At 36.7% G+C, this 144,179-nt stretch overlaps 2 protein-coding genes and 2 long non-coding RNA genes across 15 annotated transcripts; 2 read left to right on the top strand and 2 right to left on the bottom strand.

Annotated features, from left to right (window-relative positions):
* The first annotated feature begins 43,829 nt into the window (after positions 1–43,829).
* On the top strand, positions 43,830–68,752 carry LOC132306482 (uncharacterized). Of its 2 annotated transcripts, none has more exons than XR_009482022.1 (3): positions 43,830–44,063; positions 60,252–60,608; positions 68,189–68,752. It is a non-coding gene; the product is annotated as an uncharacterized LOC132306482 (long non-coding RNA). The 2 variants fall into 2 exon arrangements; XR_009482021.1 differs by having other exon boundaries at positions 43,833–44,063; positions 60,315–60,608.
* LOC132306481 (uncharacterized) lies at positions 67,790–76,414 on the bottom strand. Of its 8 annotated transcripts, none has more exons than XR_009482017.1 (6): positions 76,083–76,414; positions 74,096–74,160; positions 72,587–72,669; positions 71,212–72,441; positions 70,066–71,020; positions 67,790–68,317 (listed from the first exon to the last, which is right to left on the bottom strand). It is a non-coding gene; the product is annotated as an uncharacterized LOC132306481 (long non-coding RNA). The 8 variants fall into 8 exon arrangements; XR_009482014.1 differs by lacking the exon at positions 70,066–71,020 and adding an exon at positions 68,404–68,460; XR_009482015.1 differs by lacking the exon at positions 70,066–71,020 and having other exon boundaries at positions 67,790–68,460; positions 71,212–71,925; positions 72,352–72,441.
* Positions 76,415–79,677: 3,263 nt separating this feature from the next.
* On the top strand, positions 79,678–95,780 carry LOC132306480 (putative tRNA pseudouridine synthase). Of its 4 annotated transcripts, none has more exons than XR_009482012.1 (9): positions 79,678–79,991; positions 80,117–80,152; positions 80,844–80,956; positions 81,072–81,220; positions 81,811–81,955; positions 82,702–83,157; positions 94,299–94,786; positions 94,978–95,152; positions 95,461–95,780. XR_009482012.1 is itself a non-coding variant. In XM_059803870.1 (7 exons), exons 1-7 carry the CDS (start codon positions 79,721–79,723, stop codon positions 94,719–94,721), a joined length of 1,593 nt encoding a protein of 530 aa, XP_059659853.1. In that variant the 5' UTR covers positions 79,678–79,720; the 3' UTR covers positions 94,722–95,449. The 4 variants fall into 4 exon arrangements, 1 of the variants encoding a protein (XP_059659853.1); XR_009482011.1 differs by lacking the exon at positions 95,461–95,780 and adding an exon at positions 95,272–95,449; XR_009482010.1 differs by lacking the exon at positions 95,461–95,780 and having other exon boundaries at positions 94,978–95,449.
* A 16,142-nt stretch (positions 95,781–111,922) lies between these two features.
* LOC132306479 (protein NUCLEAR FUSION DEFECTIVE 4) lies at positions 111,923–115,012 on the bottom strand. The gene is made up of 2 exons (XM_059803869.1): positions 113,689–115,012; positions 111,923–112,612 (listed from the first exon to the last, which is right to left on the bottom strand). The coding sequence occupies exons 1-2, from the start codon at positions 114,834–114,836 to the stop codon at positions 112,189–112,191; spliced, it is 1,572 nt and encodes a 523-aa protein (XP_059659852.1). The 5' UTR covers positions 114,837–115,012; the 3' UTR covers positions 111,923–112,188.
* Between the last annotated feature and the right edge of the window lie 29,167 nt (positions 115,013–144,179).

Below are 144,179 nucleotides of genomic sequence, written 5' to 3'. Positions count from 1 at the left end.
AATGTAAAGAAAGCACATACAGTTTACAGGGACAAGCCCCAACCTTTGCTCATATTAAACATATTACAAAGGAACGTGAGTTCGTACAAGGAACAACCAAGGCTCACACCCTCTTCTCTGTCCCTCTACAAAGCCCGCCTTAGTATTATATAGGCCACTCTCAAAACCGCCCATAACTGCCCACTAAGATGATGGATGACACCCCCATCCACCTAGGGTCGTGCTGGCACCCTCTAAATGTGCCAGCTCTATAATGCAGTTGACAAGCCCAACTGCTAGACCTGTTGGCATGTTCTGCTCATGCCACATAACCACAAGAAGTTACATTCTGCATAGTGGAGGAAACCACCCTTAACCGCCTGTGTGTTGGTCCTCTCAGAATTGTGCCACATGTTTGGGAGGTTACTCAGCACTCCCCCACTTCCCATGATGAGTGGGAAGTGCTGGTAACTTCCCCCAACCGACCGAGCCCACTAAGCCACCACCTCTTGTAACCGCAAGCCATGACTTTGTGTTGTCCATGCTCTAGCCACATCTGAGTCAACCTTGTGAACCTAGCCCAAGTCCACCAATCTGCACCCACATATATATGTCTCTGAGTGCACGGCGTGCCAAGCCATGCACGCCCGTGCGCACGCTCGGGTGCACACCAAAGTGCACGCCGGCGTACACACTAGTGCCCTTTTTCGCACGCCATGTTTGAACCCTCATGCGCCCGTGGCTATACGCCCACCTGGACGCCCATGTGCACGCCGAGCTAGATGCTCGCGCACACTAGGTTGGAAGCCTGCCCGCGCGCCCACCTGCACACCAGTGCGCGTGTCGGTGCCCACTTGTTTGCCCTTCAATATCTTGGATGCTCCCCACTTGTGCAACCATCTTGGAGTGGTGCAACACGTGCCCATGCACGTTGGCTAAGCCCTCTAAGCAAGCCATGCCATAACCCAACCGATGTGCTCAACAGACCCCCCCTAGTATAGTCTTAAGGAAATCCAGCACTCTGACAGGAGTAAACATCACCCATGCTTGAGGAGTCATAATGGCCTTTCAGGCCTTTCCCGACATCCAAATTGAGTGCCGTCTGCGTCAACCAGCTTCTATGGACTCAAGGTACCTCCCATAAAGATCTCGAGTCAAAACTCCAAGTTTCACTTTTCGCCATATTTACGAAAGTGCCACTGGGCACCCCCAGTGCACGCCGAGCATCCTTTTAAGCATCTTGTGTACACGCTGAGCATCTTGTGCACGCTGACAACCCACTGAGCACCCTCATGGCTGTCTAACCAAAGCCAAAGTATTCCCAAGACATGGCATGGCCTTGAAATGCCCATGTCTTCCCTTGGACAACCGTCAAGGGGCTAACAGATAGCCTGTACAAAGTGGTGGTGGTGGGCATGGCTGTGTAAGGATGTTTGCGTGAGAGAGAGTAGTAGGTAGGTGAGAGAAATTAAAGAGGGCAAAATAGTCTATTTAGATTATTGATATTTTGATATATAAAGTATTTAAAAAAATTAATGACAAAATTATCTTTTCACACATTTTTAACGGTGGTTGTAACGAAAATGTAAAATTGGACCTAAATAATAATAATTTTTGAAAAGTGTTTCAATGTAATATTTGATTAAGTCTCAATGGGTGCAGTGAAATTAACCCTAATAATAATAATAATAGTAATAATCGTAATAACAACAATAACAAAATATAATAATAATTTTAAATAATAACAAAAAAAAAATTGTTAGATTAGTTGCTTGATAATTCTATATCTTACAAACCGTTTTTGTAAGCTCAAAAATTATTTAAAAAAAAATAAATTATTCAAAATAATAGTAGGTATATGAATTGACATGAATATATATATATATATATATATATATATATATATATATATATATATATGAACATGTTTTAACATATATGTGTTAAATCAAACTCACCTTACCCCTGTTCATATATAGCAAAAAATAAATAAATAAATAAATAAATTTCTTACTATTATTATTATTATTATTATAACTTGTTACAACTTATTATTATTTTTACTACTATTACTATTATTATTTTCATTACATTACTACTATTATTATTATTAATGATGATAATTAAGAATTAAGAGGAGTAAAATTAAAAAAGATTTTCTTAGGATAGATTAGGGCTGCAAGTTGTTCAGGCCCAACCCAACCTCAATCCGAAATTTAGTTAGGTTAGCCAGTCTGAATTCTACCCAAATTGAATTATGTCCCTAACCCAGTCTGAATATTTTGGGCGGGTCGAACGGGTTTCACAGGTCATTTTTATTTTAATTTTTTATTTTTTATGCAAATTACATTTTCATTTGAAAACTAAAAGATAACTTTCTGGTCCTAATAAAAATAGTAAAGACCAGAAGAGAATTAAAGGTAGTTTGATAGCTGAAAAAAGGAGAAAAATAAAAGAACTGAAGATTTGGGATCGGAATTGTTGATAAAAGATGTTACTTTTCATGTTATTTTCCTCCATTTTCATTGGCAACAAAAGTGGTTCATACCAGGGGCGGAGCTAGGATTGCAAAGTAGGGAGGGCTAAAAATAATTAAACTCATGATTGCTTAGTGTGTCAATCATGTATCAGTTATTCAATTAAACCCAATAATCTACAATTTTCTAATACATTTACACTTCCAAACTCTAACATATTTTTACAGTCAAGAATCCATTAAAATTGCTTCATACAAGTATTAAAACAAACAACTACAAGAATGCATGATATATATGTTCCTTATCAATAAATTCACATTAGAAAGTAAGACCTATGTGCTCCACTATAGTAAATTACCCAATTTAACAAGAAATTATCAAGTCATCAACAAAGCCCTTTATATATATATATATATATATATATATATATATATACAAAAATAAAATTCAATATTTAACTGAATTAATGATAATAATCAATGATATCCATCTACTTATGCCTTAGTACTTACACACGAAGAGTTTAGGTCTTCTTCGATAGACTAACAATGTGTTTTGATTTACTAGGTTGGGCCCTATTATATTTTATTATGATTTATTTTGTGATTAGGCATGTCTATGGTTCGTGAGCTTACTCATATTTAAGGTTTGACCTTTGTAAATTTTATAACTCTTTTTATTTATAGAAATATTATGGATTAGCTGGGTTAATAGGAAGAGGAAGAGTAGTACACGGGCTTATAGAAACAATAGTACTAAATTTTTTTTTCAATTGGACCTGGGCTATAGCCCAGGTTAGCCCATTACTAGTTCCTCCCTTGGTTCATACTGAACAAGTGAGAATATTTATGTTTTTTTAATTTTCAAAATTCACAAGATTTGGGATCGGAGTTTGATTTATGGAAAAATGATAAGAGAGCCGAACCAAACAATGGAATAAAAGGTCGAACTTAACGTCGTACATCAGATTATTTTTTAAAAACATAACTCCTACCTCTTCCCTTTTCTCTCCTCTCTTCCTCTAATTCTCGATTTTTCTTTTGTACTCAATTTTATCTTTGATTTTGGTTTTGTCTCTCTTTTTTATTTCGCAAAATTGAAGATAAAATAAATTAAAAATAATAAATTTCTTTATGTTTTGCAAATACAGAAGCACAAAACCAAAACAGAACAAAAAAGTAAAAGAAAAAGAAAATATAAGTTACAACTGTTGTTTCTCTATTTCAGATTTTGTATCATAAAAATCAAACAGAAACTTTGAAAAGATTCATCGTTTCTATTCTCTGGTTTTTTTTTTTTTTTCGAGATTAATGTGTTTTGTAATGGCAACTCTTGTGTGGATATTTACTTACCCAAAAAAAAAAAAATCTTCTGCATATTTTTCATCTAGGATTGGAAAGATTTATTCTTGGTAGATTTATGAATAGAGAAAAGAAGATTTATGAATAGAGAAAAGTAGGTGATCTTGAAAAATGAGCGAGGATAGGGGATGTATAGGAAGACTTGGTGAAGAACCAGACACAGAGAGGAAGACACAAAGGGTGCTAGTACCTTTACCCGCTCCACAAGTTCCACGGATTCAAGGACAGACATATCCGGCTTTACCAGTGCCGCCACAGCCTCAGGGACAAGCACCGTAGCAGTTGTATTACGGCAAGGCTTTCAACCCTATACCGCAGGATATTCAGGCACCCCAGGTTATTGAGGGTATGTTTCCTATTCATGGTATAAAAGGTCGTGTTTTATTTAATACAGGTGCTACACACTCATTTGTAGCTAGATCTTTTATTGCTTTATCTGAGATAACGACATGGGTATGCAGTAGACCTCAGTGTATTTCTACACCTTTAGGCAATACAGCCATTCTACATGAGAGTGATGGGTTTGTGACACTAGATATTGGTAAACTTAGGTTTCTAGCCAATCTTTTGATCCTGGACATGCACATTTATGATGTGATACTTGGGATGGATTGGTTATCGCATTACCATGCTCAAGTTGATTGTTATGATAGGTCTGTTGTTTTCACCATACCTGGTCAGGATATGTACGTCATTGCTATGCCACGTTCTAACGGGGTCACTAGCACTTGTTTATTCCATATAGAGGAAGAAACGGAGGGAGAGATTACTATATCTTTGGATAGCATACCAATTGTACAGAATTTCTCAAATGTTTTTCAGGAGATTCTAGGGTTGCCACCTAGTCAAGAGATTAATTTTGTGATTGACTTAGCTCCAGGCACTATGTCTATTGCTAGGGCACCGTACAGGATGGGACCAGTGGAGATGAGAGAGCTGAGGGATCAGATTCATCAATTACTCAGCTAGGATTTTATTCGCAGAAGTACTTCACCCCGGGGAGCACCGGTTTTGTTTATGAAGAAAAAGGATGGTTCACTTTGCCTGTGTATAGATTACAGGGAGTTAAACAAGGTTACTTGTAACACCCCCACATTTTCCACGCATAAGTTGATCAGGCTTATACACGAAAAACGAGGGATATCAAAAACAATTGGCAATATACAAGCATGGAATACAAAATGATGGAAATAAAAGAATTTAGACAGGAAAGGAACATTAAATAATACAACATCCATCCATCCTTTATTTAATACAGTACTTCATTACAACTTGGAAATCCTACGTCAGGGATCCTTAAATATAACCCTGAGAGTTCAACGCCAAAAGTAAATAAAAACTGAAACTGAAATACTACATAAAACTTCTACCCTGTACTGGATCGTAGGAGTAGATGAGTTCGGATGATGGTCCCACACTGCTAACCTCAGCCTTGAAACGGATACTGACCGTATCCTGAAATAACAACAATGGTGGGTCAACCCCACGAGCAAGTCCTCTCTACTATGACCCAAATCAGAGAATCAAATAAATTAATCATTATGAATCGGATGAGTACTATATCTGTATACATCCTACGGGAACTATCCGATGTATAACATGACCTCAACCAGAATAGACGGTGATCACTTAGACTCACACTAGGTGGTCAAGTGTCGCCTTTCCCTACCCGGGAAATCAGCTATTATACATGGTGTACGGTACTGACAACACAGACTATAACGAACTACACAGTGATAACACCTCGCAAAGTACTGATGAATATACTGAGCATATAAATTAGGCAACACATGCCAACAATATTAATAAATGTACCGAGAATGTCAATTTAGGCAACACATGCCAATAATATTAATAAATATATCGAGTATGTCAATTAGGCAACACATGCCAATAATATTAAACCACATACCCCGACAGCCACACATCTGTCTATCGCAACGAATGCATAAGGTATAAATGAGTCTAAACTTATTAGCCAGCTCATATGGTTCTATATGGCAACACATCCATATAATATAAATGCGACATAATTAAACAGTCCATTTATTTCCTGAAATGCACACAGCATAATAATCATGGTTTATATATCAATTAACAGTATAAACATCCTATAAGATATCATGGATAATTTATCTGACTAAAACCATGGCCTTATTTAATTTAACAGTAATGTTTGATACCATTAAATACGATAATAACACTATTTATATTTAACAATGTCGTTAAATAAATCACATTAGTATCCGTACTGCGAACGAGCCAATAAATGCTTAGAAAAGATTAATCGGCCATAAGAATAAGTAACGGGTGTTAAAATAATAATTTCGTGGCCCGTTAAACCCGTAATTACCAACACAGTACCTAAAAATCCAAGTTTAAGGTTCTGGAATTTACAAAACAGGCCCTAGGGGTATTCTGGTAATTTCCAGCAGCTGTAGGGACCCCACACGCGCCCTCACGCGCCTCCCAGAGCCTCCCCACGCGCAGCCCAACCTTCCCCACTCTCCCACGCGCCTCCACGCGCGTCTGGCATCAGCCACGCGCTCCCACGCGCGCGCACGCGCTGCCACGCGCGCACTAAGGGTGCCTTGCTGACGTGTCACTTCCTGGTTGGTTGGCTGCATCCGGATTCCGTACTCGCGTCACACCGGATCATCTCACCCTATCTTCCCTCCATCCAACGCCCACAGATCCGGGTGTACCGCGGTATCATGGACCGCGATGCACCGGATCAATCAGACTCCACTAATGGCCAGGATGCGCGCGTACACCCTCCTATGGTGCGCCGCGTTGCACCGGATCACTCCGGTCGTCTCCCCCACTGCCGGCGACCGGAAAACTCGCCGGAAGGTCGCCGGAAATTGCAGAAAATGCCCGGAAAAAATCTAGAAAATTCTAGAAAAATCCCTAAAGTCTTATTTAATTATTTTTAGCCATTATTAATTTCATAGGACATTAAATAAATATATACCATCCTATCTAATTAAAATTCCATTAATTGAATAAAATAAAATTAATAATTTATTAACCTCTAAACCTTGGCTCTATGCATAAAACTAAGCTAAACAATTAATTTATTAATTCAAAGGGGAAAAGTAGATAATAACTTGCCTTTTTGAATTTAAAATAAATCCGCCGGTCTGCGCGTAGTCGGGTAAAATTGCCTACACCGGTCCAAGCTTCTTTCTCTTTCTCTTTTCCTTTCACTCTTATAAAATAGCTCTCTAGAATTTATACTTTGCTTCTAACTCCCTTTATTTTTTTCTAAGGCAAGCTAGTTAATTTATACACAAAATATATAATATAAATATTACAAATATCTAATTTATAATAACTTCTCACCCATTTCTCATATTCCTACCTATATGGCTTTAATTCCAACCATAACCATTGATGCAATCCTATCCTAATCTCTAATTTCATCATGACTTTGGTTTAATACTATTATTATAAATATTATTATTATTATTACTAATATTATTATTAATAAACTTTTATAATAATTATTATTATTATTATATTATTATTATTATTATTATTATTAAACTAATATAATTATTATTATTACAAAATAATACATTATATCATCATAATACTATATAACACAAATATAATACTCTAATTAACTAATATAGCTTTATTAAACATAATCAACAAATAAAAGTAATTAAAATAATACATGCACAATTAAATGAATAAATTTACTATTTTAACATACACAATTAATTTACATGCACAATTAAATGAATTTAATAAAATAATGTAGTATGCACAAATAAATAAAATTAATTAACCTAACACAAAATTAATTTAAATACATTCTTTAAAATTACGGGGTATTACATTCTCCCCCCCTAATAAAGGAATTTCGTCCCCGAAATTCACTACATACCTGTCTTAAAAAGTTCTGGATACTTGGCACGGATAATATCTTCCCGTTCCCAAGTAGACTCTGTAGCACTATGATGACTCCACTGTACACGTACTAATGGAATAGTCTTCGTGCGCAGTATCTGATTCCTACGATCGAGAATACAGTAAGGTTGTTCCAAATAGGTTGCATCGGGTTGCAACTCAATCTCACCCACATCAATGTGTTGGTATCGATCTTCATCCCGTAGAAATTTTCGCAGCATAGATACATGAAAAACATTATGTACCCTATGAAGATTATCTGGTAGAGCCAGACGATAAGCTACTGCCCCAATCCGATCTGTAATCATAAAAGGACCCACAAAACGAGGCGATAACTTACCCTTTGACCCAAACCGCATTACTCCCTTCATGGGAGAAACCTTAAGCAAAACCTGATCACCAACCTTAAACTCCAAAGCACGAGTTCGACGGTCAGCATAACTTTTCTGTCTGCTTTGAGCTGTACGCATCCGATCCCTAATGATAGCGATCTTTTCTGACGTGTCCTTAATAAATTCAGGACCCAGAAAGCTGTTCTCACCAACTCCAAGCCAACAGACAGGAGACCTACACGGTCTGCCGTACAAAGCCTCAAATGGTGCCATACCAATAGTTTTCTGATAACTATTGTTATAAGCAAACTCTGAAAGCGGCAAATATTCCTCCCAATTGCCCTTAAAATCAAGAACACATGCCCGCAACATGTCTTCTAAAATCTGATTAACTCGCTCAGTCTGTCCATCTGTTTGAGGATGATAAGCAGTGCTAAGATAAAGTTCTGTACCCAAAGCCTGCTGAAAGCTCTTCCAAAATCCCGATACAAACTTCGGATCTCTATCTGATACGATGGACAATGGTACTCCATGAAGTTTCACCATTTCTGCAATATACAGCTTAGCATACTGTTCTGACGTAAAGTTTGAACGAACAGGCAGAAAGTGAGCGGACTTGGTCAATCTATCAACAATGACCCAAATAGAGTTGTGATTATGCTGTGAAGTAGGTAATCCCTCTATAAAGTCCATGGAAATACTTTCCCATTTCCACTCTGGTATGGGAAGTGGCTGTAACGATCCTGGCGGTCTCTGATGATCAATCTTAATCATCTGACAGGTGCTACATTTAGAGACAAAGATAGCTATATCTCTTTTCATGCCGGCCCACCAAAACTGGCGTTTCATGTCCTGATACATCTTGTCTCCCCCTGGATGTACAGAGAACTGAGAAGTGTGTGTCTCTCTCATCACAACATTTCTCAAATTATCAGCTGAAGGCACAATTAAACGTCCCTTGTACCTCAATCCTCCATCAGTCCCTATAGAATAAAAAGGAACATCTCCGGAGGCTAACTCCGAAACCCGATCAATACACTGTTGATCTGAGAGTTGCGCTTGAATGACCTGATGAATGATAGAAGGAGTTACTACCACACATGCCATAAAAGCGTCTGCTAACTCATCAACCGTCTTCAAAGCATCCCACTCTGTTGTAAACAAAGCTGAAAGGCTGACATAGGGTCGGCGGCTGAGTGCATCTGCTACAACATTCGCTTTCCCTGGATGATACTGAATAGAGAAGTGATAGTCTTTCACGAATTCCAACCATCTGCGCTGTCTCATATTCAGTTCCCTCTGTGTGAACAAATACTGTAGACTCTTATGATCGCTAAACAATCGAAAAGTCTCCCCCAAAAGATAATGTCTCCAAATACGCAAGGCAAAAACCACTGCGGCGAGCTCTAGGTCGTGAGTCGGGTAATTAAGCTCATGAGGCTTAAGCTTCCTAGACCCATAAGAAACTGGTCGCTCTTCTTGCATCAACACACAACCCAAACCCTTCAGAGAAGCGTCGGTAAATACGAAATACTCGATTCCACTCTGAGGTGTGGCTAAGACAGGTGCAGAAGTTAACTTGCTCTTCAATTCAGCAAAAGCAGCCTGACAAGAATCATCCCATACAAATGGTACATTCTTCTTAGTCAGATGAGTAAGTGGACCCGCAATTTTGGAAAATCCCTGGATGAACCGGCGATAATACCCTGCCAATCCCAGAAAACTGCGAATCTCTGTCGGTGAGGTAGGCTGTCCCCACTCCATAACGGCCGCAACCTTGGCTGGATCTACTGCTAACCCTTCTTCTGACACTACATGACCTAGAAATTTGACTTCTTTCTGCCAAAATTCACACTTCTCAAACTTCGCAAACAACTGATGTTCTCGAAGTGTCTGCAATACTGTGCGTAAATGTCTAGCATGGTCCTTCTCCGACTTAGAGTAAACCAGAATATCATCAATGAAAACAATGACAAACTGATCTAAGTATTCTCTGAATACTCTATTCATCAAGTCCATAAAGACAGCTGGAGCGTTCGTCAAACCGAAAGGCATAACACGAAACTCATAAGATCCGTACCTTGTGAGGAATGCTGTCTTCGGAACATCTTGTTCTCTGACTCGTAGCTGATGATAACCAGACCTCAAATCGATCTTTGAAAAGTAAGTAGCTCCCTTCAACTGATCAAACAGGTCATCAATTCTGGGCAACGGGTACTTGTTGCGAACAGTGACCTTGTTCAGTTCTCTGTAATCAATACAAAGACGAAGAGATCCATCCTTCTTCTTGACAAACAGTACTGGTGCTCCCCATGGTGAAGTACTCCTGCGAATAAATCCCTGGCTGAGCAACTGTTGAATTTGATCTTTCAACTCTCGCATCTCCACTGGTGCCATTCGGTACGGTACCTTAGCAATAGGCGTAGTGCCTGGAGCTAAATCAATAACGAAATCTATCTCTCGACTCGGTGGCAAGCCTGGAATTTCCTGGAATACATCCTGGAATTCCTGTACTACCGGGATGCTGTCAAGAGATACCGCAGTCGCTTCCTGTGAGTCCTCCTCAAGAATGAATAAATAAGTGCTAGGCCCTCTATCAGGTTGTGGTACAACAAGAAGATACATCTCCTGTCCTGGTATGGAAAATACAATAGACTTTTCGTAACAGTTAACCTGAGCATGGTACTGAGATAACCAGTCCATCCCAAGTATAACATCATACGAATGCATATCTAACACTAACAAATTTGCAAGAAATCGAAGCCGGCCCATATCTATAAGGATATCACCGCTATACTCTCGTAAAATTGCGCCAACTCCCAATGGTGTATAAATATTAAGAGGTTGGTCACATAACTGAGTCGTCATACCAGATAAGATAACAAAAGATCTAGACACAAAAGAATGTGATGCACCAGTGTCAAACAGTATACGAGCAGTTCTACCATGTATAGAAAACATACCCTCAATAGCCTGAGGAGCCTGCGCATTATGTGGCATGAAGTTATAAACTCTGCCATTATGCAACTGCTGTGGAGGTTGTCCCGGAGGAAATGGTGGTGCTGGAAGTGCCGGAAAATTCTGAACTTGCCCACGTGGCATCGGTGGGGCCGGTAGAGGTAACGGCTGATTAGGTCTCGGCTGCCCATACTGTCCCTGCTTAGCTTTGGGACACATCTTGGCCGGATGCCCAATCTCTCTACAGTGATAACAACGTCCCGTAAAAGGACCTGCCTGCCTTCTCTGTTGATTTCCCGACCACTGTTCCTGTCCGGTCTGAGGTATCCCACCTTGTCTACCCTGATTAGGGACTCCATCCCTCTGCACATCTAGGTTTCCTTTGTTTTTCTTCCAAGGTTGATGTCCTTGAAATCTGCCCCGATCATTGGACTTGGCACCACTGCTGCTTCCTTTCTCCCCTGTCTGGTAGTCTCGGTTAGTCCGCTTATCTCCCTTGGACTTCCGGTAATCACTCCTCATCTGGCAGTGCTGTAAGGCGGCATTAACCACCTGGATATAAGTAGTATATGCCGGACTACCTAAGATCACCACTTTAATCGGCCATATTAACCCCTTCACAAAGCGGTCTCTCTTCTTTTCTTCCGTATTGACCTCCTCTGGTGCAAATAATGACAAATTTATGAACTTCTGTTCATACTCAGCCACAGTCATATCTTCCTGTTGCAGATCCAGAAATTCAGTCTTCATTGCTGATCTTACTGACATAGGAAAATACTTGTCGTCAAAGCGAGTCTGAAATTCAGCATACGTCAATCTGGTCCTGTCTTCGACAGTAGTAATAGACTCCCACCACTGCAATGCATTGCCTATCAGCATAAACGTAGCCAGCATCTGTTTCTGCACTTCGGTACAGATTACCATCCGAAGATGACGCTCGCTCTCCTGTTTCCACTGATATGCTAACAAAACATCTGTGGACCCCGCAAATGTCGGTGGATTTCCCCGGATGAACGAGTGACGAACTTTGTCCCATGACATTGGCTGTGCCACTGGTTCAGGAACAGGTACTATCGGAGGAGGTTGCTGGTTTCGTAGAGCAGATGCTACTCCTGCTGCCACCGCTCGTGCAATGATATCAGCAACTTGAGGAGAAAATTCCTGATTCTCATTTTGAGTTGGGGAAATACTGCGATGACGGTTCGCATTCCTTGTCCCACGCCGAGACATCCTTCTATTAAATTTAGAAAAATCTAACGTCAGTACATTATAATGGACCGACTAAAAGAATACAAAGAACCCTAATACTTAGGCTCTAATTATCAGAATACACAACGCGGAAGTATAGTAATCACAGATCCCTAAGACACTCGAACCTGGAATGCTCTGATACCAACTGTAACACCCCCACATTTTCCACGCATAAGTTGATCAGGCTTATACACGAAAAACGAGGGATATCAAAAACAATTGGCAATATACAAGCATGGAATACAAAATGATGGAAATAAAAGAATTTAGACAGGAAAGGAACATTAAATAATACAACATCCATCCATCCTTTATTTAATACAGTACTTCATTACAACTTGGAAATCCTACGTCAGGGATCCTTAAATATAACCCTGAGAGTTCAACGCCAAAAGTAAATAAAAACTGAAACTGAAATACTACATAAAACTTCTACCCTGTACTGGATCGTAGGAGTAGATGAGTTCGGATGATGGTCCCACACTGCTAACCTCAGCCTTGAAACGGATACTGACCGTATCCTGAAATAACAACAATGGTGGGTCAACCCCACGAGCAAGTCCTCTCTACTATGACCCAAATCAGAGAATCAAATAAATTAATCATTATGAATCGGATGAGTACTATATCTGTATACATCCTACGGGAACTATCCGATGTATAACATGACCTCAACCAGAATAGACGGTGATCACTTAGACTCACACTAGGTGGTCAAGTGTCGCCTTTCCCTACCCGGGAAATCAGCTATTATACATGGTGTACGGTACTGACAACACAGACTATAACGAACTACACAGTGATAACACCTCGCAAAGTACTGATGAATATACTGAGCATATAAATTAGGCAACACATGCCAACAATATTAATAAATGTACCGAGAATGTCAATTTAGGCAACACATGCCAATAATATTAATAAATATATCGAGTATGTCAATTAGGCAACACATGCCAATAATATTAAACCACATACCCCGACAGCCACACATCTGTCTATCGCAACGAATGCATAAGGTATAAATGAGTCTAAACTTATTAGCCAGCTCATATGGTTCTATATGGCAACACATCCATATAATATAAATGCGACATAATTAAACAGTCCATTTATTTCCTGAAATGCACACAGCATAATAATCATGGTTTATATATCAATTAACAGTATAAACATCCTATAAGATATCATGGATAATTTATCTGACTAAAACCATGGCCTTATTTAATTTAACAGTAATGTTTGATACCATTAAATACGATAATAACACTATTTATATTTAACAATGTCGTTAAATAAATCACATTAGTATCCGTACTGCGAACGAGCCAATAAATGCTTAGAAAAGATTAATCGGCCATAAGAATAAGTAACGGGTGTTAAAATAATAATTTCGTGGCCCGTTAAACCCGTAATTACCAACACAGTACCTAAAAATCCAAGTTTAAGGTTCTGGAATTTACAAAACAGGCCCTAGGGGTATTCTGGTAATTTCCAGCAGCTGTAGGGACCCCACACGCGCCCTCACGCGCCTCCCAGAGCCTCCCCACGCGCAGCCCAACCTTCCCCACTCTCCCACGCGCCTCCACGCGCGTCTGGCATCAGCCACGCGCTCCCACGCGCGCGCACGCGCTGCCACGCGCGCACTAAGGGTGCCTTGCTGACGTGTCACTTCCTGGTTGGTTGGCTGCATCCGGATTCCGTACTCGCGTCACACCGGATCATCTCACCCTATCTTCCCTCCATCCAACGCCCACAGATCCGGGTGTACCGCGGTATCATGGACCGCGATGCACCGGATCAATCAGACTCCACTAATGGCCAGGATGCGCGCGTACACCCTCCTATGGTGCGCCGCGTTGCACCGGATCACTCCGGTCGTCTCCCCCACTGCCGGCGACCGGAAAACTCGCCGGAAGGTCGCCGGAAATTGCAGAAAATGCCCGGAAAAATCTAGAAAATTCTAGAAAAATCCCTAAAGTCTTATTTAATTATTTTTAGCCATTATTAATTTCATAGGACATTAAATAAATATATACCATCCTATCTAATTAAAATTCCATTAATTGAATAAAATAAAATTAATAATTTATTAACCTCTAAACCTTGGCTCTATGCATAAAACTAAGCTAAACAATTAATTTATTAATTCAAAGGGGAAAAGTAGATAATAACTTGCCTTTTTGAATTTAAAATAAATCCGCCGGTCTGCGCGTAGTCGGGTAAAATTGCCTACACCGGTCCAAGCTTCTTTCTCTTTCTCTTTTCCTTTCACTCTTATAAAATAGCTCTCTAGAATTTATACTTTGCTTCTAACTCCCTTTATTTTTTTCTAAGGCAAGCTAGTTAATTTATACACAAAATATATAATATAAATATTACAAATATCTAATTTATAATAACTTCTCACCCATTTCTCATATTCCTACCTATATGGCTTTAATTCCAACCATAACCATTGATGCAATCCTATCCTAATCTCTAATTTCATCATGACTTTGGTTTAATACTATTATTATAAATATTATTATTATTATTACTAATATTATTATTAATAAACTTTTATAATAATTATTATTATTATTATATTATTATTATTATTATTATTATTAAACTAATATAATTATTATTATTACAAAATAATACATTATATCATCATAATACTATATAACACAAATATAATACTCTAATTAACTAATATAGCTTTATTAAACATAATCAACAAATAAAAGTAATTAAAATAATACATGCACAATTAAATGAATAAATTTACTATTTTAACATACACAATTAATTTACATGCACAATTAAATGAATTTAATAAAATAATGTAGTATGCACAAATAAATAAAATTAATTAACCTAACACAAAATTAATTTAAATACATTCTTTAAAATTACGGGGTATTACATTACTATTCGTAACAAGTACCATTTGCCCAAGATTGATGACCTTTTTGATCAATTGAAGGGAGCTACGTACTTCTCTAAGATTGATCTGCGTTCTGGATATCGTCAACTTCGGGTTAGGGAGCAGGATGTTTCGAGGACAGCGTTTCTCACTAGATATGGATCTTATGAGTTTCGTATGATGCCGTTCGGGTTGACTAATGCACTAATGGTTTTCATGGATTTAATGAACAGAGTCTTTAGGGCTTATTTGGATCAGTTTTGTCATTGTTTTCATTGATGATATCTTGATCTATTCTAGGTCTGAGGACGATCATGCTAGACATCTTCGGATTATGTAACAGACGCTTCGTGAACACCAGTTATATGCCAAATTCAAGAAATGTGAATTTTGGCAGCGAGAGGTAAAGTTTTTGGGTCACGTGTGTCAGAAAGGGAAATAGCGGTGGATCCAACTAAGGTTTCAGCGGTGGTTGAGTGGGAACAGCCTACTTCACCTACCGAGATTCGGAGTTTCCTCAGATTGGCAAGATATTATCGTAGGTTCATTTAGGGGTTCTCGAAGATAGCGGGACCACTCACTCATTTGACTAAAAAGGGTGTACAGTTCTTGTGGGATGAACATTGTTAGAAAGCTTTTGATGAGCTGAAAACTAAATTGACTTCTGCACCAGTTTTGTCTACCCCACAGAGCGGGATAGAGTATCTTGTCTACACAGATGCTTCTTTACAAGGTCTTAGATGTGTTTTGATGCAGGAGAAGCGACCGATTTTGTATGGATCTTGTAAGCTTAAGCTTTACGAGTTTAATTATCTAACACATGATTTGGAGTTGGCAATTATGGTCTTTGCCTTACACATGTGGAGGCATTATCTATTGGTTGAGCCCTTTAAATTATTTAGCGATCATAAAAGTCTGCAGTATTTGTTCACTCAGCGGGAGCTGAATATGAGACAACATCGATAGTTAGAGTTTGTGAAGGACTATCACTTGTCTATACAGTACCATCCAGGGAAAACGAATATGGTGGCGGATGCACTCAGTTACCGACTTGTTACTAGCCTTTCTGCTCTATTCATTACTGAGTGGAATGCTTTGAAGATGGTGGATGAGTTATCGGATGCTTTTATGGCTTGCATGGTAGTTACACCTTCTATCATTCACAAAGTTTTGAAGGCACAACTCACGGATCAGCAGTGCATTGACACAATTGCAAAGATAGCTTCCGATGAGGTCCCATTTTACTATGTTGGGACTGATAAAGGTTTGAGGTACAAGGGCCATTTAGTGGTACCTTCTGCTGATGATTTGAGGAAGGATGTGATGACTGAGACTCACTACTCTAAGTTTTCTATTCATCTAGGAAGAGACAAGATGTATCAGGATATGAAGCGGCAATTTTGGCGGGCAGGTATGAAAAAAGACATTGCCATTTTTGTCTCTTGATGTAGTACTTGTCAAATGGTCAAGATTGATCATCAGCGGCCGCAAGGAGCTCTACAGCCACTACCGATACCGGAGTGGAAATGGGAGAGCATTTCTATGGATTTTGTGGAGGGATTGCCTAATTCCTTCAAGGATCACAATTCCATTTGGGTCATCGTGGATAGGTTGACTAAATCAGTTCATTTCTTGCATATTCGCACTAACTTCACTTTGGAGCAGTTGACGAGATTTTACATTACAGAGATTGTAAAGCTGCATGGAATTCCGTTATCTATTATATCGGACAGGAATTCGAGCTTTATGCTAGGATTTTGGAAGAGTTTTTAGCAGGCTTTGGGTACAGAATTGCATCTTAGCACTACTTATCATCCTCAGACTAATGGACAGACTGAGAGGGTTAATCAGATCATGGAAGATATGCTTCGGTCACTGGGAGGATTATTTACCACTTGTGGAGTTTGTATATAACAATAGTTTCCAGAAGACTATTGGGAAGGCATCATTTGAGGCATTGTACGGCCGACCGTGTCGATCGCCAAGTTATTGGATGGAGGTTGGCTAGAGCAGATTCTTAGGTCTTGAGTTCATCAAGGATACTTCTAAGAAGATTGCTTTTATTAAGAATCGTATGCGCATTGCCTAGAGTAAGCAGAAAAGTTATACTAATCGTCGTACTCGTGCGTTAGAGTTTCAGGTTGGGGATCCGGTTCTACTCAAAGTGTCTCCTATAAAAGAAGTAATGTGCTTTGGGAAGAAAGGGAAGTTGTCACCGCGGTTTGTCGGTCCCTTTATGATTACGGATCGAGTTGGAGCTGTCGCTTATCGGTTGGCACTTCCGGATACTTTGGATGGCGAACACAACATGTTCTATGTTTCCATGTTGTGGAAATTTCTGCGCGACGAGGATCAGTATTAGCATATTGATGTTGGGGAGATTGAGGTGCAGCCGGATGCAACTTATTTAGAGCCACCGTGTCGTTTTGTCGACCGTCGGGATCAAATCCTTCATAATAAGGTTATCCTTTTGGTGCATGTGCAGTTGAGTCATCACAATGAGGCTGAGTCTACTTAGGAACTAGGGGTGGCAATTTTTATCGCTCCGTCCCGCCCCGTCAATAATGGGATATGATTACAAATATTATACCGTTGGAGCGGGTATAGATACAATTTTTGTACCGCTGCGGGTCGCGGGGCGGGGAAGGGTTCTAATTTATACCCACCCCGCCTCGCCCCACTAAACATATATATATAATATTAATAATTTATGTTTAATATATAATATTAGTAATTTATGTTGTACAACAACTAACACTAATATATATACTCCCGATACCATAATTCACAAATAGCCGAGCGGCACATCAAGGCAAAAAGCGAAAAACTAAACCCTCGAGGCTCTCAATCCATCTCTCCCTTACTGGTCACCAAAGGTCCAAAACCTCACCAGACACCATTTATCACGCCCTTCAAGACCTTCAGGCAGAGAGATCCACCATCCACGCACTTACACAAGCTTTGTTTCTTTTTATCAGGTAGTCTGTCCTTCTCTCTCTCTCTCTCTCTCTCGTGACTTGTTTTGTTTCTTCAAACTCTAATGTTATTTTGTTGATATCATGTATGAATCATATGATAATGTCTCTATTTTTGTGGTTCTGATATTGTAATTGGTCATAGATTTTTAGGGTTTTTGATTTCAATGAATCTTTGTATTTTGCTTGATCTAATGGTTGATGTAGTCTATGATTTAAGTTATTAATTGTGATGCTTATGTTTTATAAATTTTTGATACACACAGTTGCTAATCACTGATTATGTGCCCATTCTCAGTTATTTCTCTCTCTCTCTCTAAAATGGTCAGGCTGCTATGCAAATGATTCATTTGTTCATAATTTTCATCAATTTGTTAATCATTTTTTTATATATTAAATGATTCATTTGTTCATAATTTTCAGGTTTTAATTAATTCATGAACACTCTTGAAGACATGAGGAGATTGCAGATGCCAGATAGATCATTTAAGGGATTTAAATCAGTTTTTGTGTTTTTGTTATCTTTTGTTAATTTCAGACTTTAATTTTGGATAATTTGGAATGTAATTTGGTATTAAACTTGCTTTTGTTTTGGTTATGGTGGAATGTTGGAGCTTATAACTTCTAGTAATTTGGTTGTATTAAATCCTTATTTTTGTTATTTATGTTATCTGAATTATGCTACTTGCATGCTATTTATTTATTTTTGTTGGGATTCATATGATACCTCCGGATTTCCGGATGCAGGTTGGTCAGGCCCACACCCGACCACTCGAAGATATCAAACAAATTAGCAATAAATGAACACAGAATACAATTAAGATAACAAAAATAAATAAGATTTACTGAAAAGAATTTAGAATAATAATCCAAAACTAAAAACCTAAGAATAAAATTTTATACATAAAGTATTAATCTGATACATCCAACTTTTCCAATTCTACTACAACTCGGGAATCCATCTGGTGGACCCCTTGTAAAACCAACACTGAGAAACGAATCACCGGAAAGGAATCCAATGCTACACCATGCAGGAACCGCCTATGTCGGTAGAGTGAGTAGTCGTCTCTGCTCGGCACGAACAAACTCTAAGACCTGATACCGTCCGTTACCTAAAAAATAATAGTGGGTCAGGCCCACAAACAAGTTCTATCCTAATTACAATCCAAATAGAGACCTGTGATACCCCTTAATTTTGGAACACGGATTGATCAAGTCCGCGAACAAAATCAAGGGATATCAAAACAATTTAAGTATTTAACAAGCACAGAATACAAAGATGAATAATAAAGAATAAATAAACCGCTGAAGAAAACTAATAAATAAATATTACTTAATGATTCTCCAACAATTACAATTCGGAAATCCCATAACTCAAGGACCCCTTAAAACATTATCCAATAATCCAATACTATTTAAAAGTACACAAGATGAATAGACGAATGACAGTCTCCCAGCTGCGGATCCTCAACCTCGAGACTGGAACCTCTAATAATCTGAAAAATAAATCGTGGATTAAACCCTACGAGCAAGTTCACTCTACCAGGCCTCTGAAAACCAATAAGCAGATCATCTCTGATCAAAACCAAACCTAATAAAGTTTTAACTTTAATAAAGCACGATATACATGTCTATATATAATTATATATACTATACTAATCACATCCATTAATAGGTTTATTAAATTTCCATACCTATTAAATAATTATTAAAATAATATTCATACCTAGACCAATCTACCATTTCATTTTATAAAAACTCCTTTGACCTTAATCCCATCCTAGTCAGTTGTTTAATCATTTAAATAACAAATTATAATAAAAGAAATACTCTATTTAATCCCAACCCGATAATGATTTTAATTGTTTAAATCACATATCCAAAATCCAAGTTTTGACAAATCATCCACGTCTTCCCCAATATTATTTTATTAATGTAAAATAATACACTAACCAGTAAGTACTAAACTATTCTCATTTAAGAATATCTAACCCTAATCCAATCCATACATACAACAACCATAGATGATATTTTAATCATCTAACACATAATAACGTAATTATGCTTTGGCAAATCAACCATGCCGTTACAAATATTTTTATTTATATATTGGCAATTCAACCATGCCTCCACAAGTATATATATTTATACATTGGCAATTCAACCATGCCTCCGTGTATATATATTTATACATTGGCAATTCAACCATGCCTCCACAGGTATATTTATTCATACATTTAATTAGCAATTCATCCATGCTTTCCATATATGTATTCTATTCATACAAATATTTAAGTAATATATTTAATCAATTTACAATTCATCCATGCCTACACTTTAACCATGAATTAACTTTAAAATTAACAATACCCTAAATCATACATAGCTATCATATGCATATTATACGCATATCATTAATTTAACAACCAGCCTATTAAGATATGCCAAATAAGAATGATAATATTAATCATCTTAAATGATTTATATATATATATACCTACACATATGTTATTTAATGTATATATGTGTTTAACACCTTCTTTAATAATCCTTGATTATTTAAAATCAATATACATACATACATACATACATACATATATATATATATATATATATATATATATATTCATCCTTCCATACAACTCATAGACAAATTAAACTATATATATATATATATATATATATATATATATATATATATATATATACACTTCCTTCCATAACAAATTATTAATTTATTATATTTACACAAATTAGTGCAACTAAATATGTCAGAAATAGTTTCCTTTAAATACTCCATATTGGTTTAAATAGTTTTCCGACACTTTCTCACTAAAACATAAATATCTCCTAGTAGGATGGGAATCTGATAATGAAATTGGTACCATTGGAAAGAAGACGAAAAATCCTTGAATTTGAGCTCAAGAATGACCCAATTTCGATTTAAAATGACTAAGTTATGACCGTTTTAATTTCTAGTGTCGAATTAGGCCAACATAGTTTCCCACGCGCGCCCACGTGCTTACTATGCACTTGCACGCGCTGGATTCAAGCCTCCTTGTGTGCTGGTATTGGCTAAGCTCTTTCAGCTACCGTGAGCTCACCACACTGAATCCATCACTTCCTTTATGCCGCATCCAATGGTCATAAATGAGTGCGCAAATGAACACGCTCACACTAGATTATTTTCTATTAACTATAATAGATCTAAGGTCCAGATCAGCGAGTGCACCATCTTCTCATGGTCTGCAATACACCAAATAATCCCATAGTTGACCAGACCACTTCTATGGTCCAGATACACCTGCGCACCAAACTTTTATGCGCCGCGATGCACCATATCAATTCACATAAGTTTAATTAATCAAATGGCCCTAATTGGCGTATACACCCTATTATCCTACACCGCACTGCACTGGATCAATTCTTTATTGTGCCGCCGCTCCACATGCGCCAGTTACCTAGTATATATATATATATATATATATATATATATAAAATTATTTTCCTAACAAATAATAGGAAAATAAATCCTAATAAATTCCTAAAAATATCAGAAAAATTCCAGAAAATTACAGAACAATTCTAGAAAATAAAGAAACCATAATTAACTCTCTTGGGTCACAAATCCACCTATAGATTGATCTTAAAATATACATAACACCTATATATATCAATTAAAATTCAATAATCTAAAAATCAAATATAATAGTTTATACTTTTTAATTATTCCGATCTAACCATAATTTTTAAACAAATAAATTTAATTAAAGCCTTGATACTCAAGGTGAAATCCTTATGAGTTCTAAAAGGAAAGTTAGAGAAAACTCGCCTAAAGGTTTCGAAACGAAACCGACGCTTTAAGCTTTAATTATCTCTTCCAATTCCGACGTCCTCCTTTTCAGATCCGACCTCCTCCTTGTCAGCCCTTCTTCTTCCTCTCTCTCTGTCTGTTTTATTTTTCTAACGTGTAAAACCTTTAACCCTAAAGCCTTATGTGTATTTTTATACACCTTAAATTTCAAATCCTATTCCAACCAGTATTATGAATTAAAATAATAACCTTTAAATAATTTATATCTATAAACATATATTATATTACATATATATATATATAAATATATATTCCTTCCATAATTAACCCATTAGTTAATTAAATCATATATGCATATATATATATCAATAAATATATATATCTATACATATATCTTTCCATAACAATTATGAATTAATTATATTTATATATAATTATAAATATATATATATATATATATATATATTTATAATTAATACAAAAGTGATCATTTAAATAATTAAATAACCTTCGGCCTTCATTAAGTAATCCAATAAGGTTTCATACAAACCCAAGACCACATCTTTTGGTCCAACTTTCCTTAAACCCAATCCAATTAATTTAAATAAATAAGATAATTAATTAAATACTAAAATTAAAATAACTAATTACATGAAGCACATAAACAAACAAGAATTTACAACTAAGTCACACAATACCAATAAAATCAACACACCAATAATTCAATCAATAATCAACCACACAAACAATCAATCATCATACATAATCACGAAATATAACTTAATTAAAATAAGATAATTAATCTAGCACTCAATAAAATAAAATAAATCATTGAAAAATAAAATAAAATAATTAATCCTAATTAATAAATCCTTTAAAAATATCGGGGTATTACAAGACCCGATACGCAGATACATCCTAGATGTCTCAACCATATCTATATAGTCCGTAAATAGATATATATATATAACCACACTACAGGACTCTCACTAGACTATGTTGAGGGTCTCAACCTGAATAGAATCCAACATGCAAAAACGCACCTAAGTGGGCATGACTACCTAAGCCTAACAGGGTATACCTTAACCAACATAGCTAGCTATGCATCCTACTACATATATACTCCCTAATCGTCGACTATGAGACTCAAGTTCAGATCGCGGTACCATAATTATATATATAAAGTCCGATCCTATCCAACCATAAGAAAATCCAGCTAGTCGTTCAACTTGTTCAGCCGCACAGACTAACATAAATTAAGTGTATATACATCCTATCCAAATACAATGTTGAGCCGATCAACTATTCGTCGCCAAAACACAACATATAATTAAGATTTAAATGTTTTAATTAAATCCCTATCCTTCCTATTAACAGAAAATATAAACAACCATCCAATATGTCGTTCAACTATTTTAGTTGACAGGACATGAAACCATATAGGATTTAACTGTTTTAGTTAATCCATTCCGTATGTATGAATGGGTTGGAATTAGCGTTTTGATCTAATCCGTCCCTCCTTATGTCACCGTCCCATACCAGTACATACCATGCATATGATCCATAAATGATGCATTAACTCAATCAGTACACCAAATACAATCCACATAAATCCATGTAGCTGATAAAACAAAATTGGAACAGTTTATCAACTAAATATCCATAACAATATCCATGAAATTGACAAGACAAAACTTAATCATTCGTTACCTTAAAATCCAGAATCCATTCATATAATTGATAGAAAATATGCAATTAACTCTTCAATTAAGTCCAGGTTAACTCCCATGTAAATTACAAAGTCTATGTTTTAGTTTAGCAATTTAAGTTGAAAACCATCATCCAGTTGAAAACCATCATCCAATTAATTGCAGAATAGTGTATCTAATAATTCAACAATTTAAAGCAAACCTTTTACTCATGTAATTGCAGGAAAATTAATGTTTCAGCAATATAAAAATCCAAAGCATGCACAGGTCCAATCTGTTAACTAAAAGACTCTACTGTGCATCTAAAACAAAAATTAGAAACATGTTATAATTCATTAAATTGCCATATTAGAACAAGCAAGTAATTTCCTATCCTTAATCTACATAATTACAGAACGAATTTATTAATTCAGCAATTATATTCCCGAGTGTGCACAGATCAAATTTATTAAGTAAATGACCCTAACGTGCATTTAAAACAAGATTAACATCATGCTATAATTACTTAAGTCGCCCATTTAAAAATTGAACAACTACTTCCCTTCCAACCGTTAACAGTATGTGAATTGTCTAAATTTCACACTGATCATTCCCTTCCTATAATAGGCTAACTTATGCAATTAGAGAGATTAAGATCTCTTGAAATTACTTTTAAAATTGTTAGTTCACTCCCTGAAACAATTTAGAACTCCAAACATAGCCCAAACAGTTCCCGGACAGCTCCAGATTGCAACCAAATGAAACCTAACCAAAGAGCCTTCTCTTGAAAATCATAGAGCATGCTCTTTACACCATGGAGCCTGCTCTATAAAAACTTAGAGCCTGCTCCATAAAAACTTAGAGCCTGTTCTTGAAACTTAGAGCCTGTTCTTAAAGACTTAGAGCCTACTCTGTCCAGTTTTGCTTCGTTTCGCCTTTCAGCTTCGTCTCCGGCTATTCCCAACCTTCGGTTCATCTTTAATATTGAGTTTAAGAATCCTATTTACACCCAAAATCATCCCCATGGCTGGTTTTATAATCCGTTCAATCACTGAATTAAACTACGCAATTTAACTTTCCTCCAACCGTTAACAGTACTGAAAAGTTGTCTACTTTCCTACTGTTTAACACTTTAGCGTAAATGTATAAACTATGCAATAAGGGTTTAAATACACTTGAAGTTTAAATTAAGAACCCCAAGTGCCCTCACAACACAATTCAAAAAAATTAAAATCATCCAAACGGTGCCCAGAAAATCAGAAAACACTAAAATACGTCAAAATAAGAGAGAGCCTGCTCTTGAAACTTAGAGCAGGCTCTTATATGCATGGAGCTAGCTCCATACCATCTTGGAGCCGGCTCTTGAAGAGTGGGAGCCGGCTCTTGGCTTCCCAAAGCCGGCTCTCTCCCTCTCTGTGAGCCTCCAGTCCATTCCAGCCTTGTTTTCGACCTTCTGCTTTGACTCCGACCACTTCCAATCCCTCTGTTCTTCCTTAAAAATGATCTTAGCAGTCTAATATATATCCAGTAGCATCCCAATGATTTGTTTTGGCAGTTGAAATTTATTACTGTGACTTAAAACCCCTACCGATTCATTACGCGTTACCACAAAACTTGAACTTCAATTTACAAGCATACTTATAGACTATATTAACACGTATACAGATAATTAAAACCGATCTTAACCATCTTATATATATTCAATAACATCCTAAACCCTTGTTTATAGCAGTACGAGTTAAATCAACCATTAAAACAGTGCAAATCTATAAGCTTAAAACATATGACGAACACAAGTCAATCAAGAATTGTTTCAGACAAATATATACACATACAGATAACCAATTTAATATATAATACGCATGCCAGATCTGATTAATATTCAATTAAAATCCTAGAGACACCTAGGTATGCACAGAACACAGGCCAATGGGAGAGAGGAAGAACAGAACTTGCCTTTGCGGTTTTGGAATCAAAACCTTGTCGCTGTCTTCCTAGGTTCTTTCAGCAATCATGACTGCCGACAAGCCTCCTACTGCTCAACCTTCCCTTCTCCTATGACCAATCCTTAATCCACAGTTGAAACCCTCACCAAAGATGCTCTGTTATTGTCTAACAATTTACGCTATGTTCCTCTCTATCTCTCTGGTACGTGAAAAGGGTTTACATATTTTTTTTAAACCCTAAGTCAACATAATGATATATTTATAGGTTTAGAAAAACTAAAGCCCTAATTCTAATTTTAATCCAAGAAAGAAAAAACAACCATAAAAGTTATAATGTAAGTCAGCTAAAAACGTGAGAATATATGTAACCCTAAAATTATAACCTATATTAAATTATGATTAATACCTCAAGTTTAATTATTAATAAATACCAATAATTAAAACTAACTCTATATACATATATACCCATATATATACATGTATATACTTCCATAGGTAAAACGGTACCCATTTACACTATCAAAATAGTCCGTTAATCATATCCAAGCCCAAGTTTGATTAAAAATAAAATAAAATAAAAAGAATACATTTAATTTAACATTCAAATGCCACTTAATCACGTAACATAATCAAAGCAAAGAATTCAATTTACTAATTAAACATTTAGACAATTAACCAAAAACCACTTAAGCACACACACTTATAATTAAACAGTTAATTCATTTAAACAACAAAACAGGAAGCCACGTAACAAAAGTCACGAAAACACCTAAGAATAATAAAATAAAAAATAAAATTTCAATTATGTCCTTTTTAAATTTAGGGGTATTACAATTCATATATGTTATGCGTCATTCCTTGGCTTTTTACAGTAAAACAACATCTTAGGTCCAAAAAGTGGAAGGAAAAATTTTTGGGGCTGGGCGGGGCGAGGCGGACAGGGTGGGCACATGTCACAAAATAAATCCAAAAAAAGAGGAAAAAAAAAAATTTGGGGCGGGGCGCGGGGCATGTCATTCCTCAATGGGGCGGGGATGGATATAAAAATCCAACTCGTCGCGGGGCACGGGGCGGGTATAGAGTTACCAATAATTAAACGGGGTGGGGATGGATTTAGGTAAACCCGCTCTAAACCCACCCCGTTGCCATCCCTATTGGGAACGGGAAGATGTCATTTGTTCGCAATTTCTTGAAATATTGGAAGAAGGTAAGAGCGAATTCCGATGATGGAATTCCTTTTGTTAGGGGGGAAGAATGTAATACCCCTAATTTTAAAAGGATAGCCTCGGCATATTAATATTTATTTTATTGCATTTTTGTTTGTTTAATTGTTCATTTTATTTGTTTATTTGCGTTTCTTATTTGAATTAAATGGAATTAATTGGTTTCTTTGTTTTATTTTTTCTAAGTGAATTAAATGTTTTAATTTTTAATTTGAAATTGGTTTAATTGTATTCTTTGTTCTATTTTCTTTAAGTGAATTAAATGTTTTAATTAATTAACTTAGTTTTATTAATTGGTAGCAGACATAGATTTTAACGTAGGTTTGTTCTATGGGGCGACTAGGGTTTAATTTAAATTAGGTTTTCCGTCTTGGATTACCATTGGACTTAGGTTTTATTTTGTGCCTATAAGTAATGTGATAAATCTATGGCAAGGGTTGTAAAAACCCTATTCACGTACCAAAGCTACAGAGAGAAACAGAGAGAGGTTTTGAGAAAACAGAGCACGTTCGGTGAGGGTTTCGACTGCTACTTAAAGGTCGGGCCTAGGAGAAGGGAAGAGCCGGAGTAGTAGGAGGCTTAACAATGTTCAGTATTGCTGAAAACTTAGAGACGACGCCGAGATTTAATTACTGAAATCACAGGCAAGTTCTTTTCTTCCTCTCTCTTGTTGGCCTGTGTTCTATGCACCTAGATAGTCTCTAGGGTTTAATTGATCATTAACTGGAACTTACATGTTTGTTATATGTTATATTGATGATCTGTATGCGTTGAATCAATTCTGTTACAGTTCTTGCATGTCTAAGTTTCAATTTGTTCTTTAAGCATGTTAAATCAGTATGGTTGTAATCACTGTAATTACTTTCAACTATTGTAAACAAACCATTGGGATGCTACTGGGATTAAATAAGACTTTTAGGTTCAATATTAAAGAGGAACAGAAGGGTTGGAATGGCCACAGATGACGCTAAAAGTCAGAATGGAGTAAAACTGGACTAGAGGCTTTTAGAGAGGGAGAGAACCGGCTCCATAGAAGAAGGAGCCGGCTCCCTCATCTTCAGAGCCGGCTCTAGGGAGTCCAGAGCCGGATCCCAGGCCTTCTGAGCCAGCTCCAAGAAGCATAGAGCCGGCTCCATGCTTTAAAGAGCTTGCTCCCAAGTTCTGAGAGCAAGCTCTCCTATTTTGATGCGTATTGGGAAGGTTCTTGAGTACTGTTTGGACGATTGGTGTATTCTGGACTGTTTGGGACTATACTAGGAGGTCCTAAATACTGGTTTCATTTGGGATTAAAGTCTTTTATGATCCAAATAATGTTTGTAGGCTAATAGAATGAACAGTATGGAATTAAACAACTCTGCATGCTATTAATGGATGAGAAGGATATAAATTGCCTAATTTTAAATTAGTGATTTAATGGATTATAACATAAGTTTAAACTTGTTTTAAATGCACAGTAGGGTCCTTTAATTAACAGATTTGGCCTACGCATGCTTTGGATTTTAAATTGCTGAAATAGTAGTTCTTTTCTGCAATTACATGAACAAAGGATATGGATTTAATTGCTGAGATATTTTAAACTATTCTGCAATTAACTGGAATATGGTTTAGATTTTAATTGCTGAAATATTACACATTATTCTGCAATTAATTGGAGGATGGTTTTTAAATTTTAATTGCTAAAATATTATATATTATTCTGCGATTAACTAGATTGTGGTTTGGACTTTAATTACTGAACTGTTATTTAGGTTTTGTAGTTAATATAGATATTGTGGATTGTATGTACCGGTATGGGACGGTGGCATACTAGGGAGAGTTTAGTTCAAAACGCTAAGACCTAACCTATCGGAATAAATGAATGGATTGTAAAATATTGAATCCTAATTATGTTTAAGTCAAATCAACTGACTAAGTTGAATGACTTCCTGGATTAGTTGGTTGTAGTTAAGTCATATCAACTGAATAAGTTGAGTGACTAACTGGATTATAAATTGTATGTCAGCTCAATGAATAATTGATTGACATACTCTAGTTTTGGACGGATTTTAGATATATGGTTATGGGACCACGAGATAAGCTTGAGTCTCAGGCTCGTTAGTTAGGGTGCGTATATGCAGTGGATGTGTAGCTAGCTATGATAGGTTAAAGTGTACCCTGTTAGGTCTAGGTACTCATGCCCACCTTTGGGTGTGTTTTCGCATGTTGCCTTCTATTCAGGTTGAGACCCATTCGTAGTCCAGTGAATGTCCTTTAGTGTGGATATATATGTATTTATGGACTAGATAGATATTGTGAGATATCTAGGGTGTATCTGCGTATCGGATCACTGTATGGATTACAGTTAGATTAGAACTTATTCGTGGACCTGACCTATTCTTTTATTCTTTTTAGGTACAGGACAGTTCCAGCCTTAGAGCTTGATCGTGCTTGTCGGGGACAGTCTCTCATTCATCTGCTTACGTAGGACTTCTCTCTATGTTCTAGTTTGGTTTATATTTTCAGTTTTTCAGTTCAGTTGGGATTTTTGTTTAGGGGTCCACTACATGGATTCCCAAGTTGTACTCTTAGAGATTTTGGAGAATTAGATTATTATTATTCATTATCATTTAGAGGATTTTATATTTAATAATTCTTTTAGCTCTATTATTTATTTTCTTAAATCTTTTTGTGTTCTGTGTTCGTTTTAAAATATTAATTGTTTGATATTTCCTCGAGTTTGGGCTTGGGCCTGATCAACCCGTGTCTTGGATCCGAGAGGTATCACATTGGCTGCCATGGTTGCCGGCCAAGAGAGGGGGAGAAAGAGAGAGAAAAATCTGACTTTTTCTCTTAAGACCTCCTATTTATAGAAAAACCCTAAAAGTGTCCCAAAAGGGCCTCGCCGGGTCCGGAAAAATAGAATTTGAGCAGATGCGCTCAAACAGCGAAACTCCATGAATGAAAAGGAACCAAAATGAGAAAACAAACAATGAAAGAAATGGTATCGAAAACTAAGTCCTGAGCAGAGAGATATACCCCAAACAAGTTCGGCGCAAACCGGGGTCAGAAATCCCTAAAACTGGGAAAAACGACCAGAAGGAAATTGTAAGAGTTCATGACTCGACAAAAAAGTGAAAATGAATCCCGTATGAAGATCCAGGCTCAAAAGAAGGTCTTTTGCAATAACTTTCGTTAATTACACAATGGCCCCTACAAAAAAGGTTAACTGCAAAACTGGCTCAGAATGAAAATGCCTTCCAAAAGATATTTTCTTAAAAATCCCTGAAATAAATATCTTTAAAAGATATTTAAGAAAAACACCCAAAGAAAAGGAAATGTTTCTAAAGAATTATGCATCCATGCCCCTATGGACACCGAGAGCAACCAAAGTACTTTTCTACAAAAGTAAAGACTATTTCATGGAAACCACTTAGAATGAAAATATGTGAAGTCAAAAACCAACTCCGAGTACGAAAAGTGAGGTTATACCAAAAAGTGACAAACGGTAAAAAGACAAAATAGAGAAAAGGACGAAAAATTAATAGTATCCGAAAAGTGAAAATGTGGAAATGACTCGATCCTTAAAGGAAGTTATCAATCCAAACGAAAGAGTCTTGGAAACCATTTCCAAGCATTCAAGACGATACCAAGTGACGAGAAACAAAACTTGAAAAAGAAAATTAAACAAAAAAAATAAATAAATCCGTAAAATTTGAGAAAAAGGAAAGGAAGGAAAATGACCGAGTCATTACAGTCCATAATGTTTTCCATGTATCGATACTACGAAAGTACGAACTGGATCCATCTCACGTTTTGAGTTGGGTTGAGATTGACATTGATGAGAATGTTTCCTACGAGAAGGGACCAGTTCAGATTCTTGACACACAGCAAATGATGATGAGGAAAAAGACGATACCGTTAGTAAAGGTTCTTTGGAGGCATCACAGAGTTGAGGAGACTACTTGGGAGCTCGAATAGGAGGTTCACTCCAAATATCTAGAGTTGTTTTTTCCCTCAAGTATGCCTTGATTTTGGGGACGAAATCTTTTAAAGTTTGGGAAAATGTAATGTTAAGTTTTATTTTATATATATATATATATATATATATATATATATATATATATGTTATTAAAAATAATTATAAAAGAAAAAAAAGTAAAGTGGTGGGACCCACATGCATTATAACATAGGTAATGGCTTTAGCCATTACCATTCGGCAGAAGATAGACCAAATCTCTCTCTTGCTGGAACCAAAAAAAAAAAAAATTCGTTCTTTTTTTCTTTTCCATCTTCTATCTTTGATTACTCTTCAACCACTTGGAGTTTTTGGGAGCCATTTGCGGTAAATCGAAGAGCACGGCGAGATCTACGTGTGGGTACCAGTAATTTCAGTTTTGATGCACTCTAGGGATTTCGAAATTCTAGGGTTCTTGGGCTCAAATTGGGGTTTTTTTTCTTAAATTTGAGGTAGAGGTATTCTAATCTATAACTTCTTGGGTGTTTTGTGAATTTTCCCCTTAAATTTGATCCTAAGCATGCTAATTTTGATTACCTAATTTGTGGTTGTTGTAAGTATGAGTAATTAAAATGATAAATGTGTTCCATGTGTTATTTGAATTCATATATATGACTATTTTCATTATGGTGAATAAACATGCTTAGTGTTGACATATTGTATGCCCTATGATTATTTATTTATTTATTTATTTATTGCTTTGAAAAATTGATGCTATAGTTATAAATAAATAAAATAAGTGAATGTTTAAAATTTTTTATTAAATTGTGACGATGATGTAAATAGAATGTGTGAAAGCCTATAGTTGAATTGATGATTAGAAGTATGGAGTATTCTTGCATCCATCGGGAAGAGAAAAGGAAAAAAAAAAAAAAAAATGTTTTCAAAATAAAGGAAATAAATTTTTTTTGGGAAAGTATTTCTAAAAGTATTTGCGAAAACCGGACGCCTAAGAGGCGCCTAGTGGTCCATGATGTTAGTGTAGTCTAAAAGGGAGTGTGATTGAGCTAACTAGGCCAAATGCGACGCCTTGGAGGTGCCTTGTGGTCATGGATAGTTAGTCAATCCCCCTTTCGTGACGCCTTGGAAGTGCCTTGGGTCGGATTATACTAACGGTTTAGTTGTTGAAACGGAATTGTTTCGTAAACGGGAAGCGACATTGCATAACATTGCATTTCATGACATAGTGAAAAATTTGTGATTGGTTGACATTTGCTACATACTTGTTGTTGTGGTTGAGAATATGTATTCCCCATGGTATGACCCCATTCCTTTTGCCCATTCTTTATGTGAAATTCACGGGGATATAAGAAGTGTGTCTTAGACACTTCCTACTGAGCTTATGCTCACCCCATTATTTTTAACATTTTTCAGGACACAGAAAATAGGTGGCAGACGACAATCCACCACAGGTTTAGACGAGCTTGGAGATCTATTTTATTTTGCTATCTTTTGTATTAAAACTCTAATATTTTGTAAATGTAATCTTAACTATTTTGTGAAACTTTAGTTTAATTCGTATAATGTTGTAAGCTATGGACTGTTAAATTTAGTTACATTTTATAGACTGTAACTTGATGTAACTAAAGTATGTTCCTTATTTGGATGAGATGGATGAACGGGACTTTTTATATGAATGTAATCATTTTGGGAGTGTGATATAATAATTGTATTGTGCGTTGGGGTATAGGTTAGTTTAAGGCCCAGTGAGGCCGTTGCATTATTTTTTGTATTTCAACAGATTTTAGAGGGACTTTTTTTGCGGAGGTCATGCTAAAATTTTATCTATTTTATTATTATTATTTTGGTATCTTTTTAGGTCGTTACAAAAACCCGCCGTGTTGACATCCCTGCAAGTTTATTGCTAAAAAACAAGAGTTATAATAATAAGCATAATTATAGTGCCTTGAAGTTACTTATATTTTCAATTGTTATGGTACAAAAATTACAACAAGAGCTGAAACAGGGACACTTTGTTTATAATTATGCCTATATATTGATTTCCTATTCGATGAAGATGATAATGGAGAGGAAAAAACGGATGAGAGAAAATCTCGGAGTTATTGACTTTTGTGAATTTTCATATCCACGCAGACAGCCAGAAAGACTCGGCTAGACTAATAGGTTCAACACTTCGGTGCAAGTATCATTTTCTAAAGAAAAATGAGACAATTTTGAAAGGGAGAAAAATTGGAGTTTGATTCAAAAAGGAAAATTTGACTTTTTAAAAAGGAAATTAATTTAAAGACTAAAAAGCCGGGGCCAATGCCCCTTGGCATACATTGGCTTTGATAATACCTAGGCCTTGAACATGTATTGGAACAATAATTAATGGACTCCATACTATTTTGATTATCAAATTATATTAATCAACTCATTTTAATTACCAAATTAGATATGATAATTAACCCATCATCTCTTATTTGGTAAGTGAGTAACAAATGGACACGCTCTATTCATCATCTCTTATTTGGTAAGTGGTATTATCACATTAGGATAGTCCACACACCCCTTAATGTGTGCCAAAATTTAAAATTCATTGAGAGCACGAGCATATTTAGAGTGACATATTTTATATTATAATATTTTATAATTATGTATTTAATTGACTAATTATTATAAATTCACGAATTTTCGCCGATTTGATTTCGCTCTCAATATGAGAATTCACATGTGGAGCAATAGAGCACAAACATTCTTAACAAATTATTTGACTAAATACACACCCATTGTAAAGTGTCTATTAACTAACTAAGAAATTCTCGTAGAAGCAAGTATATATATATATATAGATATATAGATATATAATGCAATTTAAATAAAAAATAGAAGAGAGCTAGAATTGATTAAACAACCTAGTGCATCTCATACTATTACTCTTCCATGGTACAAGCAAAACCAGTGCAAACCATCATAACTAGAAAGAGCCACCAAAGTAGGTAATTAAATATCGTAGTCCAATCCTTGGGTGTGGTGGTGTAACTGTTCGCAATAGCTTCTAAAAGTCCTTGCACGGAAAGAATTCCAAGAGATACCAACAATACTATGCTTATGGACAGAGTCACCGTGACGGTAATCAACCCTAGCAAAAATACAAACCACTTCATAATTTCAAACCACTTCATAATTATATCCCTCAAAATTACAAGCCACTTCATAATTATATCCCTCTTCCTCCGCCCTCCGGTATCCCTCCCATTCTCGAGCCCTCCGGTATCCCTCCCATTCTCGATGATGTCATCCATGCTGGTCTTTCAACTCCTGATTTTGGAAAATTAAAAAATTCAAAACATGATTATGTTATCCGCCGATAATCTCTAATCCGAGAGAGTTCTTAATCCGATGATAAATACTCGTTGGTATTCAACTAAGGAAGAATGATTTCATTAAGTCACAAATATGGTGGTGGTAAATGAAAAACAAAGATTCAAAATGAAAAGAAACATGAAACAGTACATCAAAAAATACTTCAATTGAATTTACCAACTTACCTGCAAAAGGTTTTACTTGCACAATCTTTTGTCCGGTGAAGCTTAGGTATGTATGTGTATGTGTATATGTGTGTGTGTATATATATATATATCACGATACATCTCTCTTGCCGAAATCCACGCTCACGATATCTATCTCTTGCGGAAATCATTCTAGATTGAACCCTATTTAGGAATGTGATATAGTTTAGGAATGTAATAATTTTACTTACCACCTTAAAAAAAAAAAAAACTATTTAGGAATGTAATATAGTTTCAGCAATTTTTGTTTGAATCATTTTCCTTCACTGTCTTCTGAAAGAACCAAGGAACAATCTAACCTATTTCCATTACGCAAAATTTTATTTATAAGTACTTGCTCATGCATTTAGTTCTCTACACAATATTTCAATTCCGTTCTCCCCACTATATCCTAATTCCTTTCTTTGGTTCCTGTTTCAGAAGCTTTGATGCTAGAAGGGAATGTAACATTCGCAAGTATACTTACCTCCTTCCTGCTGAAGTTATTGAAATAAAAACTAACTTAAGTTCATCTGAAATCGAGTGTCATCTATGAGAATTCAATCATATATTGAATGTTTTTGGGGTATGTTTTTCCTTTCGAGAAAAATAGTTGGTACCTAGGCAGGTTACTTTTCTGGTAAGGAGATGCTGTATGAACCTTTAGCTGCCACATTTTCCGCAGATTGTAATGGGACTTTGGTGCATTTGTCATGCAAGCATCTTTGTAAAAGATATTATATAAATCTTTATCTGCCGCATGTGCGGCAGATTTTCAGGGGTCTTATAGGTGCATTTGTCTTTCCTTGTTAATAAAATTACTGTTGTATATGTTTAGATTATTTTGTATATTCTTTTTTTCTTTTTCTTTTTTTTTGAAAATTAAGATGAGACTATATATTAAATGGAGAAAGATACATGATTGGCAAGTTAGCCCAGGCTAACCCAAAACCAAAAACTACAAGGCCCAACAGAATAAGCCACAAGGCCCAAGAGCAAAAACTATAAGAACCAACCCAGCCCAAGGCTAACAAAGTAACTGTTGTAATCAAACACATTCATACATAGATGACAGCACTGGAGAAACTTCTCTGCGTCAAAGATCTCAATCTGGAGGCTCTGGTGGTGGTCTTAGAATATGAGATGGAAGATCCCATTCCATAGTTAGCCGTCTGGTGTGGATTGATTCAGTGAATGTTGAGGACATGAGCTTCAATCGAACAGGTTCCAATGTCATATGAAGTAGGGAGTTAGCTGATAACCTCTTCTTCTTGAATAGCCTCCTGTTTCATTCATTCCACACATTATAAACCAGAGAAGATAGAGCTAATTTGGATACAGAATTACACTGAGCTTGATTGTTGCCTCGCCAGTGATGAGCAACCCAATGTATCAATGCAGACCAATTTGAGGGCAATATGTAGAACCTACAACGTGCTTGCAGAAAGTTCCATATTAACATAGGGACAACTAAAGAAAAGATGATTGTGTGATTCCATGTCATTATTGCATAGGAGGCAAATGGTGGTGTTGAGGTAAGCAGCACATCTTCTATTGAGGGTTGACAGTCGATTCTAGATTGCAGCCCATAGTATGAATGAATGCTTTAGGATTGAGAGCTTGGACCAAACCAGATGAGACCAGGGCTAAGAAGGTATGTTCTGATTGATGAGTTTAAGTGTAGAAGCATTTGTGAATTTTCCATTTGGTGAAGGAATCCATATGAATCTATCTTTCTTTTGTGGGACTTGTGTGGGAAATGTTGCTATAGGTAGTAGTTGAGGTAGGATATCAGTGATGGAAGGAGGAAATGACCAATTGGAACCAATAATGAATGAACACAGCTTAGTTTTTGTATCAAAGCCTGTGTGTATAAGTTGTTGTTGGGTAATAAGTAGATGTACATGTAATGGTCCAAGAGAACTCCAATTGTCAAATCAGAAATTGGAAAAGCTTTCATCTCCAATTTCTACCTTGACAAAAGGTTTGATAGAAGACCTAAGTTGAAGAAGCTTCCTCCAGCTCCAAGAGCACTCCTCTGGGATTTTTACTTCCCAAACACTTCTACCTCTGAGTATAGCTAGGTACTGATCCATTGAACCCATAACATTTCCTTGGAATTGATAACATGCCAAAGGTGCTTCATCATAGCAACTCTATTCCAATGATAGAGATTAGGAAGACCAAGGCCCCCAGCCCTTTTAGGAAGGCAGCAAGTTTCCCAATTCACCTTAGAACCTGTTTTTTTAAGTGATGCCCAGACCAAAGAAAAGATCTGAAAATTGTATCAAGCTCATAAGTGATACTCATTGGGAGAATGAATTTAGAGCTCCAAAACATCTAATTAGAGAAAAGGATTACTCTTATGAGTTGTAATCTGCCTGCAAAGGAAAGTCATCTACTTGTCCAATGAGCAATTCTTGAAGTTATCTTGTCAATGAGCCCCTTGCATTCATTAGCCTTAAGCATTGTAGTGATAAGTGGTACACCAAGATACTTCATAGGGAGGGATCCTTTCTCAAATCCAAGAGTGGATAAAATAGCAGTTTCAAGTTGCAAATTTACACCAGAGAAGAAGACTTGACTTTTGTTGTGATTCATCTTAAGGCCAGAGAGATGTGAGAAGGTATCCAATGCTTGTTTGAAAGTTTGGACTGATGCAATACTGCCATGGGAGAAAAGCATAAGATCATCAACAAAAATTAAATGGGTAAGGGACATAGCTTTACATCTCCAGTGGTGCTTAAATGGCTTCTCTAAAGTGAATTTGTTGACAATTGAGGAGAACACCTACATAACAATAACAAACAAGAAAGGTGACAAGGGATGTCCTTGTCTCAGTCCCTTAATACTCCTGAAATGCCCATTGAATTCACCATTGATAGAGATGGTGAATGAAGGAGATGTGACACATGCTTGGATCCAGGCAATGAATTGAGCAGGAAAGCCAAAGAGCTTGAGAGAATCAAACAAGAATTCCCAAGACACAAAATCAAAGGCCTTCTACAAGTCCACTTTAAGTGTATACCTTGGTGAGTGACCCTGCCTGTGATAACCATTGAGGAGCTCCTATGCAAGCAGAATGCTGTCATCAATCAATCTTCCTTAAACAAAGGCAGATTGTGAGGGGCCAATGATGTGAGGTAAAATGTGTTTAAGTTTGTTGGCTAGCAATTTAGAGATACATTTGTAGATAGTTGAGCAACATGAGATTGGTCTAAAGTCATTGAGTGAGGAAGGATTAGATGATTTAGGCACCAGAGATATATAAGTTGAGTTAACTTCCTTGAGCAGCCTCCTTGTGAGAAAGAAATCCTTAATTGCAATTGTAACATCATGCCCAATTATGGACCAAGTATTCTTGAAAAAGAATGCATTGTATCCATCAGGTCTTGGTGCTTTGTCACTATTCAGTGAGAACATGCACTTTTTGATCTTTGCTTCAGTAGGTATGGCACACAGCGTTATAAAGAATTGTGAAGGGATTGTTGGTTGGATGAAGGGTTCAAGTGATGCTGATCCAGGATAAGGATAGGGGTTTATTCCTAGAGCATTCTGGAAATAAGAGACAGTTTCCTGCTTAATAGCTTTTTCATCATCAAGTACCCCACCATTGATAGTGGTAATAGAGGAGATTTTGTTTTTATTAAATCTGGAAGCAATTAAGTTATAGAAAAATGAAGTGTTTGAGTCCCCCTCCTTGAGCCACATCACCCTTGATTTTTGTTTACAGTTAAGTTCTTCTGAAGATCTAAGGCTGGTATATGTGGAGAGGAGAGCCTTTTCTTATGCTCTAAGAGAATGGTCATCAGGATTAGCATCAAATGCTAGCTGACATGCAGAGGGGGAGTCCTTTGCATCCTGAACCTCACCCTTGATTACATTGAAGTTCTTTGAAAACTCCTTCTTAAGGGGTTGTTTAAGTTTTTTGAGTTTGGTTATGACTTGAAACATGGGGTAACCTTCAACATGAGATCTCCATATAGATTCAACCAGTGGTAAGAATGAGTCATTTTTACTCCAGCAGTTGAAGAACCTGAATAGAACTTTCCTCTGGTCTAGGATTACCAAGGCTGATAATCATTGGGTTGTGGTCAGAAATTCCAGGTGGAAGAAACTGACAATGGGACAGTGGGAATAAGTGGTTCCAATGCTTATTAGTGAGAACTCTATCTAGTTTTTTTAAGATGTTGGAAACACCTGGACTCTTATTGGTCCAATAATGGAAAATACCTAAGTAATTAAGGTCCTCAAGGTTGGAATTATGAAGGCATTTACGAAAATCCAGCATAGCTTTAGTAGTTTTCACAGTGCCTCTGTGGTTCTCTCCAGCTGACTTGATGATGTTGAAGTCTCCTCCAAGGATCGAAGGTGTTGAAATGGTAGATGAGTGTGATTGGAAATCAGCCCAGAGTTAATAACCTACCTAAATATTATTCAATCCAAAACTCATATATTTTAAATATTATGTAATACAAAATCCATATATTAATTTATTTCATATTTATTTATTTCATTGAGTGAATGTGGTTGTTTTATTAATATTTTTTGTATTGTAAATATAAAATTGTTAGGAGTATCAGATATTGAGAGCAAAAATGTAATATGTACAATTTTCAGACTTTAGCTTTTGTATATAGCAAACAATCTTAATGAATTCAACACTTAAAATTAAAATGTAATCAAATAGGTTTTCAAATTAATATATTCAATGCTTAAAGTTTCAGCACTTAAAATTTAGTATTTTAAATTTTCAGTGTTTAATTTTCAGTTTTATCAAACAACATCAAAGTGTTGGGTGCCACTGGGCTGAACATTGGAGTTGGTTCTTTATATTAGTAGTATCTTTTAAAGAACCAACATTTATTTTATTTATTTATTTATTTTTGGTGGTATGGAATAGGCGGGTTAAACCCATTTATCTGAAAATTTAGTTTACTCTTGTTATTATTATTTTTCTGGGTTTCTTCTTTTGGTTGTTGAAAACGAGTTTCTATGTATTAAGGGCATTGTGGCCTAGTGGTATCTTCTCTATCTCTGAAAGTGATATTTACTATTTAGAGTCTGCTATATTTTTATATTTATATGATTATATTTAATAATTATATATTTGATATATGGTAGGGAGACATATTTGCACTTCACTTCTCTACCGAGTTTAGTACATTGTCTAAGAATTCGTGAATTTACATTTGGCATTTTTGGCAAATTCATGAATTCACAAATTCAAAACTTGAGTTCACCAATTGGCCACGATTTTGCTCCTACCCGAGAATTTACGCTGTGGAGTGCTAAAGAGCAAACATTTTTAGTGTTTTTTTTTTTATAGCTTTAATTGTGTAATAGTTTCTATTTACTTCTATCTATTTCATATTTGCAGGTCTACAGATGCAATGACATGAACACTCACTTTCCAATAACCACATTTTATTTATTTATTTATTATTATTTTGTCAACTGCACCTATCCGAAATAGAATTGACTACAGATTCGAGCAATAGAGCACTTGGTTTCATAAAACCACCCGATTTTTCAAATCTAAATCAAGTACATTTTACATGTAGAACATTTGTCAGGTCATGTTCTATTCGGTATGAGTAAGTGAAGAACTCGAATCGAGATTCTTAAAAATTAGAGGAAACAAAATCAAGTCAAGATGATACGGACCAACACCTTGTTCTTGCGCCAAAGATCGTGCTAGACCGAACTGGAGTCGCATTGCTTTCCAATCTCTCACAATGAAGAGAAAATATGAATCTTAGTAGTTAAATAATGAGAGAGATTGAAGAAAAAAAGAGGAGAAAATAGAGGTCGAGCTCTCGAGTTTATAGGTATGTCAATTTAACCCTCCCACTGGGCCTATCCCGTCGCCCCTATTGGGGTGGGTTTGGAATCATGGGGTTTGGGAAGAATGTTAGAACCCGTAAATCCCGAAACTTACCTAATTAATAATGAATATATAAAGGAAAACTCTAAATTTGTCGACGCACGATAACCGACTGAGAGACGTGAATGTGTGCTGTGATAGCTGTAGTGGTGCCTACAACCATGTCTCATGATCGGTTATCGCGTGTATCGACAAGTGTAGCACGATTCATATATAAATATAATATTCTTTTATTAGTTATAGTTTTTCTTTTTCCTTCATTTTAATGATAGTTTTAAAATTCAAGAACTTTTTTGTTACTATGCTTGTTAAGAATTTTTTATACTTAATTTTTTTTTTTTTTTTATAACAAAATTCATCTTAAATTTGTTTAAGTTTGAATCATTTTTGTTAAAAATATGTATACCTAGGCCCCCAAACCAACCTCGACTCACCTATATGCGCTCAAATGTACAGTTATATATGAACCAAACGTTTGATAAACAGCTCGAACTTGGCTCGCTAAGAGTTCAATTTGTATTTGTTTATTTAATAAATGAACCAAGCTCAAACAAAATTTTCAAACTCAATTAATAAACAAATCAAACTCAAACAACCCCTATTAGAGAGAGAGAGAGATGGATTTAGCTGGCTTTATAATCCATAAAATATTCCAAGCTCAATCCATTTCATAACCCAACTTAATTATTTCGTTCTTATATCTTATAAGAGTCCAGTCAATATAAGAGCCCAGTCCATTATCAATAAGGGCGCAAATCATCTGTTGTGCGTTTCCCATGCTATTTCCTATAGTGAGCGGTAAGTGGCCTTGGTTTAGCCACGTTTTACTCCACCTAATAGACACTAAGACTGTGTTTGGCAATTGCACCATAACATTTCACCACCATTTATAAGTAACATCACAAAAGTCTAAAAGTAATATCATATAGTCTAAAAAGTAACATCGCCACCATTTCCTAAGTAATGTCACATACAAACATAACTGATTTACTACCATTTATAAGTAACATTTCACCACCATTTATAAGTATCTTCACCCTTAAATTAAGGTATGCACATAAATGGTGACGTTACTTTTAGACTCTTGTGATGTTACATTTTAGATCATGTGATGTTACTTATAAATGGTGGTGAAATGTTACACCACCATTTATAAGTATTTTCATCCTTAAATTAAGGTATGTACATAAATGGTGATATTACTTTTAAACTCCTGTGATGTTACTTTTTAGATCCTGTGATGTTACTTTTTAGATCCTGTGATGTTACTTATAAATGGTGGTGAAATGTTACTTATAAATGGTGGTGTAATTGTCAAACATGGTCTCAATTGTCAAATAGTGGTGAATGACGTGACCAAACAAAAACCACATAAGAACTTACAGCAGGGGACAGCATGGGAATTTACAACAGAGGATTTGCGCCCTATCAATAAACCCTTATTAATATTTTTATTTTATTTTTCTTAACTCCTTTACACAAAGGAAAGCCCTTTTTTTTCTCATTCGTTACCGAAACCTTGGCCGACATAACAGGACTCAAAGAAATGGATGATCCAACAACATCACGATCACAAATGATTGTTGGTGATCCAACCGTCATGATCGCAAATCAAATTCCTTCACAATTGTAACTTCATGTTCTCTCTCTCGATCTCATCTGTATACTTTTTATACAGGTACATGATTTTTGAAGTCTGAAGTTTGTAATTCTTAAACATCAATCTAATATGGTGTATAAATTGTTAATCGATTGAGTTTTCCGGGTAAATGTGTATATATAGACACACACAGTTGGGTATACATCTACACACACAAGGCAGCTTAGCCGAGCCGACTTCGAATTCTTTCAAACACCTTTGAGCCGATCTTAAACTTGGCTGCTGAAAGATCAATCAAACTTGAGTATCATTCAGAAGTTGCCAAGACGCTCGACTCATTTACAGCTTGGGTTGCAACTCGGGCGGCCCAATCCGAAATAACCCGAGTCCAGTCCGAAATTTTTTGAGCTTAGACAATGTTTTTCTAAATTCGGTTTGAGTTTGGGCTATATATTTTGAGTTTGGGTTGATATGGATGAAGCCCGAAACTCAACCCGAACTTAAAAATATTATATATTTTTATAATTATATTTAAGTAATAAGAGTGTAGTAACCAAGTTGATAATATGCCTGATATTTATACTTAAAGTTTCATATTCAAGTCATGGTTATAACATTATTAATTGATTTATTTTTTACATACAAATTCTTCTTAGGTGGGCTTAGTGCGGGTTCGAGCTGGACAAATTATGCATGGGCTGGGTTTGGACAACTCAACTTGGGTTTAAGGCGGGCTGGACTTGGATTGAAAATTTTTTGTATGGGTTTAACCCAAAATGAGTGCCAAGCCTGCCCAATTCATCTGAGTTGCAACCCTATTTACATCCCTACTTAAAACGTAAGTGGGATATGGGTCCTATAACCCACTAAAATTCAAAGATGCCCTTCTTACATTCCCTTTCTCACACCTCACTAACATATATAGAACCCCACACATAAAATCTTTAATTGCACAACATGAAAATATATTGGAGAAATAAATCTCGGGACCTCCGGGTCTACAAACTCAAAATGACTAAAAATCCTCTAAATACTTTTTTAAGAGTCTTATATTTGCGTGACACGTATTCTCATGAATAGAACATATAATACGCGGAAAAATGTAAAATGTGAAAAAAATGAAAAATGGACACGGCCTCACACTACAATACCCATTTAAAAATGTGACTTTAAAATTTGGTCAATTTTGAGCTCTGGTGTAGATAATGAAAGTCAACCGCGTTGTTAGTTTTCTTTGTTTCGATTTCGCCAAATTATCCTATTTATATATAGGAAGCGTACATATACAAAATACATGTACAACAAAATACGAACACATTGAAATGAAAATTTTCAAAAAAATAGGAAACAAATTCGACATAGATACGTTTAAAAATCAAAATATAATAAATTATTATATAGATAAATAATAATTTTTTTATTTTTATTCATATAAATCACTATTTTGAAGTTTAAAATTTGATGTTTATTATTTTTGTTTTCTTAAATTGAATTTAATTTATTTATAAGGAGGGCTATTTACCCGATTGGCCATTCACAATCATATAAAAGTTAACTTTTATGATCAAATTACCCTTTTATATTATTTTTTCTTTTTTTATATCTAATAACATTTTTTTTTTCTTTGTTACATATATTTAAGTTTATATGTTCACCTTGACGGAAAGGAAAAACGAAAGAAACAATCAATTTATATAAGTTTTTTTTTTTTTAATATAAATCTAGAGAAGAGGGGGAGAACAGTGAGAAACCATCCAAATAATTAAAATTTTTATAATTAAATTTTTAACTAATTAAAGGTGCGACTGTAAATAGACATGTGCTTGCACCACACGAACTCTCTTAATTTATTTAACCCAAATCCCATTATTTTTTAAAAGAATAATTACAAATTACTGGGTCAAAATGAATCGAGTTGTGTCTAATGAAAAAAAAAAAAAAAAAAAAAAAAAAAAAAAATCCAATTTTAAGACACTTTTAACTGTGCTGAACATGTATATATTAAAGTGTTTTTATGTATTTAATCAGCCGTTGGATATCATCCAACGGCCCATATATCCACACTAAGAACGGGACTCTTACAGAGTCGCCTTGAGTACATATTATATTGTGTGTGTCTAAGTCGTAGAATTCATCGATTTTCTTTCTGTATCGCTCAATCAATCGGTCGATCACTCGCGTCTGTGATTTTCCGGAGTAGCTAATTTTTGGTGGGCTGATAGAGGGGGACAAATCGTGAGAAACAATTCGGAGAAAAGGTTTGTCTAACAACAAAAAAACCCTAATTTCATTGTTTCGTTTTGGTTTGATAATCTGATTTTTGCCCCTAATTTCTTCTACTTGTGAGTAAATTTTATATAACTAATACTGTTGTTACTTTTCTTTCTTTATATATATATATATATATATATATATATATATATATTTCTGTTGAACTATCGATCACTTATTAACCGAATCACTCTGGGAATTGGAATTGGAATTGGAACCTGAATTCAGAGAGGAGAAGAAGCGGAAGGTGCTGGATTTGTTAATAGAAAGAACAATGGTGAAGGTTGGGACAGAGACGGTCGATGGACTATCATCAGAGTGGTCAGGATCATTATCAGTATCAGAGTCAGAGTCAGAGTCAGAGGAGAGAAAAAAGTTTCTTTGCTTGTTTTTTAAATTCAAAGGTGGTCCAATTCTTTATTCTTTGTATGCCTACGTTATTGCGGCAAGCAATTTTATTAATAATCCTAATCCACCACCACCTTCTCCTGCTGTGACAATACTAGAGATGGCCTATCGGGATGGCCTGCGCCGAATTGGGTTCTCGAATTTACTTTGTTGGAGGTCAGTGCAAGTTTGAGGGTGCAGGTTATGCCTAAGAAGGTTTATTACTTGGATTTCAGCACCTTCAGAAATAAACTGACCTCTACTACTACTAATAGTCTCATCAATTGTGATGAATTATCAGAATGCCCCAATATGAATGGGGGTTAAGTGTAATCCGGTTGTTATGGCTGCGAATGGGAAATTATACGTCTTAACTGGCCTCGTTGCTGGGGATTTAAATACCAGCACTTTGGGTTCCCCTCCTGATTTTAATGTCACTGACTGGACTTTGATTGAATTTTTTGGTTCTGACTGGGATAGTTGTGCTTTCGAAGTCTATGATCCGGTGACGGATGAATGGACCATACTGCCTCTGCCCACTTCATATTCTTCTCCAAAGCATATTCTTCCTACTTATTGTTCTGGGCATGCCGTCATCCATGACAAGATCTTCTTCTTTAACTGGGGTTGCATCGTTTCTACTTTTGATTTGAAAACTCAGAAATGGAACTTCTTCGATGGCCTAACCATTATTGCAAAGATACAGGCACAGACTTTTGATGATGCCTTGGCACTTGCTTTGGTGCATAATCCCCTAACCGGATGTGGCCTCGTTCTCAATGATACCTTATATGCCTTTGCACCGAGGAAAGATGGTGTCAGTACCTTTTCTGCGTATCATATCCCTGACGACCATGGAGATACATCTGTATCTTTTGCTTCACTCAAATTGACAGGCTCAGACCTATTCAACAGGGACTCCAAGTCAGGCTTTTTCGCTCTGCAGGCTGGTTTCTTTTATTTAGGAAATGATAACTTCTGTTCAGTTTTTCGTGAGCTTCCAGAATTCAAGTATACTGAACAAGACGATGAGGAGCCTCAGGAGGCTTCTGAAGTTTACTTCGTAGTGTTTCGAATTGTCAAAGAAAGAACATGCAGCGGAGATATCTGTTGGTCTATCAATCAATCAGAGCCCTGCAAAGTCCAGGGAATCAATGCTGATTTGGGCTCAATTTTAGATTTCTTCACACTATAGATGTTTTTTTTTCCTTTTTCTTCTCGAAAGGTACTATAGATCGCACTATAGATGCTGCTGTGCTTGTATCTGTCGCTTTCTGTTGGCACCAAAACTTGGCAGCCACTTCAGCAGCGACGTGGACCAATGGGAAGCCGATAAGTGTTAAGCATGTCCAAGAATGGTCGGCCAATGGAGAAATAGTAGGAGAAGATTTAGGAAGGTATCTATATATTCAGCCACCTCACCAAAAGGGTTGTTACTAAACAACCGAGACTTGTGTTAATTTCAAAAGGAAATTTCATTAGAAATAGAACATTGGGAGAAGTTGGCTAAGGTGACATAATTAAGTTCCTATAAAATAGGGATTTAGTTATGAGAAAGGAAATTGAATCCTTATGGAAATGAAATTCAAAAGGAAGGGGCAGCCATGTGAGTGTATGGGTCAAGGCTATAAATGGTCTTCCAGCCATTTAAGGGAAATATTTCAGTCAAGCTTGAAGAAAGAAGTTGCTAAAAATCAGCAACTTACTAGCAATCTTCCAGCAGCTTTCTACCGACTTCTTAGCAATCAATATTTTCTTCAACAAAGGTATTCTATTTGAAGCAAGACGAAACAAGAGGAGAAGAGACGTCAAAGACTACTGGAGTACGACCTATTTTCAGCAACAAAGTAAAGCAAATCAAGGAAAAGAGAGATTTCAGTAAAGACTTTCCCATTGAAACTGGAGCATCGATATTGAAGGCGAGGAATGTTGGGCCGTAGCTCAGTTTGAATTTCAAAAGAAAATGATTGAAGCAAGAGAGATTTTAGCAAGAAATAATTAGAAATTAGTTGGTTTTAGAACTTCTATAAATAGAAGTATTGTATTCCATTTCTAACTGGTCCAGCACCACCACAAAACATGCATTTCAACTAAAAATGTTTTCAATTGACTCTACGTCATTTTCTAATCAATTTCTTTATTTCAATTTAATGGCAATTGATTAGATCCTCGTCAACTATTTCGATTCAGCCATTTACTTTCTTTCAATTTCAATTATACCAATTTTAATTACGCAATTTTAGTTAGGCTTTCAATTCAATGGCAATTGATTAAATTCTTGCCATTGAATCGTAGTGACAATTGATTAAATTCTTGTCATTACTTGGCTGATGGCAATTGATTAAATTCTTGCTATCATGTTTCAGTGACGATTAATTAAATTCTTGCCATTGTGTTTGGCTGGTGGCGATCGATTAAATTCTTGCCATTGTGTTTGGCTGATGGCGATTGATTAAGTTCTCGCCATCACGTTCGGCCGGCGATCGATTAAGTTCTTGCCGCCTGTCTTCACTCGGCCATTCCATCCATTCAAACATTCACCAGCCGTTGCATTTCTTTAGACACTCTAAAAAGTCCTTGCTACAAACAAGGCATAAAAGAACCTTGCTGGGAGTTTTTACTAGTCTCTCTCTCACACAATCGCCTGAGAGTCAGCCATCGAAAAAAGGGATAGGCTGGTGTTCAATTACATATTTTGGGTATTTTGTACAAATACTCTGGCACGCCCGCGAAGAGTCCATCGACCGGCGTAGGGAACAAGCTGGGCTGATGGCTTCTTGAGTCGGCCTTGATGGAATGGTCTTGGGCTGCTTTAGAATCCTTTTTGCTTCATGATCATCCTCCAACTTGGAATAAATCAGAATATCATCAATAAAGATGATGACAAACTGCTTCATATGACATTTAAGATATAACTAACCTTATACTAATATGCCATATTTTGGGTATTTTGTACAAATACTCTGGCACGCCCGCGAAGAGTCCATCGACCGGCGTAGGGAACAAAAACCGCACGAACACGTTTTGGCACGCCCGGTGGGACCACTACTAGAGTGTTATAAAAGAGGCAAATATGCCACGGCCCACAAAAAATTCTAAGGCCGTGGCTACTGATGAAGATTTGGAGGAAGGCGATCAGCCAGTACAGGCTGAGAACTCTGCAGCAGGTCCTACTGATGAGTTAGCTGTACTTCAAGCACAGGTTAGCTCCTTGGTAGATGCAATGGGAAGAATGGGAGCACGCTACAACGACTTGCATAAAAATATGTCCTAACTCTCAGCCTTTATTTTGAACAAGCCGACTCAAGCTATTAGCTCCAACAATCAGGAATCGGCTTCTCAGCCGAATCTATCACAAGCTGCTCGGCCAGAGAGGGCCATTGAAACATCACAGCCATGGCCGCCAATAGTGACACTCCAACCAGGTGCAACATCAAGTCAGCCGGTTCATACGCTACTCACCTGGGCAGAAAGCTATCCTCAGCCTACGTTGGCAGGTTCTAATCAGCCACCAGTAGCAGGTTCGAGGCCACAGGTAATTCCACCAAACCCTCCTCGGATGCCTTTGAACTCGGGGGGCAATCAGATCAGGTGGAGGTCACCGAACCCACTGTATACTCATGTGCCGCCACAGGTAGGGCTCGGGGGGCAGAATATGGCTAATCAGCCACATGATTGGCCGAATTGCTATCAACCATCAGCCACCTCAAGTCATGTTAGATAGAAGACAATTAGCTGATTTACTCACAGAAGAATATGGCCTGGAACTTAGAGGTGCCGGCCGACCAATTTATAGAACTCCTTATCCAGAAGTGGTAGACCAAGTTGAGTTCCCTAGAGGATATAAAGTCCCTGACTTTGTAACCTTTAGTGGAGAGGGGAATCAATCGACCGTGGAACACATTGGCCGATTCACGGTTCAATGTGGAGAGGCCAGTGTTAGCCCGTGGTTGAAATTGAGACTTTTTCCTAACCCTTTGACAGGGGCAGCTTTTTCATGGTATATTCGTCTACCTCCTAACTCTGTTTTTAATTGGCCACAGATGGAGGAATTATTCCACAATCAGTTCTACCGTACGGAGACAGAACCTACTCTGGCCGATTTATCCAGGCTAAGTCAATTGCCTAGTGAATCGGTCGAGACATTCATTACAAGATTCAGGAGAGCAAGATTAAGATGTCGTGTACCTCTTCCAGAACAGGAGTACATTCGTTTGGCTTTGAACGGCCTTGATTTTGAACTTCGGAAGAGGTTTGAAGGAGTTCCATTTCGTGATATGTATGACCTGGCCGAGAAAGCTACCAGGTATGAGTTGGTTCTCAAAGAGGAGAAAGAACGAAGTTTATTCAACTATGAAGTTTATTCAACTGATGTGGTTGAAGAGGAAGATTTTGAAGCTAATTTAGCCGAAGTCATTTTAAAGAAGCCTTATGTATGTGACGCTTTAACAAAACCAAATGTATCCACCAGTGGTACTCAGCCATCGACTTCATCGGCCAGGAAGGGTACGGCTGATACTGGTAAGGTTTATACGTTTGATCTGGCCAAAACAGAACAAATTTTTGATCATTTGTTGGCCGACAAACAAATCGTTTTGCCAAAAGGACACAATATACCATCGACCAATGATTTAAAAGGAAGAGAGTTCTGTAAATTTCATAATTCATGGAATCATACTACTAACAATTGTTATGTATTTAGAAATGTATTGCAGAAATCTATCGATGAAGGTGTATTGAAATTCCCTGAAAAGAAGCCAGATGTAATGGGGGTCGATGGCGATCCATTTCTTAATATTGTCAGTACCAATGTAATCAGTCTGGCAATTGAAAAAGCTGCTGATAATGGTAGACAGGAAAGATTACCAAAAGTTCTTGGTAGTTCATCGGCTAGTAATGATGAGCAGAAAGTTAACGACTTGGAAATTCAGTTAAGAGAAGCTCAAATTGCCCTCATCAGCCATGGTTGTTGTCCAAATTGCAAAGGCCGAAGGAATGACTCAGACAAGAGGGGCTATTTCCAATCAACCAGAAAGCGCAGTGTCCATGAAAGGTTAGGCCATCAGCCTAGACAGAATCACGAAGAAATCAATCGATCAATATTTAGAGAAAATGGGCCGAGGGTAGTGAGAATCATTCGGTCATCGGTGGCCGATAGAGTCCTGCCAGAACAACATTTTTATCCTAGTTTCAAAAGGAAACCAACAATTCAGTCAGAAATATGGATTCAAAAAGGAGAAGAATCTAGCCGTGTAAGAACGGTTAGACCTCCTTTGGTTGACCATGGCAGATGGACTCGAGTAAGTCACCCAAAGTTTCCTAAGCAACCTCCTACACGTACTCAAAAAAGGAGGATGCAAAGAAAAAATGCAGAACTCAAAAGGAAAGAAGACAAGATCGACCATGATCAACTAGAAAGAAAAAATGAACTAGTGGTGGTTGAAGACATGGAGGTCGCTACATCCTTTGAGAATAAGGCATGCTTTTATGAAGAAAAAGATGATCAGCCAGACCAGGATCCAAAGCATGCGGCCAAGTACAGAATTCGTTTTGGTTCTCTCCCGGATGAGGTAAATTGTAACATGGTATTTGTTTTGCCTTCTGTGTTTGAAGCAAGGATAAAACCAATGATGAACAGGGATGTTAAGTCAGCCAAGCAAGAGGAAAAGGCTGAATCTTCAGAAATTAAAAACGATTCGACAAGTTCATCGGCCGGGATAGGATTGATCTCTCAGGATCAGCCATCTAAGGCCGATAAAATCATTTTCGAAAAACCACCTTTGTCCATGACACAGCAGTTGAGGCCGTTGTATGTTAAAGTATGGGTTGAGGGTCAGCCAATCAATAGGGTTTTGGTTGACAATGGTTCGGTGGTGAATGTCATTCCAGCAACTACTTTGAAGAAATTGGGTAAAACCATGGACGATGTAGTTCCAACCGACGTGGCCATCAGTGGTTTTAATGGAGGATCTAGTAACACCAAAGGTATTCTACCTTTGGAAATTACTATTGGCGGTAAGGCATCCTTTACGGCTTTCTTTATCATTGATTCAACCTCGGCCTATAATCTCCTTTTAGGCCGAGATTGGATTCATCCTAACATGTGCATCCCATCAACCTTGCATCAAATGTTGATTTTTTGGGATGGAAATGAGGTAAAAATTGTTGAGGCCGATAACAAACCCTTTATAGCTAGGGTGTATTCGGCTGAGGCTGCACTTTATGATGAAACTGTTGTACCTATCAAATTTGTTGGCATTAACAGGATGGGACGACTAGCAGCGGCAACAATGAAGAAGAATTTAATTAATGCTGATATTAAAGAATTATTGTCAGAAGCAGCTCGGCCGAAAATTGATATTTTCAGGTCGACCATCAAGGACATTGAAGATGTTACTGATGGATCACAAAACCAATGAAGAAAAGAAGCGGCAAGCTTTCAGGGCTGCTTGCATAAGACTGAAAGCATATCTGGCTGAGAAGAGATTGGCCAGAGAAGAACAACTATATGAAGAGGTATCGGCCAGCACGGCCGATATAATTGAAGAGGGTTTCGAAAAGCTGGATGCAATCCAACTTGAAGATTTGGAGTTAGCCCCTTCCAAGATGGAAGATAATAAAGCAGAGGTGCAAGATCCTTTATTGGAAATAAATGTTGGTACTAAAAAAGATAATCGGCTATTATTTGTTAGTGCTTTGCTTGAGCCTAAATTCCAGACCGATTTGATTAAATTATTAAATGAATATAAGGATTGCTTTGCTTGGAGTTATGAAGAGATGTCTGGCCTGTCTAGAAAATTGGTAGAACATAGATTACCGATCAAGAAAGATTTTCAGCCATATAAACAACCACCAAGAAGGATGTCTTTGGAAGTAATGCTCAAAATTAAAGAAGAAATTGAGAGACTTCTTAAGGCAGGATTTATTCGAACAGTTAGGTATGTTGAATGGCTGTCTAATGTTGTTCCGGTAATGAAGAAGAATGGCAAACTTAGAGTTTGTGTGGATTTTCGCAACTTAAATAATGCCACTCCAAAAGATGAATATCCAATGCCTGTGGCCGATCAACTTATTGATTCGGCCGCTAAGCATGAAATATTGTCTTTTATGGACGGCCATTCAGGTTATAATCAAATCTATTTAGCCGAGGAAGATATTCATAAAACGGCTTTTAGATGTCCTGGGTCAATTGGTACTTTTGAGTGGATTGTGATGCCGTTTGGCCTAAAAAATGTTGGGGTTACTTATCAAAGGGCAATGAATTCTATCTTTCATGATATGATTGGCCGATTCATGGAAATTTATATAGATGATGTAGTTGTGAAATCATCGGCCAAGAGACAGCATTTGGAACACTTGAAAAGGGCCTTTGAAAGGATGAGGATTCACAAATTGAAAATGAACCCATTGAAGTGTGCATTTGGAGTTTCAGCCGGGAATTTCTTGGGGTTCTTGGTACACAAACGAGGTATTGAAGTTGATCAGAACAAGGTCAAAGCTATTATAAATGCTAGGGCCCCAGCCAACAAAAAACAAGTGCGAAGGTTCCTCGGCCAGGTAGGTTTTCTTAGAAGATTTATTTCTAACCATGCTAGCCGAGTGTATGTCTTTTCGACTTTAGTGAAATTAAAGTCACATGAGAAATTTCATTGGGACGAATCCCATCAGAAGGCCTTTGACAAAATAAAAGAGTATTTGGCAAACCCCCTGGTTGTAATGCCTCCAAGAAAGAAGTGGCCGTTAAAGCTTTATTTATCGGCCGCAGAAGAATCAATTGGTAGTATGCTCGCACAAGACAATGAACATGGAAAGGAGCAGGCTGTCTACTACCTGAGTAGAGTACTAACTGATGTAGAATGCAGATATTCCTCAATTGAGAAGCTTTGTTTATCTTTGTACAATTCGGCCATGAAGTTGAGAGTATACATGCGGCCTGTTGATGTTTACATTCTTTGTCAGACTAACGTGATCAAGTATACACTATCAAGGCCATTGATCACTGGCCGAATAGGTAAGTGGGCTTTGGCTTTGATGGAATTCAATTTTATCTACGTCCCACAAAAATTAGTAAAAGGAAGGGTTCTGGCTGATTTTTTGGCCGATCATCCTTCAACTAATATTGATCCATGGGTTTATGATGAATTGGAGTCATCAGCTATATTCTTAACTCCTTGGAACTTGATGTTTGATGGATCAAGCACGGCTGATGGAGCAGGAGCAGGTATTGTTATTATTTCGCCAGCTGGCAGAAAGGTTTCATTCTCTTTCTTTTTAGATTTTAAATGTTCAAATAATCAGGCCGAATATGAAGCGCTTATAATCGGCCTGGAGATTTTAATTGAAATGGCTATTAGAGATGTAAAGATTTTGGGAGATTCAAACTTAGTCCTTAGCCAAATTTCTGAAGATTTTAAGTGCCTAAGTTGGCAATTAAGGCCGTTTCATTCTCTGGCCACTTCATTAATCAATCAATTTGATAATGTTCAACTTAAGTTCTGGCCGAGAGGGCAGAATGAGGAGGCCAACAGCATAACCCAAGCAGCCTCTGGAATAAGAGTACCAGCCGGAATAGAAGATCAGTTGATAAAGATAACACGAAGATCTTTGCCATCGGCCGAATTGAGAAATACTATGTTGTTTGATACTTGGACAATTGATGTAGAAGATTTGGCCGACGATGACTGGAGGATACCATTTATAATGTTTCTTCGAAATCCAAACATCAAGGCTGATAAAAGTATTAAAAGAAAAGCGATCAACTTTGTGCTTCTAGATGGGGATCTATACAGAAAAGGGTTAGAAGATGGGCTCCTACTACAATGCATAAGCAAGGAGGAATCACTTCAGGTTATGGCCGAGGTACATGAGGGCAGCTGTGGGGCTCACCAAGCTGAGATTAAAATGAGATGGCTGATTCGCAGGTATGGATATTATTGGCCGAGGATGAGGAAAGATTGCATAGATTACTCAAAAGGTTGTCAAGCTTGTCAAAGACACTGGCCGATTCAAAATGTACCAGCAAAAGAATTACAGCCAATAATCAAACTTTGGCCATTCAGAGGTTGGGGCCTTGACCTTATTGGTAAAATTAATCCACCATCAAGCGAAGGCCATCACTGGGTGATTGTTGCCACAGATTATTTTACTAAATGGGTTGAGGCCAAGGTTTGCAAAGCGGTTGATCAGCAAACAGTGATTAATTTCATGGAACAAAATATCATCCACAGATTTGGGATTCCAGAAACACTTGTTTCAGACAATGCAACAGTATTTAGGGCAACTGATGTACTACAATTCGGCCACAACATGAATATTCATATGTCAGCCTCTACGCCATACTATGCTCAAGCAAATGGCCAGGCCGAATCTTCAAACAAAATTTTAATAGAAATCATTGAAAAAATGATCAAAGATAACCAAGAAGGTGGCATGAGACTTTGTCTGAAGCTTTATGGGCCTAAAGGAACTCAAAAAGAACAGGCACAGGAGTTACACCATACATGTTAACTTATGGTCATGATGCTGTTCTGCCTATGGAAATGAAGGTTAAATCAGCCAGAGTTGCTTTTCAAAATAATCTAACTTCAGCTGATTATACTCAAGCAGTGTTGGTAGAATTGGAAGATTTGGATGAAGTTAGAAGGGATGCTTTAGATCATATCATAGCTCACAAGAAGAAGGTGATGAGGATCTACAACAGGAGGGTAAAACCTAAGTCTTTTGCTGAAGAAGATTTGGTTTGGAGAGTTGTTTTGCCAGTAGGTAAAGTCGATAGGAAATATGGGAAGTGGTCCCAAAAATAGGACGGGCCATACTTAGTCCATCAAGTCTTAAGTGGAGGAGCATATAGGCTGAAGTATTTCAGTGGCCGATTACATGACTACCCCATTAATGGCAAGTACCTCACGAGGTACGTACCGGCAATCTTTGAAAGGGAAAATTAGTGTTAGCCAGTACTTATGGCTGACCATGTGTACCTTTATGTAATAAAATTCGGCCTATTTTTCTAGGCTGATTTGGTTATTTTAATAAAAATTTTCTTGCTAAAATGTTGATACTTGTTTGGAGTAACAAAAGAGGCCATTTATTCATTGAAGTGTAAAAGATTACATCATTTAAAGATCATACACTAAGATGGCCACAAAAGGAAGCTAATATAAAAAGATTCATATGCTTGCAAATTTTTCCTTGAAATCGGCCCAAATAACTAAGGACCGATTGAAGGCCACCATGGCCTGCCTCTTTGACTCTTCCAACTGAGGTAATTCTCCACGAAGATTTGCATGCTCGTGAGCAAGGTCTTGAACTTCAAACTGCAATGTGGCAGCTTCAGCAGACAAGATGGCCTTACGAGCATGGATCTGGTCGATCTCTTTCTGAAGGACATGTTCTCTTTCCTCAAGGCTGATGAAGTCTGTATTCACTCTTTCAAAGGAGGAAGCTTGAGTTAACAATTGGTTAGCAAGGGTATCCTTCCTGTTCTTACTCTTGTTGAATTGGTTGATTGCTTCATTGGCCTGGAAAATATCATCGGTCAGAGTTGGTAGTTGGCCTTTAAAGGTAGCAATAGTGGCTTGAAGATCAACCGGAAAGTCTGGGTACTGGCTGAGTGTAAAAAGCACTGCTGTGAGCTCACTTTCAAATTGAGGAAGATCAGCAGCATCTCTTTTCAAGATCTCAAGTAAAGATTTTTTGTTTTCTTCTAAGGATTGTATAGGGATATTGGCTGAAGTGACTGGAGTGGCTCCAGAAGATTCACTTTCTTTCTCTTCGGTCACTGAAGCTACCACATCCTTAAAGAAATTGCTCAAGGCCAATAGAGATGAAGCAGGAGCTTTTTGTGGAGGAAATAAAGAAACAATTTGAGTTTTCTCATACACAACCTGACAAAATGAGGAAAGATTAGATCTTAAAATTTTTGGGGTTATGAGATAGTCAATACCTTGGATGATTCGGCCATGTCTGTCACCAAGAGTGGCTGATGACTAGTTACTGGAGGAGGAAATTCTGGCTGAACCGCTGTGCTATCTCCCTGGGATGAAGTTTTAGCAGGAGTGACTTGAACATTGAAGGGCACCTCAATGGGATCATGAAAATCCTTCAGAGGGCTGAAATTTCTAACCGGACTATAGACCAAGTCAAGAAGAGGGGATTGCTGCAAAAGAGAAGAGATTAAGGATGTTATTAATTGAAAAGTTTGGAAAGTTCAAGTACAGTTATCTTTACCTCTTTTTCATCTGAGGAATGATCAGAAGGATCGTCAGCCACATTAATTACAGGATCATCGGCCACGTCTTCTGTAGGATGAGGGCTTTCTAGATTTTCTTCTACTTCATGTTTCTTACTTTTGCTCAATCTTGTCTTTTTTAAAGTACCATGAGTAGTTGATTTCTTTCTTTTTCCCTGGAGATGGAAGCTTTATTAAAGTTTGTCTCGGCCAATAATAGTTGTGGCCAAGAATTAGAAATCAATATTGGCCAAGTATTTTAATAATAGGGCCGATATGATTATCTTCGTATGTTAATGGATAAAAACTTTTACCTTTGGAGGGGCTGGAGGAACATCAGGGATGACGACTGATTCAGTTGTTGTAGGCTGAGGAGGTTGGCTTGAGGAAATTTCATCATCTTGGGGCTCAACGTTCTCTGGATTAGGCGAGGCTGATAAAGTTCTACTGTCTGAATCTGCAAAAAAAAGGTGTAAGAGAAATTCAATTAAAAGTTCTTTTAAAAATATATATATATGCAGGTAAAGGAAGATTGTACCTTTGAGAAGGCTGGCAGTGGCTTTGGTCTTAGCTTTTCTCTCTTTATTGATCCTTGTTGGAGCATCTGCTGGCTGAGAGAAAGGGAGTTTCTTGACCGTTTGTTTTTTACCTTTGGGAGGATCCTTTTAAGGCACCTTCTTTGGGGTAACGGCTCGGGAAATTACGAATGCCCCTTCAAAGACCACAGATATGAACTTGAAAGATTCCAATATTTTAACAACAAGTAACTGGCTCTCAGCCGTCCTTGTAGAAGTAATGTAAGAAGACCACCATTGATCAAAACTAGAATCTGAGGCTGGGTTCTTGATGAAGGGTTGGAATTGGAATCCGGTTTGCAGATCTGAGAACCGGGAGGACACGTTCTTTACATAGGAGTCGTCTGGAAATACCATACGCCTATGGAAGTTTTTGTTGAAAGAGAAATAAGGGGGCATGGGGATCATTTGAGTCAGACCAAATTGCCTAGCAAGTTGGTTTGGATTGTAGAACTCAACTCCAACTTTTGAGTTTACTGTGCCTAGAGGGCCAGTGTTGAAATGAAGGTCTCTTGAAAGTAAGAAACTAGCCCACGTGGCCGAATGCTTATCAACTGATTTTTTGGTAGACACTCCTTGAGGAGGAGTCAGCCATCGAGGTGCTTGTGAGCAATGAGAAAATGGAAGGAATTGGCTGATAGTCCTCTGTTCACAACCGGAGTAAAAGAAATTGAAGCAATCTCCAAACGAATGGAATTTAGGTATGGCCGATGCGTAACTTATAGAAAGTAATGGGTCATTGGCCGAAGGCCTCACCACAGGTCCGAGCTCAGGAAAGTACACTTGAAGCCAAATTTGAAATAACCAGGGGGGACCACCATAGCGTCTGAAGTTGGAGGTAAGCAAGTCATAAATCCCTCTATATAAATGGGAAAGCACCAAGGGAGCAAGAGCAAGGTGTTTACCTCTTGAAAGGGCAACGGCCACATGAATGAAATCCTTTGTGACTTGAAAGGCCGGTACACATAAAAGAAACTTGTTCAGCCAGGCCAACAAGAAGGCAATATGTTCAGCATCATTCACAGGGACGCGAGGATCCATGGTGGAAGTTAAGTACTTGCCATAAGAGGATTCAGATGACTTGGTTCCAGTTTGCTTTGAAGGGAAGATGAAAGGAGATCCTCCTCTACCAACAAGGTACTTACATCAATCCTAAAGGGTTTGAGGCCGGTTAGATAGCACACGTCTTGAATGGTTGGAGCCATCATGCCACACTTCAAGTGTAAGGAGTTGGTGGTGGTCGACCAATTAAACATGGCTGCTATCATCAAGGCCCTGTCTTGGGCGATGTTAGTTTTACTTAGCTGAATGGCATCATATATGTCACAATCCTTCCATACTTCTCCCTTCACAACTCCAACCCGGTCGACCCAATTGATCCAAGCATCATTTGGAATATGCCATGTTCTAAAATGAAAGTCTGGCAAACTGCCATTTTCATTAGGAGGGAAGGTTTGAAGGAATGGAAGAACGTCGGCCGAAGGATAGAAAGGTGAGATTGATGAAGGAGCTTCGTCAAGGAAAGCAGGACCTAAGCCTTTGAAGTCAGTACGAAGATCGATAAGGGTATTGAGACAGTATTTGTAAGGAGATAAAGTTTTTAGGGATTTTTCTATGATGTTGCCATGGGTTGAAGGATCGGAAGGTTGAGGGATAGAGGTGGAATCAGTTGATTTAGTTTTCTTAGGAGCCATAGAAGACGTCAGGAACGATTTTTCCGAGAAAGAATTTCAGAGATAGAAAGTTTAAGGGAAAAAGAATGATTTTAGGGATTAGAGAGCATCAAGCTAAATACTTTGCTGGATGTAATAGCGGATTAGTGTAGTCACCGCTTTAATTGGGAAAAATAACCATTAAAGCAGGTGGTTGGAAAGAGAATTTATTACCAAAATTTGAATTACAATTTTAGGCCGATTCAAATTCCAAATGCTTCGTATCATAAGTGATAAAAGCATTTGAAATTCAGGGGGCATTTGTTGGCACCAAAACTTGGCAGCCACTTCAGCAGCGACGTGGACCAATGGGAAGCCGATAAGTGTTAAGCATGTCCAAGAATGGTCGGCCAATGGAGAAATAGTAGGAGAAGATTTAGGAAGATATCTATATATTCAGCCACCTCACCAAAAGGGTTGTTACTAAACAACCGAGACTTGTGTTAATTTCAAAAGGAAATTTCATTAGAAATAAAACATTGGGAGAAGTTGGCTAAGGTGACATAATTAAGTTCCTATAAAATAGGGATTTAGTTATGAGAAAGGAAATTGAATCCTTATGGAAATGAAATTCAAAAGGAAGGGGCAGCCACGTGAGTGTATGGGTCAAGGCTATAAATGGTCTTCCAGCCATTTAAGGGAAATATTTCAGTCAAGCTTGAAGAAAGAAGTTGCTAAAAATCAGCAACTTACTAGCAATCTTCCAGCAGCTTTCTACCGACTTCTTAGCAATCAATATTTTCTTCAACAAAGGTATTCTATTTGAAGCAAGACGAAACAAGAGGAGAAGAGACGTCAAAGACTACTGGAGTACGACCCATTTTCAGCAACAAAGTAAAGCAAATCAAGGAAAAGAGAGATTTCAGTAAAGACTTTCCCATTGAAACTGGAGCATCGATATTGAAGGCGAGGAATGTTAGGCCGTAGCTCAGTTTGAATTTCAAAAGAAAATGATTGAAGCAAGAGAGATTTTAGCAAGAAATAATTAGAAATTAATTGGTTTTAGAACTTTTATAAATAGAAGTATTGTATTCCATTTCTAACTGGTCCAGCACCACCACAAAGCATGCATTTCAACTAAAAATGTTTTCAATTGACTCTACGTCATTTTCCTATCAATTTCTTTATTTCAATTTAATGGCAATTGATTAGATCCTCGTCAACTATTTCGATTCAGCCATTTACTTTCTTTCAATTTCAATTATGCCAATTTTAATTACGCAATTTTAGTTAGGCTTTCAATTCAATGGCAATTGATTAAATTCTTGCCATTGAATCGTAGTGACAATTGATTAAATTCTTGTCATTACTTGGCTGATGGCAATTGATTAAATTCTTGCTATCACGTTTCAGTGGCGATTGATTAAATTCTTGCCATTGTGTTTGGCTGGTGGCGATCGATTAAATTTTTGCCATTGTGTTTGGCTGATGGCGATTGATTAAGTTCTCGCCATCACGTTCGGTCGGCGATCGATTAAGTTCTTGTCGCCTGTCTTCACTCGGCCATTCCATCCATTCAAACATTCATCAGCCGTTGCATTTCTTTAGACACTCTAAAAAGTCCTTGCTACAAACAAGGCATAAAAGAACCTTGCTGGGAGTTCTTACTAGTCTCTCTCCCACACAATCGCCCGAGAGTCAGCCATCGGAAAAAGGGATAGGCTGGTGTTCAATTACATATTTTGGGTATTTTGTACAAATACTCTTGCACGCCCGCGAAGAGTCCATCGAGCGGCGTAGGGAACAAAAACCGCGCGAACACTTTCTCCCTCTTTTTATCTGTTTGCTTTTAAGCGGGCATTATGGGACCTTTTTACTTGAATAGTAAGTTTATATGGTTGGCTTGGATATATAGCTTACTGTGTGTGTCATGACTGAAGGTTAATGATCTGAGATGAGACCTTATCTCTGGTAACACATGTTCCGTGAATATTTTGTTGATCTGAATGATATTTCAAGGATGGAGGTTGTTTTGAACTAGATTTTAACTTCTCGGCATCTTTATTTTTGAACCTAGTGTTATTTTGCATCTCTCTTCTTTCTTTATTTTTATTTTTTCCTGGTCTGCAGCTTCAGGGAATATGGAAAAAGAAAAATGTGTCTGGGTTCTTTGAGCTTCTACTTCCGAAGAGATTCATTATTTTTTTCCTTCTTATGGTTATGTTTATGTTTTGCATCCATGAAAAGCTTTTGTATTTGTGAATTTTTTGTCAATAGCAAGTTTTACAGGGAGGCTTTATATTAAGTTGAATTAACATGCTTTATTTTATACAGTTAAGTACCATTACAACTTCATTCGCAAATTGAAATGCTCGCAATTTCACTCACTACTTGCAGAAAAGCTACTTTTCTGAGTGACTTGATGTGGCGGTGATGTCTATCACTTGAACCTCTATCCAAAAGAAACCAATGGATTGCGAGGGTTGGTTCTTCTTGATTATGTGATTTACGCCTTTCATAAGAGCAACGGCTACGCTTTTCATGGTTCTGCAACCAGCAACTTCCTTCTCCTTGCACGCCGCTGCTTTTTTCTCAAGACTTACTGTCTAAGCAACTTCCTGATGTAGAAATAAAAACAATTTACGGAAAAAGGCACAGATCAACAACCTGAGGTTGTTCATAAAATTTAAGGTAATCTTGATTTTATGTTTATCTGCAATTTTTTCAATCAGAGAATGATTTTCTGTATGTTCTACCATGATGAACTTTCTCCATCTATTATATTTTTACTATTGGGAGTATTACCATTGGCAAGCTGGCCCCTTTACCGATTCACATTGTGGTTAATTTCTCATGCTTGTATGTTTTTAGCTTGTTGAAATTGAGCATCAATTTACTTGTTAGTCCTATTCGATGTTCAGAATTGATATATGAGTGCACTAGAGCATCTCCATGTTTTTAGCAATTCTGCTCCAATGGTGCATTTCATGTAAAATGTTATTTTTTGACACAACCACCATTTTTTTTTTAATTACCATTTCCATCATCATATTTGTATTAGTAATATTAATATTAGGCACATTTCAAGTCAAGTTGTCGACATCATAAGGAAACTAAAATTAAACCTAATTAAAAAGAAACAAAAATCTAAAATATCTGGTCAAAAAAGGACCAACATATATATATATATATATATGAATAAATTTATATATTTGATTATATTGCTATATAATTTTTTTTTAATATAATTTTTTTTTTTCTTTTTCGGAAATTCATATATTATTATATATGTGTGTGTATGTGTGTGTGTGGGGTTGGTGTTAGAGAGCTGCCAAAAAAATTTGGCAGATCTTATATTTGAGAGAAATTTTGTGATTTTTAAATTTTGAGAGGCCAAATAAAAGGCCATTGGAGTGGTTTTTTTACCCATCTCTCAAGTTATGAGTTTGGTGGCCATTTTTGGCAATGTCTCTTTTTATTGTTCACCTAGTGTTGATACCAAAGAGATACGCAAAGAAATACAACCAAAATTCAAGCCTCATGAGCTTTTATATTACCTTCTCATCTTTCAACCCATTCTCTACTCTCTTTGCACCATCAACCTCTTCCGTATTGAGATCATACTCTCTTCTCTCTCTCTCTCTCTCTCTCTCCCCTAATCAAGCATTTCTTTTGTAATTTCTCCTAATTAAGCCACTGGAATAACAACTGGTGCTACAAGAAACAACACCATACCTATAACCATCATCAACAACGACAACCCACTTGATATCGAATCCAAACTGGTGACCATGGCAAATGTTCCGGTGGCCATCATGATCACAAACATTACAATGAAACCAATTTCTATTTTTCTGGACTTTTATAACTTTCATATTCTTAACACTTTTTATTTTTTTATGAATGGGGTTGGTATTATATATATGAATAAGAAAACCTAATAATATGATAACTTTCAAGTTTTTTATTTTTTTGAAACAGGAACCCTTCCAACCACCGGCCCTATGGACTACATTACATTTCATAAGTTTCAACGGGAAGTTTTGAATGGTGACGATGTAAGAAATTGTATTAATCTAACAAATGCTGTTACCAGCCAATGCAATTAGTAATAAGACGTATCAATAATATAAAGAGACCTGGTTTATTAGGAAGAGGTATTGCACACCAAAACCAATCAACCCATGAGGACAAGCCATAGTGGAGTAGGTGTTTGAGCTGATATGAGTAGGCAGGGAAGTTAGAGTTGGCTCTCATTTACAGATTGAAGCCACATGACACTCAACCAAAACCCTATACTTAAAACATTTATGGCTACATTAATGATATAAGGAATTTCAAGTATAGATACGGCAGTGACAACATGGAGAGAGATTGGAGAAGATGTCTCAAACCCTGGTTTTATACCCTTATGGACGCTTTAAAGTAAGGAGTTAATAAATTTTGACAATGGTTGAGATTATAAAGGTACTGGGCATACCTGTGGACGAAGAGTGGAAGCGAACTCAGCCGGATGAAACTTGAAATTTGAAGGTGTTAGATGGTGTGATGCCAGAGACAACCAATGGCCGGGAAGATTTCTCGGAAATTCTTCTGATGGAATCAACCACTCCGATGAATTGTATATTGTCCCACATCGAATATGACCGTGTACTGTTTTATGTTTATAGAACTTTGTATGCAATAAGTTGAATGGCTCGAGTTATAGGACTGGATGGTAAGTACCTAGCGAGGGAGTGTGTGCCCAACACCATCTAATAATTGAAGTATTTTTTTTCAGTTTTGGGTAATTTGCACTCAAAACCCTTGAGGTTTGGCTCAAAGTCACTCATCGGACGATTAACGCACTAGTTTACGTTGACACCCCTTGAGGTTTCAAATGCATACATACACACCCCCTCTAAACCTCTGAGAGCCGAAAATGAGCATTCAGCCCTTTGATTTGGTCAACAAATATATAAAAAGTGTAAATTGCCAAATATAACCCTATAAACTAATGTTGAATAACCAAAATAACCTTCATCATTCTCTCAAATCTGCACCCTCTATCCCCACCCTTTATCCTTAGCATCACCAAAATGTAATCAGAGGGATTCTTTTGAAGAGGTATAGGCGGCGACACCCAACTCGCCAACCTCTTTGATTTGCATCCCAACTATCTATATACATTATACACACACCTGAAGATGGATATATACACTGCCCTTCACCATAAGAATATTGACCATCAAAATTCATTGGCGAAACTAATGCAACGAGTATAAAGACGAGTCAATTTCTGAGGTTCGCCAGGATGCTAAATTGGAAGAAGGCAAGGTCGAAGACGATTGTTAGTGATCCCAACCACGTATCCTTGAGAGTTATTGTCGACGCCTTTGTGGGTTCAGATTCGTCTCTTTCCCCACAATAGACCAACTTCTCAATCTCTCTCTAAAGATCTGTTTGCCTTTTGGGTAGTTTGAGGGGTTTTGATTTGGTGGGTTTATTTGAGACTCTACAGATGCAGATTGAAAATAACCCAGCAAAGATATGACTCCGGCAACAATCAATGGTCACAAATGATGTGGAGGATTATAAAGAGATTGGATTTGCAGTGTTTTGGGACGACAGTGGCGGCACTGGAGAAGTGGGAGGTGGTGGGTGGAGAAGGTCCAGTTGGAGGCGGCCAGTTTTGGTGGATCAGTGGTTGTGGTTGGTGGTGGGTCGTCGGACCAAAGCCTAAAAATGTGCTAAGAATGTGAATGTGCAATGTAGCCAAGTTTTAAATTTATAAATGCCACTACTACCTCTAACTAAAAATATAGCTATGGTGAGTAGGGATCGTCCCAAGGGATTATGGGCGTGTTTGTAATGGAAACAATATATAGGGTTAGTAGGTCAAGTGATCAAAAAATGGTTTGTTTGGTTGATTAAACTACACTGCAATTGAAATTAAAGCAAGTAAAATGTAACAATTTAGAAAGTAGAGAAAAAAATATTGAGGAGAAGACTTGGGGTACTAGAGCTCATCACTAAGTTTGACTTCACTAAATAATAACAATTGTATATAAATGGGGAATTGAATTGTAACTTGTGTGTGTGTGTGTGTGTGTGTATGTGTGTGATATTAATTGAAACTAGGCATGGATGGCAAATAAGTATAGATTGTCTAGCCAATTCAAATGGAAATCATAACCTATCAAATGAGATCAAAATCTATTCACTGAAATCACAATTTATGCACACACAACTATCTAGAAACATACACCATTTGCATTCATAAGTATAGAACACCAATGAACAAGAATAGATTGTCCACCTATCTATGAATCCAAAGCAATTACATTACATTTACACTAAAGACATGGAAATTAAACTAAGCAAGCTAAAGGTGTTGCACAATCCATCAAAAAACAAGTGTGAACCATCAAATAAATTACAACAGTATTCAATTAAGCACTATGTTTTGATCATCGCTAGATTAACTTCATCCATACACATAGACATGCATAAATTCCATTAAATCTAGATAAAAGCACATGAAACATCCATTCTAGCATACATAGACATATGATTAGAAATAGATAATCAATTGAAAGCATTAATCCATACACATCAAGTAGAAACCACAAGATATATATATATATATATATAAATTCAAGATCAAAACATTTGTTACAAGTAAATCCCCAAAAATATACAAAGCACTAGGTCTAGGAAGCAAACTTAGGGGCTACTCTAGCCCCAAGTAGATGTCTAGCCACTCATTGAAGTAGTCATCCAACCCTCAAGGGCTATCTCCGTGATAGGAATGACCTCCTTCTTGATGGAAACCCTAGAAGAATGGAAGAACTCCCAAAATGTGTAAAGCTCTCTCTAGTCTCTAGGTGGGGTGGTAGGTAAGGATAAGATCAAACAATTTCGATCGATCTAAGAAAAGTTGGATCGATCGAAGATGGTAAAATCTTTTGAATAAGGACAAAGGCTTGAATCCATCTTGAAATGGCTAGATCGATCAATGTGAGATCGATCGAAAATATTCCTGATCGATCAAAGTTTGCAGATTTCCACCACTTTGCTTCTACTTTGCTCCATTCTTCAATTTAGCTTGAGATTGCTTCTTTTATGCTTTAATTTGGCTGAATTAGCTTATTTTGGGGATAAGTGCCTGAAAAGGGTAATACCATAAAATTAGTCTAAAATGGGAAAGTAAGATAAATAAAGGTCCTAAAACACTCGAGCTTTAGGGGTATAAATGCGCACTTTCAAGCGCTCATCAGTGGGTTGGATCAGTGAGTCAAAGATGGCGACGCCGGTGCTCATGGATTCGAGCTCGTCATTGGTGGTGTGTGGGTATGATCGTGGTTGTGGTGGTGGGGTGTGTGGGTGTAACCGATTGTTTTCTTTGACCTGGAGGCGATGTGTTTGATGTGGCAGGGTTGTGTGGGTGCGGCGGTGTGTGTGTGGTGTATGGCGTATTTGATGTGGCGGCGTGTGTGGTGGTTGCGGTGTGTGGTGTGTGGTTGTGGTGGTGTCTTCTTTGACCCAGAGGCGGCGTGTTTGATGTGGCGGTGGGTGCTACGTTGTGTGGGTGGTGTATGGCGTGTTTGATGTGGTGGCGGTGGGTGGTGGTTGCATTGTGTGGGTGTTGCTGTGGTTGTGGTGGTGGTGGTGGTGGTGTGTGGCTATGGCAGTGTATGGGTGTGGCGGTGGTGGGTGTGGGGATTACAGAATAAAATGTATAGGGTTATTTTTGTCAATTAACATGTTTAGGGGTAAATATGACTCTTGAAACCTCATGAGTGTCAATGTAAACTAGTGTGTTGACCTAAACCTCAGGAGGCGTGAGTGCAATTTACCCTTAAATTTTTTAGGCTAATGAATTAGTTTTTATACAATCCAATTTCTCATTTTTCATTTTTTATTTTTGAATTAAAGTTAACTTTAATAGTTTAAGCTTTTATTTATGTTTTTTTAGGCTAATGAATATTAGTTTTTATTCAATCCAATTTTTCATATCTTTTTTTGAATTAAAGTTAACTCTATCTATGCTCAATAGTGCATTTTTTATTCTAAAATCAACTAGTATCATGATAGTATGCTAACAAAACTTTTCTGTATAACTTTAATTTGGGTTGCAATGGAATAACAAGATCATATACAAACTTTTATTTATTTATGTATAACTTTAATTTGGGTTGCAATAACAATATCATGTACAAACACACACTTACGATGTGTGTGTGTGAGAACACACACGTATGCATGTATATGTTGCCTTTCTTCAAGCATTGATAATGCATGCGAAGCTCTATATTGTTGTCGTTTAATCACATTTTACATGACATGATATATATTATTCCCCTTACTTTTTTTAATAATATTCTTCAAAACAATAATGTATATATAATCATGAATATCTATTCTAAAAATCATACACCAAGATAAAGAAAACTGAGCATATCATTCAAAATTTTCTTTTATCATTTTATTTAGTTATTTATTATTATTAGTTTTTGGCCCTCTCAAGAAAATTTAGCCTAACCAAGTAATAGCATGCACATCAATTTTACCTTATTATGTTCTTTTATTTATATATTTATATCTCCAAAGATGGATGATATATAAATTTACAACACTATATCCATAATTTCATTAAAAATTACCACAAATGACTTGATTCATCTTGTCTATTACTATCATTTAATGATTGACACTTTATATCTATATATATATACTCTTTTTTATTTTTTTTTATTTTTAATTAATAGGAATAGATAGATATAAAATTTAAATTCTATTGCCTATTACTTATTTTTAATTTTATAAACTTATTATTATTTCTAATTAACGAGAGATTGCCTATATTACTAACCTTCCAAATTCTTTGGCGACCAATATCACAGCATGTGTGTTTATCACTATATTTAACTTCCGTTCTAGTAGGTGACTTGCGTCTACACTCGTAACATAATTTCTCATTTTATACATTATCCAAGGTGTGATCACAATCTCTCTATACATAATCAACTCTTAAAGATTCAATATGTTATTCATGTGCATTAGTATGAGTACATTATTTACCATTGCTTCTTATGCTGAATTTATATATATATATATATATATATATATATTTTATTTCTCTTTATTATTATTATTTTTTACATGAAATAACAGGATAAAAAATCACCACATAATTCCTAAAATTCACATTCTAATTTTTAATTTATTGATTTTGCCTTCTATTTTCATATAGTTTTTTGAAAAAAAACTGAAGAACATCTAAATTTGATAAAATGAGATACTATATTGAGTAAATAATTTTATATTGGAATTTTATATATATTTTTTTTATTTTTTTTTAATGGATATAAGGTGTGTATGCCTACTATAATGGGTGAGAGTTTGTCCATTTATCCAAAAGCTTAAACTGTTGGGTACTACTGCAGACCCACCTATTTATAGCCCCTTCACTTTATGTGGAACACATACCCTTTATACCATTTTTACTTTTCATCCAGATCCGATGTGGGATAATTATCTCCTATAACATTCTCTCTCACTCAAACTCAGAACGCTCTCGTTGCGGTTGGACCACCCTGCTTACTTGAGTGGCTCAACTGGACGTCTTCCGAACCGGACATTTGGCGTAACACCGGATTAAGAACTGGATCTGACTTTGATATCGACTGTAACGGATGAACGCTTACCCATTTATTTAAAAACTTAAATTGTTTTGTAGTAATACATACTTCTCCCTTTATACCCCATTCAATCTCCATCTAGATTGGATGTGGGACAAATACCCCTTGTAACACCTACTACCTTGACCTATTTCAAATTCTTGTCTTGATCATGAAACATCTAGAGAAGTTATAACGGAACTTTCTCTGTTGAAACCCAAATCACCATCAGTTACAATAATTTCACGAGTCCAAAGCATTGGTACATTAAAATCAAGAGAAATGTTAATAACAAAACATTGTAAATCCCACAATCGGTCTGCTACGCAGCCACAGCTGGTTAGGCATGGTCTTCCCATCACCAGGTAAAAAACTCAAACTCTTATTCACTAGTTGATGCAGAGACTCATCAACAAAGTAGTCCCACCTTCTGAATAGATCTCTGGTCAGTATACAACAGCTCTAGTTTTCAAAAAACACAACAATATCAGAAGAGTTGCACAACTTCGTTTGTGTTCTTGTGTGTTATCTCAACTGACAACACAAAACGAGCTACTATTTCATAATAAGAATTTGTTCTAATATCTCCGTTTTTTGGAACACTTGTAGGAAGTTCGAGACCAACACATTTTCTTGAAGGTGCAGATGATGAGAAACTCCAGATAAAGAGTCTGTTTCCACGGATAATCCAAGCATGAGAGGCTCCTTTGTTGATTCCACCTGAGAGACAGATTGCCCCTATTAAATGAAGAAGATATGTTAACTCTGGAATACTGGCCTTCAAAGAAATTGAGAATGAATCAGTATAAAGCAGAGCCTATTACCCAGGAACACGTTTTTTTCACGAGAAGGACTTGCTCATTGCGTACCACTTGGGGAAACTATCAAATGGATATGGGCCGAGTTAGACCTACATTATCTAGATTCTCAATTCTCATGACTAGGGGAATTCCGGCAAGAATAAGAATAGATGATAGAAAAAATCAGTCAACACAAATATAATACAAATGAAACTTGAAATTATCCATGAAATTCTTCCATTTGGCAAGTAAAAGCCGAGTTAGTTTTTTGTTTTATTCTCTCTGACATGGGGATGACTCTTCTTTTCTACCTGATGCAAACAGCTAAGGAATTATCATTGTTATAAAATAAAGTCTCTCATTGAACGACCTTTGAGTTAATTGTGTAGTTTGATTACAAGAGATTCTATTTTAGACTTTTTAGATGACATGAATGATGGGGTAGGCTTTTAGTTTCTTTCCTGAAGGCATCGTTCTTGTGTGCTTTTAACGTAATTGGAGTTTGCCCCACTTTGATGCTTTTTGGTGAGTTTTACTTAACAAAACGGTAATATTACCTGACATTAAAGGGGCGGAAAGAATCACTAGGTTGGTCATGACTTTTCACGATTTGTGCCCTTGTAGACACAACTATTATGGATATTATCGGATTCAATTATCCACTGTACCTATCAGAAATAGGATTGACTACGAATTCGAGCCGTAAAACAAGGTTTCATAAAACAGCATGATTTTTCAAATCTAATTCAAGCAGGTTTTACATGGAGAATATTTGGCTCGTCATGTACTATTCAATGCGATAAGAGGAGAACTCGAATCGGAATTCTTAGAGTATGAGGAGAACTCGAATTGGAATTCTTAGAAAAATAGAGGAAGCAAAACCAAGTCAAGATGATACAGATCGACCCCTTGTTCTTGTGCCAAAGATCGTGCCATTTCCAAATGAACTGTAGTCACATTGCTTTTCATTCTCTTACAAAATTCAGTTCTAATATTCAATATGAATGTTAGTACCTGGATTTTGAGAGAAATTGATGAGAGAACAGAGGAAAAAATAGAGGTTGAGCTCTTGAGTTTATAGGGAAGTCAATTTAACCCGTCCCCCCTGGGCCCTACCTGGTCGCCCCTATTGGGGTGGGTTTGGGATCATCTTAATAGGGTTACGATAGAGTTTGAAAAGAGGGTTTAAAACCCACAAAGACCCGAACCTGCCCTAATTAAATATATAAAGAAAAACTCTAAACTTCTCGACACGTGACAACCGGCTAAGAGACGTGAGTGTGGGCTGCTATGGTGAAGTCCACACCCATGTCTCATGGTCGGTTGTCGCGTGTCGGTAAGTATAACAAAATTTATATATAAATAAACATCCTTTTATTAGTTATAGTTTTTCATTTTAATGAAGTTCAACTTTTTTGTTACTATGCCTGTTAAGAATTTATTTATACTTAATTTATTTTTTAAAAAATTATCATAAATTTTTTTATGTTTGAATCATTTTTCTTAAAAAATATGTATACGTAAGCCCCCGAACCCACCCCACTCCAATATGGCGCAGAGCGGGTTTAAGTACTTTTTATTTGTATAACCCGTTTGGGGATAGGGTTTTCCTATCCCGAACCCACCCAAGTTTATCACTAAAAAACAAAAGCTAGAATTGTAAATTTATAAGCATAATTATAGTACCTTGAAGTTGCTTATATTTTCGGTTGTCATGGCAAGCTACAACAAGAGCCGAGAAAGGGGGATGCTTCATCCATTAGTGCCTTCAAGTTAATTATAATTATGCTTATAAATTGATTATTCTAACTCTTGTTCTTGAGTGATAAACTTGTAGAGATGTCAACAGGATGAGTCTCGTCACCTTCCCATACTGTGAACAAAGACCTCTATTTCAAGACCTCTATTTCTTCTCCGTTCTCTCTTCATTGCCTCCTTCAATCTCTCTTAAACTTCAAGTACTGACATTTATATTCCGGATTCAGGCACTAACATTCATATTTTGAACAGAGGAGGAAACAGAGATCGAGCTCTAGAGTTTATAGGGATGTCAATTTAACCCGTGCTGTTGGGGTCTTTCCCGTCCTGCCCCTATTGGGGCGGGTTTGGGATCATCCTAACAAGGCTAGGGATGTGTTTGGAAAGAAAGTTTAAAATCCGCATAGCCCCGAACTCGCCCTAATTAATAATAAATATATAAATAAACATCGTTTTATTAGTTATAGTTTTTCTTTTTCCTTCATTTTAATGATAGTTTTGAAGTTTAACTTTTTTTTTTCTTTTTTTGTTATTATGATTTTTAAGTACTTGTATATACTTAATTTATTCTTAAAGAATTTATCTTAGATTTGCTTTGAATTGTTTTTCTTAAAAAATATGTATACCGGTATCCCCGAGACCCTCCTCGACTTCAATGTGGGGGTGGGATGAGTTTGGGAAAAACTTTTTATTCCCGAGACACCCCTATCCCAAACCCACCCCATCGACATCCCTACAAGTTTTCGACTCAAAAACAAGAGTTAAAATAGTCAATTTATAAGTAATGGGCATGCCAAAAGCAATAACTGGTCACACCGCCTTGGGCTACTCTTTTCATCGCATGCTGTGTGGCTTCTTCACCCTTTGGTACTGGAAAGTATGGCTGCACCCAATATAATTAATTTTGGTTTTCAATTCAATAATACATAGGTGTATACATGTAATTATTATATATAAATACTTAATTAGTACTGATCCTACATATTGTACTTACATGAGTGGGGGAAAAAAAAACTTAAATGAGAAATCAACAAGTTAATTAATTACATATATATATAGAGAGAGAGAGCTTACTGGTGCCAGCAGACTTAGTGACTTCCAGAGGTTGACAGCTACTGCGAGAGCCAAAATGCACCCCAAGGGTTATGCCATTGCAACGCACACCACAAGATTTTCAATTTATTAAAGACTAGTTTACTCTTTCTTTTCCTCTTCTTCATCACCATCTTCTTCTCCGTCCACCACAACCCAAAGTTGCGATGTCCATCTCAACGGTGAGAAATGGGAATCGTTCCATGAAAAGAAAGTTGTATTGCGTGTAGGATATGTGGGTACCGATTATAGAGGATTGTGTATCAACATCATATACCAATATTGGTTGCATATGTGTGAATTAGCATATTCAAATAGTGTGTTTTTACCTTCAGTTGTCTACAAGCTTCCAAACCAACCCTGAGAACCCAAAGCTCCCAGGGCTCTGCAACATCTCTAACGTGAAGGGTGCTTGGCTTTCAAAAGTTGGCAGCCTAAAAGTGTGAATTGGGTCGATCACCGACTCATCAGAGCGATCATGCGTCATGCCAGAAGGCCTTATCTTCATGCCTGCATTATTGTTGTTGGAAAAAGGCCTATTGATGGAATGGCTGCCACTACCACATGGTGTAGGGCCATCATGGTTGTGCTTCCCCTCATAGGTTGTTATCACTGACCTTAGATCATGCAATGCTCTATCTACGATCTACGTGCTTCCTGACCGGACATCCAGGATTCGTGCACTTGTAGTAACTACTGTGAGTAATAAACAAATCATAAGATTAAACAGTGAAAACATCATATTGAGAATTTAAAATTAAATTACAAAACACCACCAAAATATGGATTGAATAGAGAAATATAGAACTAAACAAGTTTAGTGTTTGCCTACACCACCATATGACTCAACTGGTCACAAGCCAACCCAAACTCAGCCAACTAGAGTCCTAAAGCTCAATGCATATCTTTCAGACAACACAATCCTAAGTTGGGTTAACTAATAGCTCTATTTCTTGTCAACTAAGCTCTATTTCTGCAATTCACATAAAACATAGCAGATTGAGAGCCAAGTGAAAGGTTTGATGCCTATACATCATAAAACGAGTTACTATTTTCATAATAAGAATTTATTTTACAATCTCCATTTTTCTGGAACACTTGTAAGAAGTTCAAGAACAACACATTTTCTTGAAGTTGCAGATGATGAGCAACTCCAGATAATCCGTGCAAAAGAGGTTCCTTTGTTGATTCCACCCGAGACGCATAGATTGCCTGGCAAATGAAATACATATGTTAACTCCTGTAATGGAATACTGGCCTTTAAACAAATTGAGAATGGTTCAGTCAATAGCAGGCCTACCAAGTACTAACCAGAAACACGTTTTTTCAAGAGAAGGGTGGGTTGCTCATCACGTACCTCTTGGGAAACTATCAAACGGATATAGGCTGAGTTTGATCTACATTATCCGGCCGGATTCTCAATTCTCGTCTGGTGGAATTCTAGGTAGCATAAGAACAGATGATAGAAAAAATCAGTCACCACAAATATAATACAAATGAAGCTTGATAATGACTAATGGAGTAGGCTTTGAGTTTCTTTCCTCCAGGCATCATTCTTGTGTGCTTTTAACGTAATAGGGTTTTGCCACATTTTGATGCTTTTTAGTGAGTTTCACTTACCAAATCAAAATATTAGCTATTATTAAAGGGACTGAAAGAGCCATTAGGTTGGTCATGATGGAGAGAGAGAAGGGGGAAGGAAGGAGAATGCGACTTACAAGAGCATTTATCATGGAGAAATAAGCTATAAGCACAAGTGAGGTGGAAGATTATTATGTGATATGTGTTCTGAAAACTTATATTTACTTATTATAGCTATCCTCTTTTCATGATTTGTGTTCTTGGCACACCACTATTACAGATAAAAATTATGGGAAAAATCGGATTCAATTGTCAACAGCACCTATCAGAAATAGGATTGACTATGAATACGAGTCATAGCATATGGTTTCATAAAACTGCACGATTTTCCAGATCTAAATCAGGCAGGTTTTACATGCAGAACATTTGGCTCATCATGTTCTATTCGATACAAGTAAGAAAATAACTCGAATCGGTATTCTTAAAAAAATAGAAGAAGCAAAACCAAGCCAAGATGATATAGATCAACCACTTGTTCTTGCGCCAAAGATCGTGCCATTTCCGAATCAACTGAAGTCACATTGCTTTTCAAACTCTCAAAAAATTTAATTACTAACATTCATCTTTAACTAACATTCATATTTGAAATATGAATGTTAGTACCTAAATTTTGAGAGAGATCAATGACAACAAAGGAGAAAATAAAGGTTGAGCTCTCAAGTTTATAGGGATGTCAAATTAACCCATCCCACCGGGGCCCTACCCTGTTGCCCCTATTGGGGTGGGTTTGGGATCATCCTAATAGGATTAGGGATGGGGTTTGGAAAGAGGGTTTAAAACCCCTAAAGTCCAAACCTGCCCTAATTAATAATGAGTATATAAAGGAAAACTCTAAACTTGTCGACACGCGACAACCGACTAAGAGACGTGAGTGTGGGTTGCTGTGATGGTGCCCACACACGTCTCATGGTTGATTGTCACGTGTCAACAAGTATAGCAGATTTATATTATAAATATTCTTTTATTAGTTATAGTTTTTCTTTTTCCTTCATTTTAATATAGTTTTAAAGTTCAACAACTTTTTTTTTTTTATTATGTTTGTTAAGAAAAATTTATACGTAGGCCCCCAAACCCACACCGACTCTGATATGGGGCGGGGCGGGGTGGGTTTGGAAAGAACTTTTTATTTGCGGAACTGATTTGGGGATAGGGATGCCCTATCCCAAACCCACCCTTTTGAGATCCCTATAAGTTTGTCACTAAAAAACAAGAGTTAGAATAGTACATTTATAAGCTCCACCCACGTGCTTCCTCACCGGACATCCAGGATTTGCGCACTTACAGTAACTCCTTTGAGTAATAAACAAAGCATAAGATTAGACAGTGAGTTGAGAATTTAAAATTAAATTACAAAACAACACCAAAATATGGTTTGAAGAGAGAAATAGAGAACTACACAAGTTTAGTGTTTGCCCACACCACTATATGACTCAACCAGTCACAAGCCAACCCAAACTCAGCCCTTCTCTAACTAGAGTCTTATATCTCAACACATATCTTTCAGACAATTCACAAAGTAAGTTTAGGATATGCAATGGATAGAATCAACTTCAGAAAGTGTTGAAAAGGATAAAACATAAGTGAAGAGAAAAATGAAAATAGGAGAACACAAAGTTATTACGTGGTTCAGCCACTAGATGACTAGAGCCTACATCCACAGCACAAAGAGCCCAAAGGGCTATACACTTTTATAATATTATTCCTTAATCTTTGTTTACAATGACACCCTCTATTTATATGTGAAAGAATACAAACATGTGATAAATATGATATAGGAAAGATTCCTAAAATCACTCTCATGATTCACTCAAATCAATATTCCGTTAAGGAACGATTTAAGGGCATAAATCACTCATATAATGATATTCTACAAACATAACATCTTCCAACACAAAGTTATTAACACTAGATTATGGTGTGTTTCCCATGAAGGAGGGTCAATATACTACAATAGATATAATAAAGGAAGCTTGTTTGGAAGTGGAGAAACTGAACCCTATTTAAATATGTTTTTGGAAAATATTAGAAATTTGAAACTATATGACTTTTCCAAATTAGAAAATAAAGTTGAATCAAAGCAAGCTTTTTACCTAGGATTTGGATTTCCCTTAAACACCTTCTGCCCATACTTTCTCCATCTAAAACCATCATCAAATATAGCTCTACACTTGGCAGATTGAGAGCCAAGTGAAAGGTTTGATGCCCATATTTATAAAATCATTCCACTGTTTTATGCCCATATTTATAAAATCATTCCACTGTTTTATGCATGGAATTGGAAATAAAATTGATTAGCAATTTATAGGTTTTTAATGTGTAGCAACATTCTAATATGTCAAAAAATGAAATTCTCAACATCTTTTACCTTCAAAGAAAAAGAAAAATCTTTCATTATGGTTTCTTTTATTTTCTATCATCCCAATTTTGTTTAAGAAATGGTGCTTTAAATGCTAGATAAAACAAAATGAGACTTTTTTGACCCTATAACACGGTCTAACAAATTAGAAGAGAGGAAAGGTACATGAAAGGCAGTTGAATAGATGATGATTAGGGCTTTAAAATAGTTAACAAAAAACTTGCCTCCTCATCAGGCTGAGAATTTTATTGGATACTGGTCACCCTTTTTCCAGATCTGAATAAATCCTAAGACCTAAATTATATCAAGCACTAATTTAAAAGCCAATTTCACTAACTTGAATAAATTCGAGACATAATTTTATAAAATTTGTAGATTACACACAACAAATTTGAATAATCACCCCTTTTGTATATAGAAATGAGTACAAAACCCAAATGGCATAATATGAACACTTACAACTCTCAAGCACGGTGTTGATTTTTCATTTCAAATCAAGTTCTTCTTCGAAGTTCGAACATGAATGAATACTAAACCCAAATGGCATTGATATGAGCTCTTTAAGATTCTGAACTCAGAACCAATACCCTATACTTAAAACCTACATTAATGCATGATTTAAGGAATTTTTAAATATAGATACGGCAGTGAGAACATGGAGAGAGATCACAGAAGATGGCTTTTCCAAATGAAAATATGATATGAAGGAACTAAAATTGAAATGAATTTTCACTACCAACATCAACAAATCTAGTAAATATTTATCAAACACTATTAGAAAATGTAATTGAATTCCTATTTGCAGGCGGGGAAATCGAAAAGTTTGAGTAAGAGAACAAAAATAAAAAATTCTTACAAGCATTCAAGGTTGCTTTTTTTTCCTTGCCATGGCCAACAATTTCATTTTCCATCTTCAAGAACTGAACAAATCAAGCAATGAATTGAGACTGTACAGGCATTTTGGACAATGTGTGGACGAAGAATCCATACTTGGGAAGCTAACTCAGCTGGAAAACTCGAAATTGAAGGTGTTGTCGTGGAACGGTCGGCGACCGGATCGGCCCGAGACAACCAACGGCGGGGAAGATGTCTTGGAAATCCCTCCGATGGACTCAACCACGTCTTGGCCGGTTAGGGTTTCGATGCAGACATATTGTATTTTACTCGTATCCCACGTCGGATATCTAACGTATACTGCTTCGGGTTTATAATACATTGTATGTACTGGGCTGTTCAGCTTAGTCTACTGGATTGGATGGTAGGTGCCTGGCCCGGCCCATTAAATTAAAAGAGGTGTAACATATGACTTTTATTGGTTGGTTTTTGGGTAACAAGAAAAAAAAGATAATGTGCCAACAAAAATTAGAATATTATTTTATTAATATTTATGTGACTGGTGTTAAAATTAAGACATGATATTTATTTATTTATGTATAACTTTAATTTCGGTTACAATGGAATAACAATATCATATACAAACACACGTGTGTATATTATTCTCCTTACTTTTTTAATAGTATTTTTCAAAATAATGATATATATAATTATGAGTATTTATTCTAAAAATCATACACCAAAATAAAGAAGTATCATTCAAAATTTTCTTTTATAGTTTATTTATTTATTAATAGGAAAATTCACATGCGCCGTGATGAAATAAATATTTTATATGACAAATAAAATTTAGATAGAACTCGATTCTTTATTTTTGTTTAGAAAAAAAATTTTAAAAACAAAAATTTGAAGAATTGACCAAAAAAACCAATTCACCCTACAAATTATGTGTAAATATTTACTTTATAATAATGTTTAACTCAAAAAAATATAACCATTTGAACAAGCATAAACAATTAGAATATATCTGTCCAACTTAAATATTGTTTAATTGAACTTAAATCAGAATGTAGAAAATAAGTAAAACAATAATAGAAGGAAAAATGGGAAAGAAACAAACAAGTACATCTAAATATACCACGTCAATTCTTGGTTACTCTTAGGTTAAAATTAAAAGACATTCATTTCATTGAATGCACATGAATTAACTTCTCCTATCAATCCAAGTAAGATATGGATGTTAATTTAGAATATGGTCTCTAATGATATAATGAAACATCGTATATCCCACAATCAGTCAACAGAAAGAACAGTCAACTAACGACAAATTTCCTCCACAAACATTCAAAAAATGCCAAATTATTGACCTTGGATTCCCCTCGCCTCTAATAAGCTTCCCACCATTAATTCCTTCCAAATATGTACAGTATTTAGAATGTCCGGTCTTTTGTGCTCTACATGGGGCTATAGTGCAATTGTGGGAGCTCTACATGCAAGCGCAACACAGGTATGTCCAGTATCTCTCAGATTGCACAAGCCACCCATCATTATTATTATTATTATTATTATTATTTTTGACCCAGAACTCCCTAAAACAAGACCCCTTAGGAACCCTACCGAATGAGAAGCTCCTTTGTTGATTCTACCACTTGGGGAGACTATCAAATGGACATAGCCTGATTAATCAGGGGCGGCTCAATCTAATTTGGGGCCTTAGGCGCAAAATAAAAATTGACTTTTTCAATAATATAAATAAAATTAGTCACAACTCAAAAACAAAATATATAAATATATATACACACAAATTTATAATAACAAAAGTTAATAAAATTAAAAAAATAATTAAAGAAAAACAACCATTGCATCTGGTTTAGAAAATCCAAATCCAATACTTTTACAATTTTTTTAATAGAATATAATTAAACTTGTAATGAGAGGGGGAGAAGAAAACTTGTTAAAAAGAAAAAGATAAAACATAAAAAACGATTATGGAAAGTTTTCGCCATTTTCTCAAACAACAACGTTAAATATATATTTAATATTTTACTATTGGTGTAACTTACCCAAAAATATTTTTAGTGCTAGTGTAAAAAACATGAATGAGGAGAAAAAAAGAGGGAAAAGAAAAAGATAAAACATAGAAAAAAAAGATTATGGAAAGTTTTCGTCATTTTCCCAAACAACAACATTAAATAGATATTTAATATTTTACTATTGGTGCAACTTATCCAAAAATATTTTTATTGTTAGTGGAAAAAACATGAATGAGGAGAAAGAAAAAGAGAAAAAAAAAACTATTTAATGATACAAAGACCCAATATTAAATTTATGTATCAATTAGAGTTCAACGGAACGTGAGAGGAGAGAAAAAAGAAGAAAAAAAAAGAAGTTATTTTATGATATAAATATTTGAGGCCTAATATAAAATTGGAATGAATGAAGAAAGCGATAAAAGAAAAAAAATAAGTTATTTTAGAATATAAATATTTAAAGCTTGATATAAAATAACGGATGGGGGAGAGACCAAAAAAAAAAAAAAATTAAAAAAATTTATTTTAGGGTAAATTTTTGCGGCCTAATATAAATTTTTTTAATATTTATTAGAGTTCAGTAATATTAGGAAATAATTATAGCATAACCTAATATAAGAAAATTTTAAAATTTTAACACTTTCTTATTGGATGGAGCCTCAGAAATCGCCTAAGTGACTTAAGACTCTAGCGGGCCGCCTGACTTAAATCTACCTTATCCGAATTCTCAATTCTCTTCACCAGTGGAATTCTCGCTAGCGGTCACTAATCCCAACTAGGGATGGCAACGGGGCGGGTTTGGAGCGAGTTTCCCTAAATCCCGCCCCGCCCCTTTTAATTTTTGTCAAGTCCATGCCCGCCCCGAGACACGCGACGGGTTGGATTTTCATGTCCAGCCCCGCCCTGTTAGGAAATACTATGCCCCCGTGCCCACCCCACTAACAAATTTTTTTCTCCTACTTTTTGGAACTTAAACTCCTACTATTTAAATGTGCAAAGCCTATGAATGGCACAACATAAATAAAATTATGTATCCCAACAAAAAAAAAAAAAAAAATGCACATAACATAATTCAGAGAATATAATAAACAAAAAAAAAAAAGTTTAATATAACTAAATCACAATAAGTTTAAACTCCAACTTCCACCATAACCAAAACAAAAGCAAATTTAATATCAATCTTACATCCCAAATTAGGATTGTAAGATATGGGTAATTGGGTAAGCCGCTAAAATAACTTTTATATATATATATATATATATATATATAAAATATAGTTATATGCAGGACGGCGCCGGGCCCTTAGGATATGTATAATGAACCCTTACTCGCCCCGTGACCTTCGACGGGTACAAAATTTATATCCATGTCTGTCCCAACAGCATAAAAAGTGTTCCCATATCCGTTATTAACGGGGCGGGACAGGGCGAGGCCCTGGCGGGGCGGTAAAAATTGACATCCCTAGTCCTAACGAATAATTGTTTGGATTGAATGGATGATTTGAACAGATTCGAGTGTACCCGGATTCCGGACTATACCAACGGGTCGGGTAATATCCCAATTTCTAAACCAGTGAAGAGAGACTAGATAGCCGATCATACTCTCAGTTGGGTCTGCACACAACGTTGCAATGGCCGTCTCTTCTCTTCGATTTCCCCTCTCTCCAATTCCAAGCCTCCGATTCTCATATCCAAAAACCCTAATTAGACTAGTTTCCTTTTCAACTTCTTCGTCACAATCTTCTTCTTCTTCTTCTTCTTCTTCGGTCACTACTACACAAACCTTAGCTCCTTCACCTCCAATTCCAAACCATACGGCCCATCTCAGCGGTGAGAAATGGGAATCGTTTCATAAAAAGAAAGTTGTAATGCGCGTAGGATATGTGGGTACCGATTATAGAGGTTCATTTTTCAACACCCATTACAAATATTGATGCATATGTGTGAATTAACAGATTTAAAGAGTTTATTTTTACCTTTAATTGTGTAAAAGTTTCTATTTTCTTCTAACTATCCCATATTTTCAGGTCTGCAGATGCAAAGAGATGAACACTCACTTTCCAGTAAGACATTTATTTTATTTTATTTATTTTTTACAGTATGGAATATGAGGTTAAACCCATTTATCTGAAAATTCAATTTACCTAAGTTGTTGTTGTTGTTGTTGTTGTTGTTGTTGTTGTTGTTGTTGTTATTATTATTATTATTATTATCATTATTATTTTGCTGGGTTTCATATTTTGTATGTTGAAAATGATTTTCCATGTTGTATTGTGTGTTTCCCTCTTCAAATCATCATAAATTATGTTGATTCATATTCCTCTGTTCCTTTCATTGATCTGAAATGATTTGGTGTACATAATGTTCAATGCGAATGTGTATCTGGCTGAATGGCCTTATGGTTGTCTGTCTGTTATTTGCCATTTACTTTAGTTATAAAGTTCATATCTTTTGTATTTCATGTCTGTAACTTTGTATTACTATATTCACATTCTATTCTCAATTAGGAATTCAAAGACGTCCCCTTTATTGATTCTCATTGTTGAAACATGGAATTTAAAGGAAATATTGCTTAGAAAGTTGGAAGTTTGTTTAACAAGTTATTTGTGGTTTTCGGACAGAAGGCAGTATATGTGATCTTTTGTTTGTTTTCTCTGCCTTCTAAATATAGCAAAAAGATTGTTTACAAAACATATTTCAAGAGCCTAGGTAGCATGAACCAGAATTTGCTAAAAATACGATTTTCTAGTGTAGCTATTGAAGGAGAATTGGAAACCGCCATTTTTAAAGCTGGTGGAATTCGTGATAGTAATTTTGGGAATTTGCACAAAATTGGGTGGGCCAGAAGTAGCAGAACTGATAAAGGAGTAAGTCAGTGACCAACCATTTTTGTTGCTTATATTGCTTGACCTTGTGGTTCTTTTATATTTTGTGTCCATGTGCTATAATGTGCTAATCTTATATGTTGGTAATATATTCTAGGTTCATTCTCTGGCAACTATGATATCCTTAAAAATGGAAATTCCTGAAAGTGCATGGAAGGAGGACCCCAATGGCATTGCCCTTGCAAATTTTGTCAACTCTTATCTTCCTCAGAATATCAGAGTTTTCAGCATTTTACCATCACAAAGGTAAGATCCCATCCATATAAAGAAGAACTTTCTCAATTTCTATTGATGAACTCACAAGAAGTATGTATTATGCTCTTGATTTTATCTGCCATATATTTATCTTAATTTTAGCTTGTCATTTGTTGTGAATTGTGGGTATTTAACCAGACTATTTCCTGACACAGCCCAGTAGGAGGTGGTGGGGGGGGGGGGGGGGGGGGGGGGGGGTGTGGGGGGATAAAGAAGTACTCTTATAATAATAGTTCTGAGAATGATTTTTATATTGTAGCATTATTGGTTTTCCAATTAAATCAAAGGTAAATTGAGTTCTACGGATTTCATTTACCTAAAAAAGAAAAGTTGAACTTGCTTGATGTTAGCGAAGCTACAAGAAGGTCTCATTCTTGCAATTGTTCCATGATTTTTGTCTGATTCATGCTGGTGATCAAGATTATTGTTTTATTCATTTTCCTTCACTGTCTTCTGAAAGAATATGGAACAATCTAACTTTTTTCCATTATAAGTGATTGCCCATGCATTTAGTTCTGTATAATATTCCAATTCCGTTCTCCCACTATATCCTAATTCCTTTCTTTGGTTGGCTGTTTCAGAAGCTTTGATGCTAGAAGGGAATGTAACATTCGCAAGTACACTTACCTCCTTCCTGCTAAAGTTATTGGAATAAAAACAAACTCAAGTTCATCTGAAATCAATTATCATCTATCGGAATTCAATCATATATTGAATGTTTTTGAGGTATGTTTTTCTGTTTGAGCAAAATAGTTGGTACCTAGGCAGCTTACTTTTCTGGTAAGGAGATGCTTTATGAACCTCTAACTGCCACATTTTCTGTAAGGGGTCTTTTTGGTGCATTTGTCGTGCAAGCATATTAGTAAAAGATTGTATAAATCTTTATCTGCCACATGTTCGGCATATTCTAAGGGGTCTTATAGGTGCATTTGTCATGCAAGCATGTTAGTAAAATTACTGTTGTATAGATGGGTGGGATGAGGAATAGATTTTTTTGCTTTGATCATTTCTATGAAGCTCATTTTGATTTAGGTTTTCTTTTACTCAGTTCTAAAGGTACCAGTCAAAAGGTAGGATTTCTTCACTGTAGTCCGTGGTGTTGGGAGAAGTGGTCTGGGTGTAGGCCTTAAGGTCTCCTTTATGAGCATGAAGTGGTTGTCCTCTAACTTGCACCTGCACTTTCATGCTTGACAAACCGAGTTTTAGCAATTGCACCAAGAAACCAACAGGCTAGTGGCCTAGTGGTACCAGGTTCCTACTTCCCAAAGGGAGGTTAGGGGTTTGAGCCTCGGTGGAGGCATATGTGTGTGAGTACCAATTAAGAAAAAAAAAACAATTGCACCAAGAAATGGATACTTTTCACTGTGCTTACTGATATTTCATGGTCTTCATATGTGATAGATAGGATCTATGTATTTGTTTGTGGGATATCATCTGTCTACTCATTTTTATGTTTACAAATGCTGTTGCAGGGAGAACATCCTTTCCACAATTATACTATACGATCCAAGTATAGGAAACAGTTTTCTGCAAAAGGGTCTCCTAAAAATGGTCGTGTATCTCAAAAGGCAAGATTATCTAGTCAGGCATCAGAATCTGAGTTTGAGGAAAGTGATGGAGAAGAAACTCTTGGGGAAGATAAAGTGGCTGTATCAGAAGTTGAGGGAAAGAATTGTAATCCTTCAGAATCCAATGTTTCTGACAGACAGCTAGTTGGAACTTCGGATGGGCACCGGAATGGATTCAAGGATATGAATCCTCTAGTGGGCATCCTTGCTAGATGGCTTCATGAACCTGATGAGAAAGATAGAATTAGTGCTTCGCATTTTAGAAAAATTTTCCGCTGTTCTTGTGGAAAGCTGGAGCAGTTGTTTGGAATGAATTATGTAGAAATCTCCATCTATGGAGAATCATTCATGTTGCATCAAGTAAGTCTCTTTAGATATAACTCTAAGGCCATGGCCGTGTCATTTTTTTTGTTTTATATTATTTATTTATAAGTTAGTTCATGTAGTTTTATTGTGTTTTTAAGTTCAATTAGATACACAGTGATTCTAAGGCACCATGCATAGTGTTGGGTGGAACTGGGTAAAACACAGCTAGGGTAAGTTCTGTATAGAGTTGGTTCTCTATATTAGTAGTATCTTCTAACAATAAGATTGACAACCTACCTTGTCCAGCAAAGGAGCAAAATACCTATAATTTGGCTGGAGTTTATTGCTGAACTTGTTAGGTTCATAAAACTAGGTTGGTAAATTTCGTAGAACAAAACACACTCAATGTAATTTATATTATTTTTAGTGAGTGTGAGTTGTCAGTGTTGAGTGTAGAGTCTACTCTTGGTGAAAAAAGATTCAATAAAGGATAAAGATGCCAAATTTGTCAAAAGGTAAATTCACACCAATATTCACTCTTACCATTATAGGTTCATGCATACATGTTTAATTGGTCAAGTTTCAAAGTTTACTAAACTTACTTGAGCATTAAGAAAAGTTTTACAAACCATGCATGCATAATTATAATTATCGATCTAAGTTTAATGGAGTCCCGATCGATTGACCCTAAGGAGGTATCAATCGATGGCACATCAGTGAGGTTTCAATCGATAGGAGGCTCATCTTTTGATTGATCAAGGCATGCCCAGTTATCGATCGATGTACATGCAGACAAAATATTCCCAAAACGTGTTTTACAAGAAATTTGATACCTAATTCGTTTTGGACCGTTTTAGATGAATTGCCTGCAAATACTAGTGTCCTTAGAAACCTTAGTAAGTGCATAGTGGCCAAGAAAAACATAGAGACTTATTCGTTTATTCAAAAAAATTTTTTGAGAGCTTTGCATTAAAGATTTGTTTTTTCTTTTTCCATAAGAAAACTCTTATGTTTTTCGTATTCATATAATTGTGAGTTTATTCTCGTGAGATGATAATTTAAATTGAGTGCAAGCTTTATTTGTTTTTCATCATTCATCATACCCATTAGTTTTGGTGAGTAGATGATATATATTTGGTGTTGATACTATTGATGTTGTGCTACACAAGTTTACATCAACATTGTGCAAAGCAATCATCCAGATTATCGAGGTGGACAAACTAGTCGCTGAATATTAATACTTTGAACAAGCAGTATTGAGTGTACTGAATGCTGTAGACAGATCAGAAGGACGACCTAGAGATCTTCGAAAGGCTGAAGATTCAGTGTGGTGCAGTGTCTAGGGATCAACTAAGGGTCCGAGGGCACTGAACTGCGACTTAGGTGGTACATCTCTGTCATCATAGTGGATTAATTTGCCGGACTAGATCATGTAGTTTTTTAGGCCCCCCGCCCGCCCGCCGGAAAGGGGGTTTTCCCATGTAAAAAATCTGATGTGCACCTGAGGATACCAAAAGCGGCACGGGCTGGATTCAGCCCACATGATGAGTAATGGGCCTGGTAATTGACCTGGACCCGAACCAAGCTCTCATAAGACAGGCCCATTGATGAAAGAACCAGCCGAAGATCCGCTGGAAGTAATAAAGCCCATAATCAAAGAAGCCCGGAAGGAAGCCTAGCGCAAGGAATTAGTTAGGAAGCTTTTGGAAGGATTGTGGTAGTCTATAAATAGACGGAAAACAGAGGGAAAAGAGGGTGAAAAAATCTTGAAGTGTAGAGTTACTCTGTCAAAATAGAGAGAGAAATTTCTTGCATCTTCAATGGCGCTGTCTGTGGGAAATGAGGAAGATTGATTCTCGATCGGTCAAAAGTGATTCGATCGTGAGTGATTCGTGAAGAAGAAGCTTGATCTCTGAAAACTGAATCAGTATCGGTGAAATCGTTGTTTGTCTTGCCGAATTCCGATCCTGGTTTATTTTGAAGAGATTCGCGTTCGATCTACGTAGCTCTCGTCTGTGCCTGTTCAATCGATCTATGCAATTGTGTTTTGTTTGCCAGAGCTAGATCTGACAGGTTCACGGTGGAAGAGATTCGGATCTGGTCTAGTAAGGTCAGAATTAAGCCAATTCGAGTCTAGATCTAGTGTGATTGCATTAGCGAAACTTAGATCTGACCAGAAAGTTGTGGTTGATGACTTTACTCCGATCAGGAATGATGATTGGAGGTGAGAGTTACTCTACTCAAAGTAACTCTGGCAAGGCTGTACCTAGAAAACAAAGATAAGTTTCGTCCCCCCTTACCAATCAGACAACCTCTCGAACAGAGAGACCAATCTAAACATTGTGCTTTTTATAGTGATTTTGGTCACTAGACTAATGAATACAGGAACTTAAGGAGGCAAGTGGAACTGCTGATCGCAAGGGGAGAATTTGCAGGAAATGTTCAAGGCCAGCACATGAGCAGAATCGACCAGTTGCGCAAGTCAAGAGAAATCGAAAGCCAAATCACTATAACGCTTAGCCCGTTCGGATTATAAATGCAATTTATGGCCAACTTGAACAGACAACATAATCTGAAGAATTACTTCGAACGCGTCTCCGCCAAGCGCAAATGAAGAGGCGAATAGGCAGTGTCAACACTCTGCACCAGCAGAGCGCATCAACGCAGATAAAGTTTGACAAAACAGACCTGCTGCGAGTTCAGATTCCTCATGAAGGCCCTTCGGTTGTTAGTTTGACAGTGGCGCAGTACGAAGGGTGCTAATTGATCCAGGGAGCAGTGCGAATGTCATGCCTAGGGTCACCTTCGATCGGCTAGAAATCAAGCCAGAAGCACTTAAATGTACTAGGAATCCATTGTTGGGATTCGATGGAAAGCAAGTCGAACCGATCGGCACAGTAGAATTGCTTGTCCGAGCTGCCGAGAGAAAACTTGTTGAAAGCTTTGTGGTAGTGGAGATCCATCCATCCTACAATCTGCTGATGGGGAGAGGGTGGATTCATAGGGTCCGGGGAGTCCCATCGACCCTGCACTAAGTGATGAGATGTCTGAGTCCGGATGGAAATAAGGTGATTGATATCCATGGGGACCAGGTTGCAACAAAGGAATGTTACTCGGTGACTCTGAAAGCCGCAGGGAAGGGAAAAGCTCCCATCTGATCTGATAGCCCACAATAGCAATTACAGAAGCCTCCCCCGAGCACGAACGGGGAGGAGGAGCCTCCGGTGTTGACCGAGGAACCTCTAGTTAATGTTCAAATTGATCATTTGAGGCCAGACCGAACCACAAATATAGATTCAGGGCTTGACGAGGAAGAAAGGCGCTAGTTGATTGATTTCCTTTCCTAGAATGCAGATGTGTCCGCTTAGAGCCATTCGGACATACCGGGGATCGACCCCTCTGTCTCTTGTCATTCCCTTCGTGTAGATCCGAACGTTAAACCTGTACGGCAGAAGCAAAGAAGGTTCGCCCCAGAGCGCAACCAGATCATTGCGGATGAAGTTGATAGATTGTTAAAGGCTGGATTCATCGAGGTTCAGTACCCGTTCTGGCTGTCGAACGTGGTTGTAGTGCAAAAGAAGAACGGATAGTGGAGGGTTTGCATTGACTTCACCAATCTGAATAAAGCCTGCCCGAAGGATAGCTTTCCTCTTCCAAAGATTGATGAAATGGTGGATGCTACAACTGGGTATGAACGATTAACCTTTCTGGATGCTTATTCAAGTTACAATCAAATCCCAATGGATCCGAACGATGAGGAAAAGACCTCTTTTGTCACTGAATGAGGGACCTATTGTTATAAGGTCATGTCGTTCGGACTGAAGAATGCTGGAGCTACGTACCAAAGGTTGGTCAGCAAGATTTTCAAGAATCAAATGGGTAAAACTGTTGAAGCTTACATCGATGAGATGGTAGTAAAGACCAAACAGAAGGACAATCATTTGTAACATTTACAGGAGGTGTTCGGTGTACTGAGAAGGTATGGAATGAGGCTAAACCCAACCAAGTGCTCGTTCGGCGTGGGATCCGGGCAATTCCTTGGCCACGTGGTCAACAGCAGAGGAATTGAAGTCAGCCCAGCCTAAGCGGAAGCTTTACTAAAAAATGCAGAACCAAGCACTGTCAATGAAGTCCAAGCTCTCACGGGACGCATAGCGGCCCTAAGTCGATTCATCTCTAAGTTTTCAGACTGATGCAAGCCATTCTTTAATACAATAAGGAGTCACGGAAAACAATCCTGGGGGATGAGCAGAGGCAAGCACTGACAGAGTTGAAGGAGTATATGCGAAACCCACTAGTCCTAACTGCCCCAAAACCAGTTTTCTATATCAGCAAAACACTGACCGAGTCAGAGAGAAGGTATTCAAAGGCCGAACAAGTGATCTTATCCTTGGTGAATGCAAAGAGGAAACTCAGGCATTACTTCGAGTCCCATCCTATAGTCGTCCTGACCACATTTCCTATAAGGGTGATCTTGCATAAGCTCGATTTGTCCGGACGATTGACGAAGTGGGCAATAGAGCTGAGTTCTTTTGACATAACGTATGAACCCCGAACGGCCATCAAAGGGCAAGCTGTGGCTGATTTCCTATTGGAGTGTGATGTGGAAGAGCCAGAGGAAAATCCTGAAGACTCCTCGTGGAAGCTTTTCGTTGATGGTTCTTCAAATCAGATGGGGCCAGGAATTGGGATCAAGTTACAGACACCAGAAGGCACCACGCTGAGCCAGGCAATCAGACTGGAGTTCAGAGCGACCAATAATGAAGCAGAATATGAAGCATTACTGGCTGGATTGAAGTTGGCCAAGGAGCTAAAAGTCAAAAGGTTAGTCGTAGCGATTCACAGTTGGTCGTTCGGCAAGTGACTGGGGAGTATGGAACCAAAGATGAAACAATGGAGGCATATCATTCAGCCATTATGAAGGAGGCTGAGAGTTTCGATTAGATCAAGTTCATCCAATTGCTGAGGGAGCATAACGAGGATGCCGATCGGTTGGCATGCAGTGCGTCTGAGTTCTGAGGAAACACTGACAAGGGTGATTTTAGTTGGTGTGTTATGCCAGCCATCTATCCGTGAAGAGTCATCAAGCTCGGATCCTTGGCAAGTGAATGTCATACCATATGAGCCGAGCTGGATAGATCCAATTATGACATACATACGAGATGGAGTTTTGCCCGAACAGAGGGATGAAGCATGGAAGGTCAGATCGAATGCTGCAAAGTATGCCATAGTGCACAACCAATTGTATAAAAGGTCCTTCTTGGGACCCTACTTGAAATGTGTTACCCCCACGGAAGCTCGACAGATACTGCGAACCATCCACGAAGGAGTTTGTGGTAACCATTCAGGGGGGAGGTCTTTAGCACACAAAGCGATGACACGGATATTTTTGGCCGAACATGTCACGAGATGCGGAGGAATTCTCAAGAAGGTGCGATAAGTGCCAAAGGTTCAGACCACTGATCCACCAACTGCCAGAAGACTTGCACGTAATGGCCAAACCATGGCCTTTCGCGCAATGGGGGATGGATGTGGTTGGCCCGCTACCGACCGCCAGATCATAGACTAAGTTCGTTCTGCTTGCAACAGACTATTTTACCAAGTGGGTGGAGGCAGAACCATATCCTAGCGTGACTCAGAGACAAGTGAGGCGCTTCATTTGGAGTAACATCATCTGTCGATTTGGTGTGCCGAGGTCGATTGTTATGGACAATGGGACTAATCTTGATAGCAAGCAAGTGAGGGAGTTGTTGGAAGAATACGGAATCAACCAAAAGTTAGCAGCGGTCAGCCATCCACAAGCAAATGGTCAAGTTGAGATCACGAACAGAATGATCTTTGCTTGTATAAAGAAGAAGCTTGAAGAAGAAAAAGGGAAATGGTTGGATGAGCTCCCGAACATCCTGTGGGCCTACAGAACAACTCCGAGACGACTGACCGGAGAGAGCCCATTCGCCATAGCGTATGGTACTGAGGCAGTAATACCGGTCGAGCACTTAGTTCCCACCATTCGAAGCCTAACATGGAATCAAGAGCAGAATGATCACATGTTGAAATTCAACTTCGATCTGCTTGAAGAGAAGAGGGATGCAGCGGCAGTAAGGCTGGCATCATATTAGCAGACGCTTATGAACAGTCACAACAGAAAGGTGAGGCATAAGGACTTCGCACCTTGTGATTTGGTTCTAAAAAGAAAGGTTGGAATTGTCAAGAAAATGGTGTCACCTTGGGAAGGACTGTATAAAATTGCAGAAGTCATAGGGAAGGGGGCATATGTCCTAAAGACCATGGCTGGAAGGCTGGTAAACAAGCCACGGAATGCCACATCTTTGAAAAGGTATTACCAATAGAAAATTGAGTATTGAGCTCCAGTCTGGTCAGTGTATGTTTCCAATTGTGTGCTTACAAATGTATAAAACTTCAAAAGATCTACAGAAAGTATTATTTTCTTCTAGAAAGGCGACCGAGCGTTAAGCACTTAGCAAAGTAAGTGGCAATTGGCACTATGAGCCGAACGCCAAACACTTGCTAAAAAATAAAAAGCCAGGTGGCAAGTGGCATTCTAGCCGAGTGCCAGACACTTAGCAAAGTAAGTGGCAATTGGCACTATGAGCCGAACGCCAAACACTTGCTAAAAAATAAAAAGTCAAGTGGCAAGTGGCATTTTAGCCGAGCGCCAGGCACTTAGCAAAATAAGTGGCAACTGGCACTATGAGCCCAACTCCAAACACTTGCTAAAAAAAATAAAAAGTCAGGGGGCAAGTGGCATTTTAGTCGTGCGCCAGACACTTAGCAAAGTAAGTGGTAATTGGCACTATGAGCCGAACGCCAAACACTTGCTAAAAAAAAATTTAAAAAACCAGGTGGCAAGTGACATTCTAGCCGAGCGCCAGACACTTAGCAAAGTAAGTGGCAATTGGCACTATGAGCCGAACGTCAAACACTTGCTAAAAAATAAAAAGCCAGGTGGCAAGTGGCATTTTAGCTGAGCGCCAGACACTTAGCAAAGTAAGTGGCAATTGGCACTATGAGCCGAACGCCAAACACTTGCTAAAAAATAAAAAGCCAGATGGTAAGTGGCATTCTAGCCGAACGCCAGACACTTAGCAAAGTAAGTGGCAGCTGGCACTATGAGCCGAACGCCAAACACTTAATCAAAAAATGAAAAGTGGAAGTGGCAAGTGGCACTGTGAGCCAAACGCCAAACACTTGTTAAAAAATAATAAAAAGAAGCCGAATGGCCAGTGGCACTCTAGCCAAGCGCCAAACACTTGCGTTAAATGACATTCAGAGGCGGCAATGAAATAGTAAAAGCCCTATGAGACAGGAATTAGTCAAAACTCTTTCATTCCATTAAATTTATGTTCATCAAACATTTACAAGGATGGTTCTGGTGGAATGAACACAGTATACAAAAGAAGATGATGCATCTGCAAGTAATTATTTAGTCCTATCTACGCCCTCAGTCTCTTGCCCGCGCTCAGAGTTCCCCTCATCTTCGTTAATTGTACTCTCCCCTCGGGGGGGAGAGTCAAGTTAGATGATCGCTCCATCCGGTTGGGTTCCGCCCTCAGCAGCAGGTGCATGAGGAACTATAGTGGAAAGAAGAGGAACGTCCAGGGGATGAGCAGCTGAGGGGATAGGAATAACTCCGGAAGAAGCAATCTCCTGGCATTCATCGAAAATATGTTCAGCAGGAGTGGAGTCCGGGTCAGCACAAACTCCTGGGAGATCGATCTCCAGCTCCTTGTCAATATCATCTGGACCGGCGCCTGAACTGGTCTGACCCTCAGTGGGAAGACGGTCACTGTAACCCTCCCTATATCCCTCAGCATATCTAAGAGCTCCGATGCTGGAGAAGCAATCATGCAGAGCCGTCACTCCGCCATTAACCTTGCCGATGACACCGAGCAAGGCATTGCGCTCATCTAGGGCCCTTTTCTCGAAAGCCATACGCTCTGCTTGTTCATTATGAAGCAAGTGTTGAAGATTGTCTCTTTCAGTCTTAAGTGCTTCACGCTCGGTCTGCCAAACGCTCTTCTCGATCTGAAGGGCGTCCCTCTCATTTTGAAGGGAGTCCGCTTCTTTTTTCAGAGTATCCCTTTCATTCTCAACTTTATTTAGTTGCACCATCAGTTCGGCGTTCTTGGTGCTGATGATCTTGTTCTCCTTGTTAGCTGCATCAAGGCTAGTAGAGAACTTTCGTGCCTTAGCATTGGTAGCCTCGACATGCTTCTGCATTGTCATCATGCCAAACAGAGTCTGCAAAGCAATACATGAGTACTAATTAAGCCGAACGTCTATCTAGAGAAATTGTAATATGAAGACATTTCTAAAGCGACCAAGAGAGGGGTAGGGAATTACCTCTATAGCAGCCAGAGGAAAGCGACTGAACACTTCTTTCTGAGACAGAGCTTTGGCAACTTCAATGTCTTTGGGGGACCACATGTTCTTGTAATAGGCCATGGAGGTTGGGCCTTCTCTGAATGTGGTCTCGCTCGGCTTAACAACCGATCCATCCGCTCGGACAAATCTGGGGGTCCATAGAGCCTCTCCAGAGGGAGAGGCGGTGGCTGCGCCGGACCCAGAGGGAGCAATTGGTCTGATTTGGGGAGGTATGGGCACGTTCAGCCTAGAAGTTTGAATCCTCCTTGTTAGAGGAACATCATCAGGATTGCCTTCACTGTCAGGCTGAGGCCTTTTTCCTCGCTCCTTATCCTGGGTAGATACAACGGGGGCAGAGGGATTTCGAACTTAAGGAGCAGTATTCGGGTTGACAGGTGGGGCAGTGACGATCGGGTTAACAACCACTACGTTCGGAGTGGTGCTGGAGGTAGTAGCAGAGGAGGATGTCGAAGCTGGAGAAGAAGCGGCTGCAGAAGCAGTGACGGCCCTAGGAGGGTCCTTCTTCCTGCTGAAGGAAGGGATCCGGAGTTGGCTCATTGTAGTGCCGAGGAGTGAAATGTCACCAAGATTCTCTGACATAAGAAGCTCCGAACAAGAAGGGACGTTGTTCAATACGCGTTCCTTCAGATATGTGACCCTATCCCTGCAAATGCCGTAACTGAGTTCGTTATTCTGTGAGATACCCAGAGAATTGCAAAGAAAAGAACAAAAGCGGGGAGTGTAAATTTCACAAGGGCAGTCGGTTGTATGATTCTTGAATTTTTTGTAGAAGGAAACAGAGCATTCACCAAAAACGTTCGGGATGGGATAGTCCTTGGCAGCTGGAGCAAACCAAGCCCCCCAAACCCCAACTATGCCCTTCTTCCACCCTTTCTCAGATTTTAGTTTGTCCGTACAGATGGATCTTTTATCTATAGGGTAACCTAATCTTGCTGACCTTATAACAAAGGAGAAGATCAATTATATCAAGATATAAGCCTCTGTCACGGTTCAGAAGCTGCAGAACGGATAGAACTCTAAAAAAATTGGGATTAACTTGGAGAGGGGAAAGATTCAACCTATTGAACACATAACAGAAGAAAGGATGTAGAGGGAATCTAATAATGTTTAGGTGGAGAAGAGAAAACAAGGTTTCACCGGGAGGAAGGCTGGCACCAGTTTTGATGTTTACACTTTTGGGGCACTCCTTAAGATGAATATTGTTAGGGAGTTGGAGTTTCATGTGAAGAACATCTAAATCGATGCGCATGATGAGAATGAATATGATCCTTGGGGAAATGTGCAGAGATTTTAAGAAGAAGAAAGAAGCAAAACTAACCTCAAGAAGATTGAGAAGTCGTAAAAGATGCTGCAGTGTGATTGAGAAGGAAAGATCTTTTGCAGGGATTCGCCAGGGAGATCTGATTCGCTTGAAAAGATTGAACAGTGATTTGACAGCAAGATAAGGTGAAAACGACAAAGGAAGTTGTGAGAACGGGTTGAGGGTTTATAAAGAGGAAGTGGGCCCATTTGCCAAGACGTCAGGAAAGTGAAGAGGCTTCAAATTTCAAAGCATTGATTCCTGAACCAACCGCTCATTCCCCCACGCCACCATCTTGAGCCGCCAAGTCATGATTAGTTTCCATAAATAATCACACCCTAATTAATGAGGGAGTGATTATGGGGGGCAGTTGAGGATACCAAAAGCGGCACGGGCCGGATCCAGCCCACATGATGAGCAATGGGCCTGGTAATTGACCTGGACCCGAACCAAGCTCTCATAAGACAGGCTCATTGATGAAAGAACCAACCGAAGATCCGCTGGAAGTAATAAAGCCCCTGATCAAAGAAGCCCGGAAGGAAGCCCAGCGCAAGGAATTAGTTAGGAAGCTTTTGGAAGGATTGTGGTAGTCTATTAATAGACGGAAAACAGAGGGAAAAGAGGGTGAAAAAATCTTGAAGTGTAGAGTTACTCTGTCAAAATAGAGAGAAAAATTTCTTGCATCTTCAGCACCCTATTACTTTATCTTGCATTTTAAATTGCTTTATTTTGTTTATATATATATATATATATTGATATATGTGAAGCATATCTTTGTATGTTTTAAGAACCATGTTCAAATAATTGGTAAATTATAGATGGAATAGAATAGAATAGAATTTTAAAATTGGTTAAATTTCCTTCCGAGAACTATTCACCCCCCACCCCCTAGGTCTGTTGAGGTGAACGTGATCTGGACAATCTTTGTGCGACTATAATCGATTGTTACTCTAGTGGCTCAGTCGATTCCCTATCAGAACTTTTACCCGTAACAAAAACAGATTTCAAATGCAACAAACTTGGCATGTAGAAGATGCATGTTGAATTTAAATATCCATACAATGTAATTGACTTTTGTCTTCTCAATCTATAATAATGACATCAAAGACATCCCAATGACTCTAGAAGTCATTATTACTGGAAATGCCATTTTAACAGTCAAATTAGGTTTTTCAATTCATTTTGGTCTTGTGTTATTTCTGCTTAAGTTTCCTCTTTTGGTGTCTTTCTTCACACTGAAAATTTTATAGATGAGATGAATACAAATTTATCATCTAATGTCACATGCTTTTTCTGGCCAGAGTGATCTTTTGAATTGAGTATATATCTGGACTTCCACACACAGGTTTAAGAACCATGGTCACTGTATATTACTTGACTCCTGTGTGATTAGGTAGTCTGATTTCATCTAGCTGCTTAGTTTCTTCTTTTTCATGTTACCTAGTATTTTGTTACTTTCATTCTTGTTATTAACATATTGAACTACCAGATCCGCAAAATGGTTGGGACAGCCGTGGCAATAAAGCGTAAATTACTCCCAAGAGATATTCTGCAGTTGTCATTGTCCAAGTTCTCACGGATTGTCCTACCACTTGCTCCCTCTGACGTTTTGATCTTGAGGGGAAACAATTTTGTGTTGAGAAAAAAACCTGGCAATGTAACAAGGCCTGAGATGCTGACGTTGGTTGAATCAGAAGAAATTGTGAAGGTGGTTGACGAGTTCTATTACTCTGTAATGTTGCCTCAAGTTGCGAAATTCATGGACCCTTTAAAATCTCCTTGGAAGGATTGGGTTGAGAATCTGGATGCAAATACAAGCATTCCAGTGGCAGAGTTGGATGAAGTCAGGAACGCTTGGAAATTGTGGAGAGAGAAGTTTCAGAATAGAACCAATGCTGCATCGCAGTTGTAAACGAATGAGCTATGACAAGTACATCGAGAGTTTATAATCTGATAATTGTACTAATGGTGGGACAGGTACCCGCAACTTTTGCTAAATAAATTTATTCATCTAATGGAGCGCGACGCCTAACTGAATAAGCATCTCCTTCTGCCTTGCTAGCCAATCTGATGCACCACATCATAGTGGTGAAAGTTGGTTTTATTTATCTTCCTGCAAAATTTAACTGGGGCTGTTTAAGTTGCTTAGCGTGAATTTTTGCTGTCAGATTCTGCTGATAACTTGGCACCTGAATGTGTCCACATTGATGAAGGTGGTTTAAGATGGAGTTAACAATGTTGACTGGCTCTGGCTGGGCAGCAAAGAAAGTTTTCTCAAGAAACAAGGGACCAGAGGAGAGAAATTTAATGGAAAACTGGAAGCATTCAACAGCAGCATGTTTGGTATGTTTTCTTCATCTTGAGCCATTTGCATATTGCCGGCATGTATTATTTGTGATGCAATGCTATAAATACATGTTTTAGAACATGATGTATCCTTCTTTTAATTCGTTATTAAACAGGCACGTGTTAATTATGGCTGCCATTAGCGACGTGAACGAAACCACATTCGCAAATTAATTTTCTGGAATTTGTATTCTGTCTTTCAGATAGAGCTTCTCTTTGTGAGCCTTGTAGCTTATGTTATTGTACGTGTGGATGATATTCTAATTTTCAACTTGATTGTGCTCATTTTTCGCATCTGGTTGCAGCACTTGGCAAAATCAGGCACAACACAATTCAATTTGAAAGATATTCCAACTAGTTATCTTACAATTGATATGAGAGATGGAAAAATATTCTGAGAAAAGAAATGGGTGTTTTTCCTTTGGTTGTGTTAAGTAGAAAGGAGAGGAACCATTACTTAAAAGTGTATTGTTTGAAGGACAAAATTGTGTAAAAAAGGAGGAAGAAGCCCGTCTTTACTTCTTTTTTTTTCTCATTTTAGAAGGGAAGGTGATGATGTGGTTCACAGGAAAAGTCCTCACCTTTTGTGTCATTGTTTATGATTCAATGCTAGTTATGTGGCACGTGACTTGAGGCCTTGCGTTAACATAATGCATGACAGGCACCTACACACACACACACACACACACACACACACACATATAGAAGTGTTCAGTCGCTCCCTGGGAGTAAGAAATTATATATTCACTTTTAATTGTAGCCTTAGGATCTAATCATAGGGTAATTAGTTAATTGATTTTTATTTTCTTCATTTTAAGAAATTTACATTTTTTTCCATACCTTCCATATCATTAAGTATCTTTAAAGATAAAGAAAAATGACATAATTAGACAATTTATTAAAGGAAACAAGAATAAAATAATTTGGCTACTATTTGCTAAATTCGCAAGCAGCAAGCAGCCACCACAGAGACTAAGTAAAATTAATGTAAAATTAAAAGTCATCATTTTTAGTTTTTTTTCCACACTTTATAAGTCCTATTGATAAATTATGAAAAAACTTAGAATTTGCAATGATATTATACATATTTTGGCATTCTTTTATCGGTAAACACTTTGAACATTTAATTTACCAAAAAAATAAAAAATAAAAAAACACTAAGAACATTTAGATGGATATATAATAATAGGTCTTTTTAAAAAATTTATGAAGCCAATAGCAGTCTCCTAATTCTAAATTAGTTGTTGAACAAATTCAAAATATTTTATTAAGCTGAGTATAAAACATGGATCAATCTTGAAATTTGAGTTTTGATTATAATCAATACTTCTCAAACAATCTTTATTTAATGACCATTTTATTTGGTTTCTGTTGCTGTTTGCAAATTTGTTGAATAAGTTTTGTTGAACAAACAATTTGTAGTGATGGGGAAGTGATTTTTATTGGACAGAGAAACCTAGACAAAAAAGTAACCAAATTATTATTATTTTTTTTTGTTTTCTTTAATAAATTGTCTAATTTTGTCATTTTTCTTTAACGATATTTAATGGTATGGAAAGAAAATGTAAGTTTCTTAAAATGAAGAAAATAAAAGTCAATTAACTAATTGCCGTAGGATTAAAATCTAAGGCTACAATTAAAAGTGAGTATATAATTTCTTACTCCTAAAGAGCAATTGAACACTACTGTGTGTGTGTATATATATATATTTAACTCTTAACAAATTCAATGCATTGAATAAGCAAATTCTTTGCTGACCCGTTTACTCATATAATAGGCCCCATTGTGTACATTATTGATTCATAGATAAACAAAAACTGTTAGTTCGGTATTTTGAATTTAGAATTAAAAGAAATTTAGTTAAAATTTTAAATTAAATTCTTACTGATTTTAAATTCAAAGTACTGATTCGGTACTTTCAAACGTAACATAATAGATTACAATATCCAGGTTGTTTTATTATTATTATAATAGTAATAATAATATTAGGGTAAATTACACCTAGACCCCCCGTGGTTAGGTCATATTACACCTATATGAACATTTTGGTTTTAGATTTCACTTATATATGAATTAGTGATTTAGCATTTCACTTGCACCCCAAATATCAATTTAAGACTATACTACCCTTTGACCTCATATTAATTATTTTTGTGACCAAACTACCCCCCTCTGTAAACCTTCCTCTCTCTCTCTACCTCTCTTTTTCCCCTCTCTCTTTCCTTTCTCACAAACCCTCACACAGATACGCAAATACACACAAACCCTCTCGTTGGAATCAATTGTAGTTAGCGAAACCAAACTCAATTCGGATTACAGGCTTAGCGAAACCCAGTTCTTCTCCGGCGACGAACGACAGAATTGAACTGACCTAGTTCCGGCGAGCTCCTAGTGTCGGCGAAATAAAACTCAATTCCGGCGAGCTCCAAGTAGCAAAACCCAGTTCATATCAGTGTGTTCCCAAGCGACGACAAAGCAACGACGGGCGTCTAGTCAGAGCAATCAGCGATGACGGCGTCGAATGTGGCCGTGGGTTGTGGAGTTGTGATACGGCGGGCCGGCGGGGGTGGTATATGGTGTGGGTGATATATATATGTGTGTGTGATTTGGTGGAAAGTGGGAAAGAAATCCTAAATCGAAGAAAGAAGATAAGGATTCAACGCCGCCGGAGGCTTCGACATCATTACCGTCTTCTCTACTGTCGTTGTCGTTTGATTTGATAAATCGTCGTCATCAACGAATCGATCCCATCGTCTCTCCCGCCGCCATTGCGACCACCTCCACCATGACCACTTTCACCGCCGCCGCGACTGTAGCTACCTCTCTCCACACAAACCCTCACACACAGATACGCGACTGTAGCTACCTCATTAATTTTCTCCCTTTTCACAAACCCTCCCGTCGGAGCACGAGATGAGGATTTTTGCCGCCGATTACGACGTCGTCGAGGCTGTAAGCCTGTAATCTGATGTCTCACTGCCGAGATATATTGATTAGGCCATCGTAGAGGTTGTAATCCGACACCCGCCGCCAACATCAACTTGCTCTTTAGCGTCGTCTTCAACAATCGACTTCACCTTCGATTCTTTGTCATCGACGTCCATTTCGGCAATGGGTGGGATGTGATTTTGTGTATTTTTGGGTTTGGTTTTAGGTGGGTGGTGGTGATGAGGTGTTGGGTGGGGGTGCAGTTTGGTTTTGGGTGGGTTGGTGGTGGAGGGAGGTGTTAGGGTGGGACGTTGGTGGTGATGGAGGTGTATACACACACACACACACACACACACACACACCCACACATATACATATAGGTGTTGAATATATATATATATATATATATATATATATATATATGGGCTTTTTTGTCATTTAAGATTATATATATATATATTGTATTAAAAAATTGAGGGTAAAATTGTCTATTCACACGTATCAAAAGTCAAAAAGTAAATTGGGGTCTAAGTGAAAGTTAAAACCAAAATCTTCATCTGGCTGAAATATGACCTAACCTCAGGGGGTCTAGGTGTAATTTACCCATAATATTATTATTTTTGGATAAATTATATTTGATAGGGAAAAATAAACCTAACCTATTTTGACCTAACGATAGAGGCAACTAGGTATTGACCAGCCGCCAAATCTCTTCTACTTTCGAAAGATAATATTTCGTTATCAAGGATAACGATTTCTATTGGATAAATTCCATGGGATAATGACAAATCTTATCAAGGATAAGATTTCCATGGGATAAGTTCCATGGGATAAGGATTATGATATTTCCTTATCAAGAATAAGGGAAGTGATGATAAATAGGAAGACGACTCGGGAATAAGATACGACGAAAAACTATTATTAAATCCCTACCTTCCTTTTAGACCTCCGGTGACTAACTTAATCGTTGGAGAGCTCTTGGCAGACACTACACCGATATCGTCAAGGTTTATCGATATTCTCCTCTCTTCCTTGCAGGAAAACGGTGTTGTATCGGACCGTGTGGATTTCATCCTCAACAGTTGGCGCCGTCTATGGGAAACTACGATTTCCTTATATATTGTTCAGTTGGGTATATGCGTTTGCGGTCCGGTATGGTTACCGAAGGAATACCGTTACAGGGATCTGGTCAAGAGGAAGAATCGAGTGAGAATCTAGACGTCCCAAAAGACCAGGAACAGCTTGCAGCGTTGGAACTACAGGTCCAAACCATGAGTCAGGGTATGGACCAGTTGATCCAGCAAAATGCAGCGCTCCTGCAACATCTTGTTCCACCGGTTCAACAAAGTTTGCCACGACAAGATCTCTCAAATCCAAACGGAGGTAATGGGAATCTTGAAGAGCAGGATAATCATCCTCCCCAAAATGAGACCGAAGTGGAACAAAGCCAAGTGGGAAACCAACATAAAGAGGTGGTCCACCCATCTCTCCCACGAAGTTCCCAACCTCATGAAGGCACAACTTTCTTCTTTTAAGAAAAGACAAAGAAAGTTACCTATTTCGACCTGCAGATTGAGGATCTCAAGGGGAAAATGGAAGATGTAATGCAGGCTATGAAAGGGAAAGGTCCTGCCGCCATAGGTAACCTGGTACAAAGGACCAACTTGCCGTTCAGCCTCGCCGTTATGAAATGCCCACTGCTTAGCAAGTTCAGGATGCCCTCGTTCGAAAGCTTTGATGGGACCAAAGATCCCTTCGATCACTTGGAAACCTTTCAAGCTTTTATGCATTTACATGCCGAGCCAGATGAAATCATGTGCCGAGCTTTTCCCACTACACTTAAGGGATCAGCAAGAGTTTGGTTCAACAAGCTGAAGCCAGGAACCATCAACTCCTTCGAAGAACTGAGTAAGCAGTTTATGAGCCACTTCATTACAGGTCAGAGGCATAGGAGGCCGGCTACCTACCTGTTTACCGTGGAGCAACAAAAAAAAGAGTCGATTCGAGAATACATCACCCGATTTAACACAGAGATGTTGCAGACCGCTTTCATAGGAGGACTCCAAACCTCCAGATTCTTGTTCTCCTTATCAAAAAAGCCTTCCACCACCATGGTAGAGGTGTTGATCAGAGCGCAAAAACATATCAACGTTGAAGACACCATGAGTGCACGGAAGGAAGGAGAGGACAAAAGAGGCCAGCCCCTCTCGCCAGGGATGAAAATGATACCAAATATAAGAGATCGTTCTTCAGCCAGAGCGATAGCACATATCATGAGAATGACTCAGATGAGTATACCGACTAAAAATTGTCTCACAGCTGGAATTAGCCTTATCAAGTCATTCACAATAAAGACTGGGGACATCTCAGTTAATCATTTTAAATGGAGAGTAGCTCCCTCACGTGTTATCTTGTTTTCAATAAGCCTTGAGGTAATGCTGGTCTTTAATGAAATTCCTTTCAGTTGCCTTGACTCTTAGTCAATTATCTTTATACGTGCAATATCCCCGTACTATAAGGGATAGTAAATGAGTGTCCTGTATCATAAGGACCCGGGCTAAATGAATCCCGTAATCCATATCCCCGTACTATAAGGGATAGTAAATGAGTTTCCTGTATCACAAGGACCCGGGCTGAGTGAATCCCGTAATCCATATCCCCGTACTATAAGGGATAGTAAATGAGTGTCCTATATTACAAGGACCCGGGCTGAATGAATCCCGTAATCCATATCCCCGTACTATAAGGAATAGTAAATGAGTGTCCTGTATTACAAAGACCCGGGTTGAATGAATCCCGTAATCTATATCCCTGTACTATAAGGGATAGTAAATAAGTGTCCTGTATTACAAGGACCCGGGCTGAATGAATCCCGTAATCCAGATTCCCGTACTATAAAGGATAATAAATGAGTGTCATGTATTATAAGGACCCGGGCTGAATGAATTTTGTAATCACTATTCCTTTATTATAAGGGATAGTAAATAAAAATCCCTTACTAAAGGGACGAGCTGAGTAAAACTCATAAAATTTACTTCCCTTATTAAAGGAGCGACGACCTGAGTGAAACACGTACAATTTATTCCCTTACTAAGGGAAGATTACCTAAGGGTACCAAAAATAGTACCCAAGGGAAGAGTATCCAATGGTACTAAAAATAGTACCCAAGGATATATATATATATTACTGTTCAATGAATAGTACCAGCCGGAGCTGAGTAAAACTCATAAAATTTACTTCCCTTATTAAAGGAGCGACGACCTGAGTGAAACACGTACAATTTATTCCCTTACTAAGGGAAGATTACCTAAGGGTACCAAAAATAGTACCCAAGGGAAGAGTATCCAATGGTACTAAAAATAGTACCCAAGGATATATATATATATATTACTGTTCAATGAATAGTACCAGCCGGCACTGTCTAGGGGCAAAATATATATATATATATATATATATATATATATATATATATATATATTTTACTGTTCAATGAACAATACCCGCGGGCACTGTTCCTGAAACAGTGCCGAGGGCAAAAAAAAAAAAAACAACTTTACTGTTCAATGAACAGTACCATCGGGCACTGTTCCTAAGGGAACAGGGAACAATGCCGGGGGCAAAAAAAAAAAAAAAAAAAAAAAAAAAATTAAAAATTGATACTGTTCAATGAACAATACCCGCGGGCACTGTTCCCTTGGGAAAGTGCCAGGGGAAAAAAAAAAATTTACATTCCCAAAGCTAGACGAGCAAGCTTGGGAATGGGGGGCAACTGATAGGGAAAAATAAACTTAATCTATCTTGACCTAACGATAGAGGCAACTAAGTGTTGACCAGCCGCCAAATCTCTTCTACTTTCGAAAGATAATATTTTGTTATCAAGGATAACGATTTCCATTGGATAATGACAAATCTTATCAAGGATAAGATTTCCATGGGATAAGGATTATGATTTTCCCTTATCAAGAATAAGGGAAGTGACGATAAATAGGAAGACGACTCGGGAATAAGGTACGATGAAAAAACTATTATTAAATCTTTGTCTTCCTTTTAGACCTTCGGTGACTAACTTGATCGTCGGAGAGCTCTTGGCAGGCACCACACTGGTGCCGTCAAGGTTCATCGATTTTCTCCTCTCTTCCTTACAGGAAAATGGTGTCGTATCGGATCGCGTGGATTTCACCCTCAACAATATTAACCTCTGAAGTTTGGACAAAGTACATATGGGTATAATGTTCAATGTTTATTACTTTGATCTCTCCTAAATTTGTTCATCGGTTGTCGGAAAGTGACTTTGAGCCAATAATAATCTTATATTATAATATTCTATTATATTGTAAATATTTGTTAGACTGAAAATCCACATTACTCATATTATATTATATTGTAAATATTTGTTAATCTAAAAATTCATATGGCCCATGTGTAATTTGTTCAAATCTTAGGGGAGGTTAGTGTAATTTATTCAATTGTCTTTTCATACAAGAGAGCGTCAAAATTGTTATTTTATAAAATTTAGTCAATAGGTCTTTCGGAAAGAAAATACTAAAACTCAAGGAACGTCAAAGAAATAAACATTGAACGATTCATCTGTGTGTAATTTGCCCAAACCTCAGTAGAGGTAAGTGTAATTTATCCTTATTTTTTCAACAATGTTTTGAATTTGAACCATGTCATTATGATTCCCAACCTAAGAAGCGCAGACACTTCTACGAATGTGTTGTGTCTGTCGGATATTAATAATTCATGAACACTCCTGAATACATGTCTGACAATTCATTACCGTGTCTAAAATGTTAAAATATATATTTTTTTATTTTAGAAATTTGGCTGACACATCTTGGACGCTTTGCCAACAAACATCTTACACTATGTCTTATATAAAACAAACACACACATGACCATGTCAAAGTACCTAATGAAAAAAACATACTTCCTATATCCCATATTAGTTGTTCACCTTGATTTTAGAAGTTTTAAGGGGTATGCAATTAATGCATGGTCCCATTTTAAAATTACCAACATATTCTTTTTAGTTTAAATATGTATATTACTAAGTTTGAATTTTTTTGAAAACATAAATGACAATGATGGAAAGATAACATTTATTTGTTTGACTTTTTTAAATGGATAACTAATTTGGAACATCCAAAAAATGAATAGTGGATGTAGGGTGGGCGTTTGCCCATTATTAGATAGTGTTGCATACCTACCTATGTATACCCATTTCACTTCTCATTCAGATCCGATATGGGACAAGTACCCCTTGTAACATTCTCCCCCACCCGACTTTGCAATGAGGGCCACCCTACCTAACCAGGTGGGCTCATCTCCGGGCGAAGGCTCGGCGTGACACCGAATCAAAGATCAGGTCTGGCTTTGATACTAACTGTAACGGGTGGACGTTTATCCATTTACTCAAAATCTTAAGTTATTAGATAGTGCTGCATATCCACCTATTTATACTCATTTCATTTTCCATCCGAATTCGATGTGGGACAAGTACTTACAAGTAATATGGGACACAAATAGTAATTATAATGTGACAAAATATGAGAATAATGCGATGTAAGATATAATTTTAAAATTATAAATTAGTTAAAATTTTATAATTGTTTTATTCAATAAATATATAAATAAAAATTTATATTTATATTAGTCATGTTCAGTTGGTGCCTTATTTTTTTAAAATTTGACATATCCATGTATATGTGTGGTCGTGTTGGTGCTTCTTATCTCTTAACTAGAGAATCGAGTGCCTACCATCGGAAATGAATTTGCTTGAATATCATAGTTGTTTGAGTGGTATGTTTGAGATTTGAAGGTGCTTCTAGTGAGCTCGCACTCGTGCCCTCATCACCATTGGATCACCTGACCGATGTTAGTGAGTTCCCTCCATCACCGTTGAATAATGTGGCTGATGTTGTTAGCCTGCAGTCTAATGGTGATGAGGGTCTAGTGTCACTCTCGGCCTCTAAAGGTTATGTATGTTATGTTTGCCACGTAGATGAACTTACAATAACATTGATTATATAGGCATTTTAGAATTTTCTATACTCGTCCAATTAAGCTTGAGTTGCATTGTCTTGAATGCTTTAAAAATTACATACTAGCTTTGTAAATATGTTAAATATTCTTTGAATATGTTAGAAACCAATTTTAGAATTTTTCTAACGTAGATAAATACACTTTGTATGAATATGGTGATTTATTGCATGACAATTGAACTATAAATGGGGTTGATATCTCAGATAGGTTCCTTTGTCATAATACAATCTCATCACAATTCACTAATTTTAAGTATTAGGGGATATTAATTAAGGTGGATTGGAAGTTGAGAGCCTTCATATTATTCTATATGCTATTTCTTTAATTAATTTGTATTTTTTTTTTAAATAAAAAACAAAATGAAAGGAACTGAGAAAAGGAAATCGTACACAAAAGAGGTTGCTTGTAGGGATGCAACTTGGGTTGGGTAACCTGAATCCAACCCGAGTCCAGCCCGATTTTCACGGGCATGGACAATCATTTTTACAATTAAGATTGGCCTTGGGTTGAAAAATCTCAACCCAAATTTAACTAGGGTTGGCCTTGGGTTAAACTGGTAGCAACCCGAGCTAGCCCGAACCTGAATTCTAATATTATTTTCATATATATTTTTTCTTTTAAATACATTATATATGATATTTAAACTATGATTACTTTTTTTTTTTTTTTTTTAAACTTTTTTTTGTTAAATCTTAACTTATTGTCTGTTAACATTTAGGAGAATTAATTTTCTAAAAATTTATTTGCAATTTATTAAAAATTTACAAAAAGTCTAACTTTTTCTTATTTAAGAGTAATTTAATCTAAAACTAATTCAAGATCATATTAAATTTTCAGTGTAAGGATTAGTCATATAAGTAACTCGAATTAGCTCGAAGTTTTTACTCGGAATCTAAGCCCAAGTTGCAAGCCCGAATTTAAAAATAGAATATAGGGTTAGGGTTGGACTTGAGTTTAACATTTCATATGATGGGTTGGGCTCAAGTTATACTTCAAACCCGCCCAACCCGCCTGAGTTGTAGCCCTAGTTGCTTGCCGTCCCCATTCTCCTTTGTTACTCTAATTCAATAGCCTATAATTAATGGCAAACAACTTTAATAGTTTTACTAGTCTATAAAATCAAAAGACTATTTGTTTTAATAGAAATTCAACCCTCCACTTCAAATTGAGTCATAGAAAAGTTATTTCTACCATTTTGCTACTCTAAATTGCATTTTGGATGGGATGGGACCACTACAAAATATAACCATAATACGATCCACATTAAAAACTTCCAGACATTTAAGAATTATTATTATTATTATTATTATTATTATTTAAATCTAACTTAATTTTTTACTTTTTTGTTTTGTTTGGAAGCTATGGTATTTAAAAGTTAATATAAGACTGAACATGTTGGGTTTGGTGCCCGTACAAGTAGTGTTATGATAGAATTAAACATGTTAAAAGTTATTTGGAATTAGTTCAATTTTTGCCCGAACTAGTCAGACATGATTGTAAATCCAATTGAACCAGTTCAAGAGTTGAACCAGTTGGATTGGGAAGCCAGAACATTGCTATTTTAGAGTTAAAACTGATATGGTAACTCCTTGTAGGCAAGTTAGGGAATACTTGTTCAATAAGAAAGTTGGGTTTGAAAACTCTAAAAATATATATGGGTTTAGGTGGAGAGAGAGAAAAAGATAGAAAATATGTAACAGGTTTAAAGGTGAGTGTTGTGAGGAGAGGGGATAGTATATGTAATTTCTGAGTGTATAAATGTAACGTCAAAAGAGATGATGAGTGAGTAAGTGGAGTTTTGCTGGTAAGTGAGTGAGTTGAGTTTTGATATCTGGTTGTATATTCTCATCCTTGATTCACAATAGTGAAATCTCTCTCCATAAACGTAACTCTAGAATTGAGTGAATCATGTAAAATATTTTGTTGTGCGTGGTTGTATATGATTGTTATCTCAATATATGCTTGTGTTAATATGATGTGATAATGCTTCCACTGTGTAAAGATGAGACAGGGATTTAACTCTCAATAACAACTGACTATTGAGTGGGTTAGAGGGAGTTAATAATCCTTAACAATTGGTATCAGAGCCGGTGGTGGGTTAGAGTCGGTGACGTAGTAGAAAGTAATAAACATTCACAAGGAATGAGGGTTACCTTGAATCCACAAGGAAGGGTAGTTTGAATCCACAAACTAGAAGAAAATTCATAAACAATTCTGAAATATTATTGATGAAAACTTAAATTCAGCTCATGCAATACATGAATATTTATAATAGAGAAAACCTAGAAATAAGACTAATCAAGGAAACTAATCCTAGAAATAAGACTAAAAATAAATTCTCTCTAAAAATTCTGAAAAAATCAAGAAGGAAATATAATCAAATATAACTATTAAATATAAAATCTCATAGTATTCCGACTTCTTTAAGGCCTCGAACAAAAATACTAAAATAATCAACATGCCTCTTATAACACAATAAAATGCGATACGAAGGATTTTAGCTGAAAACCAGCATGACCCACAAGCTAAAGTTAGTGGGTTTTTCTTAAAAGGTAGTTTCTACCCAAAAAACACTCACCTGAGGTCGAAAACAGACTTTTCAAACTACTTGTCTAACTGTTCAGATTTTTGTCCTACATCAGTCCCCTCTATTTGAAAAAAAAAAAACTCGTCCTCGAGTTTAGTTGCAAATAACATGAGGTCTCACCTGCCACAAAATCATACTTTTCATTGCCACGAGAACCTCCAAAACACGACACCAAAATATCTTCATTGGCACCTCTCGGAATAAAAAATTCTTCACTTATAATTTGCTCAAATATCGACACTTCATCAATTTGAAACCCGAATTCTTCCATACCATCTTGGACGTCTGATTTGGAAAAATTATTATCCCACTGATGATCAATTAATTCTTATTGCTCAATTTTAGCATCGAACTTCTTGTCACCATTTTCTTCTTTTGACATGCTAAGGTCCTTTTCTGCATCTACCAACTTGTGCAAAGGAACTAATGTTTTCACATCCTTGACTTCATCTTCTTTAACTATAATAGGTGAAACAACATAATTTTGAACTTGATCAGCCTCAATAATATCATTTGTTACCTTAACAAAAATATTATTACCCTTTGTGCCACTATCTTTTTTGTAAATTTTCTTTGTAGACTTTTTGACAGGTGGACTCTCTTTTCGACAATTTTGATATTTTTGAAACATCAACTCCTCATAATTTGACGGTAAGAAATTAGTCATCAATAGCTGTTTCATCTTGTACCATAACCGCACAGGCTATTTTCCTTATCTCTTCCGGTTAGTGCATATTTGTTCCCACCAAGCTGAAGCCCATCCTTTCAATTTAAGGGCAACTTATTTTCAGGTATCTCAAAGTACTCAAAAAATTCTTCAACTTCTTCAAGTCAGTCCAAGACTTCTTCAATAATAATACTTTCATAAAAAATAAGTAGATCAAGTTTTACCTAAAATTCACGATGGTTGCATCTAGTTCGATCACTGAATCCGAACTCTTTATCTTCGGAATAATCCATATAGGCTGGAGGCCTACGCGGATAAACGGGAACATAACCCATATTCGGTTCACTGCGAGACACATCATCAAAGCGAACTTGAATTGAACCATGAATATGGTTGCCACCAATTCCAAAACCAATTGCTATGAACTGATCTTGAGTATGCATGGCTGCCTAAAGGGCCTTCACTTTGCGATCATTGTTGGCAAAGTGGGTGCTACCAAAATGAGCAATCATCATCACCCCAAGGTAAATGAAGGCTTTGATACTAACTGACGTAGCGGAAAGCAATAAATATTCATAAGGAACGAGGGTTACTTTGAATCCACAAGGAAGGGTAGTTTGAATAGACAAACAAGAAGAAAATTCATAAAGAATTCTGAAATATTATTGATAAAAAGTTAAATTCTACTCTTGCAATACATGAATATTTATAATGGAGAAAACCTAATACTAGAAGGAAACTAAAAACACAAGAAAACTAATCCTAGAAATAAGTCTAAAAATAAATTCTCTCTAAAAATTATGAAAAAATAGAGAGAAACCTAATCAAATAAAACTATTAAATATAAAATCTCAGAGCATTCTGACTCATTTAAGGCTTCAAATAAAAATCCCGAAATAATTGGCACACCTCTTGTAATACAATAAAATGCGATTTCGGATTTCTAAACAAAGGTTTTCAGTTGAAAATCAGCATGGCCCACAAGCTAAAGTTAGTGGGTTTTTCTCAAAAGGTAGTTTCCACCAAAAACCACTCCTCTGTGGTCAAAAACGGACTTTTCGAACTGCTTGTCTATCTGTTCTGATTTTTGTCCTACATTAGCCGGCCTATGGTTGGTCTTGAAGATCAGTAATAGAATATTGATGTGAAGTTTGTTAGAGCAAAAGGTTGATCGTGGGTGCTTTGGAGATTCAGAGTTGATGACACGAAGGTATGAGATAGGTTTGTAGACACAAGCTCACGGGGAACAAGTTTTGGGGACAAGTCAGAGTGTGGGTGCTAGTTCTCAAGATGGACGAGCATGGTGTGAGGAATGACGAGGTTTTTTCTAAGCCCCGATAAAGAATAATAAAGAGTGAAAAAGAGAGTTTTGCTGTTTTGAGCCAAAAAAAACAATTGATGAAGATGAGTTGATTGATTGGTGGGTTGCCACGCGCAAGCATGCACAATTGAACAACAATGGGGATGATGGATAATGTTTTGTTTAAAGTGGAGAGATCTTCAGTTGAGGTGGAGTTATGAAGAGTTCTTTACTCGAGGTGGAGTTATGGAGGAGCTCGTGAAGACCGAATTCAAACCAAGGTGGAAATTGTTGGATTTTGTGGTTCGAATTTGGTGTGTAAGTATTGTTCTGGCAGAAGTGAACATGTTCAAATTATTTGGAACCAATTTAAGTTTTGTCAAAATCACTTGGAAATGATTATAACAGTTGAACAGGGAAGCCAAAAGACTGCTATTTTAGAATTGAAAACTGATATGGTAACTCCTTATAAGCAAGTTGGGAAATACTTGTCTAATTAGGAATTTGGGTTTGAAGACGTTGTAAATAGAGATGGTTCACAGTGGTGTAGAGATAGAAAAAGAGAGAAGAGATACAAGGGGTTTAAGGGTGAGTGTTGTGAGGAGATAGGAGAGTATATGTAATTCCGAAATGTATATATAGATGTAGTGTCAAAAGAGATGATAAGTGAGTAAGTGAGTGAGTGGGGTTTTGATATCTGGTTGTATATTCTCATCTTTAATTCATAATAGCGAAATCTCTCTCTCCATGGACGTAGCCTTAGAATTGGGTAAAGCATGTAAAATATTGTGTTTGCGTGAATATGTATAATTATTATTTTCATGTATATTTGTGTTGATATTATGTGATAATGCTTCCACTGTATAAAAAATTATGGAAGGTTTCAACCCTCAGCAACAACGTATTGTTAAGTGGGTTGGCGGAGCTAATATCCGGACACATGGTCTTAGACAAATGACTTGGAGTTGGTAAGTTATCACACTTTGATTTAACATCAAACAATCATGTACAAAATGAACGGTTATCAAGAAAAAAATGTCGTATACGAAGAATGATGTACTACTGAGTGTTGTGATACAGATGCTATTGTTTTTCTTAATTAATCATCCTTAAATTCAATTCACGTTTGCAGAATCGTTTAACTGAGACTAAAAATTACAGTATTCCAATTCAATAGTACTTATGAATGCACTAACTACATAAGCATGAGCTCAATAAGAGCGCATTCATGATATACTTCCATAACATATTCTCAATTATCACACTTTGAAATGTATACTTACGAAATGATGTTAGAGGTGCTGGCATACAGGGAATGATAATTGACACTTTGAAGTATATGTTAGAGGTGCTGGTACACAAGGAATGATGATTGACACTTTGAAATGTATACTTCAAAAAAATGATGTTAGAGGTGCTGGTATACAAGGAATGATGTGCTACTTAGTGTTGTGTATTTTTTATTTTTTTCTAAAAAAAAATATTTTTGGAGATTATCTGGAACCATAATTCGACTACTCTGAGGTATGGATTTAGTGAGAACACTCTCACGATAGACTTGCTCTTAATTTAACAAGTGATACCCGCTTTCTCATTTAACTATATTAGCGTCGCTGCTTGATGTGGAAATATGTAATACTTGAGGGTATCATGCACAATTATAAAAACTCTCAATTTACGTTAGACACGAAAAATGAGGAATTTTTAACTTTGCCGAGAACACTACACAGTAAATACCAGGACATTGCGTACTTCCTCCTGCATCATAGAGTAGATGATAATTTTAGTGTATTTATATTAGTTCCGTGCAAGCAAAACCATACAAAGATCATATGTGCTGTCACTATCTCTTATTTTTGAAGAAACCAATAAGCTAATTGGGCACTTAACTCGAATGTCAATTAGCAGGCTGATTTGACAATGCCAATTACTACTTCATGACACAAAGTTTGGCCAATTGGCCTAGGTGTTATCTAACTTATCTCTATCTCTTAGAGTGCGTTTGGAAGGGTTGATTTGAGAAGGAAAAAAAAAAAAAAACACACAACAGAAGAAAAGAAAAGAAGAAGAAAAAGAAAAATGAGGAGGGAGGATAGTGTGAGAGTGTGTTTAGGTAGGTTAAGTGAATAGAAAAGAGAAGGGAGAGGTAGAGAGGGATCCCTCCCTATCACTCGTTGACTTTCTCTCCCAATTTGAGAAAATAGAAAGAGAAATGATAGTGGAGTAAGTTATAAATTATTAATACCAACAATACCCTTTAAAAATCAACATACTGAAATGTAATTCCATTTATGTCCCAATTGACTTCCATCTCCACTCTACTGTTAGTACTATTCTCTCTGATGCGCCATTGGATTCACTCATCCATAAATTCGTTTCTTGAATATCAATGCCAGTGACTTTGTGCTTTTGTTTGATCTAAATTAGTTAAAGAAAGAACTCAAGTATTCTTGATTTATTTTCTATATATATATATATCATACATACATATTATATATATAATATTGTAATTCTGGATGTTACCTTTTCTAAATAAATAAAAAAATTGTTCATTGAATTTGACGATTAATGTTCAGTAGGGTAGCTGTGTTGTGAATTTGATTTCTTGAAATCATTTTGTTAATTTCTTTTGTTGTGCTTAAATTAGTATCCAAAAGTTAGTTTAAGTTAGTTTGGGTACTATAACTGTGATTTTATCGTTTAATGTATTATTTTTATTTTTTACTTTTATTTTTACCCATGACATTAAACTATAAAAAAAAAATAAGATTTTGGAAATGAATAATGTATGAAGTGGTTATGAAAGGGTAGGACAGTAATTTGGTCACTAACTTTTCATTGCTTTTCTCTCTATTTTATTCAAATAAGAATAACTATCATTTCTTTTCTTTTCTCCCCTATTTATCCAAACACAAATAAAAATTATTATTATCTTTTATTTTCTCTCTTAATTAATACTATCATTTCTTTTCTTTTCTCTCCTATATCTACCCAAATTTTGTTTTGTGCCTTGTCAAAACAACATCCGATATATCTACCCAAATTTTAAAATAATAATAAAAAAAAGAACCTGAAGAATGAATGGCATAAAGACCTCTTCTAAGCTATAATATCCGTCTTACTCCAATATATAAAATCATCAACAATAATACATCTCTCTCCCTCACACACGTATATACATATATTATATATATTAGTGTCTACTTCAAGTGTTACATCTATGTTTTTGCACCAAAAACGTAACAACACCACTTTCTCCTATTATAAGTATAAGCAATTACAATCGTAATTAAGAGGTAAAATAGTCCATCTAATATCACATCGATCTCATAAGTAGATGTGTTTATCCTCTACATGCTTTTTTAGATTTATTCGATAATCGTGACTTACAGATTAAGACGTGTCGAGTCAAGGGGTATAAAAATACCCGTTTCACCTCTCAACCCACGTTTATAATATACATATATATATATATTAAAAAAAAGGTGTGATGTTATTATATGTGCTTAAAATCTATGTGAGTAAAACTTCTTGGTTCTTGCATGAAGGACCAAAGCTAGTAATGTTCCAAGAAAACAAAGTGAGCCCCATATGATGAAAGTTGTTTGGTAGCATTCCACACCCATGCATCTCCCATCTCTTTCATGACTTTCTTTGCGGTAAAGAAGAGCTGCCAAGTCACCAAATAGAAAAGACCCTATTGGGATGTTGGCCACTACAATGTTGTGATTCACACTGAAATTTTGTATCCCAAATAGCTCTGTGGTTGTGGAGATGGAGAGAGAAGTTATAGCACCAGTACATATACCTATAATGGCGGTACCCAAGTAGAGAGACATGTTGGTTCTGCTGAGAAGCAAGAAGAATGCTCCTGACATTGGGGCCATCATAGCTGCAATGGATGCTGGTCTTGAGATCATATATTTACTCCTGAAATAAATGAAGATCACTAGTGTTACAATTGTAGGGTTAATAGTTTCAAAAAAAAAAAAAAATAAATAATAGATCATTACATACAAATGGTGTTAATGACCCATATTTATCATTTGATAGAGTCAAAATCTCATAGTTTCGAAAAAATGAAGACATAAAAAAATACTGTTTACCCTCAAAGAGGTACCACTTTTGGGCGCATAGGTACCACCTTTTGTGCAACACAAAAAGTGATACTTGATGCAAAAAAAGTGGTACATATGTGAATAAAAGTAGTACCTCTATGCTCAAAACAAAAGTGATATCTGATGTATAAAAAGTGGTACTTCCGTGCATAAAAAGTGGTACATATGTGTCTAAAAGTGGTACTTTAGTGAGGGTAAGTAGTGTTTTTCTATGTTCATATCAGCATTTTTGTCAATTTCATTTTTTCAAAATTGTAAGACTTTAATTTCATTAAATGATAAATATGAATCATTAGCACCATTTATTTATAATAATCCAAAAAAAAGAAAAAATTGACACACAGTGAATCCGACAATTAAAAATACGTCATATCATCATTGTTGGTTGTTGAAAAAGTGAAAACGTGACACGTTTTTAATTGATAGATGTGTTGCAAAATCTAACAGAAAAGGAAATAAGAACATAAGTAAGAACACAACTTTATCCTAAACTATGTTCACGGAGTCGCAAAGATTTTACTATGATGAATAGTAAAACAAAATTACATAGTAAGAAAAACAAAAAAACAAAACTATAGAGTCAAAATGATAACTACCATCCCCTCAATCATCACCCTGACAATACTTGGAATAAGGTGATCGAACAGTATTATCAGGCGCTACACTTTCTTCTCGAGATGTAAGCTTGGAGATGCTTTGAAAGTAAAACTACTCCATCTTTAATGTATCAACTACCAAATGGGCAATAGCCCAGCTTGTACAAACCCTTCTTCCCAATGAGAGGTCGGAGGTTCGAACCTAGAGGCATGGGTGTGTGTTTGCTTAATCCAAAAAAAAAAAAAAAAAGACATCTTTGTCAAGCTAGAGGGAGAAAGAGAAGGAGAGTACCTTGACAAAAAGTAGTCCACAAGAGAGGGGATGAGGCGACCAAAGAAGCCAAATGAAGACGACAATGAGACCAGATAAGAAGTCTTGGAGTACCCACGAGACTCAGCTATTTGTCCCAAGTTATTGAGAAACACCAACCCTAGTGTTGCACCAAAAAGATACACAAAGAAATACAACCAAAATTCAACCCTCTTCAGCATCACCTTCACTCCAATCTCCTCCATCACACTGCCCTGATCATGGGCTTCTCTATTCTTACTACCCAAGTTACCCTCTTCATCTAATTTCACCCCATTCTCTACTCTTTCCACACTATCAACTTCTTCTATATTATAATCACACACTCTTCCCTCCCTTCTAATCAAGCATTTCTTCTGTAATCTTTCCATGAATTGTTCGGCCACCTGAATCACAACCGGAGCTACTAGAAACAACGCCAAAACTATAACAACCCTCAACGGCGACAGCCCACTTGATCCCGAATCCAAACTGCTGACCACCGCAAATGTTCCTGTGGCTATGGTGATCACAAACATTACAATGAAACCAGCTTCTATTTTTTTCGACTTCCCAACTTTCATATTCTTAACTACTGGTGAAGTCACACCACAAACTATCAAAGGCGAAATGGAGTTCAAGAGAAGATAGGCCTTGGCTTTTTCCATGGGTGAAGAAAGAAATAGAGCATCGACAATAGCTGTATATATCTTAGCACTTAATCCTTGATAGCTAGTTGATAACCCCACGGCGAGTTGCCGGTCCAACGGGAAGTTTTGAATGGTGACAATGTAAGAAACTGTGTTAATCCAACAAATGCTGTTTCCAGCCAAAGCAGTTAGTAACAAGACATGGCCATAAGATAGAGTGAGCTGGTTTATTAGGAAGAGGTATTGCACTCCATAACCAATGAACCCTAGTAATGAACCAATCATTAGGACAACCCAGAGGGGCAAGTGAATGGCTGCAAAGCCTGCGAACCAGCCGAAGAGCTTCCCGGCGTCGGAGGCAAAAGCGAGGTTGTTGAGTTGGAGCTGGGAAATATGGAGGAGGTGCTTCAGCTGAGATGAGTATGCAGGGAAGTTAGAGTTGGTCCCATTTATGGATTGAAGCCATATACAACCTAACAAGCTTAACCATTGAAGAGACATTATTTGGAGCTTGGTTAATATGGAATTGGAGTGACGGGCTTTTTTTTATTTAAGGCAGATATGTGTGTGTGTGTGAGAGAGAGAGAGAGACTGTTTAAGAGTTAAGAAGAGTAGTGAGGGTTTGTGGTGTGTGAGAAAGAGAACTAGCTAGGTTGAGAACAAGTCAGGTATGGTATGCTGGTGATGGTGAAAGACACACATGTGGTGGTGGTGGTGAGTATAAAAATGTGGTCATTTGATGGCCATATATTACCTTTAACATTTAATAGTCTTTGTGTGTACGGACAAAAAACAAAAACATTATGGTTGTGAGAATTGAAATAGAAATATAACATCACAGCAAATGGTGTTCTTGTGGTTCACTTTGTGCCATTGCCATAAGGTAATTAGGTGCACCTTATATATTAATTGAGAGAGAGAGAGGAGTCAGCAACAATTAAGAAGATGCTCTAGCTCTCTGTTTCATAATTTGTTGCCGTGGTCCAGTGGTATATAATAAAGAGAGTATGAATTGTGTTTGTTTTGGACTCCCAACGTCATGCGTAAGTCATAGTTACATGTAGCAAGGCCAGCCAGATTATTTTGATCTATGCACCGATGGGGATCATATGGGATTATTCTGATAATTGTGGAATTCTCAAGCAACATGCATTATTTTCTCATTAAGACTTCGTTCTAACTAATTTACGAAATTCGTGTAAGGTATTTTCACATAAATCAAGTAAAATTTAAACTATATTTACGGATTAACTCTTAAAAAATTATTTACCTCTAAAAAGAATCAATCATAAAACTTCATCCTTCGTACCGACAGCAAGTATTTTCAAATGAGACTATATCTTGGAGTTTCAATGCTTATCTCACTGTAATTTTGTGTCAGTTACGCCCCAAAACCATATTAGAATAAACATATATTAGATGGGCTCCACTTAGATATTTTTCCAATTATGACTGCTGATTGGTGGAGATTGTTTATTGGAAGCAATTTGTCAAACTTCTTGACTTTTACAAAAGAAAAAAAAAAAAATTGAATTGTATGAATATCGGTTGAAGTGGCAAACTGCGTTGTGAGATTTGAAAAAGATTTATTATACGGAGATTTATTTGGAGGTTATTTTTGTTAGTGTTTCAATCTCCCAGTCATAATTGAGTAATTGTGACCTGAAATCAGATGTTCAAAACAAGAAAAGCACATCTCAACATACAAAAATAAGACTGTATATTTAATGCTTTCTACATCTCGAAATAACGTTAGCTTTATGCATTGAGTCTACCATTTTCAATTAAATTGATTATTTTATTTTTTTCTCCTCCATAAGTTTGATTTGAACTGACTAATTCATTGCAAGTTTTAGTAATAGTTTTCCTTTTACACTATGTTTGGTAGGAAAAAACAAAAGCAGAGGTTGTAGGAAAATAGAAAAAAATAAACAAATTTTTTTTATTTGATAGAGATAATATAAAGAAAGAAAAGATAATAGGCCAAATATACCGGCCAAAGATAAGTGAGAAACTAAGTGAACCTATTATAGAAGTTTTAAATTACTGTATTATCATTCATAAATATTTAATAAATCTCATAAATAAAAATAAGAAATAAGTTTAATAGTAAAAATAGCTTAAAAATTTATTTGATCAAATTAAATTGTCAATTTTTTTCATTTTTTTCTATCAAATCGAACAAAAAAAAAAAGGAAAAATGCTTAATCTCTTTCTTAGAGGATGTCTCAGTCATCCTTTCTTCTCTCCTTTATATTTAATTTTTTTCTTTCATACCAAATATAGCATTAGTCATATAACGCAAGAATAAGAGGAATGACCTTTTCCCTAATGGGGAAACTTATTTGTCTTATTGATATTATCAATAAACAATAATAAAAAAAAATCATTCATAAAACTGCTCCTTATGTGTATATATATATATATATTTTGTGTAGAACTGACCTGTCTGGATAAATTTATACAAAAAATTTAAATTATTTATTTTTAGCTCCAACAATTGTTTTATATTTTTTGTATAAAAATATATCTCTAATAACAACCAACCAGTGTCATGTCTGAATCCCACAAACTTATTTAATATAAGGTTGATTGGTTAATAGAATGAGAAAGAAGAAAGAGTGATGTGGTTGTGTAAAAAAGTCGTTTGTGGAGATAAAAAAAAAAATTTCACATCATACGTGACCGTGTATATTTTACATCAAAAAAATATTTTAACATGCTATAAAAGAGTGTTTTAATATGCTATTAGAGATGCTCTTAATGATTTGATATGCAAAGCTAATGAAACTATTCATTCTAATTTCCTGTTCCATATATTCAATTATGAAAAAAAAAAGAAAAAGAAAAAAAGAAAATCTTCTGAACTAAATTTGTGCGAGAATCAAAATTTCATTCGGTAAACAAATCTTATTTAATGGACCCTAACCAAACATTTCCCCAACCTATCAACAAGTTTGCATGTCATTATTTAATTATAAATTAATTGCCATCTGGAAAAGTCCGCACACACATAAATGCACCTTCGAAAAAACAGGAATGTTATTATTTATTATTTAATATAAGAAAGATGGTTACTTTTTTTTTTTCTCCAAGAAAGATGGTTACTTCAGATGTCATGAAATTGTCGCAATAAGATTAAGTTTTCAATGCTATAAAATCTTGTTCATACAATATATACGATAAGCAACTTTATTTGCTATCAAACTCAAAGTGGAGGTCAAGAAATGATGTAATATAATTTTATCGATTTTTTAAAGAATAATATAATTAATTCTTTTGGTATTTAATAATTTTTAGTATTTCCTTCATTTTAATTTAATTATTCATTTTTTTTCTTTAACTATATCAAAATAGTTATCCACTTAAAAAGTTTAAATAACTCATTTCACATCATTTCATAAAATACTATTAAAATTTTAAAAATTTCAAACTTGATTATATATATATATATATATATATATAAATTTTAAAAAATAATCTAATAATTTTTTTAAAAAATAAGGATTAATTTTAATGACACCCCTAAAAATTTGGTCAAATTTTACACGTAAACACATTTTGAAAATTATTATCATTTTTTTGTCACTTTTATCGTTAAAAAGGTTCGAAATGACAATTTTATCCTCAATTTTTTTAATATATTTTATAAAAAAAAAAATCAGCAAATGTAAAGGACAAAAATACCCTCATTGAGTCCCAAAACTCTTTAATTTCTGCCTACACGACAGTATTGCTGATCTTTTCTTGGTTCTCTCTTTCTTCTAAAGTGGGATTCTTATTTTTCATGATGCTAAAGGGTGTCAGTGTAATAATCCAAAAAATAATATAATAATTAAATATTTCCTTAAAAAGTTAAAACTCTCAAAAGGGTCATCTAATATATTACACTTAGGTGTAACTATGTGCCATGTGGTTAGGCGTACCCTATATAACAATTGAGAGAGAGAGTGTCGATCAATTTTGTTTGTCTGGACTCCAATCCAACGTCATGCATGAGTTATAGTTGTATTTGGGCCGCATGACACTATTCTGATAATTATTGAAATTCCCCAGCACATGCATTATCTCCAATTAATGAGCACCTTATATACTATAATTTTGCGTCATTAATTAAGACCAAAAAAATATTCCAATCCAACATCTAATGGCCTCCACTCGATATTTTTAAGTGTTCCAAGATGATTTTTGTTATAGAACTGGAGTTTGCTTCCTGGGAGCAATGTGGTCAATTTTTTAACTTTCACAAAAGAAAAAGAAAATGGATTAGTACTCTGTTATTTTTTTTGTTTTTCCCACAATAGGGTATTGGGGCTTTGCTTCAATTAATTCAAGAGAACTTTGTAAGGTGTTCTCACACGAATCAAGTAACGTTCAGATTGTGTTTGTAGGTGTGGTTTCTAAAAATTGTTTGCATCTAAAAAAAATCGATTCTGAAACATGATATTTCATTAGGCACCAAAACCCAAGTCTTTTCTAACTAGGTCAATCCAAATGGTTGACTGACGAAAACTTATTTCATGTATAACAAATGTGTGTGTATATATATATATATATATATATTCATAAAAACTGCTCCCTACTGTTCAAAAGAGATGAAAATGGCACAAGAAGTCAAAAAACACAGAGTGGTCGACTAATTAATTATGTTATTCATTTAATTTTTTTCCCTAAATTTAATCTATGAACAATAAATTCAAGTTGATTTTGATTAACTCGGTTTTTACTTGTGCACTATTTAATAATGAAATCATGAATCAAATGACTCTGGTATCTATGGATTTCTGTGAAGAAGAATCTAGATGGACATAGAAAACTATGCGAGTGGGGGCAATCTTTAACAAATGATTATATAAAAAAAAAATTTGTGAGGACAATAGTAGGATTTTTCAATAATTTCAGTAGAGGCAATTCTAAAATTTTAGGGGTATACATTACAAAAAATATAAAATCAATAGTATATAATGATAAGGAGAATTGAAATATGATCGCTCAACAGACTGACCAAATAAGGAAGTCCAACTACATTTGACCAGTTTGAAATCAAATGTGGTTATGACTAACGGATAACAGGAGATCAAATTCGAAATACGTCGAAATCTCCTAATATCATCAAACAAATGGCAACAGTTCTACCGGTATCGCTTTAAGTACAAACTCTCACCAACTGAATAGGTATGATAAAAACGACATATTAAATCCCTGTCTTTATTTTAGACTTTCGGTGACTGACTTGAACGTCATAGAGCTCTAGGTAGGCACCACACTTGTGTCGGTCAAAATTCATCGATCTTCTTCCCTCTTCTTTATAGGAAAACGGTGTCGTCCCGGGTCGTGCTAATTTCTGCTTCAACATATAGTAAGAAGAAAAAAAGTTTAACAAGATTTTCTATGCAAATGCCTTTGACAAGGGTACATTACCTAGCAATCTTTTACACCAATACTCCTTAGTCCTTAAGCATGATACCCTCTGCCCGGAACCCTCTCCCAAACCACCTTAAGCCACCATTTCGGCCACATATCCCATCTCATTCCTCTAAGTTTGCTGGATCAGGACCTGCACAGCAGCTTCCTCAGCATACATTACACACTAGAGCAACTAGAAAATTATCTCTGATAAGAGGGAAACCGCCACTGTACCCATACACTCACCCTAACACCAAGGTTCATAAACCAACCAATGACATGTCTAAGATTAAATCCTCTATCCAAAAGGACAAAGCTCTCAACCTAGGCCTCAAAGTACTTAAAGAAGTGGTATATCTACCAGAAGGATTTGATATTGCAATCCTGGACGCATCCAAATTTGATCTTATCAAGGAAGTTGCTTATCTCAAGGATTTTCTTAGGCTGATTGAGGATGAACTTGCTTCTATCAGGAGTTTTTACTGCCCTCGGGTGCAACAGTGGCACTGAGGGACAATCCCACCTTCATGGACGAACCATGTTTGCACTCTTCTGATATTCAGCTTGCTATGGTCTTGCTAAGAAAGGACCCGAAGGTCTCGCACGTGCCACCAACCGTGACTCAGGATGTTTTTTTGGGGATTTTATCCAATTTCAAATTTTAATGGGGAGGTAACTGCTTTTTGCCCCACTGATGGTCCTACAGCTTTGCCTCATTTGTCAAGTCAAACATCACATTTTTTACACTCTAACCATACTTCGTCACATTCTAACCAAACTTTTCCTAACCTGACTAATACCACTATACGAACTACCACTAACCTCACCTCATCACATCTTAACCAAACTATTCCCAACCAGACTAATACCACCATTGTTGGGAAACGTGCAAGTTTTAAAAACTTTCGAGGGATTTTGATTCATAAATCTTGATTCATCACATAGAGACAAGTTTTATGCAAAAATAAAATATGATGTATCATTCAATTAACAGATTGAATACTTATATCAAAGGTCTGAGTTAACCTTTAAATCTTTCCTCTAAAATAAATGTTCTCACTTATTATAGATCCCTTAGCAAGATGCCTTCTCCTTAGATCTCCATCTTTTTGGTAATTGTTTTGCCTTTAGGAATCACTCATAAGCCTCCATGAACAACCTTGGAAAAAATAGGCTTGTGGGAGCCTCCATTAGATGAGAACACTAACCCTAATTTTCTAGAGAGAGAAAAAATATATTCCTTTTTTTTCTTCTAAAAACATCTCCCTAAAAATATACATAGACCATGTATATATAGACAACATAAAGATAAGGAAAAAGAAACAATAAATCCTTCTCAATCTCTAATTCACATGTCTCAAATCTAATAGAATTCCAATATCAAGTTGGGCTATCAGTGAGAATTCTTTGGGCTTATTATTTTATTGGTTACAATGAATTAATAATTGGCCCGATCCGTGGACCCAATTAAAATAATTCATTAATTAATTTCTACTCCACTAAAAGAAATTAATTGAACTCCAATTAAATAATAAATAACCTCTAAGTGAATGTTGCACTTTGACCCCTCTATGTATAATTAGTTATCGGATAAATAAAGCCATCAATCCGACTACTTAATTAATATATTTATTTTGGTACCTTTGATTATTTCTGGCTCGATCACAATAAAACATTTATTTGACAAAAATAATAATTTAAATAAATAAATATATAATAAATTATTTTGTCTAAAATCACACGAAAGCCTTCGAATTTATTTTGTGATCAATCATAATCAATACAAAATAAATACAAGTAGCAATGATGCAAATATTAAAAATATAACCCTCTAACTATAAATTACACAATTACCCAAAGTGTCGGTCTAAGGATCCTGAAATATCCGCTGAACAAATCAAAGTAATTATTAATTAATAAAAGAGTTTATACTTTTCTCATACTTAAGAGTCAAATGCCATGACGGTGATATGGAGCAATTGCATACGACGGCTCTCGCAATATATCTCAATCTAACGTGGATCCAGTTCAAGTCCTAATTAATTATGAGTCCATCCATAACTACCGACTATGAACAATTTATGATTAGTATTTATATTCATGTATTGATCGCCATCATATACATATATAAATATCTCTTGTAATCAAGTGGACATTATCAATTCTATAATGAATCGAAACATAATACGTTAAATTCACCAATTGTATAAAGTATAAATATTTCAGAAACGTCAGGAACATATGTCACTATAATCCAAATAGGAATTTGCTATACCAGGGCATATAAATCCCAACAGCTCCCACTTGCCCTCATAGCCAATTCAAATTATATCTAACTCCAATGTTATCTAGATGACGATCAAAATTATTGATTGATGACACATTTGTTAATGGATCAACAAAGTTGTGTTCCAATGTAATATTCTAGCCACGAGTACATTTTATTGCCGGACAATATCATGTAGAACATGATACTTCCTCTCAGTGTACCTTGTTCCTCTATGGAACCTTGGGTCATTGGTTTGGATTACTTCTGCACTATTGTCGCAATATAACTCGATAGGCAGGCTAGTAAGCTCCACAACCTTTAAATCAGTGAGATCAAACCAAAAGGCTTTCTTTGCTGCTTTTAAGGCTGCAATGTACTCCACCTTCAGGTTTGAGTCAGCAGTTGAAATCTGCTTAACAATCTACTAACTGATTTCCCTTCCATTAAGTGAACATACACTAAGTCATGAACCTCATAGTATCTACTTTTGATTGGAAAACAGAACTATCATACCTGACTGGAACCACATCATCACATCCATAAATGAGTATAAGATCATTGGTTCTCCTAAGGTACTTTATGATATTTTTCACAACAGACCAGTTACCAAGTTCGAGTTTGGACTGATATCAACTGACTATCCCTACCATGTAGCGGATGTCCTGTTTGGTATAGACCATGGCATATCTGAAACTCCCATATGCCGAAGCATATTGTTTCAGTCTCATTTGCTCAATCTCCTCTGATAGTCTTGGAAAACTACTTACTAGAGAGAGTAATCCATGTCAATAACGTAAGAACTCATTCTTTGAGTTTTGCATACCAAATCTGGTCAAAACTTTATCTATGTAGGATTATTAAGAGAAGCCTATTTTCCTTTTAACCTAATCTTGCAAAAGCTTGATCCTAGGAATATAGCTTTCATCTTAAAAATCTACCATTTCAAAATAATTGAACAACTACCTTTTAATGATGACAAAGCTTCCATGGCATTCTAAATGAGTAGGATGCTATCAATATATATAGAATTCGAAAAATAATGACATTCCCTTATACACTCATGATTTAATCACTAAGAAATCTTCTGGTATCCTTTTGTAGATTAACTTGCCTTCCATAGGTATCACCCTACTAGAAAGTTCTACAAGATCCCAGAATTTATTAGAATACATAGATTCCAACTCTGATTTCATAGCAACTCGCCAAAACGATCTGTATCCATATCGGTTCACGCTTCCGTGTAGCTTACTGGGTCCAACTTATGTTTGACAGGGATGTCCATAAAGGTATCACCTAAAAACATGATTCTGTCGGATTGGATGATAATCCTTCCACTACATCAATGTACCGATGCAGGAATCTGTGTACAAGATGATGCTGACGCATCAATAGGGAATTCATCTATAATTCTTAATCTCTATAACAAGTGTATTCATCTTGTGGTATATCTGGTACTCATATTATATTCTCTAACATTATGCTACTAGGTATGTGATTCATAATATGATTCTCCTATAGATAAACAGTGAGTGTAAACAATTCACTTTTATCATTGAGATCATAAAATAATCCATCCTAGTGACTTTAGAGTAGCTATCAAATATATTATACGTATGATCTGTTTCCAACTTACTTGTCCATATCAAGTGCACATGTGCAAAACTACCCCATATGTGCATGTGATTCAAACTAAGATTTAGTAAAAAACACAGCTCAAAAGATATCCTTGAGACAGACTAAAATGGAATGCAGTTCATAATTGATAAGCGCCGAATATTATATATTCAAGCGCCCTAAATTGCATTAGTAAAGTCCGTTGTATGTTAATTTATGTAGATTATCTTCATTTCTATGTTTTTATGCATTTTCAGGTTCATTGGCCAAAATGGAACAAGAATAAGGCCTTGTGGAATCTTGAGCAACAAAAGGTGCCAATGCTGAATTCTGGCAGCAGTAGAACCTGGGCTTTGCTCGCCATTTTGACCTTCCAAACTCGAGAACTGGACTTCCCTCATAACATGAAAGATTTAGAGCTCTAAATAAGCTTTCCAAATCTTCAAACGGTTTGTCATTCGGAGCTCGGAGCAGAGAGTTATGGCCTTGTTACCAGAGGCGCGCAGAACTGCCTGGCAGCAATGAAATTCTGCCTTGATCTTCATTTTCGACCAACCATCCTTGAGAATTGGATCTCCACTAAAACATGAAATATTTAGAGCTCTGAATTAGCTTTCTAAATCTTCAAACGGTTCATCATTCGGAGTTCAGAGTGCAAAGTTATGGCTGTTTAACCAAAGTAGGTCTGGGCGGAGCAAGTGAAGCATGGGCATTTTTACACTAAATTCGAGTGCTCGAGGCCTTGCTTAGAGTGCTCGAATTTTGGGCAGAATGCCCTTCGAAAATGGCATATTCTAGCCCACTTGCACATTGGTTTCTTCACTTTGCTTTCCTCTTTAATGAAGTGGTTGGAGATGTTGGTTGGTGACCTTTTGGTGGTAGATAAGGCAAGGAAGGCCACACATATCATTATCCCATATTCTACAAGATTAGAAGAGAGAGGAAAGCAAGGAGATAGAGTTCTTCAAGCTTGAAGAAGGGAGCACGAAAATGGAGGAGGTCTTCAAGCTTCTTCCTTCTTCCATTGCTCCTATGGGTAACTAAATCTTCTCTAGGGAGGTGATGAAGCCCCTCCCTTGTAAGCATGTTCTAGTGTAGATTTTACTTTTGGAATTTCAATGTATTATTGTTGGTGATTTTATGATCTAGAGCATCATATGTGTTGTAATGAATTCTAATGTCTATACATGATTATTTTGAGCTATTCATCTTGTCTTAGATGGTTTCTCTTCCTAATCATATTGCTTGCATTTCCATAGTGACAATGGAAGTTAGATCATAGAATGGTTTTAATGGCATGGAGTTTGAGAACTTTGATAAATCATTGCTTAGGATGCCCTTTGATGGTTTATACTTGATTCTTAACTTTGTGTGCTCTCATCATTTAATTAAGGGCTTGATAATCTTTGGCTTAGGGAGCATGTTGAAGACTACACCCTAGTTTAGGTAGTTCAAGCATGTGAATCTTTGATGGATTATTCTTGTTTTTGATTTAATGAACCTCTTGAGGATAGTATAGCAACCAAGGGTTGTTATGTGTCATGACCATCATTTATGTTGATTTTCCTAATTTAATCTCAATCTAGAATTTGTATAGGGTTGGAGCGGATTCATTTCCCTAGTTTTTCTCTACTTGTATTTCATTTCTTTTTAATTATTGCAAGTTTCTAATTTATGCAATTTCAATATTCTTAGCTTAAGTGACAAACAACAAAACCCTTATAAACCCTTCATCATTCTAGAAAGATTCTAGACACTAAGGTTGCCGTAAGACTAGCGCAGTCCTAGTGGTTCGACTTACCCGACCAATAGCCCTATTTTACAATGATTCGTGCTATTGCGAAGGTTGATGTTTAGTTGATCAACCGATCAATTTTTGGCGCCGTTGCCCGAGACTGCAAACGTTTTAGCAACCAAAGTTTAGGGTTAATTTTAGTTTGATTGTGAATATTGTGTCTTGTGAATACTCCTTGTGTATTTTTGATCATCTTTGTGTTGTAAGTGAGATTCTAGGAACTCGAAGCTCGCCGTGGGAATGCTAGCAAATTGTAAGTCTAGAGGACCCCAGGTAAGTCTCGGGACTTCTAGTTTCAAATTGTGAATATCGTGCATGTGTTAAGCTTAGAAGTAGATAAATTGTAAGCCCTTGTCGAGGCTTTTTCAATTGTGTATTTTCAATTCCAAGCATCGGTCCTTGTTGTGACCATTTATTTCCTATCTTGTTGATAATTGAGGAGAAAAGGATCATTGTATGTGGAGTTGATGATAAAGAATTGTTGTGTTGATTATGTTGTGTGTTGTTGATATTTAAGTCCTAGATGGAGGGTAGTTATCTTCCAACTCAATTCTACACACCACATGCGTTTTGTGCTTTTTACTCTAGTAATACACATCATACAAGAGATTGTCTTCCAACGAGACAATTCTCGGACTTCTATCTAGAGCAACCAAATGAAAATTTCCTTGAACCGGGTAGTGATCCATACTTCAATGGTTATAACTCGGGTTGGGGAGACCAACAAAACTTCTTGTGGCATGACATAGGAAATTCAACCCCACAATCTCATATGCAACCTTTTCAACCCAATGATCATCCTTTCCCGCCCTCTTCTCCTTTTCCACCGTCTCCATTGGATGAGCTAATTGCTGCCAATGAACAAATGATGGAGTCTTTCCACACGCAAATGATGGAGTCCAACAAGCAAATGTTGGATGACATTATTAGCATGCAATCCACTACTCATTCTCATTCCCAAGTTAGTGCAATGATAGATGACCAAATATCTCAAATTCAACAAAGGATTAATGCTAAAAATCATGAAGAGGAGGAAACATTTTCATTTGAATTTATGGCCAATCCAAAAGAAAATTCTATGAATGATGAGATTACTCCTAGTAACTTTCATCATGAGAATGATCAAGTGGTTATTACATGTGAAAATGATGAAATGGTGGTGGAAGATCAAATTGTTGCCCCACATCAAAATGAAGCAATTGTGGCTCAAAATGGGAAAAATAATGATGTAGAGATTGTCTACCCTACTCCAAAACAGCCCCTACATAATCCTTTGCTTGATACACCTCCTTCAATGGAGGATCCTCTAAAAGCTTGTTTGGCTCATTTCAATTGTGAGGATTTTAATGTTGACAATTCCATTTCGGAGGTGAATTCTTTGCTTAATATTCATCCACCTATTCATTCTCTTCCTTGGTCAACATCAAATGTATCTCTTTCTTGGGAGCTTGCATCTAATCCCATTCCCTCACTTGAGTTGTCTCAAGTTGTTGAGCCCGAACTGCCGGATAAGTGTGAGGAGGATGTTGAAATTTTGAAGGATAAGTTGTCGAGCATTCCCGTGCTCAATATGACCCTTCAAAAGCCTTTGCTAGGTGCACTCTCACCTACTCCATCTTCCTATAATCCAAATAAGCCCCATAATCCAAAGTTCTTCATTGAGGATGAAGAGTGGGTTAAGGTCTTTCCGTTACCTCTTTTCCACTTTTGTCCTCAAAGTCTTCCTCCGTTTTTAAAAGAATTATCCTATCTGGGGAAATATGACTCTCTAGAGACACATGGTATAGGGTAAGGAGGACCAACTTGATCTCGGTGCGTCTAGCTATCGACATTAAATTTAGCAACTCAAGGGAAGCAATTCTTTCAATTTCCAAGCTTCCTTCTCTTTGAAATTGCTCGTGCCTTGCAAATTTTCTGGGAAACGGTTTAGAAAAGCCAAAAATTTGATTTTTCTTAGACCTTCTCAACTCTACTTTTCATTCCTGGAAGTTTCTGGCTCTATCAGGCAATTTTCTCGGACTTTCGACATGGCACTCACATGCATAGCCTCTCATCTTCAATGCATTGTTGGATCATGGTTTCTCAAAATCATCCATGCGTTGGAAAGGTGCTACATTTTGAAAAAATTTCCAAATTGTCCATGCATTAGAAAGAAGTTGAAAAGTTTTCAAAATTTTCCATCCATGCATTACATTGGAATGAAAGTGCAAAGTTTAAATTTTTCCATGCATTGAATTAAAATGGAGTTGCAAAGTTTAAAAAAAAATATATATATATATATTTCCATGCATTTGAGATGATTGCAAAGTTTGAAAAAAAAATTGCAAAGTTTAAAAACAAAATTTTCAAAATTTTCCATGGAATGGAATGAAGTTCATTAGAGGAAAATTGCACAATCTGAAAAATTTTCAAAATTTTCCTTGCATTGCAATGAAGTGTAGAGTTTGACAATTATCCATCCATGCATTGGATTGTATTAATTTGCAAAGTTTCATTATTTTCCATGCATGCAAGGTGAAAATAATCCATCCATGCATTGATTTGGAAGCATGTTGCAAGGTTTTTATCAATTCTTCAGCTCTCAGTTGATCATGTATACATTCACAATGCATAAGAATGAGGCACCTAATGGAATGACATGCAAAGTTCATCTCTCAACCTCACTGCATAATGTTACAATGCATGCAAAAATTCATCTCTCAACCTCAATGCTACTGCCTTCATTTCGAGCACTCTATTTCCTCTTTGGAGTGCTCGAAAGCTCTATGAAGCTTGCACGAAACCATTCCGAGGCTACTGCTTGTATTTCGAGCGCTCTAAGTCCATTTTCGAGTGCTCGAAATGTAAGCCTCTTCATTTTCCCGAGCTTACTGATCCAATTTCGAGCACTCGAATTGGCATTTCGAGTGCTCCAACATCCACCCTCTCGGCCATGCAACACATCACTACCTTGCATGCATGCATGCACGCCCATGCATGCATGCCACCCCTCACACCCTCACCACCCCTCTCACCTCATCACCCCTCCAACACCATCAACCTTCCTGCATGCACGCCCATGCATGCATGCCAACCCTCACCACTCAGCTCACCACCCTCCTACCAACCCTCTCAAGCCACCAACCACCCCCTCGGCCATTACAACCCACCACATCCTTCCCAGCCACCCCCATGCACCAAAACAACCACCCTCCTACCCACCCTCTCAATCCAACCTTCCCAACTCTCGGCCATCACCCACAAACTAACCAACCCTATCTCTCGGCAACCTCAACAACAGCCCACCCAACCCACTCCATGCAACCCCCACTCTCGGTTTCTCTCTCTTCCATACACGACCCCTAATCAACTTCCAGGCAACCCCATCACCACCCTGCATGCATGCATGCACGCCCATGCATGCATGCAACACCTCACTCCCTCACCACTCAGCTCACCACCCTCCTACCAACTTGCACAACCAACCTCACCACCCCTCCACCCACTGCTCATATTTCGAGCACTCGAAGACCAAGCTTCGAGTGCTCGAACTCCTCATTCCCACACCCTAGCCCCTCACCCAACTCTTTGCCAAAATTTCGAGCACTCGAAGTGGGCCTTCGAGTGCTCGAACCAAGCCTCTCTCTCCCTCCCTTTTAAAACCCCAGCCCACCACTCTCACTCAACCTCATCTCCTCTCCTCGGCTGCCAACCCCTCTCCTCCACCAACTTCACAACCCAACCACCCTCAACCTCACCACCCCATGCAAACCCACCTTCACCTCCTCCACCTTTTTCCCCACTCTCCTCTAACCCAAGCACCATCATCAACCTCCCACCCATCCCCACCATTTCTCCCACGCACACAGGGCCTTTGGTTCTCCATTGTTGGGTAAGTGTCTAACCCTCTTTTTCTTTTAATTTTTGATCAATGGAGGATGGGATTGCTTGTGGGAAGGATTTGTGATTGTTTGGGAGTTGTGTATTGCATTTGCAGGGCCAAATTTTTGGATTTTCTCATCTCTAATCAACCTTTGGCCCTCTTCCTTTTTGTCTTGCACACCACGTGTTTGACGAATTGCCTAAGCCAACTTCATCTCTCTAAATGCACGGCTTTTGGCACTTTTTTGTTTTCCATTTTAAACTTATGACTCATGTGTGCCAATTTGTTTTTTGTACGGATTTTTACCTTGCAATAACATTCGTCTTAGTGTTTTCATTTCCGTTTTGATTTTTCTTAAGAGTCCTATGCTTTTACCTGTGTCTATTAGTGCTGTTTTGACAGGTCTTCCTGTCCAAGTTTGGGGGACGCGTTTGCGCATTCACATCGATGGATATTTTTGCATTCGTCACTCCACTTGGTAATATTGTTCTTTTACCTTCTTTGCTCTTATTTTGTTTAGCTTGTCTTCACACATTGAGGACAATGTGACATTCAAGTTTGGGGGTGTAATAGGACATTTTTGGTTTTGCATTTAGACATTTTTGGTTTTGCATTTTTGCTAAGCAATGATAATGGAATTTGAAACTTGCTGGAGATGAAAGCATATGTTTAAAACTTTGTGTATAGAAGCAGCTGATATTTTTGAAAATAAAGAAAATTTGAGTTGAAATGATCATGTAGATTCAAATTAGTCTGTATAAATGTCTCAATTAAATTCTCGCTGGATTTGACACTCTTTTAAGCTTCACAATGCATAGATGCACATTGGAAACTTAACTGTGAGGCATGCAACTTGATCGACCTTGACCTTGGCCTAGTTAATTTGATTTGATGAACCTGATAGATGAATATCTTTGGCATGATTTAAGTTGTTTAAAAAAATAAAAAAAAAAAAAAAAAAAAACTGAAAAGGAAAGAAAATAATGACCAGTTGACGTTCGTAGCCTTTCTAACTCGAGCTATTAAGCCCTAGGAGTGTCTCTACACTTAACACCCTAAAGCCATCTGGTTTGGGAGTTGTTGGCCTAACGCTTGCTACAAGGGTTGGTTAGAAAGCTTAAGGGACTTAAACATTGCACGGTCATTCAAAAAAAAAAAAAAAAACTGGTAATAAACATGGTTCGTTGGAGTTCGTAGCCTTTCCAACTTGAGCTATTAAGCCCTATGGAGTGTCTCTACACTTAACACCCTAAAGCCATCTGGTTTGGGAGTTGTTGGCCTAACGCTTGCTACAAGGGTTGGGTAGAAAGCTTAAGGGACTTCAGCATTGCACAACCATTCTATGTTTCGCTTGAGTTACAATAAATTGTCAACAAGCAACAAAAGTTGTCTTGTAAATAAAATCATGCCTTAGGGACCTCATTTAAAGGGGAATTCAATGATTTGAAAACTTGCGCTTTGGAATTGGAAAAGAAAGTAAAAGCCGCATGTTGAGAATCTAATTCACTTTCACTGAAGCTAGAGTTGATTTCCATTCAAGAGATGATAATTGAGTTATTTATATAGACTTTGATGTTGATGCATGTATGTGGAAATGTATTTAGCCAATTTTTGTATCAATGCTTCATATATGCAAGGTAGTCTTCCCAATGACCCCATCTCCAGCTCTTTTTCTATTTCAAGTTATTTTTTTGAGCAATGTATATATCTTATTTTACCATGGATGATATTTTTGCAGTAGCAAGCCCATGGTTGTCTTTTCATTAAATTTTTCATTGTAGTTTTGCTAAGGGACTAGCAAAATGTAAGTTTGGGGGTGTGATAAGCGCCGAATATTATATATTCAAGCGCCCTAAATTGCATTAGTAAAGTCCGTTGTATGTTAATTTATGTAGATTATCTTCATTTCTATGTTTTTATGCATTTTCAGGTTCATTGGCCAAAATGGAACAAGAATAAGGCCTTGTGGAATCTTGAGCAACAAAAGGTACCAATGCTGAATTCTGGCAGCAGTAGAACCTGGGCTTTGCTCGCCATTTTGACCTTCCAAACTCGAGAACTGGACTTCCCTCATAACATGAAAGATTTATAGCTCTAAATGAGCTTTCCAAATCTTCAAACGGTTTGTCATTCGGAGCTCGGAGCAGAGAGTTATGGCCTTGTTACCAGAGGCACGCAGAACTGCCTGGCAGCAATGAAATTCTGCCTTGATCTTCATTTTCTACCAACCATCCTTGAGAATTGGATCTCCACTAAAACATGAAATATTTAGAGCTCTGAATTAGCTTTCTAAATCTTCAAACGGTTCATCATTCGGAGTTCGGAGTGCAAAGTTATGGCTGTTTAACCAAAGTAGGTCTGGGCGGAGCAAGTGAAGCATGGGCATTTTTACACTAAATTCGAGTGCTCGAGGCCTTGCTTAGAGTGCTCGAATTTTGGGCAGAATGCCCTTCGGAAATGGCTCATTCTAGCCCACTTGCACATTGGTTTCTTCACTTTGCTTTCCTCTTTAATGAAGTGGTTGGAGATGTTGGTTGGTGACCTTTTGGTGGTAGATAAGGCAAGGAAGGCCACACATATCATTATCCCATATTCTACAAGATTAGAAGAGAGAGGAAAGCAAGGAGATAGAGTTCTTCAAGCTTGAAGAAGGGAGCACGAAAATGGAGGAGGTCTTCAAGCTTCTTCCTTCTTCCATTGCTCCTATGGGTAACTAAATCTTCTCTAGGGAGGTGATGAAGCCCCTCCCTTGTAAGCATGTTCTAGTGTAGATTTTACTTTTGGAATTTCAATGTATTATTGTTGGTGATTTTATGATCTAGAGCATCATATGTGTTGTAATGAATTCTAATGTCTATACATGATTATTTTGAGCTATTCATCTTGTCTTAGATGGTTTCTCTTCCTAATCATATTGCTTGCATTTCCATAGTGACAATGGAAGTTAGATCATAGAATGGTTTTAATGGCATGGAGTTTGAGAACTTTGATAAATCATTGCTTAGGATGCCCTTTGATGGTTTATACTTGATTCTTAACTTTGTGTGCTCTCATCATTTAATTAAGGGCTTGATAATCTTTGGCTTAGGGAGCATGTTGAAGACTACACCCTAGTTTAGGTAGTTCAAGCATGTGAATCTTTGATGGATTATTCTTGTTTTTGATTTAATGAACCTCTTGAGGATAGTATAGCAACCAAGGGTTGTTATGTGTCATGACCATCATTTATGTTGATTTTCCCAATTTAATCTCAATCTAGAATTTGTATAGGGTTGGAGCGGATTCATTTCCCTAGTTTTTCTCTACTTGTATTTCATTTCTTTTTAATTATTGCAAGTTTCTAATTTATGCAATTTCAATATTCTTAGCTTAAGTGACAAACAACAAAACCCTTATAAACCCTTCATCATTCTAGAAAGATTCTAGACACTAAGGTTGCCGTAAGACTAGCGCAGTCCTAGTGGTTCGACTTACCCGACCAATAGCCCTATTTTACAATGATTCGTGCTATTGCGAAGGTTGATGTTTAGTTGATCAACCGATCAATAATGCGCATCGATATCATTAATGCTAAACTCTTAAATGAAAGCGATAATGTAGCATAACTGTTCATAGATCTAACCATGTTAAGCGGAATTCTGTTATTCCTATTTGACACCTCAATCCATTGAGCGTCAATTGCGGAAAACTGGTACACAACACCCTCATTGACTATATAGTCTTTGCATTATCCCAAGAAATACTCATATCCATGATCAGATCGAAGTGTTTTGATAAGTTTACCTAATCTGTGCTCCACGTCAGTTTTGACACTTTCAGAATATACTAAAAATTTAAGACTTGTGTCGCATCAGATAAATTTATCCAAAACGTGAGTAACCTTGCTTGGATATTCATAAGGCCACACGTGTTTGTGTGTACCAACTCCAATTGTCCTTTATGTCTATTTCATCTGGCTGATTAAGCCCTTAGAGTTATCTATCCTTCAAAACAAGATTCACAAGTTTGGTTTAGGCTCCTCTGCCTCACTAGATAATAAACCTTCTTTGACCAATCTTTGAATCTCATTTTGATTGATTACAACCCTAAAAATAGACACTAAAAATACAATGAGTCAGGAATAACAAATTTTCTCTTAACATTCAATCTAGAAGATATAACATTAGTTTCTACATCCTACAAATATTAAGAGCTTGTGGTTATAGTATATCAACCATCTTTCAATGCACCAGAAGTAATCGCACATCTATTCAATTTTATAAAACCTGTTTTATAAAATAACAATACAGTTTTTATAAACCAAAAGTAAAACAAGAATTAGATTGTGTCTAACATCTGTGCATAAAGATAGTTCTCAAATATTAATATCCTCATACTTTCTAATTTCAGATGTAATACTCCTACTGACTTAGCCACAACCTTGACATCAGATCAAGTACAAATATATTCCATATCATCGAGGTTTCTGGATTCCTGAAATCGTTGCAACGAAATGCAAACATGTTTAGTGGCTCCAGAATCTATCCATCAGGAATTAATAGATACAACCGCATCATATGCCTCAATGATTAAATATACATTTTCCTATGCCACGTTATTACTTAGACAGTTCTCTCCTTTAATGTGTTAGTTAGCGGCAAAAAAAAAACAGTTTCCTTCGTTCTCAACATACACTGCCTTATTCCCTTTAATCTTTTGGATACCCATGTTTTGTGCTAGCCTAGTCTTATTATCATCCTTCTTCTATGCTTTGCCCTTCCACTTGGGCCTAGAAGAAGATGGTATAGACTAGGTTAAATTAATAGGAACACCTATACTTTTGATTATCCCTTCATCTGTTATCAATTTTATAAGAATATCAGCGAGTGTAAACTCAAACTATTTCCTTATTTAGTTCACTCTAAAAGAGTCAAACGAGTTTGGTAACAAGGCAATAATCATGTCAACTTGAAACTTACCACCTAAGTCAGCCTTATTGACCTCCAGTTAAATTTTTAAATAATAAACAATCATTTTCAAAATACGATTTTTTATTGGAGTTCCTTAGACTGTTTCAATGGTAATCAAGTCTGACACAGTACTAAGGCATAAACTCTGTTTAATCTCACCAAAACCTCTCAATGATTTTTAACATGATGCTTGAAGAAAATAAAATAATGCAAATGTTAGCTTTGGAGCGTATTCGAGATAAACTCTAGAATATTGCACCAAGTCCTATCATTTGCCTTATTTCACTTATTAAAAGCATTAATGTTCTCTTGGGTATCTTAAAGTAAAAGGATTAGGTTTAGGAGTAGTAAATATATTTTGTACCACTACGTTATGAATAAAATATCTAAGATCCTTTTCCAGTCAATATTAATAAGGTCCAGTATCATTGAATATCTAAACAAGTAGATAAAATGGATTAAACATAATTAATCTGAATATAAATGCATTCATACAATATGCAAGGTGAATTATTAATACTATCATGCATATTTAAAATTAAAATGAATTTGTTAACCACATAATATAATAAATCTCAAATAGAATAAGAGATCATTATCATTATTGGTGAACAATCCCTTTTAATTAATGCGGGTCCCTCAACTTTGTTGTATAATAAATCACACAATCAATACGTCAATAACTTATCTTAATGGAGGAGCTCATTATTACTATTGCTGAGATTTATTCGCTATTAGGCGAGCACTTCCATAATAATGTGTGGGTCCCTTAACCACTGCATGAAAAATCGGATAACCAATATGCCAATAACTTATTCGGTTGGCGAAGTTCATTATTACTATTAACGGACAAATCATATCATTTCCATCTCTTAAGACAATACCTTGTCTATCTATATGAAATAATTCCCGATTAGGTTTAACTTTTCTAAAATCACCTAGTGTAGACCACTCCGTTGGGGAGCTAACACTATTGATTTTAGATTGAGTGTACAACGTTATTAAAGCTCTAATGAGAAATAAAACATTAAATATCTTGTCATTATAATCTCGACTCTTTAAATCATGCGTAGGGCCTTATTTTTAAAGATCTAATTACAATGAACATTTAATATTTTTATTTTCATGAGTCAACCATTCTTGTAATATTAAGACTCTTCAAATCATGCATGGGGCCTTATTTTTGAAGATCTAATTACAATGGTTTTAATAACGAAGGCCATAGGGTAATGTATAAAAATCCCCGTTCCCACTCAATTTATAATCATTCATAATTAGGGTTTTTTTATTTATTCATATCCATGATATAATGCATGCAAAACGCTTTGATTTTAATCCAATTAAATTTAGAAAATAACTGAACTTTTAAATGATTTACTAATATTTAATTTGAGGCACACTTTAAAAATAATTTTCAAAAATAAATTTTCGTTTCCCAATAAGTGCCCTCTAATTAATTAGCAATCAAATCCAATTAATTTTTATAGTTTAATTAATATATATCAAGTCATTTAGATAAAAATCATGGATCTAATGCATGAAGAATAATAATCAGTATTAAATTATTCCATGCATCACATAAATAATTAAACCACAGACATAAACAATTTAAATGGCCAATGGAATCAGCTTTTAACATTTAAATACTATTCTTGCTGTACGGGCGTCCACCAACGGTTTGTAAATATTTATAGGAAGCTTGAATGCTCTCGAAGAAGCAAAACAGCGCTTAGGACGTGATCGGAGGACCCCGCACACGCTGGCACGCGCTTGGAGGAGCTGCAACCCATTCCTACGCGCTGGGGATGGCAATGGGCGCGTGGCACGCGCCTTCACGCGTTGCCACGCGCTGGGGACAGCAATGGGCACATGGCACGCGCCTTTACGCGCGGCCACGCTCTAGGGACAACAATGGGCGCGTGGCACGCGCCTTCACACGCTGCCACGCGTGGGAGACCAGTCAAACCTTGTTGGCGCGTGGTTTTCACGCACCAACTGTAACAAACGCATCTCCTTGCGCTGCATCAGATAAATCCTCCTTGCCATCAATGATCCGACGGCTACTGGTTGCGGTTGCACCTAATTATGGTGCACCGCGAACCACAGAATCGTCAGTCCTCCTTTTCGGCACTTTCTTGCCACCGGTGACGCTCCGGTTGCCGAAATGTCGCCAAAAAATCGCCGAAAATCATAAAAAATCTGGAAAAATTAAATAAAGCCCTAAAAAAACTTTGAAATTTTTTAGAAAAATCCAAAAAAATTCCAGAAAATTCTAGGGACCTTATTTAATTTTCTTGGACCTTCTTGAAGCTTCATAACATTCTTTGATGAATATTACATAACTTTAAAAATATTTACAATTTGAAATATAATGGAAAAAATTAAATTACATTATTGAACTTTCAAACGGTTAAATCAAAGCTTTAATTACATTCATCCAAAGATAAAATTATATTCTAATAACCTATAAGTTTCATCCATGGCCTAAACATACATCAACATCATCCAATCACAAATATACATACATCATGATCATATAATAATATATACATATGCATATATAAATTTGGATCCATGAATGATGATTTTCATAAATCATGATCTCTAGTAATGAATCAAACCATGCTCTGATACTACTGTTGGGAAGCGTGCAAGTTTTAAAAACTTTCGAGGGATTTTGATTCATAGATTTTGATTCATCACATAGAGACAAGTTTTATGCAAAAATAAAATATGATGTATCATTCAATTAACAGATTGAATACTTACATTAAAGGTCTGAGTTAACCTTTAAATCTTTCATCTAAAGTGCATGTTCTCACTTATTGTAGATCTCTTAGCAAAATACATTCTCCTTGGATCTCCATCTTCTTGGTAATTGTTTTGCCTTTAGCAATCACTCATAAGCCTCCATGAACGATCTTGGAAAAAATAGGCTTGTGGGAGCCTCTATTAGATGAGAACACTAACCCTAATTTTCTAGAGAGAAAAAATATATTCCTTTTCTTTCTTCCAAAAACATCCCCCTAAAAATATACATAGACCATGTATATATGGGCAACATAAAGATAAGGAAAAGGAAATAATAAATCTTTCTCAATCTCTAATTCACATGTCTCAAATCTAATAGGATTCCAATATCAAGTTGGGCTATTAGTGAGAATCCTTTGGACTTATTATTTTATTGGTTACAATGAATTAATAATTGGCCTGGTCCATGGACCCAATTAAAATAATTCATTAATTAATTTATACTCCACTAAAAAAAATTAATTGAACTCCAATTAAATAATAAATAACCTCTAAGTCAATGTTGCACTTTGACCCCTCTATGTATAATTAGTTATCGGATAAATAAAGTCATTAATCCGACTACTTAATTAATATATTTATTTTGGTACCTTTGATTATTTCTGGCTTGATCACAATAAAACATTTGTTTGACAAAAATAATAATTTAAATAAATAAATATATAATAAATCATTTTGTCTAAAACCACACGAAGGCCTTCGAATTTATTTTGTGATCAACCATAATCAATACAAAATAAATACAAGTAACAATGATACAAATATTAAAAATATAACCCTCTAACTATTAATTACACAACTACCCAAAGTGTCGGTCTAAGGATCCCGAAGTATCCGCCGAACAAATCAAAGTAATTATTAATTAATAAAAGAGTTTATACTTTTCTCATACGTAAGAGTCAAAGGCCATGACGGTGATATGGAGCAATTGCATACGATGGCTCTCGCAATATATCTCAACCTAACGCGGATCCAGTTCAAGTCTTAATTAATTATGAATCCATCTATAATTACCGACTATGAACAATTTATGATTACTATTTATATTCATGTATTGATCGCTATCACATACATATATAAATATCTCTTATAATCAAGTGGACACTATCAATTCTATAATAAATCGAAACATAATAAATTAAATTCACCAATTGTATAAAGCATAAATATTTCAGAAACGTCAGGAACATATGTCACTATAATTAAAATAGGAATTTGCTATGCCAGGGCATATAAATCCCAACAACCATATCTTCTCTTACTCTGGCTTTACCTCACACAGTAACTCCACACATCGCAGAGGATATCTTAGAGGACAAAAACAATGTTGATGATAGCTGCAAGGTTGATAGATGGGCTTTTACTGCACGGTCCCCATCTGATAACTGGAACTTTGAATACTTTAAACCAACTCTAAAGAATGGTTGTATTGTTGTGGATCCTCTTGATAAGATATGTGAAGATGGGGAAAGGTAGTGGAAAAGTTGATTGATGGTCAAAAGGAATATGCCATTCAAAATTGTGGCTAGAATTGCTTATAAGCTATGGAAAGATAGAGGTCTTCTTAAGGTAGTGGTTAACAAAGAAAGCACTTTCTTCTTTAGACTCACCTCACCAGAAGATTGTAAAGTTATTCTTGTTGGCAGACAATGGATTTTTGCAGGTATGCCTAAGAATTTTAAGTTATGGCAGAGAGATTCTGATCTTTCCAAGGCTGAATTATGTAACACGCTTTTAATTTGGGCAAAACCCTTTAATGTCCCTTTTGGTTTATGGTCTCCCAAAGGCCTCAGTTACCTTGCTAGTGCTATAGGTAAACCACTATTTGTTGATGCAAACTCCCAGTCCAGAGATATAATTGATTTTACTATGGTTTGTGTTAAGGTTAACCCCTTCTCCCAGTTCCCTAGCTCATTTCACCTTCGAACCAAGGGGAATATAATGGTGACAATCAAGGTCCAGTACCATTGGATGCCATCAATCTACACTTGTTATGTCTCTTTTGGTCACAATACTGATCATTGTGGAAGTCAGCCATCTTTAGAGAATGGGGTTAATGTGGAGCATTCACTAGTCATTGGGGACATATCTCAGACACAAACATGGCAGAAGGTCACAAAGAAGAAAAGGAATTAACAGACTAAATGCACCGTTATACTAAATCCTGTTGAACTAAGAGGGGGGTGAATTGGTTAAACTCGTTTTCAACAAAGTATATAGATAAACACACAAAGAGCACTGAAACAAGATATACAAGCAAACCTTCCAATAAGGGAAAACTTTGGTTCTTGGCCTTAGCCAATAAAGTCCACTACTAGCTGTATGTACCTTGTTACATACTCAGCTATCTCACTCTTTGCACACACCCAAGTACAAGAATAAACACCAGTTTTCACAACCAATACACATACTAGCTTATTATAGTGCACACAAGCACTCCCCCTGTCCTAAGTAACCCTTGTTACACACTCAACTATCTCACTCTTTGCACACACCCAAGTATAAGAATAGACACCAGTTTTCACAACCAATACACACACTAGCTGATTATAGTGCACACAAGCACTCCCCCTGTCCTAAGTAACCCTATTAGGACCAATTAAGCTCATATAGCTCACATCATACACCATTACAAATGTATAACAATATAATCAAGTCCTACCTATAATTGAAATAGGTTAGACAGCTCAAATCACCAAGTTACTGCCTCAAAACACCAATCTGCTGTAGTTAGGGTTGAGGGGTAAAATTAGAATTTCCCTCCAAGATCAGTTCACCTGTAGCTTCCACAGTCTTGTTTCATTGTATTACTCATGTTCATATCTTTAAACAATCAAGCATAGCATGAGTATATATCAACGTTCAATCACAGTGCCTGAATAAGCACATCACAGTACTGTTTTAGGGGTATACAAAGTCAATACCATAGTGTACCAATATTTTACACCACAGCCAATTTCAACAGCTTTGATTCACCAAAATAAACTTGCTAGCAGCTAGATAATCCATAGAATAACTAGATTTAACCATTTTGCACTTGAATCACAGATAAAACTAGAAATATAAGCTTATCTATTGATTTAAGAATCCAAAATCTATTTTAGCATGTTTCAGTTCAAAAACAAGTATTGAGTAAGTGTAGAAAGCTTGTTTATACCTGTGACAGCCTTTAAAAGAAACCACAGCAACTTGGAACAGATTTTCATTACTCAGACCAGCCCTTGCATCAGCAAATTCAACAGCAGCAGCATCTCAGCAATAAGTATTCGCACAAGAGTTGAATCAATGAGTTTTCCTTGCATGAATCATCATCAAATAGCTCAGAAAAACTTGTTCAACATAAGGTTCTCAAGAGTTCTTAGCTGCAGCTCAAATATCAGTGGATTTTAAAGGCCTTAAACCCTAAGGGCTCTTACAACAGCATATATATAGGACAATGCAAATACTTGGTTGCTTTACACTAAATTTCTTGCTGTCACCTTTCAACCAATGATTGTATAAGGATAATTCTGACGTTCCCTTAGTAAAAGGACATTGTTATTCTTGATATCTCACCACGTAATGACACCTTGTGCACCAGTAGAAATAGTTCGTACAGGTGAGGCAACACTGAAGTATATTACTTTGCTTTATCTCCAAGCTCTGCAACATCATTAGAGGAATGTATTACCATGGACCACAACCACGTGTCACACTCCTGGGCATACTAGAAAAGCTTAAAAACCACCTTTGTAACAGCTGTATATAACCTTCAGCATAATACTGTTGCTGAGGCTGTATTAACCACAATGTAGACTTAACCACTGTTATTCAGTGCAACGCAGCTAGTTATACATACAAATATTAATAGAATACAGTTGAGCAAAGACTATAATACCCTTGTGAGCTCCTATAATAAATTGCTTGTACACTGAACCTCAAAGAACACAGCCAATTCAGCTTAAGCAAGTGTACAAATTGTGATAAAATAACAAATGTCAATGTGAAAAGTCAGTCACTGAAAAGTAAAAGGCAATGATACCTCATTACTTTATTTTAGGCTGCAATGCAACTAAAGTGCACACTAAAGGTGTAATGTTTTCATTTTTCGTCATTTTTCATTTTCTAGGGTTTCTGTTTTCGCAAGGGCATTTTTGTCTTTTCTCGTTTTGCGTACCGGACACCGTGGAGTGTACCGGTTATGTTCGAGAGTTGGTTGGGGCATTTCTTTGAGCTCAGGACTCTTAGAAATGCAATGGTGGTCATTTTTGCTTTTTTTTTTTTTTTTTATTTTGCGGGCTGGACGGTCCCACACGGGACCTCTACCGGAATTGTTGCATACGGGGATTTTAGTTGGGTCCATTTACATCTCATATATTTTATTTTATGTGTTTTATATGGTATTTATATGGTTGTGTACATACATACATACATACATATATATATATACACACATACATACATACATACATATATATATATATATGTGGTGCAAAATAAAAAAAATAAAAAAAAAAGAATTTTAAAGTTTTGTGGTGGTACCCACTTTTCATTAATTGAATTAGTGGCCAAAAAGGCCACATTTGAGCCTCATCTTCTCTCTCCTCATAAAACATTATCTCCCTCTCATTCCTTTAGTGTTTTTTTCTTTTCTTTTCTCCATCAAAGTTTCAATCTTTGATTACTTCCTCATTTCTTGGAATTTTTGGATGCCGTTTGTGGCAAATCGAAGAGCCTGGTGAGATGTACGCGTTGATATAAGCAATTCCTTGTTTTGTGCACTCTAGGGATTTTGAATTTTTGGACCCATTTGGGGGTTTTTGCATCTAAGTGAGGTAGGGGTGTTTAATTCATAATTTCTTGGATTTTAGTAAATTATTCTTGTATAAATTGTTATCTAGCATGCCTATGTTGTATAAATTCTTGCAAAATTGTTTAAATGTTGTATATGGAATGTTTAGTTATGTGTAAATGGATGTGTGGTGATTTAAGCATGCTTATATGAACTAGAATTCATGTTTTGTATGTTTGTCATGTTAGATTATTATTAAATGAAAGCATGTTGTATTTTTATGGGAGTGGTCATTTGTTTTGGTAACACAAGCCTCCACCCACTTGGAAACATAATCAACAATAAGTAAAATGTATTGAAAGCCATAGGACATAGGAAAAGGACCCATGAAATTAATACCTTATTTATCAAAGATTTCCACAACAAGAATATTTGTTAAGGGCATCATGTTTCTTTTTGATATCGATCCCATTTTTTGACATCACTCACACTTCTTGTAAAAATCGTTGGCATCTCTATGGATGGTGGGCCAAAATAGCCCACTTTGAAGAACCTTCAAGGTGGTCTTCGTTGCACTAAAATGTCCACCACATGCAAGGGTATGGCAAAACATGAGGACACTTGGCACCTCACTCTCTGGAATGCATCTTCTCACAATTTGATCTGGGCAATATAGAAACAAAATGGGATCTTCCCAATAGTATTTTCGGATGTTGGCAAAGAAACGGTTCTTTTCTTACCTTGACTAATTAGTTGGAAGCTTGCCATTGCAAGAAAATTCACAATATTGGCGAACCAAAGCATTTTTCCATTTGAAATTTAGAAGAGTTATTCATCCGGAAATGAATCATGAATTGGTGAGCTTGGAGAAGATTCTACCGTCAATCTTGAAAGATGATCGGCAACTATATTTTCAGTGCCTTTCTTATCCTTGATTTCGAAATCAAATTCTTGAAGAAGCAAAATCCATTTTATTAAACGAGGTTAAGTTTCTTTCTTGGTCAAAAGATGTCTTAAAGCGGCATGATTGGAATAGACAATGACTTTTGACCCTAAAGGTAGGACCAGAATTTATTAAGAGCATACACTATGGCAAGTAATTCTTTCTCGGTAGTGGAGTAATTCAATTGAGCTCCCAAGAAAGTTTTGCTTGCATAGTATATGGCGCATGGAAGTTTTCCTACCCTTTGTCCCAAAACAACTCTCATTGCATAGTCAGATGCATCACACATAATTTCAAATGGTAATGACTGATTGGGAGGTTGCATGATAGGAGATGATGATAATAAACCATGAAGTGTATGAAAAACATCTAGGCATGCTTGATCAAAGACAAATGGGGTCTCCTTGGTAAGAAGATTGCACAAGGGTCTAGCAATTTTGCTAAAGTTTTTGATGAATCGGCGATAGAAACCGGCATGACCTAGAAAGGAGCGAATTTCTCTCACCATAGTAGGTGAAGGCAATTCAGAAATAAGCTCAACTTTTGCTTTATCAATCTCAATACCCTTTTTTGCGATGACATGCCCCAAAACAATCCCCTCTTGAACCATGAAATGGCTCTTTTCCTAACTAAGAACGAGGTTTGTTTCGCAACATCTTTTAAGCACCAAAGATAGATTCTTAAGGCATGCATCAAAGGAAGACCCAAAGACTGAACAATTATCCATAAAAACTTTCAAATACTCTTCCACCATGTCCGAGAAAATTGATATCATACACCTTGGGAATGTAACAGGGGCATTGTATAAACCAAATGGCATCCGTCTATAGGCAAATGTGCCAAAAGGACAAGTAAATGTGGTTTTCTTTTGGTCTAAGGGGTTAAGGGCTACTTGATTGTAACTCAACTAGCCATCAAGAAAGCAATAATATTGTTGCTCGGCCAATCTCTCTAGAATTTGATCAATGAATGGCAAAGGAAAGTGATCTTTTCTAGTGACGGCATTTGATTTTCGGTAGTCAATGCATACACGCCATGAATTGGCGGTACGTTTAGAAACCGCCATACCTTTTGAATTTTCAACCACCGTAATCCCTGATTTCTTGGGAACTACTTGTGTCGGAGTTAGCCATTTGCTATCAGAGAGTGGATAAATTATACCGGCATCTAAAAACTTACCAGCTTCTTTTTTAACCACCTCTTTTATGTTTGGATTCAATCTCCTTTGGGCATCTCTAAAAGGTTTCTCTTCCTTTTCCATAAGAATGCGATGCATACAAATGGAAGCGTTAATTCCCTTTAAATCGGCCACACTCCATCCAATAGCTTCCTTATTTTCTTTAAGCACTTTCAAAATATCATTTTCTTGGTCCTCTTCAAGACTCGAAGAAATGATGACTGGAAGAGTGTCTTTCGAGCCTAAG

This window comes from Cornus florida, unplaced genomic scaffold (genome assembly GCF_030987335.1).
Source record: "Cornus florida cultivar Cherokee Brave unplaced genomic scaffold, ASM3098733v1 CherokeeBrave_3.0.0_Hap2_Chr05, whole genome shotgun sequence".
NCBI classification, from domain to species: Eukaryota; Viridiplantae; Streptophyta; class Magnoliopsida; order Cornales; family Cornaceae; genus Cornus; species Cornus florida.
The sequence above is the reverse complement of the archived record's forward strand: the minus strand, read 5'-3'. Positions and strand labels throughout refer to the sequence as shown.

Excerpts from the sequence above, each read along its gene's own strand:
- LOC132306479 (XM_059803869.1), bottom strand. The coding sequence starts at position 114,836 with ATGTCTCTTCAATGGTTAAGCTTGTTAGGTTGTATATGGCTTCAATCC. Across the intron at positions 112,613-113,688 it reads GTGGACTACTTTTTGTCAAG|GAGTAAATATATGATCTCAA; the intron begins GTACTCTCCTTC and ends CATTTATTTCAG.
- LOC132306480 (XM_059803870.1), top strand. The coding sequence starts at position 79,721 with ATGGCCGTCTCTTCTCTTCGATTTCCCCTCTCTCCAATTCCAAGCCTC. Across the intron at positions 79,992-80,116 it reads TGTGGGTACCGATTATAGAG|GTCTGCAGATGCAAAGAGAT; the intron begins GTTCATTTTTCA and ends CCATATTTTCAG. Across the intron at positions 83,158-94,298 it reads AATCATTCATGTTGCATCAA|ATCCGCAAAATGGTTGGGAC; the intron begins GTAAGTCTCTTT and ends TTGAACTACCAG.